Source organism: Esox lucius, chromosome 25, assembly GCF_011004845.1.
Source record: "Esox lucius isolate fEsoLuc1 chromosome 25, fEsoLuc1.pri, whole genome shotgun sequence".
NCBI classification, from domain to species: domain Eukaryota; kingdom Metazoa; phylum Chordata; class Actinopteri; order Esociformes; family Esocidae; genus Esox; species Esox lucius.
Window position 1 is genome coordinate 21,948,205 of NC_047593.1, and position 142,768 is coordinate 22,090,972.

Below are 142,768 nucleotides of genomic sequence, written 5' to 3' on the forward strand. Positions count from 1 at the left end.
AATAGTCAATTTAGCTCAGTCTGTTCTAGGGTACGGTTTAAAAAGCTTTGCCTAGGCTGGTCTAAGAGAAGGACACAGACAGAAATGGAAAGGGAGATAGAAGAAGAGAGAGAGAAAAAACTAGGAAGGCAAGAGAAAGTAGGGAGAGAAACAGAAAGAGAGATGGAGGGGGTAGAGAGACGAAAAGCAAGAGAGGCCTGTTTGCTTACTCTGTGAAACATCAGTACACTACTCAGAAAGCTGACAGGATGTCGATTTGGACAGGAAAGAAAATATGATCACACACAAACACCTTACTAGGTCAACTGCGTCCAGAAATCAGTGTGTTAATTATTCATAATGACATCGATGTTTCTGTCCTGGATTTACTAAGGTCTCATACCAGACTGAAGTGAAAAATAGATGTTTGTCCTTGTGGATAAACGTTTGTACCTTAAACCGAATACGTAACCTCAACACTTACCACATCCAGTCTGAAATAGAACAATAATTAATGAAATTAACCTCAACCCTTATCACATCCAGTCTGAAATAGAACAATAATTAATGAAATTAACCTCAACCCTTATCACATCCAGTCTGAAATAGAACAATAATTAATTCAATGAACCTCATCACTTATCGCATCCAGTTTGAAATAGAACAATAATTAATTCAATGAACTTCATCACAGTGGGACCTCATCACATCCAGTCTGAAATAGAATAATAAATAATAAAATAAACCTCAACACTTATCACAACCCATCCATAACCTGAATGAACATGTTTTTTTTTGTTGGGACCAGAAATATGATTCCCTATATTCCTCATCCCTGAACTAACCCCTGTCACTAACCCTTACCCAAAACAAGTCATAATCCTAACCTTTACCCCTCAACCTAACCCCTTACCATTAACCCTAAACCTAACCCCTAACCAGTAAACACTTAACGCCTAGGCCCAACACCTAAGACTGAACCCTAAACGTACCCCCTAAATCCATCCTATAAGCCAGAAAGAAAGAAATCCCAGAAATGTTTCTTGTGGGGACGGTCTCATGCATTTTCCTTGTGTGGACAGTCTCAAAAACGTTCCTTGTGGGGTTGTCTCGAACATTTTCCTTGTGGGGACGATCTCGTGCATTTTCCTTGTGTGGACAGTCTCAAACATTTTCCTTGTGGGGTTGTCTCGAACATTTTCCTTGTGGGGATGGTCTCAGGCATTTTCCTTGTGAGGATGGTCTCAGGCATTTTCCTTGTGGGAAGAGTCTCAAAATGTTTCTTGTGGGGACAGTCTCAAACATATTCCTTGTGGGGACAGTCTCAAACATTTTCCTTGGGGGGATTTATTGAAAATGTTCCTTCTGTGGACAGTCTCAAGCATTTTGTGGGGAACAAATGGTCAGGTTTTACTATGATCTTTGTTGAACACGTATAATAAAACCAGAATTAGAGACACAGAATAGTTTAATTATTAAATTACACACAGAGAGTATTCATTATTTAGATGTTGTGTGTCTGTGTGTGTTGAGATGTCTGTGCGTTGAGTTGTGTGTGTGTGTGTACTGAGAAATATGTCTGTTGAGATGTGTGCTTATTGAGATGTGTGTGTGTGTGTTGGGAGATGTCTGTGTGTGTGTGTGTGTGTGCCCGTTTAGATGTGTGTGTCAGTTTAGATGTTTTTAGTGTTTTGAGATGTGTATTTGTGTGTGTTGAGGTGTGCGTATTGAGAAATGCGTGTGTGTGTGTTAAAATGTGTTTGTACACATGTGACTACCAGTCATCTCAAGTCCAATATCAGTTATTCTAGAAGGTATCTAGTCTGTAGAGAGGATCAATCAATCAATCAAATGTATTTATAAAGCCCTTTTTACAACAGCAGTTTACAGAGACACCCGGCCTTAAACCAGCCTTGGGATCAATTACGTAATTCATGCTGATATGAAAATTGAACACAGAATTGAGTCTCCTCTCCTCCATTCTCCCATCGACCTCCTCTCCTCCATTCTCCCATCTACCTCCTCTCCTCCATTCTCCCATCTACCTCCTCTCCTCCATTCTCCCATCTACCTCCTCTCCTTCATTCTCCCATCTACCTCCTCTCCTCCATTCTCCCATCTACCTCCTCTCCTCCATTCTCCCATCTACCTCCTCTCCTCCATTCTCCCATCTACCTCCTCTCCTCCATTCTCCCATCTACCTCCTCTGTCTTCCATTTCCTCCTTTTCCTCACCCCTCCTCTCATCCCTTCTCCCATCTTCTCCTCCTCTCCTCCCTTTACGTCCCTTTGTACCAAGATGGCTACTTTGTGTGAGGCGGAGCCATGCTGACTCTCAGTTGCATCTCTGCAGTGTGCTATATGAATGATGACCAGAAGAACTGGCTCGCTCTCGGATCTAATCTAATGTGAGGCCACATAGCCATGCAGACAGATAGAGAGACAGTTTAACACCACAGTTGACAGGGGGTGTGTGTGTGTGTGTGTGTACACTGTGCACAGCTCACCTCGGGGGGAAGACATCCATCAACTCTTTGCCAACGAGGGACCAATGAGCTACAGTGGCAATGATGGAGAGCTCTTTTTGTGTGTGTTGTCTGTGTGTGTGTGTGTGTGTTGTCTGTGTGTGTCTATGTGTGTTGTCTGTGTGTGTGTGTTGTCTGTGTGTGTGTGTGTGTTGTCTGTGTGTGTCTGTGTCTGTGTGTGTTGTCTGAGTGTGTCTGTGTGTGTTGTCTGTGTGTGTGTGTTGTCTGTGTGTGTGTGTGTGTGTGTGTGTGTGTTGTCTGTGTGTGTGTTGTCTGTGTGTGTTGTCTGAGTGTGTCTGTGTGTGTTGTCTGTGTGTGTGTGTATGTGTGTGTTGTCTGTGTGTGTGTGTGTTGTCTGTGTGTGTCTGTGTGTGTTGTCTGTGTGTGTCTGTGTGTGTTGTCTGTGTGTGTCTGTGTGTTGTCTGTGCGTGTTTGTGAGTGTGCGCATCTGTGTCTGTGTGTGTTGTCTGTATGTGTCTGTGTGTGTGTGTGTGTGTGTGTGTGTGTGTGCATTTGTATGTCTGTCAGGGGACAGAAGCTGTTTCTGCCAAAAACTTGAGACAATCTAACTTAAATAACATTTACCCCCATTTCTCACAGTGGGACATATATCGCCCCCATTTCTCACAGTGGGACATATATCGCCCCCATTTCTCACAGTGGGACATATATCGCCCCCATTTCTCACATTGGGACATATATCGCCCCTGTTTCTCACAGTGGGACATATATCGCCCCCGTTTCTCACAGTGGGACATATATCGCCCCCATTTCTCACAGTGGGACATATATCGCCCCCATTTCTCACAGTGGGACATATATCGCCCCCATTTCTCACATTGGGACATATATCGCCCCTGTTTCTCACAGTGGGACATATATCGCCCCCATTTCTCACAGTGGGACATATATCGCCCCCGTTTCTCACAGTGGGACATATATCGCCCCCATTTCTCACAGTGGGACATATATCGCCCCCGTTTCTCACAGTGGGACATATATTGCCCCCGTTTCTCACAGTGGGACATATATCGCCCCCGTTTCTCACAGTGGGACATATATTGCCCCCTTTATCACAGTGGGACATATATCGCCCCCGTTTCTCACAGTGGGACATATATCGCCCTCTTTCTCACAGTGGATATATATCGCCCCCATTTCTCACAGTGGGACATTATCGCCCCCATTCCTCACAGTGGATATATATTGCCCCCATTTCTCACAGTGGGACATTATCGCCCCCATTTCTCACAGTGGATATATATCGCCCCCATTTCTCTAGCATGCAACACATTTATCCACAACAAAAAATTATGGCTTGCTTCTAAATATTAATAATATCTTCTCTACTCAAACATTAATTTGTGTATCATCCTGGCAATGATGGAGAGCTCTTTGTGTGTGTGTTGTCTGTGTGTGTGTGTGTGTTGTCTGTGTGTGTCTATGTGTGTTGTCTGTGTGTGTGTGTTGTCTGTGTGTGTGTGTGTGTTGTCTGTGTGTGTCTGTGTCTGTGTGTGTTGTCTGAGTGTGTCTGTGTGTGTTGTCTGTGTGTGTGTGTTGTCTGTGTGTGTGTGTGTGTGTGTTGTCTGTGTGTGTCTGTGTCTGTGTGTGTTGTCTGAGTGTGTCTGTGTGTGTTGTCTGTGTGTGTGTATGTGTGTGTTGTCTGTGTGTGTGTGTGTTGTCTGTGTGTGTCTGAGTGTGTTGTCTGTGTGTGTCTGTGTGTTGTCTGTGCGTGTTTGTGAGTGTGCGCATCTGTGTCTGTGTGTGTTGTCTGATTGAGTCTGTGTGTGTTGTCTGTATGTGTCTGTGTGTGTGTGTGTGTGTGTGTGTGTGTGTGTGCATTTGTATGTCTGTCAGGGGACAGAAGCTGTTTCTGCCAAAAACTTGAGACAATCTAACTTAAAACTAACATTTACCCCCATTTCTCACAGTGGGACATATATCGCCCCCATTTCTCACAGTGGGACATATATCGCCCCCATTTCTCACAGTGGGACATATATCGCCCCCGTTTCTCACAGTGGGACATATATCGCCCCCGTTTCTCACAGTGGGACATATATCGCCCCCGTTTCTCACAGTGGGACATATATTGCCCCCTTTATCACAGTGGGACATATATCGCCCCCGTTTCTCACAGTGGGACATATATCGCCCTCTTTCTCACAGTGGATATATATCGCCCCCATTTCTCACAGTGGGACATTATCGCCCCCATTTCTCACAGTGGATATATATTGCCCCCATTTCTCACAGTGGGACATTATCGCCCCCATTTCTCACAGTGGATATATATCGCCCCCATTTCTCTAGCATGCAACACATTTATCCACAACAAAAAATTATGGCTTGCTTCTAAATATTAATAATATCTTCTCTACTCAAACATTAATTTGTGTATCATCCTCTCTGCAAAGCTTGGGTTAGTCAGAGGACACTAATATGAAACTTATTTGCTAACTATTGACCAGTAAGTAACTGTTGACCAGTAACTAACTGTTGACCAGTAACTAACTGTTGACCAGTACTATCAATGAATCATTCAGAAATATGTTGTTGCTGATATGGCTGATTCTGTGAAGAAACTGAACAAACAAATGATGATACTTCTTAACTTAGAGAAATCTTGACAAATGTATCTAAAACTATTGTAAATAAAACTGTTGTCAATATAGTATCCACTGTTTCTGTCTCAAGAGGTTATTAATTGGCTAGCTAGCTTAGCCAGCAAAGTCATTACAGCAAGCTGAACTGTGCTTTTAACTCATGCATTTAAAAACAAACTCTACTGTGTCAAAAAAAACATTTTCCAAAACTTTCCATAGATGTTTGTTTACATCTGTGGTCACAGAACAACAGTAACTCCAGTAAAGACAGAAGGTTATATTATTATCAAGAAACATCCCATTTTATTAATCATGTGTCATTGTGTGTTTGAGTGTGTGTGTGAGTGTGTGTTAATGTGTGTGTGTGTGTGTCTGTGTGTTTATGTATGTGTGTGTGTGTGTGAGAGAGAGAGAGCAGTAAGGAAAAGCTGACAGAAAGTGTTGACATAGGTCACAACATTGATTTATTTTGTATTCTCACACACACACACACACACACATAAACAGAACTCAGCATGATTGATATGAAAGCTGCCATTTCCAATCGCTGCCTGGCCTCTGTTATCTCCATGGTGACAGGATTTTGACCCCCTAAGCCCCGCCAAGCCCCCCCCCCCCCACACACACACACTCACACACTCAACCTCTGATAAATATCTTCCTATTGCATGTCAATTTTTGTGTAAATATTTGCAGTACATACAATTTATTTGTGTGATATATTTATAAATTAATTATACTTTTATTGTTGTTTTTAGATTTATATTGCTGGTTTTAATATGTATTTTACTTAGTTAGATTTATCACCTCCCTTTGGCAACACTGAGCATTCAATCATACCATCAAAGCATATTGGGCCTCATTCATCAATAACTTCCTAGGCTTTTTCTTAAATGTGTTCTTGAGAAAGGTCCTGAGAAAGTCTATGTCAGATTCATAATGTGTTCTTAAACATTCACAATTATTCTTATGTTTTTACAAGGATGAATTACATTGTCATGGTAAATTGAAAGCGCGTGCCAGTTGTCATGGTAAATTGAAAGCGCGTGCCAGTTGTCATGGTAAATTGAAAGCGCGTGCCAGTTGTCATGGTAAATTGAAAGCGTGTGCCAGTTGTTCCTAATTGGCACAGGTTAATATCCCGCCAATCCCCACGAAAGGGCATGAGATGGCAGGGCTGTGTGCACATGATGCAATTACACACAGAAATATAAAAGAACAGTTGAGAGGTCAAGAATTCCCAAACCAAAATCTAAAGACGGTGGAGCACCGGCCTCCAAATATTAAAGTGACCAGCAAACGAGCTGTTATATTCATTAGCGTCAGTAGTTCTGAAGTGGAGGTACTGCTGCAGGAAGTGACCAGCAAACGAGCTGTTATATTCATTAGCGTCAGTAGTTCTGAAGTGGAGGTACTGCTGCAAGAAGTGACCAGCAAACGAGCTGTTATATTCATTTGCGTCAGTAGTTCTGAAGTGGAGGTACTGCTGCAGGAAGTGACCAGCAAACGAGCTGTTATATTCATTAGCGTCAGTAGTTCTGAAGTGGAGGTACTGCTGCAGGAAGTGACCAGCAAACGAGCTGTTATATTCATTAGCGTCAGTAGTTCTGAAGTGGAGGTACTGCTGCAGGAAGTGACCACCAAACGAGCTGTTATATTCATTAGCGTCAGTAGTTCTGAAGTGGAGGTACTGCTGCAAGAAGTGACCAGCAAACGAGCTGTTATATTCATTAGCGTCAGTAGTTCTGAAGTGGAGGTACTGCTGCAGGAAGTGACCAGCAAACGAGCTGTTATATTCATTAGCGTCAGTAGTTCTGAAGTGGAGGTACTGCTGCAGGAAGTGACCACCAAACGAGCTGTTATATTCATTAGCGTCAGTAGTTCTGAAGTGGAGGTACTGCTGCAAGAAGTGACCAGCAAACGAGCTGTTATATTCATTAGCGTCAGTAGTTCTGAAGTGGAGGTACTGCTGCAGGAAGTGACCAGCAAACGAGCTGTTATATTCATTAGCGTCAGTAGTTCTGAAGTGGAGGTACTGCTGCAGGAAGTGACCACCAAACGAGCTGTTATATTCATTAGCGTCAGTAGTTCTGAAGTGGAGGTACTGCTGCAAGAAGTGACCAGCAAACGAGCTGTTATATTCATTAGCGTCAGTAGTTCTGAAGTGGAGGTACTGCTGCAGGAAGTGACCAGCAAACGAGCTGTTATATTCATTAGCGTCAGTAGTTCTGAAGTGGAGGTACTGCTGCAGGAAGTGACCACCAAACGAGCTGTTATATTCATTAGCGTCAGTAGTTCTGAAGTGGAGGTACTGCTGCAGGAAGTGACCAGCAAACGAGCTGTTATATTCATTAGCGTCAGTAGTTCTGAAGTGGAGGTACTGCTGCAGGAAGTGACCAGCAAACGAGCTTCAGTAGTGGATAACAAAAAAGATGCATAGGAGCTCTTACTCATTCAGTGCACACTGTATCTGGAGGACACAGAACTGAGGAAGTAAAACATTTCGCTCTCAATTCAGAGGCCCAAAAAAATATCGCAAAACACAAAGAAATATTATGAATGGTGAAATATTATTGTAATTTCCATCCTATTTACTATAAAACTAGAACTGAAGATAAACGCAATAACTAATTATTTGCCATAAATAAATCAGAACAGAAATGTGCGTAAGTGTGCTCTTGAGTGTGTGTAGATTCTGTTCCTACCTAAGAATGTCACAATTTTCATGGAAACTGCATAAGTGGGTTTTAAGAAGGAATTTCTTCTTAAGAACAGTTGGTGAATGAGGCCCATTGATTTTGAAAGATACACACATAAAGAACTACAACACTGCCCTCTGATGGACAAACACAATGAATAAGTTGAGGTTAATTCATCCAAGAGTCTGATGTGCCATAGAGATATATAGAGGTCTCTCTTTCCATTGTGATATAGAACAGTCTTTTTATTGGGATAGATATACACTCACCTAAAGGATTATTAGGAACACCTGTTCAATTTCTCATTAAGGCAATTATCTAATCAACCAATCACATGGCAGTTGCTTCAATGCATTTAGGGGTGTGGTCCTGGTCAAGACAATCTCCTGAACTCCAAACTGAACGTCAGAATGGGAAAGAAAGGTGATGTAAGCAATTTTTAGCGTGGCATGGTTGTTGGTGCCAGACTGGCCGGTCTGAGTATTTCACAATCTGCTCAGTTACCTGGATTTTCACGCATTTCTAGGGTTTACAAAGAATGGTGTGAAAAGGGAAAAACATCCAGTATGCGGCAGTCCTGTGGGCGAAAATGCCTTGTTGATGCTAGAGCAGGTGATTGAACAGGTGATTTTAGTTAAATGCACAAATTCTTAGTTTTATGTGTATTATATCCAAGCAATTGAAAAAAGTGTTAGAGTTTTGAAAAATGCGGAGCTGTCCGTCACCGTCACCTCACCCTCACCTCACCGTCACCTCACCCTCACCTCACCCTCACCGTCACCTCACCCTCACCGTCAACTCACCCTCACCGTCACCTCACCCTCACCGTCACCTCACCCTCACCTCACCCTCACCTCACCGTCACCTCACCCTCACCGTCACCTCACCCTCACCTCACAGTCCCCTCACCCTCACCGTCACCTCACCCTCACCTCACAGTCACCTCACCCTCACCTCACCCTCACCTCACCGTCACCTCATCCTCACCTCACCCTCACCCTCACCGTCACCTCACCCTCACCTCACCCTCACCGTCACCTCACCCTCACCTCACCCTCACCTCACAGTCACCTCACCCTTACCTCACAGTCACCTCACCCTTACCTCACCGTCACCTCACCCTCACCGTCACCTCACCCTCACCGTCACCTCACCCTCACCTCACCTCACCCTCACCGTCAACTCACCCTCACCGTCACCTCACCCTCACCTCACCCTCACCGTCACCTCACCCTCACCTCACCGTCACCTCACCCTCACCGTCACCTCACCCTCACCTCACCCTCACCGTCACCTCACCCTCACCCTCACCCTCACCGTCACCTCACCCTCACCTCAACCTCAACCTCACCGTCACCTCACCCTCACCTCACCGTCACCTCACCGTCACCTCACCCTCACCTCACCGTCACCTCACCCTCACCCTCACCGTCACCTCACCCTCACCTCACCCTCACCGTCACCTCACCCTCACCTCACCCTCACCTCACCCTCACTGTCACCTCACCCTCACCTCACCCTCACCATCACCTCACCCTCACCTCACAGTCACCTCACCATCACCTCACCGTCACCTCACCCTCACCTCACCCTCACCGTCACCTCACCCTCACCTCACAGTCACCTCACCCTCACCTCACCCTCACCTCACCCTCACCTCACCCTCACCGTCACCGTCACCTCACCCTCACCTCACCCTCACCCTCAGCATTATCCTGCTGGAAGTAGCCATCAGAGGATGGATACATGGTGGCCATAAAGGGATGGACATGGTCAGAAACAATGCTCAGGTAGGCCGTGGCATTTAAACGATGCCCAATTGGAACTAAGGGGCCTAAAGTGTGCCAAGAAAACATCCCCCACACCATTACACCACCACCACCAGCCTGCACAGTGGTAACAAGGCATGATGGATCCATGTTCTCATTCTGTTTACGCCAAATTCTGACTCTACCATCTGAATGTCTCAACAGAAATCGAGACTCATCAGACCAGGCAACATTCTTCCAGTCTTCAACTGTCCAATTTTGTTGAGCTCGTGCAAATTGTAGCCTCTTTTTCCTATTTGTAGTGGAGATGAGTGGTACCCGGTGGGGTCTTCTGCTGTTGTAGCCCATCTGCCTCAAGGTTGTGCGTGTTGTGGCTTCACAAATACTTTGCTGCATACCTCGGTTGTAACGAGTGGTTATTTCAGTCATAGTTGAATCAGTCGGCCCATTCTCCTCTGACCTCTAGAATCAACAAGGCATTTTCGCCCACAGGACTGCTGCATACTGGATGTTTTTCCCCACACTTTAGGCCCCTTAGTGCCAATTGGGCATCGTTTAAATGCCACGGCCTACCTGAGCATTGTTTCTGACCGTGTCCATCCCATTATGACCACCATGTACCCATACTCTGATGGTTACTTCCAGCAGGATAATGCACCATGTCACAAAGCTCGAATCATTTCAAATTGGTTTATTGAACATGACAATGAGTTCACTGTACTGAAATGGCCCCCACAGTCACCAGATCTCAACCCAATAGAGCATCTTTGGGTTGTGGTGGAACGGGAGCTTGGTGCCCTGGATGTGCATCCCACAAATCTCCATCAACTGCAAGATGCTATCCTATCAATATGGGCCAACATTTCTAAAGAATGCTTTCAGCACCTTGTTGAATCAATGCCACGTAGAATTAAGGCAGTTCTGAAGGCGAAAGGGGGTCAAACACAGTATTAGTGTGGTGTTCCTAATAATCCTTTAGGTGAGTGTACACCGATCAGCCATAACATTACAGTTTTTAACAATCACTTCGGCACTAATTTCAAAACCTTGATGTCATTTTTCAAAACTCTAGACACAAAACTCACAACCAATTATCAAAATTGTGACGGTGACGGTAAGTTGTCGGTGACGTGAGGTGAGGGTGAGGTGACGGTGAGGTGAGGGTGAGGTGACGGTGAGGATGAGGTGAGGGTCAGGTGACGGTGAGGGTGAGGTGAGGGTGAGGGTGAGGTGAGGGTGAGGTGATGGTGAGGGTGAGGGTGAGGTGACTGTGAGGGTGAGGTGAGGGTGAGGTGAGGGTGAGGGTGAGGGTGAGGTGAGGTGAGGGTGAGGTGAGGGTGAGGTGACGGTGAGGGTGAGGGTGAGGTGATGGTGAGGGTGAGGGTGAGGTGACTGTGAGGTGAGGGAGGGTGACTGTGAGGTGAGGGGACGGTGAGGTGAGGGTGAGGTGATGGTGAGGGTGAGGGTGAGGTGACGGTGAGGTGACTGTGAGGTGAGGGTGAGGTGACGGTGACGGTGAGGTGAGGGTGAGGGTGAGGGTGAGGTGACGGTGAGGGTGAGGGTGAGGTGAGGTGAGGGTGAGGTGATGGTGAGGTGAGGGTGAGGGTGAGGTGAGGGTGAGGTGATGGTGAGGTGACGGTGAGGGTGACTGTGAGGTGACGATGAGGTGAGGGTGAGGTGAGGGTGAGGTGATGGTGAGGTGAGGGTGAGGGTGAGGGTGAGGTGATGGTGAGGTGAGGGTGAGGTGACGGTGAGGGTGACTGTGAGGTGACGATGAGGTGATGGTGAGGTGAGGGTGAGGTGACGGTGACGGACAGCTCCGCATTTTTCAAAACTCTAACACTTTTTTCAATTGCTTGGATATAATACACATAAAACTAAGAATTTGTGCATTTAACTAAAATCACCTGTTCAATATGACACAACTTAACATCAACAACTACTATTTCAAAAGGCAATTCACACATTACATTTCAGATGAGTGTCTATTCATTTCATTACAATCATCCAACTATCAATTGACACAACTGCTCAAAATGATAAGTAACTGTTGCATTACTCTTAATGCATAGTTGTATGGAAACATACAAACAATATTCCATGTTTAGATCATGAAAGTTTCAAGATAACGAGATTCATTGACACCAATTAGTGTGGAGCATGAACCAATTAGACTACATTATCTATGGATGTAATATTTCATCATCCTTCTTTATCAGACACTGTTTCTATGGTCCCATGTACCACCTTTTCAGACTGTTTACAGTATTGACAGTACTGCACTGTATGGATGCAGGCCCAGGTAATTGCTTGTCCAATCCTGCCAACTCGTTACTGATGACTGAGTTCACATTGTGGAATGAGTATATAAACAATTGATTGGGATCCACTTGCAACAACATAGTGATACGTAACATGGAGCCGGCAGGTGATCCAGGTCACAATAGAGGTCAAGCAGTGGTGGGAGGAAGACGAGGAAGACGTGTTGGTTAAAGGAACGACAGGGGACCAGCACCCCTTCTGAGAGGTGGTCGTGGGCCTTGTTTTAGAGGTGTGGGGGAACGTGGTAGAGGACAAGGCCACGGACCAAGACAGAGGCAGCAACAGCAAAGAGTGTCCAATGAAATCCGAGCAATAGTTGTAGACCATGTCATAAATCATGTCATGACAATGCCTGAGGCTTCTACAGTGGTACAACCAAACCTCAGAAGGTCAACCGTGGCCTCAATGATCAGAACTTTCTGCAATGACAACCGGTAAGTCCTCAGCATGCACTAAACATGTTACTCTCAATTGTCAAATGACTGCATACCAATGTGTATCAGAGTAGGTGATGTGACCAATTGTCTTCTTACTGTAACGTTCCCTGTAGAATTAAAACTAGGCCAAATAGGGGAGGCAGAGGCAAAATTCTGACTCACCAACAAGAACAGGCTGTGGTTGACTTTGTTCGGGCCAGGAATTATATCTTGGACAATGAAGACATGTTTTACTATGAGGAATCCATAAGTTTGCCAACTATTGCACGCATGCTGAAAAGGCACCAGGCGTCTTTTAAAACAAATATACTGTGTGTCTTTTGAAAGAAATGCAGACTGTGAAGCAAATGAGGACTGAGTATGTTCATGTAAGTTCAATTTCAAGATGGCTGTTGTAATAAAATTCCCAAAGAATTCTACATTGTACAGTAATCAGTAAATCTCTTTCCAAAATGTATTTTTAGAGGGTGATGGAACTGAATGCTGAAGACAACCATCACAAATTCATATATTTGGATGAGGCAGGCTTTAACACAAGGAGGAGAGGTCGGAAATTGAACGGCCAGCAGGCAACCATCCAAGTACCTGGACAACGTGAGGCCAACATTACCATGTGTGCGTTTATATCAGAAGATGGTGTGGTGGAACGCAGACCTCATATTGGATCATATAATGTAGCTGTCCTTGTAATCTTCCTTGATGAGCCCGATCAGGTCTGTAGAGCTGATGGTGTGACCTATGTCACTGTGTGGGATAATGTCAGGTTCCACCATGTAGAGCTGATGGTGTGACCTATGTCACTGTGTGGGATAATGTCAGGTTCCACCATGTAGAGCTGATGGCGTGACCTATGTCACTGTGTGGGATAATGTCAGGTTCCACCATGTAGAGCTGATGGTGTGACCTATGTCACTGTGTGGGATAATGTCAGGTTCCACCATGTAGAGCTGATGGTGTGACCTATGTCACTGTGTGGGATAATGTCAGGTTCCACCATGTAGAGCTGATGGTCTGACCTATGTCACTGTGTGGGATAATGTCAGGTTCCACCATGTAGAGCTGATGGTGTGACCTATGTCACTGTGTGGGATAATGTCAGGTTCCACCATGTAGAGCTGATGGTCTGACCTATGTCACTGTGTGGGATAATGTCAGGTTCCACCATGTAGAGCTGATGGTGTGACCTATGTCACTGTGTGGGATAATGTCAGGTTCCACCATGTAGAGCTGATGGTGTGACCTATGTCACTGTGTGGGATAATGTCAGGTTCCACCATGTAGAGCTGATGGTGTGACCTATGTCACTGTGTGGGATAATGTCAGGTTCCACCATGTAGAGCTGATGGTGTGACCTATGTCACTGTGTGGGATAATGTCAGGTTCCACCATGTAGAGCTGATGGCCTGACCTATGTCATTGTGTGGGATAATGTCAGGTTCCACCATGTAGAGCTGATGGTGTGACCTATGTCATTGTGTGGGATAATGTCAGGTTCCACCATGTAGAGCTGATGGTGTGACCTATGTCACTGTGTGGGATAATGTCAGGTTCCACCATGTAGAGCTGATGGTGTGACCTATGTCATTGTGTGGGATAATGTCAGGTTCCACCATGTAGAGCTGATGGTGTGACCTATGTCACTGTGTGGGATAATGTCAGGTTCCACCATGTAGAGCTGATGGTGTGACCTATGTCACTGTGTGGGATAATGTCAGGTTCCACCATGTAGAGCTGATGGTGTGACCTATGTCATTGTGTGGGATAATGTCAGGTTCCACCATGTAGAGCTGATGGCCTGACCTATGTCATTGTGTGGGATAATGTCAGGTTCCACCATGTAGAGCTGATGGTGTGACCTATGTCACTGTGTGGGATAATGTCAGGTTCCACCATGTAGAGCTGATGGCCTGACCTATGTCACTGTGTGGGATAATGTCAGGTTCCACCATGTAGAGCTGATGGTGTGACCTATGTCACTGTGTGGGATAATGTCAGGTTCCACCATGTAGAGCTGATGGCCTGACCTATGTCACTGTGTGGGATAATGTCAGGTTCCACCATGTAGAGCTGATGGCCTGACCTATGTCATTGTGTGGGATAATGTCAGGTTCCACCATGTAGAGCTGATGGCCTGACCTATGTCACTGTGTGGGATAATGTCAGGTTCCACCATGTAGAGCTGATGGTGTGACCTATGTCACTGTGTGGGATAATGTCAGGTTCCACCATGTAGAGCTGATGGCCTGACCTATGTCATCGTTCCAGCATGCTCATATGGTGCAAGCATGGTTTCAGGCCCATGCCCAATTTACCCCCCCTGTATTTACCCCCATACTCTCCTTTCCTTAACCCGAATTGAGGCATTTTTCTCCACAGGGAGATGGAAGGTTTATGATAGGCGCCCTCATGAACAAGTCACTCTTCTCCAGGCCATGGATGACGCATGCCATGACATCACGGCAGACCAGTATCAGTATCAAGTTTTTTTTTAATAATTCATTGTTATGTAAATGGGAACCTGTGGCCAAATACACAAGAGTTGAAGAAAATGTAGAAGTGCAGTAATCACTCCTATGTTTTTCTTTTTACAGTACAAGCAAGCAAGTTGAGGAACACTGCATTTGATGTTTTACAGTACTGTCTTTTCTTTTCTATTTCGTAGCTAAATATTTTGCTTTGATTCAAATAAACCCATGTTGTGATTGTACAGTATTGTTTTTCATCAATATACTTCAGATTTTGTTCAATGATTCAACTGTGTCTGTAGTATTCTCTCTACTACTGCAGTACTTTTACAGGGATGTATTTACATGTAGTACCATAATGAAACATGCATCACCTATTTTGTACTACAATATTTAATGATTGTACGAACAATGACAGTGAAACTATCGGTTGCTTGTGTGTGGGTGATCCAGATTAACGTTTCAATGGTATTTCACAACACATTTGTTTTTTTAACCAATGATTGTGCAAGTGCAAGATTTCTTTTAAAGATAAGAATGTTTTGAACATTGGACAGCCTGTGTTACAAGTTTGTGTCTAGAGTTTTGAAAAATTGTGTCAAGGTTAAAGGTGAAATTAGTGCCAAAGTGATTGTAAAAAAACTGTATAACCACCTGCCTAATATTGTGTAGTTACCCCTTTTACCACCAAAACAGCCCTGACCTGTCAAGGTGGGACCTCCATGGATCAGACTTGTTTGTCCAGCACATCCCACAGATGCTCGACTGGACTGAGATCTGGGGAATTAGGAGGCGAAGTCAACACCTTGAACTCATTGTTGTGTTCCTCAAACCATTCCTGAACCATTTTTGCTTTGTGGCAGGGCGCATTATTCTGCTGAAAGAGCCCAATGCAATCAGGGAATATCGGGTGCACATGGTCTGCAACAATGCTCAGGTAGGTGGTACGTGTCAAAGTAACATCCACATGAATGGCAGGACCCAAGGTTTCCCAGCAGAACGTTGCCCAAAGCATCACGCTGCCTCCACCGACTTGCCTCCCATCCATAGTGCATAAGCCACTGACTCCAGCCTCAGTCCATAGTGCATAAGCCACTGACTCCAGCCTCAGTCCATAGTGCATAAGCCACTGACTCCAGCCTCAGTCCATAGTTCATAAGCCACTGACTCCAGCCTCAGTCCATAGTGCATAAGCCACTGACTCCAGCCTCAGTCCATAGTGCATAAGGCACTGACTCCAGCCTCAGTCCATAGTGCATAAGCCACTGACTCCAGCCTCAGTCCATAGTGCATTGGGCACTGACTCCAGCCTCAGTCCATAGTGCATTGGGCACTGACTCCAGCCTCAGTCCATAGTGCATTGGGCACTGACTCCAGCCTCAGTCCATAGTGCATTGGGCACTGACTCCAGCCTCAGTCCATAGTGCATTGGGCACTGACTCCAGCCTCAGTCCATAGTGCATTGGGCACTGACTCCAGCCTCAGTCCATAGTGCATAAGCCACTGACTCCAGCCTCAGTCCACTCCTTATGAAGTCCCCCAAGTTCTAGAATTGGCTTTGCTTGACATTTCTGTAATACATTTTTTTAATTCTAATATTTTGAGATACTGGATTTTTGACTTCCATGAGCTATAACCGCAATCATCAAGATTGAGACAAAAAGGGCTTGAAATGTTTCACATCATGTGTAATGAATCTAAAATATATGAAAGTGTATTATTTTCCACAATATGCAAAATGTTTGAGATGCACCTGTAGATGACTGTCTTTCCATTGCTTTATATAGAGGATTGTCTTTCCATTGCTATATATAGAGGACTGTCTTTCCATTGCTTTTTATAGAGGACTGTCTTTCCATTGCTTCATGATCTGTTTTTGTTAAGTTATCCTTAAAGGAGCATTGTTATCTTCTATCCATGGTCTGTTTTTGTTAAGTTATCCTTAAAGGAGCCTTGTTATCTTCTATCCATGGTCTGTTTTTGTTAAGTTATCCTTAAAGGAGCCTTGTTATCTTCTATCCATGATCTGTTTTTGTTAAGTTATCCTTAAAGGAGTCTTGTTATCTTCTATCTATGATCTGTTTTTGTTAAGTTATCCTTAAAGGAGTCTTGTTATCTTCTATCCATGATCTGTTTTTGTTAAGTTATCCTTAAAGGAGTCTTGTTGTTAAATGACACAATGTTTGACTCATTTATTTCCACCCTGATTGAAAGTCAGTTGAAAGGCTGATTCAATACTGACCCTTTTACAATATTTTAATGTAAAGTAATAATATTTTAAATCTATGTTTTAACATAACTATAATAAATTGTTCTATACTCTGAGAACTGGCCAGGATGAGGATATCGTTTATCAGTTGGATGACTTTCCTGTGTCAATCCTGACTAAAGGTCAGAGGTCAAGGTCATTGAAGAGAGAATGGTTTGAGGTATATTGCAGGGTCAGAGGTCAAGGGCATTGAAGAAAATGGGTTGAGGTATGTACCTGGCAATCCCAAATTTGAAAGAACCGTCAGTCCTGCAGAATACAATCTCCTAGATGGCTTAGCCTGTATTTTCAAAGCGCTGGTAGTTAGCCATGAGAGAAAAGGTAATTACATTGCAAATATCAACACCAAGTTGAAATATCATAATGTAATGTTTATTTCTTACCACTAGATGGAGGCATAGTTCGAGCAAGCTGTGGCAGAAGGAATGATTACATCAGCAGGAGTGAGGATGCCTCTAGTGGCTAAATCTTTCATTCCACAGTGGAGTTGTAGAACAACACTGATATAATAGTGAGGCAGATAAAAGGAAAAGCACCAGTGTCAAACCGGTTCCACAGAGGGCAGACTGCAGGTTTCACCTCTCACCTTGTGCTTGACTGAATAAATAGGTCACTAGTTCGTTAAGATCTTTCTTCACTTGTATAGGGCATTATTGGGAACAAACTGAAAGGAAACAACAAAACCCAGCATACACTGGGCCCTTGGTGGAGTTGGTTTGAAACCTTTTGGTTGAAGCACTGGATTCAATCTCAGACCTAGCAAGGTCTAACATTTATCATTCGGACCCAAGTCATTAACACTAACTGCAAAATTACTCAAACGTGATCATATTCCTTGTTTTTTAACAGACAGAACTGATCGTGTAACTGATCCTTCTACTTGATGGCAGAGAAATACCCACTCAGATTCAATCAAATGTATTTATAAAGCCCTTTTTACAACAGAAGTTGTCACAAAGTGCTTTACAGAGACACCCGGCCTTAAACCCCAAGGAGCAAATAACAGTAGTGTTGAATTTCAGTGGCTAGGAAAAACACCCTAAGAAGGTCGAATTTTAGGAAGAAACCTAGAGAGGACCCAGGCTCAGAAGGGTGACCAGTCCTCTTCTGGCTGTGCCGGGTGAGATATTAAGAGTCCAATTGGAATAATTAATACATTTCTCTGGGCTAAATCCAGAGTCTATTTGATTTTAGACTAGGTCAAAAGTATGACCAGATGAACAAGGACAGGGACAGCAACGGGCCCCCCAAACCAGGTAATCTGCAGATGTGGACCAGGACCTCATCTCCTCCTAAAATTTTTGCATTCCACCTTAAAAAGTGCATTCCACCTTTAAAACACAGGAACTTTGTGATTAACTCAACAACATGTATCAGTCTGTATATTCGAGACTTGACTTATATATTGTATAAATTCGTACACACACAATATATCAACAGGAGAGGGGTTGAAAGCGGTTTACAGATATACAAACCAAACAGAAAACCCAAAAACCCACAATATGAAGAAACACTGTGAACAGTCATGACATTATAACACCTCCCAGTAAGACACTTTATATCACCTCCTAGTAAGACACTTTATAACACCTCCCAGTAAGACACTTTAAAACACCTCCCAGTAAGACACTTTATATCACCTCCCAGTAAGACACTTTATATCACCTCCCAGTAAGACACTTTATATCACCTCCCAGTAAGACACTTTATAACACCTCCCAGTAAGACACTTTATAACACCTCCCAGTAAGACACTTTATATCACCTTCCAGTAAGACACTTCATATCACCTCCCAGTAAGACACTTTATAACACCTCCCAGTAAGACACTTTATAACACCTCCCAGTAAGACACTTTATATCACCTCCCAGTAAGACACTTTATATCACCTCCCAGTAAGACACTTTATATCACCTCCCAGTAAGACACTTCATATCACCTCCCAGTAAGACATTTTATAACACCTCCCAGTAAGACACTTTATAACACCTCCCAGTAAGACACTTTATAACACCTCCCAGTAAGTCACTTTATATCACCTTCCAGTAAGACACTTCATATCACCTCCCAGTAAGACACTTTATAACACCTCCCAGTAAGACACTTTATAACACCTCCCAGTAAGACACTTTATATCACCTCCCAGTAAGACACTTCATATCACCTCCCAGTAAGACATTTTATAACACCTCCCAGTAAGACACTTTATAACACCTCCCAGTAAGACACTTTATAACACCTCCCAGTAAGACACTTTATATCACCTTCCAGTAAGACACTTTTTCCCAGTAAGACACTTTATATCACCTCCCAGTAAGACACTTTATATCACCTCCCAGTAAGACACTTTATATCACCTCCCAGTAAGACACTTCATATCACCTCCCAGTAAGACATTTTATAACACCTCCCAGTAAGACACTTTATAACACCTCCCAGTAAGACACTTTATAACACCTCCCAGTAAGACACTTTATATCACCTTCCAGTAAGACACTTCATATCACCTCCCAGTAAGACACTTTATAACACCTCCCAGTAAGACACTTTATATCACCTCCCAGTAAGACACTTTATATCACCTCCCAGTAAGACACTTCATATCACCTCCCAGTAAGACATTTTATAACACCTCCCAGTAAGACACTTTATAACACCTCCCAGTAAGACACTTTATAACACCTCCCAGTAAGACACTTTATATCACCTTCCAGTAAGACACTTCATATCACCTCCCAGTAAGACACTTTATAACACCTCCCAGTAAGACACTTTATAACACCTCCCAGTAAGACACTTTATATCACCTCCCAGTAAGACACTTCATATCACCTCCCAGTAAGACATTTTATAACACCTCCCAGTAAGACACTTTTACAGGTCTTTAGGCTTTCCTCTCTTCTCCTCCCTCCACCTCCCATCTTACCTCCGCCTCCTCTCTTCTCCTCTCTCCACCTCCCCTCTTACCTCCGCCTCCTCTCTTCTCCTCCCTCCACCTCCCCTCTTACCTCCGCCTCCTCTCTTCTACTCCCTCCACTTCCCCTCTTGTCCTCCTCTCCTTCCACCCCTCATGCATTCTCCTCTCTGTCAGTAGATTGGGTATCCAAAGTTGATGAACTATTGATACAGAGCTCAGGTGACAGAGAGGGGAGGAGATGGGGAGGGGAGGAGATGGGGAGGGGAGGAGATGGTGAGGGAAGGAGATGAGGAGGGAAGGAGATGGTGAGGGGAGGAGATGAGGAGGGAAGGAGATGGTGAGGGGAGGAGATGGTGAGGGGAGGAGATGGGGAGGGGAGGAGTCACAGAGCGGAAACAATGAGAGGGAGAGGGAGGTGCAGCTAGAAAGGTAGAGAAGGGGGGGAGGAAGATGGAGAGAAAAAGACAGAGAGCGAGAGTGAGAGATACAGAAGGACAGAGAGAGAAAGAAAGAGAAAGGGAGTGAGAGATACAGAAGGACAGAGAGAGAAAGAAAGAGAAAGGGAGGGAGAGAGAGATACAGAAGGACAGAGAGAGAAAGAAAGAGAAAGGGAGGGAGAGATACAGAAGGACAGAGAGAGAAAGAAAGAGAAAGGGAGGGTTTAGTGACCAGCAACAGTAGACATCCATTCATGCCAATAAATCATTTATTCAATTCAACTGAGAGACAGAAAGGGAACAACACACACACACACACTCTCACACACACACACACAAACTCTCACACACACACTCTCTCACACACACACACACACACACACTCTCACACACACACACACACACACACACACACTGACACACACACTCTCACACTCACACACACTCTCACACACACACACTCACACACCCACACACACACATTCATACACACACAGACACACACACACACACACACACACTTACACACATTCATACACACACAGACTCACGTAAACACACACACACACATAGGAACAAGACGGCAAATGATTGGTTAAGTGAGTGGCCAGCTGAGGCAAGTAGCCAATCAAAGATAAGTGTCAAGGGGGGATGGGTGAGCGGGAGAGAGAATGGGGGTGAAGGAGGGGGAGGGGGGGAGGGAGTGAGAGAATGAGAGGGAGGGACAAACGGACCTGTGTTGAAGAAAGAAATGTCCATTTGTATTAAAACACAGCCCTGCCCCCCCCCCTTTCAAAAACTATTTAGCAAATTGTGTGTGTGTGTATGTGTGTGCGTGTGTATGTGTGTCCGTGTGCGTGTGTGTGTGTATGTGTGTCTGTGCGTGTGTGTGTGTGTGTGTGCTGTCATCACGAGCAGGAATCTGCAGCTGTGAGTATCAGTCTGGAACAGCAGAACAGGAATTACTTGTCAATAAAAGACCAATGCCATCAACATGAATATTGATTATAGAGTTTGTAAATAATCAAACTCTGTGATGAGTGGGTCTGTGCGATCAGTGTGTGTGTGTGTGTGTGTGTGTGTGTGTGAGTTTAACTCAATTTTCACACAAGTCATGTGAGCCAAGGATAATTAAGGTAATCAGATTTAGGGATCTGATTTGGATTTTGAGATTTTAAGTTTAAGTGTTTTAAGATCAAGGTTTGGTTTACTGTGGGGGCTGAACGTGTGATTGTCTATCTGATGTTTCACAAAAGTTTGAACATTATTAGGATTAAAACAGAAACTGCCCTCCGTATTCTTTGCGTTGTGGGCAGTTATTGTGCTATTGGGGTAATATTGTAATAGCATGTTATAGTTCGATGTGACTGCGTGCTGACAGCGTTAGAAGCTGTTCAAATAAACGTTACATCTGGAGCGTCAACATCGCGAGCACAATGTCATCCTCCCGTATTTACCCTGTCAACAATGCACCTGTGAGGAAACAGCAAGGTACACCCTACTGTATATACCCGTCTCCCACAGCACTTCCACAGCCCCATCTCTCTCCTTCTCCTAGTTTTGCTCTCTCTCTCTCGGCCACTCCCATTCACCCCCCCCCCCCGCAGGAAAGAGTAGGGTTAGCCTGGAGGTGCTTGTCTTCGAACCCTTGTCACTAGACGCATCTTGAGCCACAAAACAATCCTCAATTCCTACCGAACTCAAGTTTTTTACGCGAACTTGGCTACCGGTCTTTGACACTCGGTACTTTTGAGGATTAATTATTTTTTCATCTACCTGTCATTCAGGTGGACTCTGGAGTAGCCACAATTTGTCGATGCTACCTGCTCTCACTCTTTCTACCGGCACAGTGCGAAGGAATTAAGGTATGCTGACACATTGATTGTGTGTATGTGTAGCCGGCGCGGTCTGCTCGTTGCCGACTACTGCGTTGTGTTCCGGTGCACTGAAGACATGCTGAACAATACAATATTTTGGTGAAATAAACTCACAAAATAAAATAAAAAATGAATGGTTGCAAAAATTTGTAATTCTTTGACCTGTTACATATGGTCTGGAATTATGCCTTTTAAACGGAGCATATGCCTATCCCGGTTTTTTCCACCGAATACTAAAGATGTAGTGTTTAATATAGAGGAAGCGTAAAAAGTGGAAGTTGAACAATGTTGGAGAGAGAGGGGGTGCCGGGACAGGCAGTGCAGAGAAGGAGAGAAGGCAGAGAGAGAAATAACACCTTGTAACAAAGGCAGGTATATGTCGATGTCGGTCACATTATGTATTTTTCCGTAGCCGACCTGTTGCGTGCGTAATAGTTGCAACACGCACGAACACATTATCCTGTCACCTGTCGTCTCCATAACGTTGAAACTGAAGATGTGCATAGCCATAGATTTCTGCCAAATAGCGCATTTCTGCGTGTGTGTGTGTGTATGTATGTGAGTGTCTGCTTGTGCGCGTCTCTCTCACAATCTCACAGTATTTCTCCAACTCCCTGACCCCATCGAGACAGCCATCCATCTCACTTCGACTGCCATATTCCAATCTTCCAATATTCTAAATATAATACACAATACTTTGCAGAAGTACATTTAAAGTCTTTATTTGAAAGAACGTTAAAGCGAACAAAAAATGTAAGTTACAAAATAAAACGCCTGGTATTTTTACAAAAGCACGCTTTGTTAGACTGTTACGTATTTCTTCCAATTTGTATTTTTCTATAATAATTTGTTTCTGGTTGTCTCTCCATAATACTTTCTGTCACTGGTTGTCTCTCCATAATTCTTTCTGTTACTGGTTGTCTCTCCATAATACTTTCTGCCACTGGTTGTCTCTCCATAATACTTTCTATCACTGGTTGTCTCTCCATAATACTTTCTCTCAATGGTTGTCTCTCCATAATACTTTCTGCCACTGGTTGTCTCTCCATAATACTTTCTCTCAATGGTTGTCTCTCCATAATACTTTCTGCCACTGGTTGTCTCTCCATAATACTTTCTGTCTCTGTTTGTCTCTCTATAATACTTTCTATCACTGGTTGTCAGGAATGAAGTTTGTCCTGGAAGTGTTTCATATCTCCAGAGACGAGTTATGGAGCTCTGTCAGAGTTGCCATCAGGTTTTTGATCACCTCCATGAACAAGACCCTTCTTAGCAAAGCTCAGTTTGGCCAGACGGCCAGCTCTAGGAAGATTTTTGATGGTTCCAAACTTCTACAATTTAAGAGAAGAAAGCCACTGTGTTTGTGGTGACATTCAATGTTGCAGAATTGTTTTGGCACCCCTCCCCAGATCTGTCTCTGAGCTCTACAGACTCCTTCAACCAGGCATTAGTTTGATCTGACATGCATTGTCAACTGTGGTACTTTAAATAGACAGATGAGTGCCTTTCCAAACCATGTCCAATCAATTGAATCTATCACAGGTGGACTCCAACAAAGTCACTAGTCTAAACCCCACTCTGATTAATACAACAGAGTCACTAGTCTAAACCCCACTCTGATAAATACAACAGAGTCACTAGTCTAAACCCCACTCTGATTAATACAACAGAGTCACTAGTCTAAACCCCACTCTGATTAATACAACAGAGTCACTAGTCTAAACCCCACTCTGATTAATACAACAGAGTCACTAGTCTAAACCCCACTCTGATTAATACAACAGAGTCACTAGTCTAAACCCCACTCTGATTAATACAACAAAGTCACTAGTCTAAACCCCACTCTGATTAATACAACAGAGTCACTAGTCTAAACCCCACTCTGATTAATACAACAGAGTCACTAGTCTATACCCCACTCTGATTAATGCAACAAAGTCACTAGTCTAAACCCCACTCTGATTAATACAACAGAAACACTCTGGCCTGGCACTCTATTGTTTCAACATTGAGTGTCTGTTTGTGTGTGAGTCTGTATGTGTGTATTTGTTTGCACAAGTGTGTATACAGGGCAGGAGCCTGTCAGACTAGTTCTATTAAAGAACAGGTGAGTGTGCAGCGGTCTGTTGTCACCCTGGACAGAGCAAGGGACCTCCTGTCAGGGATCCAATGGTCCCGCATCGACTTGGTCCTACTAGAATGTCAGTCCTAAATGGAGATTATGACATGGTCTGGTAGTAGATTAAGACATTATGACATGGTCTGGTAGTAGATTAAGACATTATGACACGGTCTGGTAGTAGATTAAGACATTATGACATGGTCTGGTAGTAGATTAAGACATTATGACATGGTCTGGTAGTAGATTAAGACATTATGACACTGTCTTTTAGTAGATTAAGACATTATGACACGGTCTTTTAGTAGATTAAGACATTATGACATGGTCTGGTAGTAGATTAAGACATTATGACATGGTCTGGTAGTAGATTAAGACATTATGACACAGTCTTTTAGTAGATTAAGACATTATGACACGGTCTGTTAGTAGATTAAGACATTATGACACGGTCTGTTAGTAGATTAAGACATTATGACATGGTCTGGTAGTAGATTAAGACATTATGACACGGTCTTTTAGTAGATTAAGACATTATGACATGGTCTGTTAGTAAATTAAGACATTATGACATGGTCTGTTAGTAGATTAAGACATTATGACATGGTCTGGTAGTAGATTAGGACATTATGACACGGTCTGTTAGTAGATTAAGACATTATGACATGGTCTGTTAGTAGATTAAGACATTATCACACAGTCTGGTAGTAGATTTAGACATTATCTCACGGTCTGGTAGTAGATTAAGACATTATTATTATACCTTTATGTCAACAAGGAAAACAGACTGAGACTAAATTGTCTTTTACAGCTGGGCCAGGCGTTTACGTGTTTATACATAGAGTTTAGATTAGATTCAACTTTGTCACTGAACAGTACAAGTACTGTAAAGCGAAATACAGTTAGTAGAAGGGCAAATAGAAGAGGGCATAAGATTTACAAGTCATAACTATATCTATAATTACAAGTGGAATGTATAGATGTGCAGTGAAGGCAAATGCAGTACAAATGGTAACACTAAATGTGCAATTAAGGCAAAAAGAGGAGGGGAGAAAATGTACAAGTATTAAGTATAATGTAATCTGAGTATTAAGTGTAATGTAATCTGAGTATTAAGTATAATGTAATCTGAGTATGAAGTATAATGTATGTTACAAGTGGTATAAATAGTTGTGCGGGTAGAAATTTCAATTTTAGATGTGCAATCGAGGCAAATTGATGGAGTAAGGTAGCATGTGCAACCCAAGATGCAGAGATACTGTAGGTCCCTGGTGGTCCCTGGTGGTCCCTGGTGGTCCCTGGTGAAGACATTTGCATGTAACAACTGTGATAATGCAGTACAGTGGCAACGCTAAATGTGCAAAGAGACTAATTGAATGTACAAAGGTGAATGTGCAACTGAAATGCAGGTAGAGCAGCAGTGAGGCACACATTTAGGTACAATGATTAAAAACAAACAGAAAAAAACACAGACAACAGACAAAACAAGTAGTCACAGATAGCAGATAACAAAGTCTAATGCTTTAAACACAGGTGTTATTCCCTTAAAGTCCTCAGGTGTTAGTGGATATTGGGCCTGGCGAGGACTGTGGGTCCCTTAGGTGTAACCCAGGGACGGGGTCTTTGCTAAAATCAATATTGATATTACAGCCAATAATAGGAACAGATTTTCTTAGCAAATGCAGCGCACTTGTCTTCACACAGTGTAAACGGTACATGGAGCATAAATATACAGAATCTCACAAAGTACACCCCTCACATTTTTGCAAATATTTGATTATATCTTTTCATGTGACAACACTGAAGATATGACTCTTTGCTACAATGTAAAGTATTGAGTATACAGCTTGTATAACAGTGTAAATTTGCTGTCCCCTCAAAATAACTCAACATACAGACATTAATGTCTAAACCGCTGGCAACAAAAGTGAGTACACCCCTAAGTGAAAATGTCCAGATTTGGCCCGAAGTGTCAATATTTTCTGTAGCCACCATTATTTCCAGGCACTGCCTTAACCCTCTTGGGCATGGAGTTCACCAGAGCTTCACAGGTTGCCACTGGAGTCCTCATCCACTCCACCATGACGACATCACAGAGCTGGTGGATGTTAGAGACCTTGCGCTCCTCCACCTTCTATTTGAGGATGCTCCACAGATACTCAATGGGGTTTAGGTCTGGAGACATGCTTGGCCATCACCTTTACCCTCAGCTTCTTCAGCAAGGCAGTGGTCATCTTGGAGGTGTGTTTGGGGTCGTTATCATGTTGGAACACTGCCCTGTGGCCCAGTCTCCGATGGGAGGGGATTATGCTCTGCTTCAATATGTCACAGTACATGTTGACATTCATGGTTCCCTCTATTAACTGTAGCTCCCCAGTGCCGGCAGCACTCATGCAGCCACAGACCATGACACTCCCACCACCATTCTTTCTTGTGCATCATCTTTAGAAGAGGCTTCCTTCTGGGACGACAGCCCTGCAGACCAATTTGCGGCATATGTTCTGAGCACTAACAGGCTGACCCACCACCCCTTCAACCTCTGCAGCAATGCTGGCAGCACTCATACATCTATTTCCCAAAGACAACCTCTGGATATGACGCTGAGCATGTGCACTCAACTTCTTTGGTCGACCATGGCGAGGCCTATTCTGAGTGGAACCTGTCCTGTTAAACCGCTCTATGGTCTTGGCCACCGTGCTGCAGCTCAGTTTCAGGGGCATGGTAATCTTCTTATAGCCTAGGCCACCTTTATGTAGAGCAACAATTCTTTTTTTCAGATCCTCAGAGAGTTCTTTGCCATGAGGTGCCATGTTGAATTTTCAGTGACCAGTATGAGGGAGTGTGAGAGCGTTAACACCAAATTGAACACACCTGCTCCCCATTCACACCTGAGACCTTGTAACACTAACGAGTCACATGACACCGTGGAGGGAAAATGGCTAATTGGGCCCAATTTGGACATTTTCACTTAGGGGTGTACTCACTTTTGATGCCAATGTTTTGGACATTGATGGCTGTGTGTTGAGTTATTTTGAGGGGACAGCAAATTTGCACTGTTATACAAGCTGTACACTCAGTACTTTACATTGTAGCAAATTGTCATTTCTTCAGTGTTGTCACATGAAAAGATATAATCAAATATTAGCAAAAATGTGAGGGGTGTACACACTTTTGTGAGATACTGTATATATCTCCCACAAATACAAGCAACACCTCTGAAAATACAAGTCATGCTATACTCTCAAGGCGTTGTTGGGAGTGCATACAGGCACATGGGGGCCATACCCACTGCTGAGTCACAGAGTTGCCGTGATGAAATTCGCACAAGTTCACAGCCTGTGAGTTCAATTGTTTACTTTGATTCTCGCTATGAGTTTGAATCCAGCCCTCAATCGGTTGGTGATTTTGGTTTCCACTGACCATTGTTACGTCATTTTGTTGACAACCGATGTGTGATTTCAGTGTTCCCCTCATTTTTTGGAACAATGCATTTGCACAGTTTCTCCCACATTTGTGTGCATGTTGCAATAAAATGTCCATTTGTTCAATGCTTGGCAGTTGCATGCATTAAGGGCTGTGTTTGAAGGATGCGGGGGGTCAATAAGGGTTGTCTGTGAAGGGCGGGGGGGTCAATAAGGGTTGTCTGTGAAGGGCGGGGGGGTCAATAAGGGTTGTCTGTGAAGGGCGGGGGGGGTCAATAAGGGTTGTCTTTGAAAGATGGGGGGGGGGGTCAATAAGCGTTGTCTGTGAAGGGCGGGGGGGGGGGGTCCAATAAGGGTTGTCTGTGAAGGGCGGGGGGGGGGTCCAATAAGGGTTGTCTGTGAAGGGCGGGGGGGGGGGTCCAATAAGGGTTGTCTGTGAAGGGCGGGGGGGTCAATAAGTGTTCTTAATCTAGTATCGCTCATTTAGTTTACCAAGGCAGCTTTTACTAACATGTTACTTGTTGTCAAAGTCATTTGATAAGTCGCTAATTGAATCGTGGTCATGGGGCTTGGAGGCCCTAGGCTAAGGAGCAGTGTGAACACCTTTTATGTACTGGTCCACTCTGGGAATCAAACCCACAAACCTGGTGTTGGATGTGTCTTTGTCCACCAACTGAGGTACCCAGGAGCCGATGCTGGCGTCACCCAACAGTCACTCTGCTGAGCTCCATTCTCTCTGATGTTTTTCTCAACCCCAACGTTTGAAATGATCCTTTGTATGTTGGAAGGAAGTAACTGCTAAATGCTAACTGGTATAAACTGGTAGCCAAACAGTGAACCATCAAACCAGTAATTGAAAGGTCACAAGATCGTGTTTTTGTATGCGTGTCTGCGTGGAGTGAGATAGGGGCCAAAATACATCCTGGATTGTTTTGACTCTCACCATGGGAAAGGGCGAACTTTGACCTCAGAATTCTTTAAGTTTAATAGTGAAGTCACCTTTATTTCCACAGTCCACTTGTACAGTTAAGTTTGTTAAAGGCTTAACAAGGCTAGACATAGATCATACACATACACAGAAGTAAGACACACACCAAAGTGCTCAACAGTGGCAAACTAAATAGTAATCTATTACACACACAGATACACCCTCAACATTCCTTCTAACCACTCAAACACATCAGTAACCTATTGTATACTTAGAGCGTTTAGTCACACACAGACGCACACACACACCTCTCTAAACCACAGTGTCACACACAGCTCCCTAAACATTTACCAAACTTTAAACCATTCATAAACTTGACCCTAAGCATAACCCTATTCAAAACGTGTAGCTAACATTAACCCTAATAATCAACATTAATTCTAACCCTTCACGTAACCATTCCAGATTAATATCAGGTGTTAAGCCTAACCTGAGTCCTTCACCTTAACATCACCTTAACCACAGCTGTCCTTCACCTTAACATCACCTTAACCACAGCTGTCCTTCACCTTAACATCACCTTAACCACAGCTGTCCTTCACCTTAACATCACCTTAACCACAGCTGTCCTTCACCTTAACATCACCTTAACCACAGCTGTCCTTCACCTTAACATCACCTTAACCACAGCTGTCCTTCACCTTAACATCATCTTAACCACAGCTGTCCTTCACCTTAACATCATCTTAACCACAGCTGTCCTTCACCTTAACATCATCTTAACCACAGCTGTCCTTCACCTTAACATCATCTTAACCACAGCTGTCCTTCACCTTAACATCATCTTAACCACAGCTGTCCTTCACCTTAACATCATCTTAACCACAGCTGTCCTTCACCTTAACATCATCTTAACCACAGCTGTCCCATCCTGGTAATCCTACCCATTTCATTTCTTCACTTAGTTCTAGATGTTCACCTTCACCTCCCCTGGAAGTTCTCCAGACGATGAACTGACATCAAATACAGACATAAGAGTCTGAAGATACATTCCAAACAGACACACACACACACACACACACACTTCTTAACCACCCATTAATCAGAGGCCCATTGTATTTGTAGGCAGTGTAGAATCTTTCACATGCAAGCCTCTGAAGTTGTTTCCACCATTCAGATTCAACAATACAGGAGAATAGGATATTAAGCCCCGAGTTCACATTCATAAGGACCCATTGTCAGTCTGTGTGTGTGCATTTGTTTGTGTGTGTGTTTGTGTGTGTGTGCGTTTGTTTGTGTGTGTGTTTGTATGTGCGTGTGGGTGTGCGTTTGTGTGTGTGTTTGTATGTGTGTGTGTGTATGTGCGTGCTCAGCAGAGGTTTGAATGACGCCGATTCAACCCACGTAGTTGTCATTGGTGATTGTATTGCAGAGAGAGATGGAGATGGAGGGATGGAGAGAGATGGATGGAGAGAGATGGATGGAGATGGAGAGGGAGAGAGATGGAGGGATGGAGATGGATGGAGAGGGATTGATGGAGATGGATGGAGAGGGAGAGAGATGGAGATGGAGGGATGGAGATGGATGGAGAGGGATGGATGGAGATGGATGGAGAGGGAGAGAGATGGAGATGGAGGGATGGAGATGGAGGGATGGAGAGGGAGACTAAGTGAGAAAGAAAAAGATAAATGGATAAATGATGAAAGTAAGGGAGAAAAAGAGCGATTAACCCAAGCTCTTTTTCTGAGATCTTTAATTTCAGCTTAAGAAAAGTTAAAGGAATACTTTATATGTAACATTGTTTTAAATGTACTGCACAGATTTACAGTAGATGTTTAAAACAGACATTTTCAAGGAACATATACAGCAGACATTTAGAAGGAACATATACAGCAGACATTTAGAAGGAACATATACAGCAGACATTTAGAAGGAACATATACAGCAGACATTTATCGGAGACATACAGGAAACATTTACAAGCTAAATTGCATCCAGGAACTGGCAAGGGTTAGTGTGTGTGTGTGTGTGGGGGGGGGGGGTTAGTGTGTGTGTGTGTGGGTTAGTGTGTGTGTGTGGGTTAGTGTGTGTGTGTGGGTTAGGGTGTGTGTGTGTGTTAGTGTGTGTGTGTGTGTGTGTGTGGGTGTGTCTCATGTCATTGTTACCACCCTCTCTCTCTCTCTCCTCTATCTCCCCCTCTGTCTCCCCCCTCTCCCAGCATGCACCCTCCTCCCTCTCTCCTCCCCTTCCTCCTCTTCCTTTCTCTGTACCCCAGTGCATGCTGGTCCGCCAAGATCATCGTAGTCCCGCCCATCATGTTCGAGTCACACCTGTACATCTTCAAGACGCTGGCCAGAGAGCTCCATGTCCAGGGGCATGACACCACCTTCCTGGTGTCACAGGGCCGGGAGGTCCCCTCGTCCTCCCACTACACCTTCCAGCGCTACCCCGGCATCTTCAACTCGTCCACGGCTGACAGCTTCCTCCAATCCAAGGTCAGCAACATCTTCTCGGGGCGTCTCACGGCGCTGGAGCTGTTCGACATTCTGGATCACTACGCGCAAAACTGCGACGCTGTCGTTGGGAACACAGAGGTCATGAACCAACTCAGGGACGCAAACTTTGACCTGTTACTGGTGGACCCTAACGAGATGTGTGGTTTTGTAATCGCCCACATCCTTGGGGTCCCCTACGCCGTGTTCAGTACCGGGCTGTGGTACCCCGCCGAAGTGGGGGCGCCCGCCCCTCTCTCCTACGTCCCAGAGTTCAACTCTCTCCTCACGGACCGGATGTCTCTGGTTCAGAGGATCACCAACACGGCCGTCTACCTGGTGTCCCGGTTTGGGGTCCAGTACCTGGTGCTCCCCAAGTACGACCGGATCATGAGGCGTCACGGTGTGACTCCGCCAGTGGCCATGCAGGACCTGGTTCAGGGCAGCCGGCTGTGGATGCTGTGTACCGATCTGGCGCTGGAGTTCCCCCGCCCCACCCTGCCCCACGTTGTCTACGTGGGAGGGATTCTGACCCAACCTGCCAAACCGCTGCCTCAGGTTAGCATGCACGCACACACACACACACACACACACACACACACACACACCTGCACCTGTCAGACTATCATCTCTGACACCTTCCGTGTCCCCCAGTCACCTGAGACCTACATAACGGCAGGACTTTTGAGCAGAGCCCTGCAGGACTAGAGAACTATAAAGTTAATAGGGTATTATTTCGGACGTAGCTATCAGGTGTCCAACTTGACACATGCTGTTGAATTATTCAGCCCAGGGTCTGAATGACTGCAGGGGGGCAAGGGCGTCGGTTTCACAGGCACAGATTAATTCCTGGAGTCCTGGAGTAACTCACTGGAGATTAGGCTTAATCTGTGTCTGCAGAACCAGACCAGAATGTTCTGTGGGTGTGTGATGTCATTTACGACAGTGTCGTTGGTGGAGCCCGGTTGTTTGTAATGCCAGCATTGTGGGTTTGATTCCCGCTTTGGCCACCCATATATCTGCTAGATTTACAAACATCTTTGTGTTTGTGGTGGATAAACACCAATCCCTAAGTCAAATAATCATTGTTCAGTTTAGAAAGCATTTAGTTTAAATCAGGTGTGTCAGCTACACACAGAAAGACAACACATCCATGTATATATGCCATGGAGATGAGTAGAGATCTCATCATCATCAGCCTGTATCCTCTTGGTGGTGAAATGTGACATCAGTCGGGCCCCTGAGGTCTGGAGTTGGCAACTGCTGCTATGGGCACCCAGCCTGACCGTCAGCATAGGTGTGTTGATCTACTGGGGTGGGAACAGGGGCGTGGCCACTGACCTTTCACAGCACTAATTGGGTAATTGGGTCACAAATGTACCTAAACAACTCACCGTAAAAGCCTATAAGCAAGCAAGTTTATTTATATAGCACAATTCATACATCGAAGCAATTCAATGTGCTTTACAAAGAAAAATATATGAAAGTACAATAACATAAAACATATACTCAAATGAAAACATCAAAACAAATGAAAACATCATAATAATAAATAATACAATAAGAAAACATACAAAGATTATAAATGGGATAAAAACTTACGAAGCTATAAGGCTAAACAGTGTGGTTAAATTTAAGTGCTCAGTCATAGGCACGTGAGAAGAGAAGTGTTTTTAACCTGGATTTAAAAATTGGGGCACATCTAAGATAATGGCAGTTTATTCGAGTTGTGCTAAACGCAGCTTCTCCATGTTTAGTTTGGACTCTGGGCTCTACTAGCTGACCTGTGTTCATGGATCTAAGAGCCCTGCTCGGTTTATATTCTGCAAACATATCAGAAATGTATTCGGGTCCTAAACCATTCAGAGATTTATAAACTAAAAGCACCACTTTGAAATCTATTCTGTAACTGACTGGAAGCCAGTGCAAAGATATAAGAAGGTTTTGAGGAAACTTGCTGTTCAGTAGAAATCGTTCTGCAATGTAGCAAACCAGATCAGCTTTGATGTGTTTCCAGTTGGTGTTTGACCAGTCGATGAGCTCAGAAAAACACACGGTAAAAATCAACCAAGGTGAGGATTTGGATGTAAATGTAGCTCTCCTCTCAACCTCCTACTGCCTCACCTTCCTCCATCTCCTCTCAACCTCCTACTGCCTCACCTTCCTCCATCTCCTCTCAACCTCCTACTGCCTCACCTTCCTCCATCTCCTCCTCTCAACCTCCTACTGCCTCACCTTCCTCCATCTCCTCCTCTCAACCTCCTACTGCCTCACCTTCCTCCATCTCCTCTCAACCTCCTACTGCCTCACCTTCCTCCATCTCCTCTCAACCTCCTACTGACTCACCTTCCTCCATCTCCTCCTCTCAACCTCCTACTGCCTCACCTTCCTCCATCTCCTCTCAACCTCCTACTGCCTCACCTTCCTCCACCTCCTCTCAACCTCCTACTGCCTCACCTTCCTCCATGTCCTCCTCTCAACCTCCTACTGCCTCACCTTCCTCCATCTCCTCTCAACCTCCTACTGCCTCACCTTCCTCCATCTCCTCTCAACCTCCTACTGCCTCACCTCTCCTCCATCTCCTCCTCTCAACCTCCTACTGCCTCACCTTCCTCCATCTCCTCCTCTCAACCTCCTACTGCCTCACCTTCCTCCATCTCCTCCTTTCAACCTCCTACTGCCTCACCTCTCCTCCATCTCCTCCTCTCAACCTCCTACTGCCTCACCTTCCTCCATCTCCTCTCAACCTCCTACTGCCTCACCTTCCTCCATCTCCTCCTCTCAACCTCCTACTGCCTCACCTTCCTCCATCTCCTCCTCTCAACCTCCTACTGCCTCACCTTTCTCCATCTCCTCCTCTTAACCTCCTACTGCCTCACCTTCCTCCATCTCCTCCTCTCAACCTCCTTCTGCCTCACCTTCCTCCATCTCCTCCTCTCAACCTCCTACTGCCTCACCTTCCTCCATCTCCTCCTCTCAACCTCCTACTGCCTCACCTTCCTCCATCTCCTCTCAACCTCCTACTGCCTCACCTTCCTCCATCTCCTCTCAACCTCCTACTGCCTCACCTTCCTCCATCTCCTCCTCTCAACCTCCTACTGCCTCACCTTCCTCCTTCTCCTCCTCTCAACCTCCTACTGCCTCACCTTCCTCCATCTCCTCCTCTCAACCTCCTACTGCCTCACCTTCCTCCATCTCCTCCTCTCAACCGCCTACTGCCTCACCTTCCTCCATCTCCTCTCAACCTCCTACTGCCTCACCTTCCTCCATCTCCTCTCAACCTCCTACTGACTCACCTTCCTCCATCTCCTCCTCTCAACCTCCTACTGCCTCACCTTCCTCCATCTCCTCTCAACCTCCTACTGCCTCACCTTCCTCCACCTCCTCTCAACCTCCTACTGCCTCACCTTCCTCCATCTCCTCCTCTCAACCTCCTACTGCCTCACCTTCCTCCATCTCCTCTCAACCTCCTACTGCCTCACCTTCCTCCATCTCCTCCTTTCAACCTCCTACTGCCTCACCTCTCCTCCATCTCCTCCTCTCAACCTCCTACTGCCTCACCTTCCTCCATCTCCTCCTCTCAACCTCCTACTGCCTCACCTTCCTCCATCTCCTCCTTTCAACCTCCTACTGCCTCACCTCTCCTCCATCTCCTCCTCTCAACCTCCTACTGCCTCACCTTCCTCCATCTCCTCCTCTCAACCTCCTACTGCCTCACCTTCCTCCATCTCCTCCTCTCAACCTCCTACTGCCTCACCTTCCTCCATCTCCTCCTCTCAACCTCCTACTGCCTCACCTTCCTCCATCTCCTCTCAACCTCCTACTGCCTCACCTTCCTCCATCTCCTCCTTTCAACCTCCTACTGCTTCACCTCTCCTCCATCTCCTCCTCTCAACCTCCTACTGCCTCACCTTCCTCCATCTCCTCCTCTCAACCTTCTACTGCCTCACCTTCCTCCATCTTCCACTCAACCACCCCTCACTCCCCTTTCTTCCGTTTGTCTTTTTCCCTCTCCTTTCTTCTCACTCCCTCTCCTTCCTCTCAACCTCCCTCTCCCACCCTCGTTTCCTCCTCTCTCCCTCTCCTCTTCCATCTCATCTTGTCTCCCCTGTTCCGTCTCTCCCTCCTCTTTCTTTCCATCTCTTCCCCATCTCTTTCTTTACCTCTCCTCCCTGCTCTTTCTCCCCTTTCCTTTCCGTACCTCCCTCTCTCGGTCTCTCTCCCTCCCTCCATCTCTCTCCCTCCCTCGGTCTTTCCTTGGGGCACTACAAAGCTCCTTTTTATCTATGGGGTGGGTCTTGGCCTTGCCACACAAGCCGGGTGGGGTAGCTGAGTGGTGACGAGGGGTTGGAGGGGGGGACAGACGGAGACGAGGGAGCGCGGGCCACCGGCATCCAGAGCAGAGGGTGGTGGAATGCTGCTGTAGCCAATAAGAAGGCATTGTGCTGGTGATGGGGTTCAAAGGTCACCATGGAGAAGAGGACCATTGTTAACTAACTCTCCCTCTCTGTGTCTCTCTTTCCCTCACTGAGCTGTAAAGACACACACACACACACACACAATTCTTGTGTTTTAGAGACAAGGGGTTCTACCAACAAAAACACTAGGATCAGTGTCCCAGGCTGATAATCTAGTGTCAGCCACCACACACACACACACAATAGCATATCCTCCTCTCCTCTCACCTCCATTTTCCCTTATTCTCCTCCTCTCCTCCATATCTCCCCTTTTCTCCTCTCCTCTCTGTCCTCCACCTCTCTCTTTTTCTCCTCCTCTGATCTGTCTCCTCCATCTCACCCTTTTTCTCCTCCTCTCCTCTATCCTCTCCCTCTTTTCTCCTAGTTAGACTCATATAAGGCCTTTTCAGAGAAGAGTGGTTTGTTCAGGGAGGAATTTTGTGCTGGAACAGTGAGCTTCAGTGTAACATACAGTGTTTTATAAACCCACACAGAACAGCGCAGAAACCAAGCTGCTGGCTAATTGGAGAAAACATGGTAAAAGCTAAAAAGCGTTCGTAACTGAGTATAAGGAAGCTTAGTTGGCCATCATGCCAACCAAGGTTTGCTTATTGGAAACGTAACAAACTAAGTTAGCCATCATGCAAACATAGTTGACCTACATATAGCTAACCTTGTTACCTCAGACGGTGCTACATGTAGCTAACCTCATTACGTCAGACGGTGCTACATGTAGCTAACCTCGTTACCTCAGACGGTGCTACATGTAGCTAAGCTCGTTACCTCAGACGGTGCTACATGTAGCTAACCTCGTTACCTCAGACGGTGCTACATGTAGCTAAGCTCGTACCTCAGAGGGTGCTACATGTAGCTAACCTCGTTACCTCAGACGGTGCTACATGTAGCTAAGCTCGTACTTCAGAGGGTGCTACATGTAGCTAACCTCGTTACCTCATACGGTGCTACATGTAGCTAAGCTCGTTACCTCAGACGGTGCTACATGTAGCTGACCTCGTTACCTCAGACGGTGCTACATGTAGCTAACCTCATTACGTACTTCTGTGGCTACAGAGAGAGTAGCAGTCATCTGAGCAGCCTGCTTTGCTGTCAGTCTGGTGCTCTATTGTCCCGTCCAGATTGGAGACGGTTTTCTGTTGGTCGTCCTGACAATACCTGTGTCTGCAGATGAGAACTGATCCCAAACTGCACTACTTCCTCCACCAGGCCCTACCTGATACAAAGGTCACACGCAAAGAAGCCCTTCATGGAATAACGTGCTTCTTGGCCACAAAGAGATTGAGAAAAATTGTTAGCAGAAGTACAGCATAACCTGTTTTTCAGAATAAAGGTCAGAAGAGGGGTTGTGATTCAGGTAACAGAAACCTGCGGGTGTAACAATACAATAGGAGTTTGCCTTTTCTCCTTTCCAGGAGATGAATAGGAATGAATGGTAACTCGTATTCTATTGTTAGGAGAGGCTGAGATATTGTACCTGGGGGAAGGATGACGAGAGGGAGGGAAAGACAGAGTGGAGAGAGAGACAGGTAAGGAGAGGGAGGGAAAGACAGAGTGGAGAAAGAGACAGGTAAGGAGAGGGAGGGAAAGACAGAGTGGAGAGAGAGACAGGTAAGGAGAGAGAGGGAAAGACAGAGTGGAGAGAGAGACAGGTAAGGAGAGGGAGGGAAAGACAGAGTGGAGAAAGAGACAGGTAAGGAGAGAGAGGGAAAGACAGAGTGGAGAGAGAGACAGGTAAGGAGAGGGCGGGAAAGACAGAGTGGAGAAAGAGACAGGTAAGGAGAGAGAGGGAAAGACAGAGTGGAGAGAGAGACAGGTAAGGAGAGGGCGGGCCTGCAGGGATGGATTCTAATATCCCATAATGAATTGCAACGTTATTCCACAGGAACCAGTTTCCGTGTCGTCTATTTGACTGGGAGTGAATGGTGGCAGCACGAAAAAATTCTACGAATTGTGAAACATAAATACCAAAATAATATCAACAATATTATTTTATAAATAATCTACAGACGATGACATTATTACTTACTGTCACTGGTCGAATGTTCAAAACTGTTGTAGTGTGCTGGTGCCTTTCAATCCCAGTGTTGTTCTATGATTTTAAATGCATTATTTTTGTAATGAGAACCATTATAGAAGTTGTGGAAGGATGTGTTTGTCATGCATACAGTATTCTTTGATGAAGTAGTCACTAGGTTCTACATCTTCCTGTTTTTGGTGTTGGTGTGTCTACAACAGATGAATAGCTTTTAAGTTTCTGTCTGCCTCTCTGTTTGTCTGCCTGCCTCTCTGTCTGTCTGTCTGCCTGCCTCTCTGTCTGCCTCTCTGTCTGTCTGTCTGCCTCTCTGTCTCTCTGCCTCTCTTTCTATGTCCGTCTGTCTGCCTCTCTGTCTGTCTGTCTGCCTCTCGGTCTGTCTCTCTGCCTGCCTCTCTGTCTCTCTGTCTGCCTCTCTGTCTCTCTGTCTGCCTCTCTGTCTCTCTGTCTGCCTCTCTGCCTGCCTCTCTGTCCGTCTGTCTGCCTCTCTGTCTGTCTTTCTGCCTCTCTGTCTCTCTGCCTGCTTCTCTGTCTCTCTGCCTGCCTCTCTGTCTGTCTGTCTCTCTGTCTGTCTGTTGGCCTCTCTATCTGCCTCTCTGCCTGCCTCTCTGTCTGTCTGCCTGCCTTTCTGTCTGTCTGCCTCTCTGTCTGTCTGTCTGCCTGCCTTACTGCTTGTCTGTCTGCAGGAGTTTGAGTCGTGGGTGAGTGACACGTCGGAGCATGGTTTCGTTGTGGTGTCGTTTGGCGCTGGGGTCAAATACCTATCAGATGACATCGCTCACAAGCTTGCCGGAGCCCTGGGCAGACTGCCCCAACGCGTGGTCTGGAGGTACTGTCCGTTTCGCTCATTCACTTTAACAGGCACAAAATGGCTGCTACTTTCACGCTCAATTGTTTTGCAACTGGGAGGGCTCGGACACAACATGGCTGCCATAGATGGGAGGGCTCGGACACAACATGGCTGCCATAGATGGGAGAGGTCAAATGACACTCCTCTGTGGGCTGCATTACATTGTCTGGGATCTTAGGAAACCAATGTCCTCCTACCTGACCTCCTGGCCGCCTTCTCCTGACCTCCTGCCTGCCTTTTCCTGACCTCCTACCCGCCTTCTCCTGACCTCCTGCCCGCCTTCTCCTGACCTCCTGCCCGCCTTCTCCTGACCTCATGCCTGCCTTTTCCTGACCTCCTGCCCGCCTTCTCCTGACCTCCTGCCCCCGCCTTCTCCTGACCTCCTGCCCGCCTTCTCCTGACCTCCTGCCTGCCTTTTCCTGACCTCCTACCCGCCTTCTCCTGACCTCCTGCCCGCCTTCTCCTGACCTCCTACCCCCCTTCTCCTGACCTCCTACCCGCCTTCTCCTAACCTTGTACCTGACTTCTCCTGACCTCCTGTCAGAGTGAGAGAATCTGATTAACACCCTGTTGATTTAGCCTACACACACACACACACATGCGTACACACAGACACAAACACACACACATGCGTACACACAGACACAAACACACAAATGTGCGTACACACAGACACAAACACACAGTCTAAAGTCCTCACTTTTAAAACTGTTATTAAAGCTCATAACAGGCGTCTGTGTTTTGACTTAACTATATGAACAGGGACAGAAATGTCCCCAAACCAGGGTTAAATCCCAAATAGGTCACTAATGAGGACATTTTTCCTTTCCCCATAAAAAATAAATAAATTGGGCTTGAGTGTTACAGGTTCAGGGACAAAATTACAGTTAGTGTGTGAGTGTGTGTGTGTGAGTATTTGTGCGTGTGTGTGTGTGTGTGTTTGTGCGTGTGTGTGTGTGTGTGAGTATTTGTGCGTGTGTGTGTGTGTGTGTGTGTGAGTATTTGTGTGTGTGTGTGAGTGTGTGTGTGTGTGTGTGTGTGAGTGTGTGTGCGTGTATGTGTGTGTGTGTGTGTGTGTGTGTGTGTGTATTTGTGCGTGTGTGTGAGTGTGTATGTGTGTGAGTATTTGTGCGTGTGTGTGTGAGTATTTGTGCGTGTGTGTGTGTGTGTGTGTGTGAGTATTTGTGCGTGTGTGTGTGTGTGTGTGAGTATTTGTGCGTGTGTGTGTGTGAGTGTGTGTGTGAGTGTGTGTGTGAGTGTGTGTGGGTGTGTGTGTGTGAGTATTTGTGCGTGTGTGTGAGTATTTGTGCGTGTGTGTGTGTGTGTGTATTTGTGCGTGTGTGTGAGTGTGTGTGTGTGTGAGTATTTGTGTGTGTGTGTGTGTGTGTATTTGTGCGGGTGTGTGTGTGTGTGTGTGTATTTGTGCGGGTGTGTGTGTGTGTGTGTGTGTGTGTGTGTATTTGTGCGTGTGTGTGCGTGAAAGAGAGAGGAGAAAGTCAGAGGGTCATTATGGTTCATTGTAACTAATTTAGTGAAATTATTTACCCAGAATGATGCTGGGGAGACCGACTCACTGACCCATAAACTAAAGACACTAAGCTTCACAGCTTTCAGAAAGAGAGGGAAGGAGAGACGGAATGAGGTGGAGGGAGGGAGAAGGAAGGAAGGAAAGAAGGAAGGACAGAAAGGGAGAGGGAAGGAGTATACCCCTTGATATTGATACTCATACTGAGATATGAGATATAGGCTGGGGTTAAATTGGGCCGGACACCTGGTCCAATGACAGTCAGCTGGGGCTGAGTCCTGACACCTGGTCCAAAGACAGTCAGCTGGGGCTGAGTCCTGACACCTGGTCCAAAGACAGTCAGCTGGGGCTGAGTCCCGACACCTGGTCCGAAGACTGTCAGCTGGGGCTGAGTCCTGACACCTGGTCCAAAGACAGTCAGGTGGGGCTGAGTCCCGACACCTGGTTCAAAGACTGTCAGCTGGGGCTGAGTCCTGACACCTGGTCCAAAGACTGTCAGCTGGGGCTGAGTCCTGACACCTGGTCCAAAGACAGTCAGGTGGGGCTGAGTCCCGACACCTGGTCCAAAGACTGTCAGCTGGGGCTGAGTCCTGACACCTGGTCCAAAGACTGTCAGCTGGGGCTGAGTCCTGACACCTGGTCCAAAGACAGTCAGGTGGGGCTGAGTCCTGACACCTGGTCCAAAGACAGTCAGCTGGGGCTGAGTCCCGACACCTGGTCCAAAGACTGTCAGCTGGGGCTGAGTCCCGACACCTGGTCCAAAGACAGTCAGCTGGGGCTGAGTCCCGACACCTGGTCCAAAGACAGTCAGATGGGGCTGAGTCCTGACACCTGGTCCAAAGACAGTCAGCTGGTGCTGAGTCCCGACACCTGGTCCAAAGACAATCAGCTTTGGCTGAGTCCTGACACCTGGTCCAAAGACAGTCAATGACTTTGGAAGTCCTGCCCAGTTTACTGCATTAAAATGACTGTCAACAATGTGCATGAACGGGTCGATAGAATCTCCTTCCTGCTCTTGACTATTGCCATCTTCCCATTGGTGTTTATACACATAACATGAGCATTAAATGAGGGAGGCTGTTGACAACTGCCATATTTCAATGGAGTGTGAGAATCTACGGTAGCCTTGTGAATTTACAAAGAATTACCACTGGGAAAATGATAGTGCCTTTCTTTATTATTCTTTATTTATTTTTATTCTTTCTATCATATTCAAAGTTATGTTGAACAAATTCAAAACAATTTCAATGAACATGGTACAAAGACCCAATACTAAATCAATCCCTAAGCCAAGCACCCTACACTCTAAACTCTACATCTTACACCCTACGGCCTACATCCTAGTAGCCACTTTTGGAGATGTGAGAGGATACGAATTGTGTCAATATTAAGGTGAATCATATTGGTTCAGAGGGCAAGGTGGAGGTATTCCCATATTAAACCTGCCAAACTCAATCAAGGTGGAGGTATTCCCATATTAAACCTGCCAAACTCAATCAAGGTGGAGGTATTCCCATATTAAACCTGCCAAACTCAATCAAGGTGGAGGTATTCCCATATTAAACCTGCCAAACTCAATCAAGGTGGAGGTATTCCAATATTAAACCTGCCGAACTCAATCAAGGTTGAGCAATTCCCACATGACTAAGAACTGACAAACCCTCTCAAAGTGGAGGTGTTTCCACATGAATTAGACCTGCCAAAGCCTCTTAATCTGGAGCTATTCCCACATGAATTAGACGTGCCAAGCCCTCTTAATCTGGAGCTATTCCCACATGAATTAGACCTGCCAAACCCTCTTAATCTGGAGCTATTCCCACATGAATTAGACCTGCCAAACCCTCTTAATCTGGAGCTATTCCCACATGAATTAGACCTGCCAAACCCCCTTAATCTGGAGCTATTCCCACATTAGTTAGACCTGCCAAACCCTCTCAAGGTGGAGCTATTCCCGTATTAGACCTGCCTCTCAGATCCAGTTACAAACACACCTCTATTATTGGGATTTCATCTGCAGAATGTAACAGAGGTAACCTCTAGTGGTTATAACACCTGCTGAGGAAGGAGTGTGTGTTTGTGTGTGTGTCATCATGGTGTTTTTAAAGAGGGAAGAGATAATTATGCAGCATGGGAGAAGGATGTGTAAGAGGGAGGGAGGGAGGGAGGGAGGGAGGACCCAGGACCCGGACTGACAGGCTGATGTAATAATGTATCCATAATGTTAGGAGGACCAGGACCCGGACTGACAGGCTGATGTAATAATGTATCCATAATGTTAGGAGGACCAGGACCCGGACTGACAGGCTGATGTAATAATGTATCCATAATGTTAGGAGGACCAGGACCCGGACTGACAGGCTGATGTAATAATGTATCCATAATGTTAGGAGGACCAGGACCCGGACTGACAGGCTGATGTAATAATGTATCCATAATGTTAGGAGGACCAGGACCCGGACTGACAGGCTGATGTAATAATGTATCCATAATGTTAGGAGGACCAGGGCCCGGACTGACAGGCTGATGTAATAATGTATCCATAATGTTAGGAGGACCAGGACCCGGACTGACAGGCTGATGTAATAATGTATCCTTAATGTTAGGAGGACCAGGACCCGGACTGACAGGCTGATGTAATAATGTATCCATAATGTTAGGAGGACCAGGACCCGGACTGACAGGCTGATGTAATAATGTATCCATAATGTTAGGAGGACCAGGACCCGGACTGACAGGCTGATGTAATAATGTATCCATAATGTTAGGAGGACCAGGACCAGGACCCGGACTGACAGGCTGATGTAATAATGTATCCTTAATGTTAGGAGGACCAGGACCCGGACTGACAGGCTGATGTAATAATGTATCCATAATGTTAGGAGGACCAGGACCCGGACTGACAGGCTGATGTAATAATGTATCCATAATGTTAGGAGGACCAGGACCCGGACTGACAGGCTGATGTAATAATGTATCCTTAATGTTAGGAGGACCAGGACCCGGACTGACAGGCTGATGTAATAATGTATCCATAATGTTAGGAGGACCAGGACCCGGACTGACAGGCTGATGTAATAATGTATCCATAATGTTAGGAGGACCAGGACCCGGACTGACAGGCTGATGTAATAATGTATCCTTAATGTTAGGAGGACCAGGACCCGGACTGACAGGCTGATGTAATAATGTATCCATAATGTTAGGAGGACCAGGACTCGGACTGACAGGTTGACTGCAGAGAATAGTCCCTGTTGACAATATTGACGGTTGATATAGATATCACCACTGCAACATGTCTCTTCCTCGTCTTCCTGAAGTCAACAACACATCTTTTGTTGTGCTGACGTTCAGGGAGAGGTGTTGCCTTGGCACCAAGATGCTAGTTTGCATACCTACTCCCTCTAGGCTGAGCTTCTAAATCTATCTGGGGTCAGTTTTCTATAGTTACAGATCTAAGATCAGGTTCCTCTAGGTACAGATCTAGGATCAGTTTCCTGTTGTTACAGATTTAGGATCAGCCTGTCCTGGGTACTAGATTCTAGGGGTTCTACAGTCTGTTCTGTGTTATACCGTCTATCCATCTGTCTGTCTTTAGGTTCTCAGGGGTTCCGCCCAGTAACCTTGGCAACAACACCAAGCTGGTAAATTGGATGCCCCAGAATGACCTCTTGGGTAAGAACCTACCCCCCTAAATATACCCCCACAGCAAAGTAATAACCCTCACATCAGCATAAGAAATGTACTTGTCTAGTAGCTTGTCATCTGTTTCATATGAGGGGAAGGGAAAAGAATGTGTTCTCTACTACTTACACAACTAGAAAAACCAGTCAGTCCTACTCTGCCTTGAGGCTGTGGAAGTAGAGACACCCTCACACACAAACACCCCGTCCCAAACTCCCTCCCTCTGAGGAGGATAGAAGAGAGGGAGAAAAGGACAGAAGAGGGATGGAGAGAGAGACTGTAAATAGAGGTGTTTTGGATGAGGAGGGAGACAGTTAAGGCTATGGGTCATAGTAGTGCACTAGTTTAAACAGGGAAACACTTAGGGCTAGGGGTTATAGTAGTGCACTAGTTTAAACAGGGAAACACTTAGGGCTAAGGGTTATAGTAGTGCACTAGTTTAAACAGGGAAACACTTAGGGCTAGGGGTTATAGTAGTGCACTAGTTTAAACAGGGAAGCAGTTAAGGCTATGGGTCATAGTAGTGCACTAGTTTAAACAGGGAAACACTTAGGGCTAGGGGTTATAGTAGTGCACTAGTTTAAACAGGGAAGCAGTTAAGGCTATGGGTCATAGTAGTGCACTAGTTTAAACAGGGAAACACTTAGGGCTAGGGGTCATAGTAGAGCACTAGTTTAAACAGGGAAGCAGTTAAGGCTATGGGTCATAGTAGTGCACTAGTTTAAACAGGGAAACACTTAGGGCTAGGGGTTATAGTAGTGCACTAGTTTAAACAGGGAAACACTTAGGGCTAGGGGTCATAGTAGAGCACTAGTTTAAACAGGGAAGCAGTTAAGGCTATGGGTCATAGTAGTGCACTAGTTTAAACAGGGAAGCAGTTAAGGCTATGGGTCATAGTAGTGCACTAGTTTAAACAGGGAAGCAGTTAAGGCTATGGGTCATAGTAGTGCACGCCCTAGCCCTAACTGGACACGCCCACTAAAGCACATCAGACTTGTTAGGAATGTCAACATTGCCTGCATCGCTTTCAACACAACACACCTACACACACACACACACACACACACACACACACACACACAGTCCAACACACCACCTTACACTGCCCTTCAAAACTAACCTTTCCTTCTTCCTCCTCCCTCTCCTCTCTCCCTCTCTCTTCTCCCTCTCCTCTCTCCCTCTCCCTCCTCCCTCTCCTCTCTCTCTCCTCTGTCCCTCCTCCTCCCCCTCCTCACCCCATCTCCTCTCTCCCTCCTTGTCCTCCCTCTCCTCTCTCCCTCATTGTCCTCCCTCTCCTCTCTCTCTCCTCTATCCTTCCTCCTCCCTCTCCTCTTTCCCTCCTCTCTCCCTCCTTGTCCTCCCTCTCCTCTCTCCCTCCTTGTCCTCTGTCTCCCCTCTCCCTCCTCCCTCTCTTCTCTCCCTCTCCTCTCTCTCTCCTCTATTCCTCTCCTTTCACCCTCTTCCTCCTCCCTCTCCTTTCACCCTCCTTGTCCTCCCTCTCCTCTCTCCCTCCTTGTCCTCCCTTTCTTCTCTCCCTCCTCCTGTTTCTCCTGTTGTTCAGGCCATGCCCACACGGTGGCCTTCCTGTCCCACGGAGGTCTGAACAGTATCTATGAAGCCATGTACCACGGGGTTCCAGTGGTGGGGATCCCTCTGTTTGGGGATCACTATGACACCATGACTCGGGTGGAGGCCAAGGGAATGGGTGTCCTGCTGCACTGGAAGAGCATGACAGAGGATTCACTGCACCAGGCACTGCACACAGTAATCAACCACAGCAGGTAGGCTGCACACACACACAACCAGGATGGAATTGGTTACATGCCAGTGGTTGCCAAACCTCTCCCAGATCTCTCATGGTTGCTAATGGGAAGCACAAACGAAAATGGAGCGCCAATGAAGAATGAGAAGATGATTGGGGTTAGAAGTAAGGTTAAAGGTCAGGCTCAACCGGATCTCCTGTTCAAGGCCTTGATGATAGTTTTTGCCGATTGTTTACATACTTGTTGCATAATTTGGTTTATTGGTTCACACAAGCCAAATAAGACAGAACACTTGGAGATAAACGTCTCACTTCTATGTCAAGATGAAACTTGATGTACTTTATACAAAACACTATTGTCTTTAATACTTTCTTTACATTTAAATTTTTTTCATACAGCCTTCTTTGAAAGATTGTTCCAGTACATCTACTCACATTTCAGTTAACAGCGTATAGAAAGACTTCAAAAAAATATATACAGCTTATTTGTTTGTCATTGCAGGTTTTTACAACAAAAAAACAGTAAAATTACAGTGCAATGGTAAACAAGAACTTGTATTGTAAAGGATTAGGTGGATGATTCATGGATCCTGTCTTCTGTTAGGGTCTGGCCGCCTCATCCACATCACAGGCAATGTCATCCCTGGCTAGACAACAGGGAAAATGTCATCCCTGGGGTTTATTTGTAGTGTTTAGGCTCAGACTAGTTGGTGTTCAATTACTGTATCTGTGTCTTCATGTCTGTAGGTTTTGCCAATTTCAGGGATGTTTTGCATTTTAAATAGAAGCGTCTTCCCAATGATTGCAAGAGATTCAATTCTTGAACGAAGTGTCTAATGTCAGAAACAGTGTGTAGTGTTTTGCAAAGTGTGTTGCAGAATTGCAAATAAAGTTTGTACATTTGGTGCCTTTGCTCAAGGCCTCGTTACAAATGTTAAGGTTTTGATGCTTTTGTCAAAGCATTCACTTTCACTGAGCAAGTAAAAAACTAACAGACTGGTTGATTACATGTTAGTGTTGTAGGTGACATGTCTGTTAGTGGTCATTAGTGCCATCTGGTGTCTCTGTGGGGAACTGCACCACTAGTCGATTACATGTTAATGAATGTAGCCCTGCTAGTAATTAATTTAACCCTCTCCTTCCCTAACTGTGTTGCAGGTATCGTCAACGTGCCCTGGTGCTTTCCTCTATTCATAAGGACCAACCAGGGCATCCGGTAACGAGAGCTGTCTATTGGATTAGTTACATCCTGCGTCACCATGGTGCCAGCCACTTACGATCCTCTGTCTACACTGTGCCCACCTACCAGTACTTCCTATTGGATGTGGTGCTGGTTGTGGGGGCGGGACTGGCCCTGATAGGCTACCTGTGCTACTGGATCACAGGGCTGCTGAGGTCAAGTATCGTGGGTCAGAGGCAGGAGGTTGATGAGAATACTGACGAAAAGGCCAACGGACATTGCCATAGCAACGGGGTGGTTGCTAATGGGAAGCACAAACGAAATGGAGCAGCCATGAAGAATGACAAGAAGTTGAAGTAGAGAGTCAGGATTTAGAGATTGGGGTTAGATGTCAGGGTTAGAGGTCAGGGTTAGAGGTCAGGCCTCTGATATACTTCAGAAAGAATGGGTTGAGATGTCTGTGCATTTGTGTGTGTATGGGTGTGTGTGTGTGTGTGTGTGTACAGGTTACAACTTAAAAACAACCACAACAGAGTTGAAAAGACAGAACAGAACTAAGAACAAACCCATGGGGACTTCTTAAGTCTGGCCTTTCTCTCTCTCTCTCTCCCTCGTCTCTCTCTCCCTCTCTCTCTCTCTCCCTCTCTCTCTCTCTCTCTCTCTCTCTCCTTCTCTCTCTCTCCCTCCTCTCTCTCTCCCTCTCTCTCTCCCTCCTCTCCTGTCTCTCCTCTCTCTCCCTCCTCTCTCTCTCCCTCCTCTCTCTCCCTCTCTCTCTCCCTCTCTCTCTCCCTCTCCCTCTCTCTCTCTCTGTCTCTCTCTCTCCTCTCTCTCTCCCTCCTCTCTCTCTCCCTCCTCTCTCTCTCTCCTCTCTCCCTCCTCTCTCTCTCTCTCCTCTCTCCCTCCTCTCCCCTCCCTCTCTCTCTCTCCCTCTCTCTCCCTCCTCTCTCTCTCTCTCCTCTCTCCCTCCTCTCCCCTCTCTCCCTCCTCTCTCTCTCCCTCCTCTCCCCTCCCTCTCTCTCTCTCCCTCCTCTCTCTCTCTCCCTCTCTCTCTCCCTCCTCTCTCTCTCTCTCCTCTCTCCCTCCTCTCCCCTCCCTCCTCTCTCTCTCTCCCTCTCTCTCTCCCTCCTCTCTCCCTCCTCTCTCTCTCTCTCCCTCCTCTCCCCTCCCTCCTCTCTCTCTCCCTCCTCTCTCCCACTTTCTCTCCTGTCCACGTTATTTTTCTGTAAAGGAGGGCTGAAGAAAAGAGGATCTGACTGAAAAAACCTTGACAACACCATCAACAGAAAAGGAATAATGACTTGGAGGAGAAAGCCTGGCGGCCCCTCCAGAACCTAGGGATAAAGCACATCCATGCTACACTATTCTAATGTTTTTATGATTATACATTTTTATTCATGTTTTATTTTATCTGTCTTACTCATCAGGGTTATCATGATACTGGAAAGCTTGAGTTAAGAGCACATCCTAACCCCTGCACAGGAGCTATGCAAAGATGTGTTTTGAATAACTAAAATGGTCGAAACATTGTCCAGCAGGGGGATGAATATCACATGACCACTGGTCTGAGCCCTGTGTGTGTGGGGGGGCAGTTGTAAGAGCAGGGGGGTGAATATCACATGACCACTGGTCTGAGCCCTGTGTGTGTGGGGGGGCAGTTGTAAGAGCAGGGGGGTGAATATCACATGACCACTGGTCTGAGCCCTGTGTGTGTGGGGGGGCAGTTGTAAGAGCAGGGGGGTGAATATCACATGACCACTGGTCTGAGCCCTGTGTGTGTGTGTGTGGGGGGGGGGGGGGGGGTCAGAAACCCCCCCAAAATAAGATGTGAAGGTCTTTGTTTCTCATTAGGTGGAGTGTTCGTTATGTTCTGGTCCGTTTTAACTCGTACGTTGGTCCTGGTATCGTGACCCTTCCTGATGTCAACAACCCCACGTTGCTACTGGTAACCATGATTCATTACTAGATTAAACGTTGTCCTCAATGACACACTATTGCCTACATAGTACACTACTTAAGATGAGAATCAATGGACCCTAGTACACTAGGTAGGGAATAGGGACGTCTGTAGCTGATAATTCTGTTGTTTTTCATATCAGGTCTGGATGTCTGGCTGTCTGGCTGTCTGGCTGTCTGGCTGTCTGGCTGTCTGGATGTCTGGCTGTCTGGCTGTCTGGCTGTCTGGCTGTCTGTGTTCATGAGTCCTATATTTTAATAACTTAAAATGAGAAAAAGTTAGCTGTTGCTTGAAGCATAGTTGTGTGTGTTAGTGTGTGTGTTAATGTGTGTGTTAGTGTGTCAGTGTGTATGTGTGTCAGTGTGTGTGCCTCCACAGCAACTTGTCCGTTTGTTGTCATAGTAACCAGCGTCAGCTTGACGATATGTTGGAGTCTGTTCACCAAGTCGCTGGATCCCACAGTGGATCACTCGATCCTTAGAACAGATCACGTGTTAGAATCCATATATCACCCCCAGGATCCTGACAAAACAGACCCCACTGGATAATACTGAGTCAGACTGAATCTCACCGGTTCTAAAGCAAACTGAATTAACAAACCAACTTGACTGATTGTTCTCTAACCAATCAGTGGGGAGGAGAAGGCAGGACAATAACAAACCCACCAACCAGCAGGACATTAAGATCATGACTAGTTTCATCAGAAGCTTTAGGTGATGAGTCCCAAACTGCCCCTATTCTCTGACTAGTGTACTAGCAGGCCTGACCCTTAGAAGTTCACTAGTTCAGACCAGGGAATGAGTCCCAAACTGCCCCTATTCTCTGACTAGTGTACTAGCAGACAAGGGACCACAGGAGGATTTACGGAGCATTCCGGGATGCACTCTGAAGCTCTTTAAGGCTCCGCCCTCCATGAGCGCTGTGTGTGTCAGCCTCCCCTCGGTCTGAAATCATCATCATCATCATCATCACACTGTCCGGGAGCTGGCAGGGCACAGGCTATGACTGGAGACCGGAGAGGAGGAAAACACCTTTCACTGTGGAGACATTTCTTTTATTTTTGTAATGATTTCAGTATTAAATAATGTAACCTCGGACAGCTCTCTCTCCATACCTCTTTCTGCTCATCTCTCAATTTCTTCCATCTATATCTTACTTTGTTATGATGTGTCTATATGCATATTCATATTTCATTTGATGCTGATTTTAAAACATTTCAAATTAAATGTGTCACTGTGTGGAATCTTGTTGTAAATAAAACATGTAAACGTCTACGAACAACATCAGTAACAAAATAATATATAGAATAATAATAATTAGCTAAATAAACATTTATTTGCAGAATCCCTTTAAATGTTTGTGTCTGTTGGTGTGTGTGATAGTTCTAGATGTGTGTGTGATAGTTCTAGATGTGTGTGTGTGATAGTTCTAGATGTGTGTGTGATAGTTCTAGATGTGTGTGTGTGATAGTTCTAGATGTGTGTGTGATAGTTCTAGATGTGTGTGTGATAGTTCTACATGTGTGTGATAGTTCTAGATGTGTGTGTGTGTGACAGTTTTAGATGTGTGTGTGTGTGTGTGTGATAGTTCTAGGTGTGTGTGTGTGTGTGACAGTTTTAGATGTGTGTGTGTGACAGTTTTAGATGTGATAGTTTTAGGTGTGATAGTTCTATGAGTGTGTGATAGTTCTACGTGTGTGTGTGTGATAGTTTTAGGTGTGTGTGTGTGTGTGAGATCTAAGTGTGTGTGTGATAGTTCTAGGTGTGTGTGTGTGATATTTCTAGGTGTGTGTGGGTGTGTGTGTGTGTGTGATAGAGTTCTAAACGTAACCTCAAACCGAGCCTCAGTAACCTAATATTTGTTCCAAAACTTAAACCAAAAACTCGCCCAACCTAAAAGTAACTACAGTTGTTAAACTGCGCAGTTGTAGGTTTGTCCCCAAACTCAACCCCAAGCCAGAAATTACATTTTCCCTGCCAGAAAAACATAGTAGGGACGGATGTCTTAGGTTTTACCGTCTTTGTGGGGGTTACCATAGGAACATGGACATGGAACACACACACACACAGGCTGGCTTAGACATGTAACACACACACACAGGCTGGCTTAGACATGTAACACACACACACAGGCTGGCTTAGACATGTAACACACACACACACAGGCTGGCTTAGACATGTAACACACACACACAGGCTGGCTTAGACATGTAACACACACACACACATGCTGGCTTAGACATGTAACACACAAACACAAACAGCTATTTTAGACACGCAGCACACACACACAGGCTGGCTTAGACATGTAACACACACACCTCTTCTAGACATGTAACACACACACACCTCTTCTAGACATGTAACACACACACAGGCTGGCTTAGACATGTAACACACAAACACACTCACACACCTCTTCTAGATATGTAACACACAAACACACACACACAGGCTGGCTTAGACATGTAACACACACACACACACACCTATTTTAGACATGTAACACACACACTCACATCTATTTTAGACATGTAACACACACCTAGGCTGGCTATCCTGTGGCCTTGGTTTAAAACTGCAATTATTTTATTAGTCACTAGAGGGGGGCATATTTTCCTGACTGACTGACTGACTGATTGACTGACTGACTGATTGACTGACTGACTGATTGACTGACTGACTGATTGACTGACTGACTGACTGATTGACTGACTGATTGACTGACTGACTGACATTAACTGATAGACAGACTGACTGACTGATTGACAAATTGACTGACTGATTGACTGACTGATTGACTGACTGACTGATTGACTGACTGACTGACTGACTGACTGATTGACTGACTGACTGATTGACTGACTTATTGACTGACTGACTGACATTAACTGATAGACAGACTGACTGACTGATTGACAAATTGACTGACAGTCTGATTGACTGATAGACTGCCTGACTAGACTGGTCTAGATGTGGTCTGACTGTATACAGTTATACTCATAAGTTGGCATACCTTGGCAGAAATTGTGACATTTTGGCATTGGTTTTGAAAATATAACTGATAAAAACAGTATTTTATTTAAGGTTATTGATCACATGAAGCCATTTATTATCATATAGTTGTTTGGCTCCTTTGTAAATAATAATAATAACAGAAATCATCCAGATGGTCCAGTTTAAAAGTTTACACACACTTGAATGTTTGGCTTTGCAATTAAAGGTGAATTTCACACCTGTGGCTTTTTAAATGGCAATTAGTGTCTGTGTATAATTAGTCATTGAGTTTGTTAGCTCTCAAGTGGATGCACTGAGCAGGCTAGATACTAAGCCATGGAGAGCAGAAAAGAGCTGTTAAAAAAACCTGTGTAACAAGGTAATGGAACTTAATAAAGATGGAAAAGGATATAAAAATATATCCAAAGCCTTACAATATGCCAGTCAGTACTGTTCAATCACTTATTAAGAAGTGGAAAATTCGGGGATCTTTTGATACCAAGCCACGGTCAGGTAGACCAAGAAAGATTTCAGACAAAACTGCCAGAAGAATTGTTCGGGATACAAAGCAAAACCCACAGGTTACCTCAGGAGAAATGCAGGCTGCTCTGGAAAAATACCTTGTGGTTATTTGACGATACTTGGAACAAATGAGCTGCAAAGTTGAGTTGCCAGAAAGAAGCCTTTACAGCGCCAATGCCACAAAAACGCCCTGTTACAATATACTTGACAACACCTTGACACACCTCACAGCTACTGGCACACTGTAATTTGGAGTGACGAGACTAAAATAGAACTTTATGGTCACAACCATAAGCGCTATGTTTGGAGAGGGGTCAACAAGGTCTATAGTGAACAGAATACCATAAGCATGGTGGTGGCGCACTGATGTTTTGGGGGTGTGTGAGCTCTAAAGGCACGGGGAATCTTTTGAAAATTGATGGCAAGATGAATGCAGCATGTTATCAGAAAATACTGGCAGACAATTTACATTCTTCTGCATGAAAGCTGAACATGGAGTGGCCATCACAGTCTCCTGACCTTAATATCATTGAGTCACTCTGGGGAGATCTCAAACGTGCAGTTCATGCAAGACGACCAAAGACTTTGCATGACCTGGATGCATTTTACCAAGATGAATGGGCAGCTATACCACCTGCAAGAATTTGGGGCCTCATAGACAACTATTACAAAAGACTTCATGCTGACATTGATGCTAAAGCCGGCAATACACAGTATTAAGAACTAAGGTGATGTAGATTTTTTTTATTTGTTGTCATGTTTTATTTTATGATTGTGCCATTCTGTTGTGACCTACAATTGAATGTGAACCCCATAAGAAATAATAGTGTTTTGCCTGCTCACTCATGTTTCTTTACAAATGGTACATACACTCACCTAAAGGATTATTAGGAACACCTGTTCAATTTCTCATTAATGCAATTATCTAATCAACCAATCACATGGCAGTTGCTTCAATGCATTTAGGGGTGTGGTCCTGGTCAAGACGATCTCCTGAACTCCAAACTGAATGTCAGAATGGGAAAGAAAGGTGATTTAAGCAATTTTGAGCGTGGCATGGTTGTTGGTGCCAGACGGGCCGGTCTGAGTATTTCACAATCTGCTCAGTTACTGGGATTTTCACGCACAACCATTTCTAGGGTTTACAAAGAATGGTGTGAAAAGGGAAAAATATCCAGTCTATCCAGTATATCCAGTATGCGGCAGTCCTGTGGGCGAAAATGCCTTGTTGATGCTAGAGGTCAGAGGAGAATGGGCCGACTGATTCAAGCTGATAGAAGAGCAACTTTGACTGAAATAACCACTCGTTACAACCGAGGTATGCAGCAAAGCATTTGTGAAGCCACAACACGCACAACCTTGAAGCGGATGGGCTACAACAGCAGAAGACCCCACCGGGTACCACTCATCTCCACTACAAATAGGAAAAAGAGGCTACAATTTGCACGAGCTCACCAAAATTGGACAGTTGAAGACTGGAAGAATGTTGCCTGGTCTGATGAGTCTCGATTTCTGTTGAGACATTCAGATGGTAGAGTCAGAATTTGGCGTAAACAGAATGAGTACATGGATCCATCATGCCTTGTTACCACTGTGCAGGCTGGTGGTGGTGGTGTAATGGTGTGGGGGGTGTTTTCTTGGCACACTTTAGGCCCCTTAGTGCCAATTGGGCATGGTTTAAATGCCACGGCCTACCTGAGCATTGTTTCTGACCATGTCCATCCCTTTATGACCACCATGTACCCATCCTCTGATGGCTACTTCCAGCAGGATAATGCACCATGTCACAAAGCTCTAATCATTTCAAATTGGTTTCTTGAACATGACAAAGAGTTCACTGTACTGAAATGGCCCCCACAGTCACCAGATCTCAACCCAATAGAGCATCTTTGGGATGTGGTGGAACGGGAGCTTTGTGCCCTGGATGTGTATCCCACAAATCTCCATCAACTGCAAGATGCTATCCTATCAATATGGGCCAACATTTCTAAAGAATGCTTTCAGCACCTTGTTGAATCAATGCCACGTAGAATTAAGGCAGTTCTGAAGGTGAAAGGGAATCAAACACAGTATTAGTATGGTATATTACCAATTCTCCAAGGGGATGCAAACTTTTGAGTACAACTTTAGTTTGGTAATGAGCTGTAATACCACTGATAACCTCCAGAGGGAGGCACAGTCAACCTGTCTAGACATGGCCAGGGCCTGTATTCAGAAAGAGCCTCTATTCAGAAAGGGCCTGTATTCAGAAAGAGCCTCTATTCAGAAAGAGCCTCTATTCAGAAAGGGCCTGTATTCAGAAAGAGCCTCTATTCAGAAAGAGCCTCTATTCAGAAAAGGCCTGTATTCAGAAAGAGCCTCTATTCAGAAAGAGCCTCTATTCAGAAAGGGCCTGTATTCAGAAAGAGCCTCTATTCAGAAAGAGCCTCTATTCAGAAAGGGCCTGTATTCAGAAAGGGCCTGTATTCAGAAAGAGCCTCTATACAGAAAAGGGAATACAGTCTCTGGCTTGGATGGTCAGGTCATTAACTGTTTATTAGAACAGAGAACAGTCTCTGGCTTGGATGGTGGGGGTCATTATCAGTCATCAGTAGTTAAGGATTAGGGTTGTAGGCCTGATTAAAACCAAACTTAATTCAGGATTACAGTAGAATTCCTGATTACAACCAAACTCAATTCAGGATTATAGAAGAATTCCTACTTCCAAGCCAAACTTGAACTACAGTTTCGTTATGGCAGCATGGTTTCCCTCATACTGTAATATTTATGTTACCAAGCTGAGCACAGTTTACAGTCACAACGGGCATCAGAGCAGAGCAACAACATCCTGCACCTGACATTCAGAGTATTAAAATAACGAGTGAGGTCAGAGAAAAGTAACTGGCTGTGTCTGTGCAAGTCAGTAAGTGCCTGACACACTGATATAAAACAGGCCAACCAAAGGTAAGAAGCTAGCTAGCAAACTGTCACAACTCGATAGCTATAATTGGCTAGCATAGATAAGTGTCATGCAGGCAACAACAGAGATTTGGCAGAAGCAATAAGATTTCCAATTTTCATATTTTGCCATCAAAATGCAAGAGGGAATTGAGTACATATATTATAAGTTGGAGTACAATGAGGTGGTTAGAGCTTAAGGAAGTTAATGTACAGAACATATCTAATATAATAACTCCTATGTTGATGTTATTATTGTAGTTAATTTCCTTGGAGAGGGATTGCGTTATAATTCCAACCAAACTATATTTTACAACCCCTACTATAATGTACAATGGATTCTTTTGTGGAAAAACAATTCAGGGCCACAGTGAATGTATTGCACAAAATACTCAAGAGTTTGTAAATGTACAAATATAATGTGTAATCATGGCTGTGTGCCCCTTTTATATCTATGAAGCTGGCTTTATTTAATATCAGATCTCCGCCAACAAATCATTATTTTGAATACCTCTGTTTTACATTGAAGGGTACCCCCAAAATGTTGTTTTTAACCATTTACAGACCAGCACGATATTCTGCAAATTGTATTGATGATTTTGCTGGACTACTCTGTTATATCAGTTGATTATAACTTGTTTATTATTACAGGGGATTTTAACATCCACATAGATAATAGTACAGAAAATAATGTCAAATAACTTTTTGCACTACTTCACACTTTTGATCTCACTCAACATGAAAGAGCGTACACACACTCGAGGCCACATACCTAGATCTCTAAAGGTCTTGATATTTCTTCTGTCCTGTTTAAAGACATGGCCCTGGCAGATCATTTCTGTCTTTTTTGAATCACTGATCACCCTGAATGTTCCAGGAAACTCTGTTTCTGATAAGAAAAGGTACATTAATGAGAGTACTACTGCTCAGTTCATGGAAGCCATAGCTATCTCTCCAACAATAAGTGCTGAGTCAGTTAATGTACTCCTGGATAATTTGAATGCCAAAATACTGAATGTCATGGATCTTGTTGCACTGGTAAAGGTAAAGAAAACTATGAGCAAACAGAAAACACCATGGAGAACCACCATGATGGTAAGAACCCTGAAAAGAGAATGTAGGAAAGCGGAACATAAGTGGAGGAAAACTAAACTTCAAATCCACTATGACATCTATAAACAAAGCCTTGGTAGCTTCAACAATGAGTTACACAGGGCCAGACAGCAACATTTATCAGGAATGATCAACAAGAATATCAACAATACCCGCACTATATTTGTCATGGTCGACAAGCTTACAAACCCAATAAAGCAGATAGCATCAGAACTCATGTCCACTGTGAAATGTAATGAATTTGCATGTTTCTTTAGTGAAAAAATTATAAGTATTAGATGGACCATCAGAACTACACAGTCTAACATGGACTCTGTACCGTCACCACGACCACCAAGACATAACTTGGTTATTATGTCACTATTTAATACAATTGATAAAAAATCACTAGAAGAAACAGCTTGACATCTTAAAACTTCCACTTGTTGTCTCGACACACTGCCATCAGTTTTTAATTTTTTTTTTAACTCTATAACAATGGACCAACAGCAAATAGTTAATAGCTCTCTGCATTCAGGCATTTTCCCAACATCTCTAAAAACAGCTGCCATTAAGCCCCTATTAAAAAAGAGAACACTGGATGCATCTATAATGGACATCTATAGACCTGTATCAAATCTCCCTTTCATAGCCAAGATCATTGAGAAGGTTGTCTTCAATCAACTGAGCAATTTTGTGACCTCAAGCGGTCTCTTAGACAAATTTCAGGATCAGGTCAGGTTACCGACCTCACCACAGTACTGAAATGGTCACTTTTTCCCACAATTGGGAAAAAGAAGGGGAAACACTGAGCAGCTCTTACCAACTGTGTGAACATAATGTGTAGATAGACAGCTTTTACAGAATGTGTCAACATAACATGTGTAGATAGACAGCTTTTACAGAATGTGTTAAAATAACCTTTGTGCAGAAAGTTTCCTGGCTCAGGTCTTGAGAGACACTAATGGAGACCTTTCCTTGACCCAGCCATTAAGAAGAAAACACTTCTATTTATCTCTCCATCTCTCTGTCCTCCCTCTCTTTTCCCAGCTCTGTAATCAGGCATCTGTGTTTTTGAATGTTTTGTGTCTGTTTGTCTAATCTTCTTGCTGCAGTTTCCTTCTCTGTCATTATCACTGCATTAATAGAACTATAGCTGTTGTTAACCCTCTATTAGTCCAACTGACTCTGACTTTACCCCATGTCCTCTGGTTTAAACACCTGGTGTCATTCTCTCTGTGCATCTCACAATGGGTAACTCACCTGATAAACACACACCACATACACAAAGGACACACACACCCACACACACACACACCGTCCATTTGAGAATGTATGTAGAACAGTAGCAAGCCCAAATGTTTAGTTACAGCCAAGAGTAGAATGAATCACATTAAAGATGTTTCCAACACCTGGTTGTCTCTACCCAGAACCCCCTCTCTATATCCTTGTTCTCTCTCTATCCCCCGTTCTCTCTGTATCTCCATTCTGTTCTTCGTCTCCATTTTCCTCTCCAGTACTTGGTCTCGGTGTGCGGGTACATTTTTGACATGGTCAGTGAGCTGTGAAATCTCAGCTCCTTTAGACATGTAGTGTGTTTCTGCTTGAATCCCTCCCTCGCCATCTCTCTCTCTCCTCTATCAAGCCTGAGGAACTTATATGAGGCGCAGGTGGAGGTGCTTAGGGAGACGAGGAAGAGGAGGAAGAGGAGAAGGTGTGTGATGTCCTCCTTCATGTCGGATGTCCATTTGACCTGATCTGACTAGATCATATTAGTCCTACACATTGATTATCACACCTCTTTTAATTCGACCAATGACTGTATTAACAGTCCACACACAGTGATGTGACTTTGGCGTGTGAGGAAACAGCAGCCTAAACTCAGCTCAACCCACAGTCCTCAACTGGAGACACAGAAACAACAAACAAAGAACAATCATTTTACTAAGCGACTAACACACAAATATCCAAAAGAAACCAAGGCAGCAACCACACCTCAGCTTAACAAACACATCCTGTCATTGTAGGAACTTGAGACCTATGCCAGATTCATAAATCCATGTTCCCGATTCTACATGCCTAAACCTAACCCTATCCCTAACCTTAACCAAACCATAACTTTTATGCCTAAACTTAACCTAGTCTTAATATATAATCCTAACCAGTACCTGAACCAAAGAGTAACCCATTTCCAATATTGCATGTTTTTCCATAAACATAACTCCAGTTGTATTTTGCTAGTAGGCACCGGGGTGAGGTGGATCATACAGACATGAGAGAGATTTGCAGATAAACAGAGTTGATTTCTTATCGTTAGTCAACATCCGCCGATTGCGCCCGTTCTTTCACCGTTTCGCCGTTTATTCGCACAGCGGGGGGAAAAGCGGAGGCGTGCGTGCACGTGATGCGCGCAACCGTACGGTGCTTAGCGCGGAGAGAGAGAGTCTGGGTGACAGTTGGAACTAACGGCAGCAGACAGACGAAGCGGGTAGCTAGTATGCGACATCAGCTACAGAATATTAACAAGGTAATGTCAGGTCACCGTCCGTTTGTTTTTAAATATTTAAACCGTAGCATCCATGCTGCACCTAGATGTCTTTATTAGGCTAATGTCACCATTATAACAGATTGTGTGTTTGTGTTCCGCAGATGTTGAGCGTGGCCGTGCTGTGTGTGTGTGCAATCGCCGGTGGAGTATCCGCGCGTTCTGACAGCGGTAATTTTCTCGATGACAAGTGGTTAACCGCACGGTGGGACAAATTCCGGGACGTAAGTCGTTTCCTTTATTCAATGTCTTTATACTAGGCTACGTTTACTATCAATTTCCCCCCTCGTCATTACGTTTTTCTCAGTTACTGTTGGGATCACTCGCCCCACGTTTCCTCTTCATGTCCCTGGCACGCGCACCTCGGGGCTGTGATAAACCCACCGCCGTTCCTGTGTCGCAAGCTATGTCTTCGGCCGTACGTTCGACGTTAAAAACGGGAGACTGCGAGGGCGTGATGTGACGTAGGAACCACAGTAGAGATTTCCGGTGTTTATTGTTATTACATTAACGTCTTTACGATTTGTTGTGCAGTCCAACAGGGGTTTTAATAAATAGTGAACCTGTGTGTCCGCTATGACTAATGGAGAGAGGGAGATGAGGCGGGGGTTGAGGGAAAGGGAGGGAGGCAGAAGAGCAGGTATGTAACTGCAGCCACTGTAGTGATTCCATATTGTCCAGCTCCAGGCTACTGCTGAATAATTCTGTTTTTACAGGTTCTGTCTCTCTCTCTCTCTCTTCAGTAAGGTGCTGTCGGCACCAATTTCAGTGACTTGTTTACAAAAAGCCTCTTGTGTGCAAGGGAGAGAATGTACACACACATACATAATGGAATAGATTAGAAATATCTGCATTGGACCCCATACAAACACACACATATACATACACCACTAAATATTACCAGCAAAAGCTGTTAAACTGCAGGGTCTGGTTTTTGCAGTTAAGGTGCCAGGCCTGCGATGAAATGTGATTGGAGATGTGACCTTCTTGTTAACCATGACATGTGTGCAGCTCATAGTGTGTGTGTGTGTGTGTGTGTTGTGTGTGTGGGAGTGTGTGAGTGTTACCAAGGTCTGTGTGTACACAACAAAGATAGTAAAACCTGAAAAATTGGTCCAGTCACGTCCGTACCCCAGTAGTCATGTCCTTACCCCAGTAGTCATGTCCGTACCCCAGTAGTCATGTCCTTACCCCAGTAGTCATGTCCGTACCCCAGTAGTCAGGTCCTTACCCCAGTAGTCATGTCCTTACCCCAGTAGTCATGTCCGTACCCCAGTAGTCATGTCCGTACCCCAGTAGTCATGTCCGTACCCCAGTAGTCATGTCCGTACCCCAGTAGTCATGTCCTTACCCCAGTAGTCAGGTCTGCACCCCAGTAGTCATGTCCGTACCCCAGTAGTCATGTCCGTACCCCAGTAGTCATGTCCTTACCCCAGTAGTCATGTCCGTACCCCAGTAGTCAGGTCTGCACCCCAGTAGTCATATCCGTACCCCCAGTAGTCAGGTCTCCACCCCAGTAGTCATGTCCGTACCCCCAGTAGTCAAATCCGTACCCCCAGTAGTCAGGTCTGCACCCCAGTAGTCATGTCCGTACCCCCAGTAGTCAAATCCGTACCCCCAGTAGTCAGGTCTGCACCCCAGTAGTCATGTCCGTACCCCCAGTAGTCAGGTCTGCACCCCAGTAGTCATGTCCGTACCCCCAGTAGTCAGGTCTCCACCCCAGTAGTCATGTCCGTACCCCCAGTAGTCAGGTCTCCACCCCAGTAGTCATGTCCGTACCCCCAGTAGTCAAATCCGTACCCCCAGTAGTCAGGTCTGCACCCCAGTAGTCAGGTCAGTAGGTGAAATGTTATCACTGGATTCTATAATGGGCATTGTGATAGACTTGGGGTAATTTTAGATTTGAGCAAGTTTAGGCAAGATTACTGGGTAGGGTTAGGCAATAGGGCTAGGTTACGTTTAGACATAAAGGTTTGGTTATTGAAATTAAGGTTAGGTTTAGGGGTAGGATATAGAAAACATGGATTTCTAGGTCAGGGTTAGGTGTAAGGGAGACAGACACAGATATAGAAACAGGGAGACAGAAACAGAGACAGAAACAGAGAGACAGACACAGAGAGACAGACACAGAGATAGAAACAGAGAGACAGACACAGAGATAGAAACAGGGAGACAGACACAGAGAGAGAGACAGGGAGACAGACACAGAGAGAGAGACAGGGAGACAGACACAGAGAGAGAAACAGGGAGACACAGAGAGAGAGACAGGGAGACACAGAGAGAGAGACTGGGAGACACAGAGAGAGAGACAGGGAGACACAGAGAGAGAAAGAGAGACATAGAACAAGACAGAGAGAAAGAGAGAGACAGACAAATAACGAGAGTGAGGTAGAAGGTTAATGTGCTGATTCATTCAACGTCAAAACCCGCAACATAGGAGCTATTGTCTTCAGATGCAGCACACACACACATACAGACATTCACACACGCACACACATACACACACACACACATTCACACACACATTCTTACAAACACAAAAACACTCTCTCACACACATCTGATTGTGAGAGGATTGTGCATATGTATGTATGTGTGTGTGTGTGTGTGTGTGTGCTCTCTTGTCTGTGCGTGCAGACGTGTGTTCCATTAAGTAGAGTCCTCAGGCACTGGCCTGGCAAGGGAAGGACCGAGATTCAGACCCCATAATGCACTGCTCTCATTATTCCCTCCTTCACCTGCTTCCACTGCTCCAAGGTGATTGGTCCAAAAATACTCCATAGCACATTGTCTCTGCAATACACACAAATATTTTGCAATACACAAAAATATTTATATGGCTGAACCCCAAAGCGAACACTTGATTACACTATATGTGCATTCATGAGCAATCTGAGTTGTTCAAACTCGAGTAGTAGAGTTACCAAGGCCTTCCCCTCTATCCAGTAGTAGAGTCATCAAGGCCTTCCCCTCTATCCAGTAGTAGAGTCATCAAGGCCTTCCCCTCTATCCAGTAGTAGAGTCATCAAGGCCTTCCCCTCTATCCAGTAGTAGAGTCATCAAGGCCTTCCCCTCTATCCAGTAGTAGAGTCATCAAGGCCTTCCCCTCTATCCAGTAGTAGAGTCATCAAGGCATTCCCCTCTATCCAGTAGTAGAGTCATCAAGGCTTTCCTCTCTGTCCAGTAGTAGAGTCATCAAGGCCTTATCATAATAGTGTTATCATAATTAACATAAAATAAAAATGTTAAATTCATTTAGTCAAGTTTTTGCACTGGACTTCTTAGTCACACATTTTTACCATCACGACATTTAGAGCTTGAAGGCACATTATTTCATTTTATGTTGGATAATGCACTGCCAATTCAATAATAATAAACAAACCTATCCACAGCTAGCTGAACTAACTGTTTGTTTTGATCTAGAGTGCTCAGCCAAAACACTGATCACTTCCAAACACATCAGCAAGTGGGCACTTGATTAAGGGCTTAGGGGGCAAGTGTTGTGTTTGACATTTTGGCGGATGGGGGATGTCATACTATAAATAGCTTAGACAACACAGGTTATTATAGAGCAATAAAAGGATTGTATGGCTTCAGTCAGTATGACTCCCCTATAGATTCTAATTTATTGAGAACCCATGTTCATCCTGTATGACTCCCCTATAGATTCTAATTTATTGAGAACCCATGTTCATCCTGTATGACTCCCCTATAGATTCTAATTTATTGAGAACCCATATTCATCCTGTATGACTCCCCTATAGATTCTAATTTATTGAGAACCCATGTTCATCCTGTATGACTCCCCTATAGATTCTAATTTATTGAGAACCCATGTTCATCCAGTATGACTCCCGTATAGGTTCTAATTTATTGAGAACCCATGTTCATCCTGTATGACTCCCCTAGAAACAACCTACAATGGTATAAAGAGATGGGAGGATATGAGGGACATAGCGATGGCAGGACGAGATCAACTATAGAGGACAAAAGCAACAGATTAGAAATTAGATCAGGGGAGAGAGAGGGAGGGAGGGAGTGAGGGAGGGAGTGAGGGAGGGAGTGAGGGAGGGAGTGAGGGAGAAGGTAAGCAGATTGCCAGGTGGTTTAAGTCCTGATTTAGCCTCTCAGCTGGTAAATCTCTGACCCTTACCATGGCCAGAATACTGACCCAACTGACCACACACACACACGCACACACACATACACACACGTACATGCACACACACACACACACACACACGTACACACACACACACACACACACGCACGTACATGCACACACACACACGTACACACACACACACACGCACACACACACACACACACACACACACACACACACACACACACGTACACACACACACACACACACACGTACATGCACACACACACACATATCTCCAGGCTTGTTCTGTGAGTCTGTTTTGTCAGTCAACAACAAAGACTTTGTGAAACTCTTACAGTAAGTGGTTAGTCCTCAGGGAGGGAGAGAGGAAAGACGAGAGAGGGAGGAAAGAGGAGGGAGAGAGGAATGGGCAGGGAGAAAGAAAGGGGGAGAGAGAGAGGAATGGGGGAGATGGAATGAGAGGAAGAGGAGGGTTGCAGAGACTAGGGAGAAGGAGAGAGAAGAAGGTGGGGTGGAGAGAGAGGGAGGGAGTCAGGGGAAAAGAAGGGAGAAGAAGAGGGAAAGAGAATAGAGAAACACAGACAGAAAGAGGGAGAAGGGGGAGAGAACAGGGGAGGATATTGTGAATTAGAGATGATTACATTTTTTTCTGTTCTGTTCGCTGACTAATTCCTATTAATCTTGTGATAAAACTGTACATGTCTCTTTTCATGTTCTCAATCTCTTTTATCGTGTAACAATCATATCTGTTTTATCACGTAACAATCATATCTGGTTGGAATTGCATCTATTTTATGCAACAATAATGCACTGATTTGACAGTTGATGCAGAGAGAGCAGCACATGGTCTAATATTAAAGTCCTAGCATTGCATGACTCGTCCTGAAGGGACATCTTTACTAACATAATGTCTTTAGAACTAAGTCATGTTATAACTGTGTATGTTGTCTTTATAACTAACTCATGTTATATCTGTGTATGTCATCTCTATAACTAACTTGTGTTACATCTTTATACAGTGGATATAAAAAGTCTACACACCCCTGTTAAAATGCCTGGTTCTTGTGATGTAAAAAAAATTAGACAAAGATAAATCATGTCAGAACCTTTATTGTGACCTATAACTTGAACAATTCAATTGAAAAAAAAATGAAATCTTTGAGGGAAAAAAAAAAACAACCCACAATAACCTGGTTGCATAAGTGTGCACACTTTGCACTAATACTTTGTTGAAACACCTTTTGATTTTATTACAGCACTCTTTTTGGGTAGGAGTCTATTAGCATGGCACATCTTTGACATGCTCCTGTGCTGTGCACAGCCTTCTTCAGATTACTCCACAGATGTTCAATTTGATTCAGGTCTGGGCTCTGGCTGGGCCATTACAAAACGTTAATCTTATTCTGGTGAAGCCATGCTTTTCTGGATTTGGATGTGTGCTTTGGGTTGTTGTCGTGCTGAAAGGTGAACTTCCTCTTCATCTTCAGCTTTCTAACGGCCTCCTGAAGGTTTTATGCCAAAATTGCCTGGTATTTGGAACTGTACATAATTCCCTCCACCCTGATTAAGGCCCCGGTTCCAGCTGAAGAAAAACAGCCCCAAAGCATGATGCTGCCACCACCATGCTTCACTGTGGGTATGGTGTTCTTTGGGTAATGTGCAGTGTTGTTTTTGCGCCAAACATACCTTTTGGAATTATGAAAAAACATACCTGTTTCATCAGACCATAACACATTTTCCGACGTGTTATTGGGGGACTTGATGTTTCAGCCAGGCTTGGATGTTTTTCTTTGTAAGAAAAGTCTTCTGTCTTGCCACCCTACCCCATAGTCCATTCATATGAAGAATACGGGAGATTGTTGTCACATGTTGAACACAACCAGTACTTGCCAGAAACTCCCTGACCAGTTTTCTTCTCATCTTTTCATCAATTTTGGAGGGATGTCCAGTTCTTAGTAATATCTCTTTTGTGCTATATTTTCTCCACTTGATGATGACTGTCTTCACTGTGTTCCATGGTATATCTAATGCTTTGGAAATTCTTTTGTACCCTTCTCCCAACTGATATCTTTCAACAATGAGATCCCTCTGATGCTTTGGAAGCTCTCTGCTTTTGCTCTGAGATGCAACTAAGAAAACAGCTGAACTTTATTTGTGTTTAATCAGAGTCACTTTAAATGATGGTAGGTGTGTAATGACTTCTATTTAACATGAGTTTGAATGTGATTGGTTAATTCTGAACACAGCCCCAGTTATAAGAGGGTGTGCACACTTATGCAACCAGGTTATTGTAAGGTTTTTATTTTTCATTTACCCCCCTTGAAGATTTCAGTTTGTTTTTCAATTGAATTGTTCACATTATAGGTCACATTAAAAGTGGAAAAAGTTCTGACATTTATCTTATCTCATTCTTTAACATCACAAAAACCTGGCATTTTAACAGGGGTGTGTAGACTTTTTATATCCATTATATGTCATCTTTATAACTAAAACATGTTATGTCTATGTGTGTCATCTTCATTACTAACTCATGATATATCTGTGTATGTCATCTTAATAACCAACTCATGATATATCTGTGTAAGATTTATTTCTATAACCATCTAATGTTAAATCTTTGTAAGATATATTTATAACTAATATTTGTGTTGGATGTCTTTAGAACTAATCTTATGTCTGTGTAACTGTTTTACTATTCTCTCTATTCTCCCTGAGCATTAGGAAGTGGAGGTAAAACTAACATACTGTCTGTCTGGGTGTGTGTGAGGGTGGGTCTGTCTGGGTGTGTGAGGGTGGGTCTGTCTGGGTGTGTGTGTGAGGGTGGGTCTGTCTGGGTGTGTGTGTGTTAGGGTGGGTCTGTCTGGGTGTGTGTGTGAGGGTGGGTCTGTCTGGGTGTGTGTGTGTTAGGGTGGGTCTGTCTGGGTGTGTGTGTGAGGGTGGGTCTGTCTGGGTGTGTGAGGGTGGGTCTGTCTGGGTGTGTGTGTGTTAGGGTGGGTCTGTCTGGGTGTGTGTGTGAGGGTGGGTCTGTCTGGGTGTGTGAGGGTGGGTCTGTCTGGGTGTGTGTGTGTTAGGGTGGGTCTGTCTGGGTGTGTGTGTGTGAGGGTGGGTCTGTCTGGGTGTGTGTGTGAGGGTGGGTCTGTCTGGGTGTGTGTGTGTGTGTGTGAGGGTGGGTCTGTCTGGGTGTGTGTGTGAGGGTGGGTCTGTCTGGGTGTGTGTGTGAGGGTGGGTCTGTCTGGGTGTGTGTGTGTGTGAGGGTGGGTCTGTCTGGGTGTGTGTGTGTGAGGGGTGGGTCTGTCTGGGTGTGTGCGTGAGGGTGTGTCTGTCTGGGTGTGTGTGTGTGAGGGGTGGGTCTGTCTGGGTGTGTGTGTGAGGGGTGGGTCTGTCTGGGTGAGGGTGTGTCTGTCTGGGTGTGTGTGTGAGGGTGGGTCTGTCTGGGTGTGTGTGTGTGTGAGGGTGGGTCTGTCTGGGTGTGTGTGTGTGTGAGGGGTGGGTCTGTCTGGGTGTGTGTGTGAGGGGTGGGTCTGTCTGGGTGTGTGTGTGTGAGGGGTGGGTCTGTCTGGGTGTGTGAGGGTGGGTCTGTCTGGGTGTGTGTGTGAGGGTGGGTCTGTCTGGGTGTGTGTGAGCGGTGTAGTGATGATGATGATGATGATGTTTGTAGGCATATTAGTTAATAATCCAGACGGTTCTGTGTTGCAGGAGCCTGGAACCTGGAATCCTGGGAAACCATTTGATAAAGGTGGGCATCGACTTCATCACTAGTAGATACCAACAGTCACACATTAGTTTTAAAGTACTACTGAGGACTGGGAGGAATATTTTGGGACCAAAATATTTTGTCATAAAAAATCCTATTTTCCCTAACCCCAAACCCCAAAATATCAAGTATTAATGTCAAATACTAATTGTAACCATAATTACTATTGCATAATTGATAATTTGGTGTGTCCAGTCAAAGAGCTTTATGGGTTATGGACTAGTCATTCTAAAGCTTAAAGGTTCACAGACCTGTCTTATGAGAGCAGCATGCAGTGCAGTAACAGATTTTACACTGCTGTAGGCCTAGGAACCAGGGATAATGCAGGTTTTAGACTACTGTAGGCCTAGGAACCAGGAATAATGCAGGTTTTAGACTACTGTAGGCCTAGGAACCAGGAATAATGCAGGTTTTAGACTACTGTAGGCCTAGGAACCAGGGATAATGCAGGTTTTAGACTACTGTAGGCCTAGGAACCAGGAATAATGCAGGTTTTAGAATACTGTAGGCCTAGGAACCAGGGATAATGCAAGTTTTAGACTACTGTAGGCCTAGGAACCAGGGATAATGCAGGTTTTAGACAACTGTAGGCCACGTCTTATACTTTAATTAAACAATTTAATAATAAAAAGACAACAGTATCCTCTCTGCACTGTCAGCAGTTGGGACCCATCTCTATTCTTCTCTGACACACCTGGGTTGTACATAAACAGGACTGTGAATTACTTCCAGATGGCCCAGTGGTCCTTTATAGGGCTACGATGACCTGGTGATGTCATCAGAATGGCCCAGGGGTCCTTTATAGGGCTGCGATGGCCTGGTGATATCATCAGAATGGCCCAGGGGTCCTTTATAGGGCTACGATGACCTGGTGATGTCATCAGAATGGCCCAGGGGTCCTTTATAGGGCTACGATGGCCTGGTGATATCATCAGAATGGTCCAGGGGTCCTTTATAGGGCTACGATGACCTGGTGATGTCATCAGAATGGCCCAGGGGTCCTTTATAGGGCTACGATGGCCTGGTGATATCATCAGAATGGCCCAGGGGTCCTTTATAGGGCTAAGATGGCCTGGTGATGTCATCAGAATGGTCCAGGGGTCCTTTATAGGGCTACGATGGCCTGGTGATGTCATCAGAATTAACAGATTTTTGATGATGCAAACATTATTTGAATTTTGAAAACTCATGTCCTAAGTGACATCATATTACTTACCATGGCAGTTTAACCCTCCATTTCAGACTCTCACATCTGTCACAACATTGAAAATATGCGAAAATACAAAACAGCAGATTATAATGTGGATTATATGACGCTGGAGAATTACACATATTTTGATCCCAGGATGAGATGATCCCGCAGATCAGAGCCTTTTGTGTAATATCATATACAGGAGGTTTGGGACAACAGACAGGGGTTAGAGTGTTGGTCCAGGAACCAAAGGTTAGCTGTTTCAAATCTCAGCAAAGTTAAAAATCAGTCAACTTAATTGTTCCTGTTAGTGGCTCTGGATAAGAAGTCACAGGACGGCACATACAGTATGTGAATATAACTCAGGATGGCACATACAGCTCCGGAAAAAATTAAGAGACCACTGCACCTTTTCTTTCCTTTCCAAAAAAGTTGAAAAGGAAAGTTTTTAGTGAGGAACCGAAGAAAAATTTGCAGTGGTCTCTTAATTTTAATCTTTCTGTTCCTCATTCAAAATCTTCCTTTTTGACTTTTTTGGAAAGGAAAGAAAAAGGTGCTGTGGTCTCTTAATTTTTTCTGGAGCTGTATGTAAATATAAGTCACAGGATGGCACATATGTAAATATAAGTCACAGGATGGCACATATGTAAATATAAGTCACAGGATGGCACATATGTAAATATAAGTCACAGGATGGCACATATGTAAATATAAGTCACAGGATGGCACATATGTAAATATAAGTCACAGGATGGTACATATGTAAATATAAGTCACAGGATGGCACATATGTAAATATAAGTCACAGGATGGCACATATGTAAATATAAGTCACAGGATGGCACATATGTAAATATAAGTCACAGGATGGCACATATGTAAATATAAGTCACAGGATGGCACATATGTAAATATAAGTCACAGGATGGCACATATGTAAAAATAAGTCACAGGATGGCACATATGTAAATATAAGTCACAGGATGGCACATATGTAAATATAAGTCACAGGATGGCACATATGTAAATATAAGTCACAGGATGGCACATATGTAAATATAAGTCACAGGATGGCACATATGTAAATATAAGTCACAGGATGGCACATATGTAAATTCAGAACGTTATGAACACTGTCTGAAAAAGACGGACTAAACAGTGACCAAAATACATATTCAAACTGAGAGTAAATTTCTTCTTTGTGTGTGTGTTTGTGTGTGTGTGTGTGTGTGTGTGTTTGTGTGTGTGGGTGTGCAGCACTAAACCCAGCTAAAGATCCATGTCTGAAAATCAAGTGTAGCCGTCACAAAGTGTGTGTTGCCGAGGACGACCAGACAGCTACATGTGTAAGCCAGAGGAGAGTCAGGTGGGCCCTACAAACACTTCCTCTGTTCCCTTCTCTCTCTACACACTGCTCAAAAACATTAAGGGAACACGTAATCATCACAGTATAACACCAAGTCAGTTCAACTTCAGGGATGTCAATCTGTCCAGTCAGGAAGCATAAGCGATGGTGAATCTATGTCACCTGTTTTGGTGCAAATGAAAGTGACAACAGGTGCACTGGAGAGACAACAGCAGGACAACCCCCAAAAAGGGAACGGTTTTGCAGGTGGTGGCCAGAGACAATTGCTCTCCTTATCCTTACTGATTGATTCTTCTCTAGTCTTGCGTTTTGCTAGTGTCCATGTCACTACTGGTAGCATGAGGCGGTACCTGCAGCCCATTCAGGTCGCACAGGTAGTCCTGCTCCTCCAGGATGGCACATCCATACGAGCCATCGCAAGAAGGTTTGCTGTGTCTCCCAGTACAGTCTCAAGAGCATGGAGGAGATACCAGGAGACGGGCCGTTACACGAGGAGAGATGGACAGGGCCGTAGAAGGGTAAAGGATGACCAGGAGGAGCGCAGCCAGAGCCCTACAAAATGACCTCCAGTGGGCTACTGGTGTGCATGTTTCTGACCAAACTGTCAGAAACAGACTTCATGAGGGTGGCATGAAGACCCAATGTCCTCTAGTGGGACCTGTGCTCAGAGCCCAACACTGTGCAGTTTGATTGGCATTCGCCAGAAATCACCAGAATTGGCAGGTCCGCCATTGGTGCCCTATTCTGTTCACAGTTGTGAGTAGGCTCACACTGAGCACACGTGACAGATGTGACCGAGTCTGGAGATGCCATGGTGAACGTTATGCTGCCTGCAACATCATCCAGCATGACCGGTTTGGCGGTGGGTCAGTGATGGTCTGGGGAGGCATATCCTTGGAGGATCTCCATGCACTAGCCAACAGTACCCTGACTGCTGTTAGGTACCAGGATGAAATCCTCAGACCCATCGTCAGACCTTACGCTGTGCAGTGGGCCCTGGGTTCCTCTGGTGCAGGACAAGGCCCGGCCAGAGTCTGTAGGCAGTTCCTGGATGATGAAGGTATTGATGCCATTGACTGGCCCTCACGTTCCCCAGACCTGAATCCCATTGAGATCCTCTGGGATATTATGTATTGGTGCATCTGACGCCACCAAGTAGCACCACAGACTGTCCAGGAGCTCACTGATGCCCTGATCCAGGTCAGGGAGGAGATCCCCCAGGACACCATCCCCCGTCTCATCAGGAACATGCCCAGACATTGTCAGGAGTGCATACAGGCACGTGGGGGCCACACACACACACACACACACACACACACACACTACTAAGTCACAATATGAGTTGCTGTAATAAAATTCACGCATGTTGGAACAGCCTGTGATTTCAATTGTTTACTTAGATTTTCGGTGTGAATTTGAATCCAGCCCTCAGTTGGTTGGTGATTTTGGTTTCCATTGACTGTTGTTACATCATTTTGTTCTCAATGAATTACACAATGTCCAGTAAAGATTTTAGTCTTTAGATTTTAATATATTTCCTTCATCGAGACCCGATGTGTGATTTAAATTATCCCTTAATTTCTTTGAGCGGTGAATATATATTCAAAGCAACTAGTTCATATATATATATATATATATATATATATATATATATATATATATATATATATATATATATATATATATGAACTGGATGCTTTGAATTCTGAAGACTGATAAATAATTAATGTGCATATATTTAATTAAGCTAGGCAGGAGGGGTGTGTTATTTGCCCAACATACCACAGCTAAGCACTTCCACACACTATGTCGGGCTTAGCCATATTATATTGGCCATATAACACACCCCCTCGTGTCTTGCTTAAATATAACACACACACACAGAACATACATACAGTAACACACACACACAGAACATACATACAGTAACACACACACACACAGAACATACATACAGTAACACACACACACAGAACATACATACAGTAATACACACACACAGAACATACATACACACATATGTTCTGTGTGTGTATACAGTATTATATTTAATATACCCAGACACAGAACATACATACATACAGTAAAACTCACACGCACACACACATACATTCATACAGTGAAACTCTCTCACACACACACACACACACACAACAAACATACATACATACATACACTGATACACATGTAAAATGCAAAAAGACAGTCCTGGTAAGGTGCAGTCTGGGAATTTTAAAAACATACATATAGTGAAACTAACACACCCACACAACCAACATACATGCATACAGTGATACACACATGTAAAATGCATAATGATAGTCCAGTTAAGGTGCAGTCTGGCTGTGTAATGTGTAATGGTTGTGTAATGTGTTGTTAATATGTGCTTCATCTATGAGTAGAATCACCATCATCCCTCAGTCAGACATGAAATTCCATGTTTGAACAGAAGAGTTTTTGGGGCAACTTCCAGGGACCCTTTGACACCAGGGACCAGAAGTGTTATTGTTGCAGGGTTCAACTAGCCTGAGTTTGTTTTCACCAAGCAGCTCAGGATCGCCAGTTTGCATCCTAGTTAATTGTTTTTCTAGTATTATGTTCTCCAATGAGGCTTAACTGAGAGAGACATTTGTGTATTTATTCAAGACAGTTGTGTATCTATTTAAGATATGTTGTGTATCTATTTAAGATAAGTTGTGTATTGTCAGTCTATTAATGTTGATGTTGTTTTTCTTGGTTTAGTTTTTTTTCCTCATCTACTGTGTTTTGAATGAGTGTACAATATCCATATAAACTGAGTAGTTTATATTCTACTTTGTGTGTGTATGTGTGTGTTCATGTGTGTGTGTGTGTGTGTGCGTGTTCGTCCATGTGTGTAGTATGAAGGAACCAAGTCTGTCTCTAAGTCCACAGTCTCACTGTGAACGCTGCCCAGTGGTCCATCCTTCACCCGTCTGTGGGACTGACCAACGCACCTACCCCACCAAGGTAACACAAAACGACAGACACAGATACCCCACCAAGGTAACACAAAACGACAGACACAGATACCCCACCAAGGTAACACAAAACGACAGACACAGATACCCCACCAAGGTAACACAAAACGACAGACACAGATACCCCACCAAGGTAACACAAAACGACAGACACAGATACCCCACCAAGGTAACACAAAACGACAGACACAGATACCCCACCAAGGTAACACAAAACGACAGACACAGATACTCCACCAAGGTAACACAAAACGACAGACACAGATACTCCACCAAGGTAACACAAAACAACAGACAAAGCTACCCCACCAAGGTAACACAAAACAACAGACACAGATACTCCACCAAGGTAACACAAAACGACAGACACAGATACTCCACCAAGGTAACACAAAACAACAGACACAGATACTCCACCAAGGTAACACAAAACAACAGACACAGCTACTCAAGGTCGACACACACTGACACCTTGCAAACCTATTATCATAATTTCTTTATCTTCAAGTTTGTAGATCAACTTTCTTTCCCCCAGTGTAAACTGGACTACCAGGCATGTGTCTCTGGGAAGCAGATATCAGTGAAGTGTTCTGGGCAGTGTCCCTGCCAATCTGTTCAGCCTGAATACAGCACCGCAGAGAAGACAGGTACACACACACACACACACACACACATTCACACGTACACACACACATGTGCATGTACACCCACACACACATGCTGATGTGCAATCTGACATGGAATCTTGCCATAAAACCTTTGTTTCTCTTTATTCCGTGCATATATCTGTGTGTGTTTGTGTGCATATTATTGTATGGATGAGTGTGTATGTTCCTGTGGGTGTGTGTGTGTGTGGATGTACCTGTGGATGTTTGTGTGTGTGTGGATGTGTGTTAATGTACCTGTGGATGTGTGTGTGTGTGTGTGTGTGTGTAGACTGCAGCGAGTCAGACCTGAAAGAAGTTGTGGGCCGGTTGAGAGACTGGTTCAGAGTTCTACATGAAAATGGAGACAACAAGAAGATAAAGATCCACAAACCTCTGAATAACAGTCAGTACCTCCTCATAACCTTTGAATAACAGTCAGTACCTCCTCCTAACCTCTGAATAACAGTCAGTACCTCCTCATAACCTTTGAATAACAGTAAGTACCTCCTCCTAACCTTTGAATAACAGTCAGTACCTCCTCCTAACCCCTGAATAACAGTCAGTACCTCCTTCTAACCTCTGAATAACAGTAAGTACCTCCTCCTAACCTCTGAATAACAGTCAGTACCTCCTCCTAACCTCTGAATAACAGTCAGTACCTCCTTCTAACCTCTGAATAACAGTCAGTACCTCCTCCTAACCTCTGAATAACAGTCAGTACCTCCTCCTAACCTCTGAATAACAGTCTGTACCTCCTACTAACTTCTGAATTACAGCCAGTACCTCCTCCTAACCTCTGATCCACAGTACCTCCTCCTCCTAACCTCTGAACAACAGTTCCTCCTCCTCCCAACCTCTGAACAACAGTCTGTTCCTTCTCCTTTGTTCTTTACTTCTTTTAATTCCAACACAGGCACTGTGCTGATTAGGCGATTACCTAAACCAAATCTAATTTAATGAGGAAAAGTATAAAAACCACTGCTGTGGTCATCACTATCCTCTTGCAATAGGACCAGATGGATGGCAAAAACAGTGCAAGTATTACCTCAAAGGTAATTTGAAAAAAATAATAAACATATTCGGTATGACAAAAGAGTTGAAAAGAAAAGCTTTAAGTGAGGAAAAGGGTTCAATTCTGGCTTTAATGGCAGAGGGATACAGTGAGCGTCAGGTTGCTTCCATCCTGAAAATGTCAAAGACTGGGGTTCATAAGAACACGGTCAAGTAACAGACATTGGGGACAAGAAAGCTACAGATTGGCAGAGGGCTGGGCTGATGTCTTGCAAATCTAGAAAAAGCCCTTCATCAATTAGAAGCAAGGAAGTGCCAGGCTGAATTTTGCAAAAGACCATAAGGATTGGACCGTAGAGGAATGGAGTGAGGTCATCTTCTCTGACAAGTCACAATTTCAGCTTTGCCCAGCAATGTGACAGACTGGTGGAGAGCATTCCAAGACGCATGAAAGCTGTGATTAGAAATCTGGATTATTCCACCAAATATTGATTTCTGAACTCTTCCTAAGTTAAATCATTAGTATTTTGTTGTTGAAAAATTCATATGAATTTGTTTTCTTTGCATTAATTGAGGTTTGAAAACAATACATATTTTCTTGGTTATTTTGACCAGTTGTTGTTTTCTACAAATAAATACTGTAAACAAAAATATTTTTATTTGGAATTTAGGGGTAATGTTGTCAGTAGTTTAAAGAATAAAACAAAAATGTTCATTTTACTCAAACACATACCTTTGAATAGATCATTTTGCAGTGGTCTCTTAATTTTTTCCAGAGCTGTATATAGCATAAGTACGGAAGCAAAATTCAATTACTGTAAGAAACTATAATGGCAGCTAGAGACCAGGACGACAAACTGCCAATTCCTCCCTTGTCCACTACAGCATACACTACGATAACTGCAAAGAATCAAAAGAAGTCTTAGACTAGCTCTCTATAGCTAGCAACCAGGAACCCTTAGCTAACGTTATCCAGGCTAACAATAACATTGAACTCTTGAGTTTGGAACAGGTCATTCTATTGTTCATATTAATGACAGAGAGCTTTATTCACTATCGGGCGTTGGTGCCAAACCGCTTTCTCACAGGTGAGTATTTGCAAAATGCTGTAATGCTTGTTTTTTTATGAAAAAATCCCACCTAGTGCAGCTTTATCTACAGTGGCAATGGGCAAAGTTTATAAATATCTTTATAATAAATTAAATGTTATGTTTGGCATGTCTTTTTCTTCTGTACTGAAATCGTACCGAACCTTCCCTTAAATCTTTCAGTATGTACCGAACCATGACTTTAGCGTACCGTTACACCCCTACTAGCTAGCAAGGTCTGTTTTGGCTGGATTCCATATTCTCTTGTCAGATTGGCTATTTTCAGATGAGAAGGGTCATAACTCCAGCAGGAAGCATTTGTTCAAAGATGACCAAGGATCTTTTTTTGATATGTGTCTGAATTGCACTCTTGTCCATTTAGTTATTTTCTATAATATTTCCTTGAACTAGTTATGTCATTCACCAATGTTTTGGGACATGCAGTGGGCTGCAATGGTCCTTTTCCATTTTCTCCAAAGAGAGAACCCCTTCATAAATGTCTGACTCTCTTTTGACCTCTGACCTTTTCCCTGTGCACTCTTGGCTGCAGAGTTTAGCCAGTGGGAGGGGCCAATCTGTAAGGACCCTATTGGTTGGATGTTCTCACGCCTCGACACAAACTCGGACCTCCTGCTGGACCAATCAGAGCTGAGCAGACTGGGACTAGACAGGAAGGAGGGCTGCTCCGACACCCTCTTCACTTCCTGTGACACACATTCTGGTACACACTCCAACACACTTCTCCTGTCCAGTGCAGAATGGTGTACTTGCTTCCAGAAGTACACAGGTGAGGAGGACTAAAACCTATCCCTGACCTTTAACCCTGACCTCTAACCATGTGGTCTTCTCTCAGACACCCCATGTTGGGCTGAAACTTAACCCTGAGCTTTAACCCCTGACCTCTAAACATGTTATATCTGCTCTCAGACACCCCTTGTCGGTCAGAACTCACCAGCATCAACAAGAAACAGGCTGGCAAGAAACTACTGGGTGAGTACACAGACACACACTGACATCCCACTCATTCAGTGACACATACACACTCACACACACTAACCTCTGACCCCTAGGCCAGTACCTGCCTGTGTGTGATGTTGAAGGTTATTACCAGTCACACCAGTGTCACAGCAGCAGTGGACAGTGTTGGTGTGTGGATCGCTACGGTAACGAGGTGGCAGGCTCACGGACCCATGGTGTAGCAGACTGTGGTAGGACCCTAGCTAACACCAACTAACTGATTGGTTTGAACTTTTCAGTTAGTTGATTAATTAATTGTAGGTATTATTTCAGTTGTTGCCCGGCTGCTTTATTGGATGGCTGGCTGACAAAATGATTGAATGAGTTTTTCCCTCATCCTTTGTTCTGCAGGCGTAGTGTTGGAATCATCTGGAGATCAGAGCAGCGGAGACTCTCATTTTTCTGACGACGATGATGAAGATTTTTCTTTTGTCCTAAATGATCAGCCCCAAGTAGACGATGAAGATGATGAAGATGACTATGAGGGAGAGGAGGGCTACCTGTCATAGCTGTCAGAAGGTGCTAGAAGACGGCCCTGACAGTTGCTTGGAGAAAAAAACATTGACTGAAGATATCTCAAATGGCATCCTATTTCCTATTTCATGGTTCCTATTGGCCTGTTTCCCATTTCCTGTTGCAACAAAGTTTGGCCAATAGGCTATCACCTGTGGATCTCTCAGTAAACCATCAATACCAGTGAAATTCAAATATGCAGCTGATCCCACCACAGGGACCAGTCCTTAACTGTTCCCTAAGGCACATGTTTTTTAGTAGTTGTTGCAACCAAACATTTTATAGATATTTACTCTGGTTGATGTTATCGCAGCAACTTAGACTTCAGTGGGTGGATTTATTAGTTTGACAGGCATTCCATTACAGAGGATTGGTATTTCCTCGATTGCAATTTACCTGAGGTGTTGTATTAGGAAAGTAATGTTGATGGTGTAGCAGCCTCCAGTGTTATTATTTATTTTGTTTCCAATTAATGTCGAATTTAATATATTTGACAAGAGTATCTATACTTGCTGTCTGAGACCATTACCACTTGACATGGTAATAAGGACATTTTAACTAATCTGTTGGGTTACTCATGAAATCAATCCTAGTTTATCCTACAGGTGTATGTATTCTCCAGTTAGAAATGTTGAAATAAAATCCACTCATAACTTGTAAGAACGTTCTAGTCTGAAGTAGTGTCCAACACTGGGAATAGGGCTCTGGTCTAAAAAAAACTTATAACTTATAAGGAATAAGGCTCTGGTTAAAGTAGTGTACTATATAGGGAATAGGGTGTCATCTCTCCATAGGACTCTGGTTAAAGTAGTGTACTATATAGGGAATAGGGTGTCATCTCTCCATAGGACTCTGGTTAAAGTAGTGTACTACATAGGGAATAGGGTGTCATCTCTCCATAGGGCTCTGGTTAAAGTAGTGTTTGTTCAGGAGTGCAGATCCCTCTGCATTAACAAACAGGTGACATGAGCATCCTTATTATCATCAATGTTCGACCTGAATAAAAGAGGCCCTAATATGCTCCCCTGTGGAACACCATGACAGATGGGTCAAACCATTAACCTGAATAAAAGAGGCCCTAATATGCTCCCCTGTGGAACACCATGACAGATGGGTCAAACCATTAACCTGAATAAAAGAGGCCCTAATATGCTCCCCTGTGGAACACCATGACAGATGGGTCAAACCATTAACCTGAATAAAAGAGGCCCTAATATGCTCCCCTGTGGAACACCATGACAGATGGGTCAAACCATTAACCTGAATAAAAGAGGCCCTAATATGCTCCCCTGTGGAACACCATGACAGATGGGTCAAACCATTAACCTGAATAAAAGAGGCCCTAATATGCTCCCCTGTGGAACACCATGACAGATGGGTCAAACCATTAACCTGAATAAAAGAGGCCCTAATATGCTCCCCTGTGGAACACCATGACAGATGGGTCAAACCATTAACCTGAATAAAAGAGGCCCTAATATGCTCCCCTGTGGAACACCATGACAGATGGGTCAAACCATTAACCTGAATAAAAGAGGCCCTAATATGCTCCCCTGTGGAACACCATGACAGATGGGTCAAACCATTAACCTGAATAAAAGAGGCCCTAATATGCTCCCCTGTGGAACACCATGACAGATGGGTCAAACCATTTTCCTCCACAGCAAGTAGGTTTTAACCCAGTCATGAGTGGTACTGCCCAACCTCATTAAATAACTTTTAAGTATAATCGTCTGATGTGGTCAATTGTTATCAACATTCATAGTGAAGTATCCCTAGAATATTCCTATTTAAAACATGAAATATATTGTGATTAAACATGAGTTATGTAGTAATAGTTAATCAATATTTGTTTTAATTAAAATGTAGCCTACACATTTTTTATTTGGAATGGCCTATATTAGCCTCTGTTATTTTTCAATTGAAGGGGAAATGTGTTAATGAACGGTAAGTTACCGTAATTTCATTTTTATACACCGTGGCTTTTGAAAACATTTTCAATTACAGCGGTTAATACATGGGTGTGATTAATACATGGGGGTAGTTAACAAATGCGTGCGGTTAATACACGCGTGTGGTTAATACACATGTTAACATTAAAGCCGTTTCCAACAGTGAACGTCCACAGATGATGTAGGAAATACCATACAATTGGTGTTACAAGGTTTTCAAAAACATCTTTCATTCTTCAACAAATAAATTTTGGTAGCGCCCTATGACAGATTTACAATGTATGTACGAGTCACAATTCTCTGGGCACATGCTGTTTATTTATGGGTGTGGTTGAAAGTCATACGTGTTGAAAGTCATACGTGTACACACAAAGCTATTAAATGAATGGTGTGGTGTGTACTTGGTGTGGGTCATAAACAGGGAATTACGCTACACCTATATTCATATTTTAATAAGCATTTTTGAATGCTTGTCTGTGGTTTCCAATGCTTCTGATAGGGCTGTATTTATTCCACTCATAACTTGTAAGAACGTTCTAGTCTGAAGTAGTGTCCAACACTAGGAATAGGGCTCTGGACTATTGAACTATATAAGGAATAAGGCTCTGGTTAAAGTAGTGTACTATATAGGGAATAGGGTGTCATCTCTCCATAGGACTCTGGTTAAAGTAGTGTACTATATAGGGAATAGGGTGTCATCTCTCCATAGGACTCTGGTTAAAGTAGTGTACTATATAGGGAATAGGGTGTCATCTCTCCATAGGGCTCTGGTTAAAGTAGTGTACTATATAGGGAATAGGGTGTCATCTCTCCATAGGACTCTGGTTAAAGTAGTGTACTATATAGGGAATAGGGTGTCATCTCTCCATAGGACTCTGGTTAAAGTAGTGTACTATATAGGGAATAGGGTGTCCTCTCTCCATAGGGTCTTGGTTAAAGTAGCTTACTACATGGGGAATAGAATGCCATTTAAGACTTATTTACTAGAATAACTTCAACAACATCACATAACACGAACAACATCACACACAACAACTAAACCAATAACATCAACAACATGTTGAATAAGATCAGTTTTATTGAATGATATTTTGTTGTTTGTGTGGTTGTTGTTTATAGAAAGTGATCCATTGTGTAGGATGATGTGATATTTCTGCACCTGTGTGTTATAATTTCACTTCCCATCCTAATATTGAATTGGCTTACATGGCTAATTAACAAGACCTTCAAAAGTGTAAACTAGTACAACCAGCCAGGTTAAATAAAAAACATCTTGTTTTTTTAAAAGTATTTTATTGTATTTGACTGATTTACTGTATAAATACCAGCAGTGACCAGAATGTAACCCTGTCTGATACAATACCAGCAGACCAGAACTTGATTAGATTGAACTTTGTCACTGAACCGTACAAGTACAGTAAATGAAATGCAGATTGCATCTAACCAGAAGTGCAAATAGAGGAGTGCAGAAAAAAGGCGTTGCCGCAACTTGTTGACTAGGGCTGAGGTGTTGAGGGAACAGGAGAGGTCCTCGGAGATGTGGACACCCATTTGAAGCTGGACACACTCCACCTCAGTGCCATTGATGGGAACTGGGGTGTGACTGCAGCCTTTAGACAATGAGCTCCTTGGTTTTCTTTGCGTTGAGGGCCAGGTTGTCAGCACACCATGCCGCCAGGCGCTTGACCTCCTCCCTGTAGGCTGACTCATCATTGTCACTGATCAGGCCTACTACCATGGTGTCATCTGTAAACTTGATGATGTTGGAGCTGTCTACAGGACCGCAGTCGTGGGTGAAGAGGGAGTAACCCTGTCTGATACTATACCAGCAGACCAGAATGTAACCCTGTCTGATACTATATACCAACAGACCAGAATATAACCCTGTCTGATACTATATACCAGCAGACCAGAATATAACCCTGTCTGATACTATATACACCAACAGACCAGAATATAACCCTGTCTGATAATATACCAGCAGACCAGAATATAACACTGTTTAATAATATACCAGCAGACCAGAATATAACCCTGTCTGATAATATACCAGCAGACCAGAATATAACCCTCTCTGATACTATATACCAACAGACCAGAATATAACCCTGTCTGATAATATACCAGCAGACCAGAATATAACACTGTTTAATAATATACCAGCAGACCAGAATATAACCCTGTCTGATACTATATACCAACAGACCAGAATATAACCCTGTCTGATAATATACCAGCAGACCAGAATATAACACTGTTTAATAATATACCAGCAGACCAGAATATAACCCTGTCTGATAATATACCAGCAGACCAGATTGTAACCTAGTCTGATAATATACCAGCAGACCAGATTGCAACCCTGTCTGATACAATACCAGCAGACCAGATTGTAACCCTGTCTGATAATATACCAGCAGACCAGAATATATCAGTGTAAACTGATATTAGACAGAGTCCTAATCACTTTTATATCAGGAAATTAAACATAATACTGTAGTCGAAGACGCCCTTCGAAGCTAAATGCAGACGTTTATGGCTGCAAGCCATTAAACAGACAGATTGAAATCATCCGGAATGCTCATTACATATCATGCAAGGTTTTGTCCCCTGTTTATCACACAGGCAAAATCAATGATGTAGTTCTAATAATAACGATACATGTGTAACAGTAGGACCCACAAAGCTGGCATTCTCAGTAGGCTGTTCCATAATGGTGAACTCCATTGACCAACGTTAGCAACATTCGCTAGCGTGTAAGCAGAATTAGCATGCAAACAAACCAAATTGCTCATACTTAGATAGTGTAGCTTACATCACTCAGTATGTAAGCATTTAAATGAACGGGATATACGGTAATATTACTATCTGTGATGACATTTACTTTACAAAATAATTGGAGAAGGCGTCCGCATTATCCAGATTCCTATGTTGTAAAGAGATCTGACAAAGTTAACCATAGATATAAAGCATATGGAACATATTTCTGACAACTCAATGGCTTCGTCATTTCACATGGAACCAGTTCGGGAAAAGTTAGGCCACTTAACACAAGTCATGGTGGTATTTTGTGCAGCAGTAATTTGGTCCAGAAAAGGATGAAAGACAAAGGAGGCGAACCATTAGTTCACGCATCAGTAATAGTGTAGAAATGTATGATAGCTACAGCATAGTATAAATTAATGTTGCACAGACCGTATGTGAAATAACGCGTTTTTTTTTTTTTTCTAAAAAAAATAATTACTGTATGTTGGGTAGCCTTTGTCCGCATACGATGGTCCGGAGCACTCGTTAATTAACGAGCGACGTTACGTGCCACTTAAGTAATCATGCTTCCGGGAAACGTACTAATAAAATAAGAGGCACTTACGTGTATCTTCCGATCATCCTGTGCTTTGGGAAACCGGGCCCTGATAAAAGAAAAACGTTCAAGAGACATTCAAGAGTGCAACTGTCAATCAAAATGAAAGCCACCCATTTCCTGAAGTAACATAACAACCTACTGAAATCCTGATTGTGCAGGATTTCTTTTTCCAAGGACAGAAGGTTGAAATTAAAAGGAATTGAAATGGTGATAAGATAAGAATGTTATTATATAATAATACCCCAGTAATGTTCTAAGGAAGTGGGTCTTAAACATGTTTGATCCATGCTGTAAATCAGAAGGGCTAATTGGCGCAGGCCACACTTTCTGGAACAGTACGTGCAAAAACATGTAAACATTTGTTTCCATATCTGACACATAAATTAATATAGATCTGTATATTCGTCTTGTAATAAAACATGGTAAACAACGTCAATACACTGTAAAGACACAACACATCCAAACACGTTCAAATCAGCTACACAGTGGAGTTATAATGGGCACATGTTTATACCTCTTCACCTGTTTGTTTCAGAGTAATGCAATTCACTCAGTAAATGAATTCCTTTAACCTCTATAGAACCTGTAATTGTTCAGTTTGGCCCAATGATGGCGCTGTTGGACAAGAAAAATACAATCATTCAAGCTCTTTGGTTCATAGACACTCTCATACTAACCTTAAATGCCTATCATGTTTGTGTGCAAGAAAATAGCTCATGCTTTATTAGAATACAGAGAAGAAAAGGTAATGGAACACAATATACAAGAAAAAATGCAATGAATAGACTTTTAATGCTACACAGCTTTATAAACCTAAACAGACAGAGAGCCTCTGCTCAACAAACACTAAACTTCAGAACGTAGTGTTTGTTGGGGCTGCTGCAGTTTTTTTCTTAGATATTCTGTGAGGTGCCTTCAGTTTACAAGGTCTATCAACGTCAGGAAAGTATGTTCATATATATTCACATATTAATATCATGATTGCAATGATGCATATCCCTTCAACAAACCCACCTGCGTCTTTTCTGACAGCAGAATCATCCAGTTAATCGCTTAGCATGCCACACCGTGTGAGTGACATGATAATGGCTGGTTTTCAGTAACTTTATCCGACCACGGATAATGACATTAAAATAATTGGATCACATCCGTATAGAGCAGATTGCTCATATCCGTAGTACTCGGCACCACAACCCCACCTTCCAGGGCTTACTGAATCCCACATGCTGATGTTGAGAAGTTCTTCAACACAGAGCAGGGTGACAAGAGTTAAAAGATCCAAATCCGGATGATTTTGTCTGACAATCGTTAAACCAGACCCAAGCACACACCAGACCCAGGAGAGCTAAAGGACTCCCTGATTAGAGGTGTGGAATGAAAAACTGAATCTCCCTGTAGGACCCTGTTCATATTCAGCAAAGAGAAATCATACAGAAGAAAGTAAAAATGAATCAAGATAATAAAAGTCAGAATGAAATGTGTGATTATCAAATCACCAAATCCCCTTTCTAATCTGTATTGTTTTCTATGACAAGCTTGACGCAATAACATCCACAGTTACAACCACCAGGTGACACTAAACAACAATGACATCCACAGTTACAACCACCAGCTGACACTAAACAACAATGACAGTTACAACCACCAGGTGACACTAAACAACAATAACATCCACAGTTACAACCACCAGGTGACACTAAACAACAATGACATCCACAGTTACAACCACCAGCTGACACTAAACAACAATAACATCCACAGTTACAACCACCAGGTGACACTAAACAACAATAACATCCACAGTTACAACCACCAGCTGACACTAAACAACAATGACATCCACAGTTACAACCACCAGGTGACACTAAACAACAATGACATCCACAGTTACAACCACCAGGTGACACTAAACAACAATGACATCCACAGTTACAACCACCAGGTGACACTAAACAACAATAACATCCACAGTTACAACCACCAGGTGACACTAAACAACCACGACATCCACAGTTACAACCACCAGGTGACATTAAACAACAACGACGTCCACAGTTACAACCACCAGGTGACATTAAACAACAATGACATCCACAGTTACAACCACCAGGTGATACTAAACAACAATGACATCCACAGTTACAACCACCAGGTGACACTAAACAACAACGACATCCACAGTTACAACCACCAGGTGACACTAAACAACAACGACATCCACAGTTACAACCACCAGGTGACACTAAACAACAATGACATCCACAGTTACAACCACCAGGTGACATTAAACAACAACGACGTCCACAGTTACAACCACCAGGTGATACTAAACAACAATGACATCCACAGTTACAACCACCAGGTGACACTAAACAACAACGACATCCACAGTTACAACCACCAGGTGACACTAAACAACAACGACATCCACAGTTACAACCACCAGGTGATACTAAACAACAATGACATCCACAGTTACAACCACCAGGTGACATTAAACAACAACGACGTCCACAGTTACAACCACCAGGTGACACTAAACAACAATGACATCCACAGTTACAACCACCAGGTGACACTAAACAACAATGACATCCACAGTTACAACCACCAGGTGACACTAAACAACAATGACATCCACAGTTACAACCACCAGGTGACACTAAACAACGACATCCACAGTTACAACCACCAGGTGACACTAAACAACGACATCCACAGTTACAACCACCAGGTGACACTAAACAACAATGACATCCACAGTTACAACCACCCGGTGACACTAAACAACAACTTAACAGGAAATATAAAATCAAACTGAAAACAAATGTAGTATCAGAAAGTAAATATGCATTTATATACTGCGTAACACTACAGATCCTGTGCTCTTCAGATCCCTCCAGTGGTCCTCTGTTCTGTCCTTTGGGTTCTCTGTTTGGTCCTTTAGGGTTTCTTTCTGTGCTGCTTCAGTTACTCTCTTGCTTTGGCCATATTGTGTTCTATTCTGTGGTTTCAAAATGGATTCTGAACAGAAACACATTCAGTTTCATTTTGAGTCATGCTTCAGTTAGCAGGAGCCAGGATTTCTCTGCACTGACACTGTTACAGAAACAGACTGAAACCAACCCTGCCCTAAACATTTACCTTAAACTCACTGAATCCTAAACTGGAACTCATAAACATAAACCCCCAAAAAATCTACCTCAGCCTCGCTTATAAACCCTAAAACAAAATCTACCTCAGCCTCTCTTACAAACCCTAAAACAAGATCTACCTCAGCCTCTCTTACAAACCCTAAAACAAGATCTACCTCAGCCTCTCTTACAAACCTTAAAACAGAACCTACCTCAGCCTCCATTACAAACCCTAAAACAAAATCTACCTCAGCCTCTCTTACAAACCCTAAAACAAGATCTACCTCAGCCTCTTTTATAAACATTAAAACAAAATTTACCTCAGCCTCTCTTATAAACAGTAAGATAAAAACACTTCAAGACATGTTAGCCTCCATGACATTAATACAATGGGCTTAGCTAAAATGGGCTTAGCTTTCTTGTGATAAAAATGTCTCTGAACTAGAGCATAATTTGCCTCATTCAGCATTACATCTCCATTACAGAAAGTATATATGGCAGTTGATGGTGGCCTGTGGAATAATGTTTAACTCCTCCTCAACAGCTGGGGGAACAGGAACCCACTGAAAGGCTCAATGGGAGACGTATGTCGGTTGACTAGGCCAGAGGTGTCAAACCGGCGAGAAGAAAACCTGCAGACACTCTGCCCTCCATGGAACTGGTTTGACACCTCTGGTCTAGGCCATGGAAGAACTTTTCAAAATGCAGGAATTGTGTTGAAACATGACAAGGATCCATTTCACTGGGTCTCTGTTTTGAGACAACTGTGGCGTGATGTGTGACAAAACTGTCATGGCCTTTTATTGTCCCCAGCACAAAGTGTATCTGAGTAATTATGCTTTTTAATCAACTGATTGACAAACCTGTCAGGTGGATGGATTATCTTGACAACAGACAAATGCTCACTCACAAGGATGTAACAAACGTGTGCACATTTTGAGAGAAATACACTTTGTGCGTATAGATAATGTTTAATATTTCGTTTAGATTCATTAAACATTGAACCAACACTTATGATCATGAATTTTTTGTACATGAATTACGTTGTGCTTCTTTAGAATCAGTGAGATGATTCAGCTCTCACTCAACAGCAGTTCAATTCTAATTTGATTACATATTAACTAGTCTGGTGATCTGCTTTCATATGTGAGTCAGATTGGTATGAAATAATACACCATCACGCTACAATCTAAAGGAACTTTGCACCTGAAAACTTTCCAATAATTTCCCAAGAACAACTGAGCTCAACAACGACGAACAAACACTGTACAGCCTTCTGGTAAGTGACTGCATTTATTTATGTTTGAAATGCCTGTGTGTAATTTCTGAAACTTCTCTGTGTAGGATTTTTATGTTGTACATTTGTGTGTGTATGTTGTGTGTGCTGTATGTGTTTGGTGTGTGGGTGAGGGGGTACATTTATTTTATTTACTAATTAAAGTTAGAGAAATAATTATGGGTAAGGTTAGGTTAAAGTTAACAGGTAGGGGTTTCTTTTTTTTATGGTAATCAATTGCTGGTCAAATATAGTGACATATAGTGACTACTAAGCTGTTTGACATTAATATATAACCAGCCAGATTAAATCAGGATTTATTAATAATGATTGTTAATAATTATATACAGGGGTTAAATTGGTATTTGGGAAGTGGGGGAGCCCTACTTCATACTTTCCAGTTGTATCTAAAACGTTAAACTGCTGGCCAGTGGAAGTATGGGAGATCCTGCTCGATTCAGCCAAATGTAACCTTACTCTATCAGCCTGTATTTATGGTTATTCATTAACTAGTTTTCTCTCTCATTCTTTCTCTCACTCTATCTCTTGCTCTCTGGCAATCTCTCTATATATTTTTTATCTTAATCTATTGTAGTCGAGAACTATAAAGAAAGTCTACTTAAACGGTTAACCACTGAGTGCCCGTAGTTTGCTACTGGCTGATGTTGACAGATGAAGATGGTTGACAGATGAAGATGGTTGACAGATGAAGAGGGAGGGCAGATGAAGATGGTTGACAGATGAAGAGGGAGGGCAGATGAAGATGGTTGACAGATGAAGATGGTTGACAGATGAAGAGGGAGGGTTGATGAAGAGGGAGGGTTGATGAAGATGGTTGACAGATGAAGATGGTTGACAGATGAAGATGGTTGACAGATGAAGATGGTTGACAGATGAAGAGGGAGGGTTGATGAAGAGGGAGGGTTGATGAAGATGGTTGACAGATGAAGATGGTTGACAGATGAAGATGGTTGACAGATGAAGATGGTTGACAGATGTTAAATGTTTTAATATCATTGCCCTCAGTTGGAAAATTGTTCAGGTTCACTTCTTTTACCAATCTCTTTTCATGTTGTCTTTTAAAAATATAGAAAGAACAGATCATTTCCCCCAAAATGAGTCACTCTGGGGAGAGAAAGGGGACCAGTGCCTCTACGATCAATATCTCTGGAGAGAACAACCCACACTTTGAAGCTGTGGGGTGAGATACATTATTCATAATGGTCCTTTTGTGTTGTATTATATTCTAGAGTTGGAAATATTTACATGTTGAAATCCACAACTCACAGGCATAACTGTGAACAAAATATTTGTGTCTTATTTCATGTATTTAATGAAAGTCATGTACAATATAGTTCCTAACTCTACAACTTGGAGCTAACAGTTGCATCATGACTGTGACTCCCCAATACCCAGCAGTCATCAGGAGAGACCAGACTCCCCTTTACCTAGCTGTCACCAGGAGAGACCAGACTCCCCTGTACCCAGCTGTCATCAGGACAGATCAGACTCCCCTGTACCCAGCAGTCATCAGGAGAGACCAGACTCCCCTGTACCCAGCAGTCATCAGGAGAGACCAGACTCCCCTGTACCCAGCTGTCTGTCTATGAAGAGTGATTGGTCTATGAACCCCCCCATAGAATTCAGAGATGAAGAACTCTGTAATAAACCAAGGTAAGAACTGAAGGATCAGTGTCTCCTGTTGGTATTGAACTGAAGGATCAGTGTCTCCTGTTGGTATTGAACTGAAGGATCAGTGTCCCCTGTTGGTATTGAACTGAAGGATCAGTGTCCCCTGTTGGTATTGAACTGAAGGATCAGTGTCCCCTGTTGATATTGAACTGAAGGATCAGTGTCCCCTGTTGGTATTGAACTGAAGGATCAGTGTCTCCTGTTGGTATTGAACTGAAGGATCAGTGTCTCCTGTTGGTATTGAACTGAAGGATCAGTGTCTCCTGTTGGTATTGAACTGAAGGATCAGTGTCTCCTGTTGGTATTGAACTGAAGGATCAGTGTCCCCTGTTGGTATTGAACTGAAGGATCAGTGTCCCCTGTTGGTATTGAACTGAAGGATCAGTGTCTCCTGTTGGTATTGAACTGAAGGATCAGTGTCCCCTGTTGGTATTGAACGGAAGGATCAGTGTCCCCAGTTGGTATTGAACGGAAGGATCAGTGTCTCCTGTTGGTATTGAACTGAAGGATCAGTGTCTCCTGTTGGTATAGACGTGTTTTCAAACTATAAAAATGAAGTCCCCAGATATAACTTCATATAACTTCTTGTTACATGACTATGGTTTGGTCAGAGTTCATCAGGAGAGACCAGACACCCCTGTACCCAGCAGTCATCAGGAGAGACCAGACTCCCCTGTACCCAGCTGTCAGTCTATGAAGAGTGATTGCTCTATGAACCCCCCTATAGAACTCAGAGATGAAGAACTCTGTAATAAACCAAGGTAAGAACTGAAGGATCAGTGTCTCCTGTTGGTATTGAACTGAAGGATCAGTGTCTCCTGTTGGTATTGAACTAAAGGATCAGTGTCCCCTGTTGGTATTGAACTGAAGGATCAGTGTCTCCTGTTGGTATTGAACTAAAGGATCAGTGTCTCCTGTTGGTATTGAACTGAAGGATCAGTGTCTCCTGTTGGTATTGAACTGAAGGATCAGTGTCTCCTGTTGGTATTGAACTGAAGGATCAGTGTCCCCTGTTGGTATTGAACTAAAGGATCAGTGTCCCCTGTTGGTATTGAACTGAAGGATCAGTGTCTCCTGTTGGTATTGAACTAAAGGATCAGTGTCTCCTGTTGGTATTGAACTGAAGGATCAGTGTCTCCTGTTGGTATTGAACTGAAGGATCAGTGTCTCCTGTTGGTATTGATGGCCGTACACAAACTGAAGTGGAACAGGCAGACATTTCAATAGCAGACAATAGTAATCCAGTTAGATGGTCTTTCTTTATATCAGTTTTCTTTTTTTTCAATCAACTCAATTCCAAACTCTTCTTGTGTGGCATAGTGAACAGGTCTTTATAAAAAATGCGTGGAGGTACAGGGAGGTACATGGAGGTACATGGAGGTACAGGGAGGTACGTGGAGGTACAGGGAGGTACATGGAGGTACAGGGAGGTACAGGGAGGTATGTGGAGGTACAGGGAGGTACATGGAGGTACAGGGAGGTACAGGGAGGTACAGGGAGGTACGTGGAGGTACAGGGAGGTACGTGGAGGTACAGGGAGGAACATGGAGGTACATGGAGGTACAGGGAGGTACGTGGAGGTACAGGGAGGTACATGGAGGTACAGGGAGGTATGTGGAGGTACAGGGAGGTACAGGGAGGTACAGGGAGGTACATGGAGGTACAGGGAGGTACAGGGAGGTACGTGGAGGTACAGGGAGGTACATGGAGGTACAGGGAGGTACAGGGAGGTACGTGGAGGTACGTGGAGGTACAGGGAGGTACATGGAGGTACAGGGAGGTACATGGAGGAGCTTGGTTGTCACAAATAGTATATTTAAGCTTTGTGTGTGTGTGTGTGAGTGTGTGTGAGTGTGTGTGTGGGTGTGTGAGTGTGTGGGTGTGTGAGTGTGTGGGTGTGTGAGTGTGTGTGTGTGTGTGTGTGTGTGTGTGTGAGTGTGTGGATGTGTGAGTGTGTGGGTGTGTGAGTGTGTGTGTGTGTGAGAGAGGGAGAAATAGAGAGAGAGTTGTATAGAGAAAGATATGTCTTAGAAGAAATTTACTAATGTGGTAACCTGAATATCTGCTCCTCTGTTTTTCCTAAAGTATGGACCAAGTAGGAAAGTGCAAAATGGACTCAGGACAGCAAAGATGTGAGTTTACATATTTTTACTCAAGCACATATATGTTATTAATATGTTGTTACTAGAGTGAACATGTGTGTAGATAAGTGTGTGTAAGCTTATAGACAGTTTGAGTGTGTTTACACAACCATTTAAAAAACAGTCACAGTAAAATAAGGGCAGTTCCTGATCCACCCAGTCAAAACCTTTATCTCCAGGCACCTCAATGGTGGAACCAGCTTGGAGGCCAGAACAGCCAAGTCACAATCAATCTTCAAAAAAAAATACTTAATATTCTTTCTGTTGTCTTTTAAAACATTGTTTTATTTGTATGGTCTTCTTTCCAGCACTGACATTAGGCTACAACTAATTCATTGATAAGAATCCATTCACTACTGAACTGTGTGGTTGTTTCCCAGAGCTTCTTAAAAAGATTCTCTTTACTGTAAGTCACTCTGAAAAAGAGCATCTGCTAAATGACTACAATGTAAATGTAATCCAATACAAAACTTACAAAGCTCAGATGAAGGAGTTAAAATAGACAAATAAACATTATTCATTGTTAAATAGTTTTGAATACAAGTGAATGAGTAAGTGTGTCCAACCCTTTCACTGGTTCTGTCAGGACTCCAGCTGTGTTGTGTTCCTATTCTTCTTCCTCTCCATCCAAACTCTCTCCATTTATTTAATTTAGAGGCAGTGGTCTACCTCAGAGAGACTCACTCATAGAGATAGAATATTGGCATTTTGTGCAGTTAAATTCAAAATCATTATGTTCCTACAGATCAAAACCTTCTAAGAGTCCAACAAGAAATGAAGACTAAATTAAAAAAGAAGTGTCAACCAATATGTGAGGGAATTGGACATCACGGAAAGCAATCTCTCTTAGAGGACATTTACACAGACCTCTACATCACAGAAGGTGGAAGTGGAGGAGTCAATAAAGAACATGAGGTGAGACAGATTGAAATGGCATCCAAGAGACAAACCACACAAATGACACCAATCACATGCAACGACATCTTCAAGCCAAAAGAACAACATCATGAATGGGATTTGAACTGTGGTCTCCCGCTCAGGAAACCAGCATCTAGGTCATTGTGCCATGACAACATAATCTCTATGGTCCATGATCAAAGGGAATCTATAGAAGGCAAGGATGCCTCAATACAGGAGTTTTCCCCTCTGGTACATTTGCCAGACAAAAATAACAAAACCAAAGGTTTAAGAAACCTGACAAAAGGAATCGCTGGAATTGGAAAAACAGTCTTTGTGCAGAAGGTCATCCTTGACTGGGCAGGGGGAAAAGCAAATCAGGATATTTGTTTCATGTTTTCTCTTCCTTTCCGTGATCTGAACTTGAAAAAGGAACAATATAGTCTGATGACACTTCTTTACCACTACTTCCCAGAGATTAAAGAGATTGACAGCATTGAAGATGGTGAAACCAAAACTCTTTTCATTTTTGATGGTCTGGATGAGTGTCGACTTCCTCTAGACTTCAAAAACAATAAGAAGTGTTACGATGTCACAGAATCAACCTCAGTAGATGTGTTGCTGACAAACCTCATTGAGGGGAATCTGCTTCCCTCTGCTCACATCTGGATAACCACACGACCTGCAGCAGCCAATCAGATTCCTTCTGAGTGTGTTGACCGGGTGACAGAGATTCAAGGGTTCAATGACCCACAGAAGGAGGAGTTCTTCAGGAAGAAAATCACAGACCAGAATCTGGCCACAGAAATCATCAAACACATAAAAGCATCCAGAAGCCTCCACATCATGTGTCACATACCAGTCTTCTGTTGGATATCAGCCTCTGTCTTTGAGACGATGCTGAAAGAAACAGAGAAAAATGAAAACCCTAAAACTCTAACCCAGATGTATTCACACTTCTTGCTCATCCAAACTAGTGTGAAAAACAAGAAGTACAACAAAGACACAAAGACAAACACAAAGGAACTGACTCAGTCAGACAAAGAGATGATCCAGAAACTGGCAAAGCTGGCTTTCCAACAGCTGCAGAAGGGCAACCTGATCTTCTATGAGGAGGATCTGAGAGAGTGTTGCATTGATGTGACAGAGGCATCAGAGTACTCATCACTGTGTACAGAGATCTTCAAAGATGAATCTGGGCTGAACCAAGAGAAGGTCTTCAGCTTTGTTCATCTGAGCATTCAGGAGTTTCTAGCTGCAGTACATGCTCTGGAATCATGTCTGGGCAGGGAAGAAAATGTTTTCCCACCCACTAGTGATGATGATGATGAATTGTCCCTATTCCAATACTTCAGGAATTCAGACAAATTATTTAATTTAAACAGAAGTGCAGTGAATCAGGCACTGAAGTGTCAAAATGGACAACTGGACCTGTTCCTCCGCTTCCTTATGGGTCTGTCTCTGGAGTCCAATCAGAAACTGTTAAACGGACTACTGACACAGAAAGGAAGTTCAACACTGAGCAATGAGGAAACAGTTAAAAGAACAGTTGAGTACATTTCAGACAAGATCAAAAAGGAATCCTCTCCAGAAAGGATCATCAACTTGTTCTACTGTCTGAATGAACTTGGTGCCAACTCTCTGGTTGAAGACATGAAGACATCCCTGCAATCAGGAACTCATTCAGAAACAAACCTAGAACCTCACCAATGTTCAGCACTGGCCTATCTGTTCCTGATGTCAGAGGAGGTCCTGGAGGAGTTTGACATGAAGACATACAGGACATCAGAGAAAGGTTATCAGAGGTTGCTGCCAATAGTGAATACCTGCAAGAGAGCAGTGTAAGTTAATGATGTACAATAGAGTTCAAAAGTTTGGGGTCACATAGAAATGGCCTTGTTTTCTATGTAAACATACAGGAAATGCATTTGAATTGGAAATTTTGCAAAATTAATAGGAATACACTCACCTAAAGGATTATTAGGAACACCTGTTCAATTTCTCATTAATGCAATTATCTAATCAACCAATCACATGGCAGTTGCTTCAATGCATTTAGGGGTGTGGTCCTGGTCAAGACAATCTCCTGAACTCCAAACTGAATGTCAGAATGGGAAAGTTTTTTCGAACGTGGCATGGTTGTTGGTGCCAGACGGGCCGGTCTGAGTATTTCACAATCTGCTCAGTTACTGGGATTTTCACGCACAACCATTTCTAAGGTTTACAAAGAATGGTGTGAAAAGGGAAAAACATCTAGTATGCGGCAGTCCTGTGGGCGAAAATGCCTTGTTGATGCTAGAGGTCAGAGGAGAATGGGCCCACTGATTCAAGTTGATAGAAGAGCAACTTTGACTGAAATAAACACTCGTTACAACCGAGGTATGCAGCAAAGCATTTGTGAAGCCACAACACATACAACCTTGAGGCGGATGGGCTACAACAGCAGAAGACCCCACCGGGTACCACTCATCTCCACTACAAATAGGAAAAAGAGGCTACAATTTGCACGAGCTCACCAAAATTGGACAGTTGAAGACTGGAAGAATGTTGCCTGGTCTGATGAGTAGATATTCCATTAAAAAGCAGCCGTTTCCAGCTACAAAAGTCATTTAAAACATTAACAATGTCTAAACTGTATTTCTGATAAATTTTCAGTTTGATGGCCTTTTTTTGTTGCTTTTCTTTAAAAAAAAAAAGGACATTTCTAAGTGACCCCAAACTTTTGAACAGTAGTGTGTATATAATATATACAGTATAATTATTCTGAAGGCGTTTTTTATATAACAGATTATCTCCTCTCTCCAGACTGGGTGGCTGTAAACTCACATACGATTCCTATAAGATCCTGGCCTCAGCCCTGCTGACACCAAACTGCCACCTGAGAGAGTTGGATCTCAGCTATAGTCATCTGGACGAAGGAGCAGTTAAGCTGCTCTGTGATGATCAAACCAGTCCACTTTGCAACATACAGACACTTGTGTGAGTCAACTACCTGGAGTATGAATTGTGTGTGTGTTTTGAGCATTTGTTTAACATGTTCTCTTCTTCTGCTCAGTCTTGGTCATTTTGGTCTGACATAGGGTTGCTCTTCAGCTTGACATGTACAGTATTTATCTTCTTTCTATAGGTGCTTTATATGTAACAGATTATCTCCTCTCTCCAGACTGCCTGGCTGTAACCTTACATATAAATCCTGTGAGATGTTGGCCTCAGCTCTGCAGACACCAAAAAGCCACTTAAGAGAACTGGACCTCAGCTACAATCACCTGGGAGACAGAGGGGTGAAGCTGCTCTGTGCAGGACCAGCTAGTCCACTCTGCAACACACAGACACTTGAGTGAGTCAACTATATGGAATATGAATTATGTCTGTGTTTTGATCATTTCGTTACCATTTGCCCTTCTGTCCTCTAGTCTTGGTCATTGCGGTCTGACAGAGGGTTGTTGTTCAGATCTGGCCACAGTCTTGCATTCTCCCAACTCCCAACTGAAACAACTGGAGCTGAGAGACAATGATTTAAAGGACTCAGGCGTTAGGCTGCTCTCTGCTGGACTGGAGGATCCTAACTGCAAACTGCACACACTCGGGTAAGTTGTGTGTATGTTTTATGTGCTTTTTATGATCTAATCTAATCCTCTCCTCCTCACAGTCTAGGTCATTGTGGTCTGACAGAAGGTTGCTGTTCAGATCTGGTCTCTGTCCTGCGTTCACCCGACTCAAAACTGAAAAAACTGGAGCTGAGAGACAATGACTTAAAGGACTCAGGCGTTAGACTGCTCTCTGCTGGACTGGAGGATCCTAACTGCAAACTACAGACACTGGGGTAAGGACAGCTGTTTCAGTCAGGTAATAGTTTAAAGGTATGGTTAACCTGATTTGAATTATAAACCACTTTTCTAACTCCGATTACATTTCAGCCAATGGCGTGCACTTGATCCTTTGAAGTCACACTAAAACAATCACACATGACAACCGTCAAAAACGCAACAGCAGTGAATCCTGTTGCAGTGCAAAACGTTACGTAGCATTTACTCCAGATCAGGACAGTACTACTGAACACTGTATGTCAGTAGTTGATCAGATTTGGAAAAAAGTATTAATATACTGAACAATTAATTGTCATCACAAACTACTTACAAACAGGCTCTGCTGATCAACAGAAATGGAAATTTGCAAAACTGTGAGGAAAGGACTGTAACATCTTCGCTGTAACATCTTGTGCATGCTTGTCATGGCTCTCTACTAATGTAATCCATTTCTGTTTGAGTCCTTTTTTTGGGGGGGAAACAGAATAAAGATACATTGCCATATGATCTATGCCAGATGTGATAATGCATGTTGGCGCAAACATTTATGTCAATTTCATTTGCAGCAAAAATCTAAAATAAGGCTTCCGATAGCCAGCTTTTGAACTTACTCTATTTACTTTAATTTGATATTGCTTTTTTCATTGTTTTTATATATATACATATATATATATATATACATATATATATGTATATATGTTAGTATATGATCAATCTACAAACCCGATTCCCAAAAAGTTGGGACACTGTACAAATTGTGAATAAAAAATGTATGGAATAATTTACAAATCTCATAAACTTATATTTAATTCACAATAGAATATAGATAGCATATCGAATGTTGAAAGTGAGACATTTTGTAATGTCATGCCAAATATTGGCTCATTTTGGATTTCATGAGAGCTACACATTCCAAAAAAGTTGGGACAGGTAGCAATAAGAGGCCAGAAAAGTTAAATGTACAGATAAGGAACAGCTCGAGGACCAATCTGCAACTTATTATGTCAATTGGCAACATGATTGGGTATAAAAAGAGTCTCTCAGAGTGGCAGTGTCTCTCAGAAGTCAAGATGGGCAGAGGATCACCAATTCCCCCAATGCTGTGGCGAAAAATAGTGGAGCAATATCAGAAAGGAGTTTCTCAGAGAAAATTCCAAAGATTTTGAAGTTATCATCATCTACAGTGCATAATATCATCCAAAGATTCAGAGAATCTGGAACAATCTCTGTGAGTAAGGGTCAAGGCCGGAAAACCATACTGGATGCCCATGATCTTCGGGCCCTCAGACACCACTGCATCACATACAGGAATGATACTGTAATGGAAATCACAACATGGGCTCAGGAATACTTCCAGAAAACATTGTCGGTGAAGACAATCCACCGTGCCATTCGCCAGCTAAAACTCTATAGGTCATAAAAGAAGCCATATCTAAGCAGGATCCAGAAGCGGAGGCGTTTTCTCTGGGCCAAGGATAATTTAAAATGGACTGTGGCAAAGTGGAAAAGTGTTGTGTGGTCAGACGAATAAAAATTTGAAGTTCATTTTGGAAATCTGGGACGCCATGTCATCCGGACTAAAGAGGACAAGGACAACCCAAGTTGTTATCAGCGCTCAGTTGAGAAGCCTGCATCTCTGATGGTATGGGGTTGCATCTGTGCTTGTGGCATGGGCAGCCTACACATATGGAAAGGCACCATCAATGCTTATCAAAACAGTTATATCCAAGTTCTAGAACAAGATATGCTCCCATCCAGACGTCGTCTCTTTCAGGGAAGACCTTGCATTTTCCAACATGACAATGCCAGACCACATACTGCATCAATTACAATGTCATGGCTGCATAGAAGAAGGATCCGGGTACTGAAATGGCCAGCCTGCAGTCCAGATCTTTCACCCATAGAAAACATTTGGCACATCATAAAGAGGAAGGTGCGACAAAGAAGACCTAAGACAGTTGAGCAACTAGGAGACAAGAATGGGACAACATTCCTTTTCATAACCTTGAGCAACTTGTCTCCTCAGTCCCCAGACGTTTTCAGTCTGTTATAAAAAGAAGAAGGGATGCCACACAGTGGTAAACATGGACTTGTCCCAACTTTTTTGAGATGTGTTGATGCCATGAAGTTTTAAATCAACTTATATTTCCCTTACAGTGATACATTATTTCAGTTTAAACATTTGATATGTCATCTATGTTGTATTCTGAAAAAAATATTGAAATTTGAAACTTCCACATCATTGCATTCTTTTTTTATTCACAATTGTACAGTGTCCCAACTTTTTAGAATCGGGTTTGTAAATAAAACAAATTGTACATATAATTTTAACTACTGTCAATTGTGTCTGTATGGTCACTGACTCCAGTGCACCCATCTAGACAGCTGTTGTGTCTGTATGGACACTGACTCCAGTGCACCCATCTAGACAGCTGTTGTGTCTGTATGGTCACTGACTCCAGTGCACCCATCTAGACAGCTGTTGTGTCTGTATGGTCACTGACTCCAGTGCACCAACCTAGGCAGCTGTTGTGTCTGTATGGTCACTGACTCCAGTGCTCCAACCTATACAGCTGTTGTGTCTGTATGGTCACTGACTCCAGTGCTCCAACCTATACAGCTGTTGTGTCTGTATGGTCACTGACTCCAGTGCTCCAACCTATACAGCTGTTGTGTCTGTATGGTCACTGACTCCAGTGCTCCAACCTATACAGCTGTTGTGTGTGTCTGTGTAGGCTGTCTGGCTGTCTAGTGAAGTTGGAAGGCTGTGCTGTTCTGGCTTTAGCTCTGAGGTCAAACCCCTCCCATCTGAAAGAACTGGACCTGAGTTACAATCATCCAGGAGACATAGGAGTAAAGCTGCTCTCTGCTGGACTGGAGAATCCAGACTGGAAACTGGAGAACCTCAAGTATGTAGAGGATTTGGATCAGTCAGTATTCAGTGTCTGAAGTTAATAGAGCTGTTAAGGCTGCTGCCACTGTACATGTGCAGTCCCCATTCCTGATGGGGTTGAATCCCAGTCCCACTTCTGCACACTGTCCTATCTATCTCTACATATAATGTCCTCTATCTATCTCTACATACCATGTCCTCTATCTATCTCTACACATTATATCCTCTATCTTTCTCTTCCATACAGTCCACAGAACATATTATCTATCCATCTACACATTTTACCGGGGGTTTCTCCTGGAGTTCTCTGTTTGAAACAGTGGCTGACTGAGCTGTGAGGAGTAACGATCATTTTCATGTAGGATTTTAACAGAGGTGGCAGTCTTTCTGTGGAACCAATCAAGTGAGGCTCAGTAACCTAATGACTATCTGCTCTCTTTCAGTGGGGACCTTGGTGGAGAGTTCAGGTTGAAATCAGGGCTGAGAAAATGTGAGTTTTTTTTAATGTACGCCCATATTAGTGTTTATGTGTTCATACATACAAATAAACCCCATTTGTGTTGAGGTTCTACTGACTAATAGAATATTTCACAGTACGTAAATATATTTTAGAATCCACTTGAAAACTCTACAGGTGATTTGCTTTAAATATCAGGCCTGTAGGTGGTTGTGGGGGAGGTGATGGAAGAACAAAACAAGAGTGGAAGAGGAACAGAGTGAGATAAGATATGATGGCGGTGAAGAAATAATTAACGGTTCTAATGACGATTAATAAAACTGTATCCTGGTCTCCATATTATGAAGGAATAAATAACGGTTCTAATGACGATTAATAAAACTGTATCCTGGTCTCCATATTATGAAGGAATAAATAACGGTTCTAATGATGATTAATAAAACTGTATCCTGGTTTCCCCCTTTAGATGCCTGTGATCTCACACTGGACCCAAACACAACACACAGAACCCTCTCTCTGTCTGAGAGAAACAGGAAAGTGACAGAGGGGAAAGAGAAGCAGTATCCTGATCACCCAGAGAGATTTGACACCAGGCCCCAGGTTCTGTGTAGAGAGGGTCTGTCTGGACGCTGTTACTGGGAGGTGGAGTGGACTGGGAGAGGTGCTGATATAGCAGTGACATATAAAGGAATCAACAGGAAACATGCGAGCAGTGACAGTCACCTTGGATACAACAACATGTCCTGGAGCCTGGAGTGTGATGCCAACAGTTACACTGCCAGACACGATAACGAGACCACTGCCATACCGGACCCCTCCTCCTCCCGATTCTCCTACTTGTACCCCTACATGTTAATGTTTTTGTTTTTCTTCTTCACTTCCTCATTTGTCATCATTTTGTTCTCCATGCCCATATGGATCTCCTTCTGGTTCTCCTCTTCCCGCTCCAAGAGGGTAGGAGTGTATCTGGACTGGCCGGCCGGCACTCTGTCCTTCTACAGTGTCTCCTCTGACAAACTGACCCACTTACACACATTCCACTCTACATTCACTGAGCCCCTTTACCCAGGGTTTATGGTCAATGGCTCAGTATCACTGTGTGAGGTAGAATAGAAAGTTGAAAAGAACCTATACATGCTTTTTACTGCTGTAAACATTTTCATGTTGTAGTTGTTTTCCTTACTGTTTGTATAGATGTCTGTATAATGATGTCCCTGATTTGAATAAATATATAAAAAAAGGTTTTTAAATGCTGATATTTTGTGTGTGTTTATCAGTTTACTCACCCGCATTACAGGTATTTAGTACAGGACCCAGGTTTCCATGCTCCAGTGAGGGAGATGGGGTTAGAGGATGTGGCATGCCTGCCTTGTTAAGCATATATTCAGAGAATTTCTGAATCAGCACAATTTTGTAACAATATTGGCTCCCCAGTGCCACTATAATCCCTAGTGGCAAGAAATCATGGAATGTGTCTTTAAGGGATAGAATAACACACTATTTCACAAAATTCATCTACTCAGCACACTTCACTTTAAAAGTGAAGTGTGCTGAGTAGATGAATTTATAACTACCAGCCAGGGTCTTCAGTACTCCAGATGCAGGAAGATTCCTGCTGGCAGATCGCCTTAGAAAGCTCCACTCAGAGGGATTCTTACCAAACCATTCTGACTTAGTCCAGCATGAACAAGGTACACCAGGCCCAGCTCAGAGACCTTCTGACCAGCTCAGAGACCTTCTGCCAATCAGCCCCCCTGCTACACCTCCCACCAATCACCTCTGAGACATCAGCTGGTCACAGCTCCTTCACTGAGGCTTATGGACTAAAACTGGGAGGGCTTTGGTGTGTAAATGTTGGGTTCAGTAATGTGGGGTTTTAGTCAGGTTACTTGAAGAATGGTCAGGCATGGTGAGCGTTCGAGGCTGTGGAACTGTTAGAGAAGTTGCTAAATGTTGATCTTTGGTACAGCTGAACTGTTTGGTACAACAACATACAACTTGTGTTTATGACAGCGCTAATAGCACATTGTGTCAACATGGATTGAACTTGGGATGTCAACAATGTAGGAAAAGCAGAGGAGCAGACAGATTGTTCTCCTAGAATCTCACTCTCACAAACCCCCCCTCAGGATGTATGAATGGAATTACCTACTGACCAAAAAATTAGATGGAAACCAAGCAGACTCTCCATAACCGTGTCAGATGTACCAGCATATCAGAGATGAATACCATACAAACCCCCCATTACTAAATATAGAGGTGCTGGTCATGAAATTTGAATATCATCAAAATGTTGATTTATTTCAGTAATTCCATTCAAAAAGTGAAACATGTATATTATTGTAATGAACACCAGGACCAGAGTTGTGTGGGTCCAATTTCAGGAGTGCAATGGTAGATTTATTTTTCGTCGCACAAGGGAGTAGGCTAGCACACAAACGATAAAGCCAGGCAGAGAGTCGGAAACCAGAAGATCAGTCCTAGAGGGCGAAGGCACAGGCAGGGATGAGCAGAGACGTGAAACCGAGAGGCAGGCCAGCAGGTCAGGAAGCCGGGTGATCATTCAGCGGAGGCTACAGTACAGGCTGGGAGAGACGGTAAGGATATCCAGGGGCAGGCCGGGAGGTCGGTGTTCCGGGAAGGCAGTCCGTACAGGTAACTACACAGGTAGGGTAGGCAGGGAGAGACACGACGGGGCAGACGAACAGGTCAGGACGCAGGATACTGTAAACGAGGAGAGAGGACGGGACAAGAGGGTAGAGAACACAACAGGCTGGGAATCAACAACGTAATGAGAGCGCGCGATCGATTGCTTGGCAGGTCCACTGGGAACAATACCTCACACTGGAGGGGAGGTAGAGCACAGGCTAAATAGAGGGGTTAACAGGGCACAGGTGTTCAATATTCAGGTGATTGGGATCTGGAGTGTTGGGTGTGTTCATGCGTGCTGGGAAGTGAACCGGTGGCAGGTGCGGAGCGTGGCGGGGAGGAGTCGGACCGGGAGTGACGGGAAGACCTCACAATTATATTCATTCATTACACACAGACTGATATATTTGAAATGTATATTTCTTTTAATTGTGATGATTATAACTGACAACTTGACAATCCCAAATTCAGTATCTCCAAAAATTTTAATATTACTTAAGACCAATACAAAAAATATATTTTTAGAAATGTTGGCCAACTGAAAATATGAACATGAAAAGTATGAGCATGTACAGCACTCAATACTTAGTTGGGGCTCCTTTTGCCTGAATTACTGCAGCAATGCGGCGTGGCATGAAGTCGATCAGTCTGTGGCACTGCTCAGGTGTTCTGAGAGCCCAGGTTGACCTTCAGCTCTTCAGCATTGTTGGGTCTGGTGTATCGCATCTTCCTCTTCACAATACCCTATAGATTTTCTATTGGGTTAAGGTCAATTAAGAACAGGGATATCATGGTCCTTAAACCAGGTACTGGTAGTTTTGGCACTATGTGCAGGGGCCAAGTCCTGTTGGAAAATGAAATCTGCATCTCCATAAAGTTGGTCAGCAGCAGGAAGCATGAAGTGCTCTAAAACTTCCTGGTAGACGGCTGCGTTGACCTTGGACCTCAGAAAACACAGTGGACCAACACCAGCAGATGACATGGCACCCCAAACCATCACTGACTGTGGAAACTTTACACTGGACTTCAAGCAACGTGGATTCTGTGCTTCTCCTCTCTTCCTCCAGACTCAGGAACATTGATTTCCAAAGGAAATGCTAAATTTTCTTGCATCAGAGAACATAACTTTGGACCACTCAGCAGCAGTCCAGTCCTTTTTGTCTTTAGCCCAGGCGAGACGCTTCTGACGCTGTGTCTTGTTCAAGAGAGGCTTGACACAAGGAATGCGACAGCACGTCTGTGCGTGGTGGTTCTTGAAGCACTGACTCCAGCTGCAGTCCACTCTTTGTGAATCTCCCCCACATTTTTGAATGGGTTTTGTTTCACAATCCTCTCCAGGGTGCGGTTATCCCTATTGCTTGTACACTTTTTTCTACCACATCTTTTCCTTTCCTTCGCCTCTCTATTAATGTGCTTGGACACAGAGCTCTGTGAACAGCCAGCCTCTTTAGCTATGACCTTTTGTGTCTTGCCCTCCTTGTGCAAGGTGTCAATGGTCGTCTTTTGGACAGCTGTCAAGTCAGCAGTCTTCCCTATGATTGTGTAGCCTACAGAACTAAACTGAGAGACCATTTAAAGGCCTTTGCAGGTGTTTTGGGTTAATTAGCTGATTAGAATGTGGCACCAGGTGTCTTCAATATTGAACCTTTTCACAATATTCAACTTTTCAGAGAAACTGAATTTGGGGATTTCATTAGTTGTCAGTTATAATCATCAAACTTAAAAGAAAAAAACACTTGAAATATATCAGTCTGTGTGGAATGAATGTATACATTATACAAGTTTCACTTGTTGAATGAAATACCTGAAATAAATCAACTTTTTGATGATATTCTAATTTTATGACCACCCAACTGAATCCACCCATCACCTCCAGCCCCAACACAGCTGAGGACTATAACATTTCCACCATATCATCAACATTACATTTTTTGTGAGCTCAAATCAGTGAGCTCAAATCTGTGGAATGAAAGGCCCATACAGTTATTCTTATTTACTTTATTTGACCAAAACATTATAGACATTCTGTTTATGTAAAATAATGGAAATACATGTTTGCAGCAGTGTGGTGATTTTAGTTTACAAGGTCAATGTCATTATGGGTTTTTACATATTCATGTTATGATGAGGTAAATGTTATCCCATAAAGTCATCCAGGTGTGTTTAAACAGGATGGTCACTTGGATAAATACTCAGGTGTTCCTCCAGGACACAGGAGACTATTCTACCTGACACAGATAAACTGAGGAGTCAGGCCAAACCCTAAACCCTGGGTAAAGGGGCTCAGTGAATGTAGAGTGGAATGTGTGTAAGTGGGTCAGTTTGTCAGAGGAGACACTGTAGAAGGACAGAGTGCCGGCGGGCCAGTCCAGATATACTCCTACCCTATTGGACCAGGAGGAGGGGGAGGGGTCAGCTATGATAGTGTTGATATTATTGTGCCAGGCATAGTATCTCTTTTCAGAGTACCACAGACTCCATGATATGTTGTTGTAACCAAGGTAACAGTAATCACTTTGTCCTCTCCTCTTGATTCCTTTATATGTGATTGCTATACCAGCACCTCTCCCAGTCCTCTCCACCTCCCAGTAACAGCGTCCAATCAGACCCTCGCTACAAAGCACCTGGGGACAGTCTTGAAATCTGTCTGGGTGATTAGGGTACATCTGCTCCTCTCCCCATGTCACCTTCCTGTTCCCCTCAGACAGAGAGAGGAATCTGAAGGTTGTGTTTGGGTCCAGTGTGAGATCACATGCATCTAATGGGAGAGACCAGAACACAGTACCACACATTATCATCTAATGGGAGAGACCAGGACACAGTACCAGACATTATCATCTAATGAGGGAGACCAGGACACAGTACCAGACATTATCATCTAATAGGGGAGACCAGGACACATTACCAGACATTATCATCTAATGAGGAAGACCAGGACACATTACCAGACATTATCATCTAATGAGGGAGACCAGGACACAGCGTTTCAAATCATTGAAATTAACATCAGAATGTTACACATGTTCACAATTGTTTAAAAATACAGATATACGAGCACACACACGCACACAGACACACACACACAGACACACACACAGACACACGCACACAGCATAAATAAAAATAAAACAAACATTTTCTTGGTGCGGATTTCACCCTTAACTCTCCACCATGGTCCAGACTGTGAGAAAAAACAAAACAAGAATTAGACATCAGATTTCATAAATTGCTCTCTTTAAAAAATGAAATCCTTCTTATTTTTCTCCTTGTCCCTGGTGTCCCACGGTAGTGGGATGCCTTCAACAGGCCAGTTACCAGACTTGATGCGATGCTTGCCTTCAGTAGTTCACTCAAACCCCTTTTACCTCACAGTGAGGACCCTCCTAAACACGGAACCTCCACTAAGCTTTATCTCATTCAGCCAGTACGTTGCCACTCTCGATACAACGTTGCCACTCTCGATACAACGTTGCCACTCTCGATACAACGTCGCCACTCTCGATACAACGTCGCCACTCTTGATACAACGTTGCCACTCTCGATACAACGTTGCCACTCTCGATACAACGTCGCCACTCTCGATACAACGTCGCCACTCTCGATACAACGTTGCCACTCTCGATACAACGTTGCCACTCTCGATACAACGTTGCCACTCTCGATACAACGTCGCCACTCTCGATACAACGTCGCCACTCTTGATACAACGTTGCCACTCTCGATACAACGTTGCCACTGTCGATACAACGTCGCCACTCTCGATACAACGTCGCCACTCTCGATACAACGTCGCCACTCTCGATACAACGTCGCCACTCTCGATACAACGTTGACACTCTCGATACAACGTTGCCACTCCCGATACAACGTTGACACTCTCGATACAACGTCGCCACTCTCGATACAACGTCGCCACTCTCGATACAACGTCGCCACTGTCGATACAACGTCGCCACTGTCGATACAACGTCGCCACTCTCGATACAACGTCGCCACTCTCGATACAACGTCGCCACTCTCGATACAACGTCGCCACTCTCGATACAACGTCGCCACTGTCGATACAACGTTGCCACTGTCGATACAACGTTGCCACTCTTGATACAACGTTGACACTCTTGATACAACGTTGCCACTCCCGATACAACGTTGCCACTCTCGATACAACATTGCCACTGCTACTGGTGACGGATTTCATGACCGCTTGGTTCCATTGATTGACAGGAGTAAGGATCAGATGTGGTCACTAGCTTTTAGCCCCACCACCTCAAGACCAACTTTGAAAAGTCAAAACTGCACTTCCGGGGGACGGCCTGTCTGCTATAAGATCTTCCACCTCCAGAACAACCGGTCCTGCGTTCACCTCCCGTAACAGTCAAAACACATTATGCCTGAGGTTCAGGACAGACAAAAGCTTCGCCAGCTACAACCTTCAGTAGCTACGTAATAGGAAGCCTAAAATAAAACAGTTCTGGTGGATGTTAGGATTTGTTCAGGATAGACAAACACTTCGCTGGCTACACGATTCTCTTGTCCTTTCACTGGACAGAAAAGTCAGTTATCATCACCTATATTGATAGATACTGTATCAATGTCATTCACGAATGCTTATTAGTTGTTAAAACGACCAGTGGCAAAAGCTAACAGTTCATTGATACTATTTGTGGTGGAGGTAAACTTAAGAAACGTTATTCAGTTTAACATGATGGTTAATGGTGTCTAACGAAATGTTCAAACTCGGCGTGATGTCAATGCCTGACACAATTATATAATGTGAAGAGGCAATACTGACACCTGGTAAATGTACAGCTCTGTGGCGTAGTGGTTAATGACACAGCCTTTCTCGTGGACGACCTGGGTTCGGTTCTCCAGAGGGCAGCCACAATGTTTTAACGCATTTTATTGCGGGCTCGCTGAACTAGGCTTACCTGGTTTTTTGTTTCCGAAGCTGTATGTAGGGTTAAAACTGAACCTGAAAGTAACCCCAATTCTAACATTAAACCTAACTCCTGCTCTGCCCAGAGAGAGAGACACACACACTCTGGATTGATGATTGCAAACCCTCTACATACCTGACATGCTTCAGTTTCCAGTCTGGATTCTCCAGTCCAGCAGAGAGCAGCTTTACTCCTATGTCTCCTGGGTGATTGTAACTCAGGTCCAGTTCTTTCAGATGGGAGGGGTTTGACCTCAGAGCTGAACTTAGAGCAGCACAGCCTTCCTCTGTGACCAGACAGCCAGACAGCCTACAGGGAGAGAATCATGGTCTCACAAACCCAATGCTACTTTGTGGTGGTGGTTTAGAAGAAATTTCTCTGACAAATGCTATGGATTATTCTGGACAATAGAATATCATTAAGTCAGGGGTAGTAAGTTACTGGTAGATCAGACAATCAACCCAACACGGACAGTGTCATGATTGGAACCCTGACTGCTACAATAATGATGCAAAATGCTACTTTAGTATCAGTATTGTTCATATTTAAATGTTTTTTTAAATGCTACTTTAGTATCAGTATTGTTCATATTTGTTAAATGTTCATATTATTTTTATTTTTTTAAATGTTACTTTTGTATCAGTATTGTTCACAGTGTTTTACAGTAAAAATAGTTGTAAAATAATATGCAGAGATTGATGATTACTCTCTTCTGAACTTGACTTTAAGCACTGGCATCAGGGATCATATATCTGAACTTGACTTTAAGCACTGGCATCTGGGATCATATAATTGAACTTGACTTTAAGCACTGGCATCTGGGATCATATAATTGAACTTGACTTTAAGCACTGGCATCTGGGATCATATAATTGAACTTGACTTTAAGCACTGGCATCTGGGATCATATATTTGAACTTGACTTTAAGCACTGGCATCTGGGATCATATATTTGAACTTGACTTTAAGCACTGGCACCTGGGATCATATATTTGAATGTGTAATGTCCAGTACCCCAGATCAAAGATGCTGCTATTCTCCAAAATATTTATTTTTTTGCCATTCAGGCATTTTTTACAGTATTAAAGTGCTAGTGTCAGATTAGAAGACTAGCTTAATTTCATCCCTATTGCTAATTAGTAAACTTGTGTTACTTGGATTAAAAATCAGGACATCTTATAAACTATTTCAAATATTCACACATTAGCCTCCTAACACATGCAGTGCTAATGAACCAGGTATACTTGATGAAAAAAAATACTCACTTCAGGGTCTCCAGTTTACATTGTGAAGTCTCCAGTCCAGCAGAGAGCAGCTTAACGCCTGAATCCTGCAAATCGTTTTCATTCAAGTCCAGCTCTTTCAAATGGGACGTGTTTGAGCTGAGAGCTGAGGCCAAATCTTCACAGGACGCCTCTGTGAGATTACATCCACTCAGTCTGAATATGAAACGAGAAATAAACCAAAACAGTTACTGAATAATCTTAAATGTTTAGTTAGGAGGGGTTTGAGATCATATCAGAGCTGCACAGCTTACCTCTGCATCTATAAAATGACTGTGGAAATAGATCCGCTTAATCTAAGGACTCATAACAGCTGTTGAAGAACGTAGGTTTTCAGTGAATTCTATTGAAAGATGGTTGGTGTTCCATATTTCTAAAATGTAGTTTTTGGGGGGGTGGGTTGTATTTCAGCAGTTGAATATTTAACATTTTGTTTCGCCTAAAATGTTCCTGCAACTATCACATAGACATGTCATCAATAACTGCTAATCTATCATTGTGGCTACAGGACCAAGATTACTCTTAAATGAATCTGGGGGAAAAGTACTGTCTGGGCACAGCCTCTGCAACCTATGAGAGTAAAATCCATTAAATGATTTTATTATATCATGTATGTGCAGATATACACCCCATGTCACCAAAACAACTCTCTTACAAACTTGTAATGTCAATATCTGAGGTATTCATCTTATAGATGATTGATATCAACCAAAATTTTACCTCCAGACCATAATGGAAGGTTTCCAGAAGTCCCAGATTGCTTTGAGTTATAATGTTTGTCTTGTACTCTGTTAGCATAATCAGGTAAAACTAATGGGATGAAGGAGCAATTAGAACTCAACCAATTATGAAGAATACAGGAACACTCACTTTAGCGTCTCCAGTTTACATTGTGGATTCTTTAGTCCAGCAGAGAGCAGCTTCACTCCTGAATCCTGCAGGTTGTTGTCACTCAGGTCCAGCTCTCTCAGGTTGTGGGATTTGAGGGCTGTGGCCAGTACATCGCAGCATTGTGGTGAAAGATTACATTGATTCAGCCTAAATTAGAAGGCAATTCAAGGATTCAATACACAACATGTTTTAAGTAGTTAAAGGCAGTGTTTTACATTCATAGAAATAATTATATAAAGATGATTGGTATTTAAATGTCCTAAAACTGACAACTTTCTTCAAAGTACTCACAGAGCTGTCTTGGAGGCTTTGACCAGTGGCAGCAACCTCAGAAGACCCTCTTCTGATCTTGAGTATTTTTTCATGTCAAACTCATCCAGCTCTTCTTCTGATGTCAACAACACAAACACCAGAGCTGAACACTGGGCAGGTGATAGTTTGGTTTCTGAGAGATGTCCTGATCTGAGGTAGCTTTGGATTTCCTCCATTAGAGAATGGTCATTTAGTTCATTCAGACAGTGGAACAGATTGATGCATCTCTCTGGAGAGGGATTCTCTCTGATCTTCTCCTTGATGTACTCAACTGTTTTCTCATTATTGATTGAGCTGCTTCCTGTCTGTCCGAGCAGAAACTGTAAGACAGTCTGATTGGACTCCAGTGAAAAACTCAGAAGGAAGCGGAGGAACAGGTCCAGGTGTCCATTCTCACTCTGCAGGGCCTGATCTACTGCAATCTTGTGTAAGTTGATCATTGATTTAGGGTTTTTTAATGAGGATGTGAGTATCCTGGGAAAGGATTTCTGTTTGACTAGTAGGTGGTTCTCATTGGTTTTAATGAATGTCACATGCACATACACAGCAGCCAGAAACTCCTGGATGCTGAGATGCACAAAGCAGTACACCTTCCCCTGGTTCAGCCCATTCTCCTCTCTGAAGATCTGTGTGCACATTCCTGAGTACACTGCCACATCTCTGACATCAATGCCACTCTCTGTCAGGTCTTCCTCGTAGAAGATCAGGTTGCCTTTACACAGCTGTTGGTAGGCCAGTTTTCCCAGGGCCATGATGATCTTACCCCAGCGTGGATCTTTGCCATGTTCTCCTGGATACTTGTGACTCCATATTTTCAACTGAAATACCAGAAAGTGGTTGTACATTTGAGTCAGAGTTTTGGGCATATGCACACTATTTGCTTCAACCAACAGTTTTTCGAGAACAATGGCTGAAATCCAACAGAAAACTGGTATGTGACACATTATGTGAAGGCTTCTTGATTTCTTTATATGGGAGATCATTCTGCTGGCCAGGTTCTCTTCACAGATTCTCTTCCTGAAGTACTCTTCCTTCTGTGGGTCATTGAATCCTCGTACCTCTGTCACCTGGTCAATATACTCAGCAGGTATCTGATGGGCTGCGGCAGGTCGAGATGTTATCCAGAGGAGAGCAGAAGGAAGCAGATTCCCCTTGATGAGGTTTGTCAGCAGCACATCCATTGTGGTTGGTTCTGTGACATCAAACAAACTTGTTGTGTTGTTGTTGAAGTCTAGGGGAGGTCGGCATTCATCCAGGCCATCGAAAACAAAAAGAATGTTGAATTCATCAAAGTTGGAGATTCTCAGTTCCTTCATGTCCTCAAAATATTTTTCAACAACTTGAATCAAGGTAAGTTTTTCTTCTTTCATCAAGTTCAACTCCCGAAAGGGAAGGGGAAATATGAATTGAAGATCCTGATTTGCTTTTCCTTCAGCCCAGTCCAGAATGAACTTCTGTGCAGAGACAGTTTTTCCAATACCGGCAATTCCCTTGGTCAGTACAGTTCTGATGGGTTTATTCTGATCCGGTAATGGCTTAAAGATGTCATTGCATTTGATTGATGTTTCACATAAAGTTTTTCTCTTTGATGCCATCTCAACCTGTCTCACCTCATGTTCATTATTGACTCCTCCACTTCCACCCTCTGTGATGTAGAGCTCTGTGAAAATTTCATTAAGGAGTGTTGGTTTTTCTTGCCCAGCTACTCCCTCAAACACACACTGGAACTTGTTCTTCAGGTTGGATTTGAGTTTGTGTTGACACGTTATAGCAAGCTCATCTATAAATCATCAATAAACACACAAATTAAATGATTGTTACACTTTTGTTACACCTCGTAAATATAGCAATCTTTTTTGATTTCATACGTTTCTGCAGGGTGTCAGCGAGCTCCTTCTGGTTCATGTTCCTCAGGGCATATAGTGTAATCTTTAGGACTCCCTCTCTGGAATCGCTTTCCTCATTCTGATTCTCAGAACTTTCTGGGAGTTTAGGATTCAAAATCTTCTTGAACCTTTTCAGCTCTTTCTTTACAAAGGTGATCACAGTCTCTTCAAGGTACTGAGAAGACGTAAAGACAAGTATTTGTTTTAAAGAAGTCTATGGTCTTCTTTTCTCTTTACTTTAAATTTCTACTAACAGGTGGGTTTGTTTTAAGATGTATGTACAATAACAAATACTTCATCAATTTGGTGTGGAGTTTTAGGAACTATGTAAAAATCCTGCAGATATAGATACATTGACAGATAGACTAGTGCGCAGCAAATACAAAACCATGTTGGGACAAAACAAAGCAAGACAAGGCACTCTTGCAGTGCAATACTGCAATGCTGTGCAGGCAAAAAGAGTCTGAAGGACACAATGAAAATACATGTTGCAAAAATTCAACATAATTATAGTAGTAGTAATAGTACATAATTATTCATGCCATCTCACCCCCAAGATAGCCAATGTCTACTTGAAGTTTGTAACTATAGCATCTTAAAAGAAGAGTTTGGGTTTGAGCCAGGCTAACGTGTGTCTCTCTGTACTGACTGACTTCCTGGTTTGAAATGTCTACAAGGAACAATTCTGTTGTTGCATTAATGAGGCAGGATTATAGATAGACTTGTACTTAATATGATGGTTGGGATTACTAATCAAAATCAAGAATTAGCTTATTAATCAATCTCTGCTTCTTTTCAGCTTTTCTGCATTTATGGAGACACATTGGGAAGTTAAATTAAAGATTTCTGAAATATTTTCCATTCTAGATATTAACATTTAAAAACAAAACATCTCACCGTGAAAATGGAGTCCAAGTCTTGAAGACTTGCAGGAGACTCTGTCTCTGGTCTGTCCTCTCTGAGTCTTTTAAGACTGAAAAATTAAATGAGAACCAAGAGACGTGCCATATTTAACATTATTGTTTACATAATGTTTCAATTAATAACATTGACTTAAAAGTCTTGGGATCAAATATTTTCTAGGGAGAGTTAAATTAACTTTGCAGTTACTGTGTTTCCTTTGTGATTCATACCTTTGTTTAGGGAATAGGTCTTCCTCTCTGACCTGTAGCACTGACTGACCTCTCTTCTCGGGCAGACAGCTAGGTGGAAGTGAATGCGTTCTGTACCTTGGCAAAGTGCTTTTTAAAGGAAACACATCAAATCGTTAGTGGATGACAGGGTATAGATTTGGTCTAGTTCGTCTCTGTAAAACCAAGATGTTTACCTACAATCCTGTGTGGATACATTGAGTGTATAAGCTGTCAAACTGTTGTGAGCATTGAAGCAAAATGTTGAATGTCTGTAGCATAAGCTGAGACTGAAAGTTGCAAGTAGAAAACAGGAAATCTTATTTAGGCATTTGCTGGGGAACAAGAGCAGACTGATCTTGTGTGTTAGATTACAGGAAACAGAGGGGGGCAGATTAATAACGCACACACATATTCTGGGCAGGGCTGAATTAAGAATAGATAAGACAGAAACCACAAAGTGCAAAGATGACGCTTGTACTGCATTTACACATATAAGGTATAGAACATAAACTGGACCAATGGCACACACGCTTGGCATATTCAACCCCCCCACTTTTAGGCATGTTTGAAGTATAAATAATGCTGATGTGACTGTTCATCTTCAGACATTGTGGGGCGACACTCTGTCTCCAAAAGCTTTTGTAATAAACAGAATATTCGGTACGGTAATTGACCTGACTCCTGGTGTGTTATTCTCCTTTCCCACAAACCAACTCGAGGAAGTGTTGGACTTCAAAACCTGTTTCCAAAAAAGTTGGGAAGCTGTGTAAAATGTAAATAAAGCAGAATGCAAGGATGTGCAAATAATTTAAACCCTATATTTAATAGAAAATAATACAAAGACAACATAATAAATGTTGAAACTGAGAAATGATATTGTTTGAAATGATAATGTGATCCCAGCAATGTGTCAAAGTTGGGACAGAAGCAACAAAAGACTGGAATATTTGTGATGCTAAAAAACTAAACCTGGTGGAACATCTCACAACTAATGAGGTCAAGTGGCAACAGGTCAGTAACATGATTGGGTATAAAAAGATCCTTCCAGAGAGAATGTGTCAAAAGTAAAGAAGTGGAGGGGTTCACCAATCTGTGAAATATTGTGCGGGCAAATAGTGCAACAAATTAGGAATAATGTTTCTCAGCATAAAACTGCAAAGAGTTCAGGGATCTCATCATTTACAGTACATAATATCATTAAAAGATTCAGAGAATCCAGAGAAATCTCTGTACATAAGGGACAAGGCTGAAAACCAATATTGGATGGCCGTGATCTTCGGAAATCACTGCATTGAAAACAGACACGATTCTGTAGTGGGAATCACTGCATTAAAAACAGACACGATTCTGTAGTGGGAATCACTGCATTAAAAACAGACACGATTCTGTAGAGGGAATCACTGCATTAAAAACAGACACGATTCTGTAGTGTAAATCACTGCATTAAAAACAGACACGATTCTGTAGTGGGAATCACTGCATTAAAAACAGACACGATTCTGTAGTGGGAATCACTGCATTAAAAACAGACACGATTCTGTAGTGGGAATCACTGCATTAAAAACAGACACGATTCTGTAGTGGGAATCACTGCATTAAAAACAGACATGATTCTGAAGTGGGAATCACTGCATTAAAAACAGACACGATTCTGTAGTGGGAATCACTGCATTAAAAACAGACATGATTCTGAAGTGGGAATCACTGCATTAAAAACAGACACGATTCTGCAGTGCCAATCACTGCATGGGCTCAGGAAAACTTCTGAAAACCACTGTCTGGTAGTACGTCACTGCATCCACAAAACTCTACCATGCAAAGAAAATACTATGTATAAAGAAGATCCAGAACCTTCTTCTGGCCCGAGCTGATTTAAGATGAAGTGGAAAACTGTCCTGTGGTCTGACAAATCAAAATTATAATTTTGTCTTTTCAGAATCTATGATGCCGCATCCTCCAGCCTTAAGAAGAGAGTGACTAAGGCTTTGCTTATTTCAGCTAGACAATGCCAAACTACATTCTGTACATATTGCAACAGCATCCATAGTATGAGAGTCTGGTGCCAAACTACCTTGCCTGCAGTCCAGACCTGTCACTCATTCAAAACATTTGGCACATTATGAAACGAAGAATACAACAAGGGAGGCCCAAACTGTTTTGAACAGCTGAAATTCTTTATCAAGCAAGAATGGAAATACATTTTACATTCAAATCTACAGCAACTGGTCTCTTCAATTCCCCAACACTAACAGAGTATTGATGAAAGAGGTTATCCAACACAGTGGAAAACATGCCAGTCCCAACTTTTTTGAAACGTGTTACTGGCATCAAATTTAAAATGTATTTTTCCAAAAACAATTACAATTCTCAGTCTCAACATTTGTTATGTTTTCTTTGTACTATTTTCAATTAAATATAGGAATAAATGATTTGCACATCATTGCATTCTGTTTTAATTTGCATTTTACGCAGTGTCACAACCTTTTGGGAAAGGGGTTGTAGATTATACTTACCATTGTTTATTAGAGAAGGATATTGGCTCTAACATTGACCAATCACTCTTCATGGACAGACAGCTGGGTACAGGGGAGTCTGGTCTCTCCTGATGACTGCTGGGTATAGGGGAGTCTGGTCTCTCCTGATGAACCCTGACCAAATCATAGTCATTTAACAACAGTTATGTAGTGTATATTTTGTTACATCAATACCATTTAACAAGAAAAGGAACCAGGCAAGCCTAGTTCTGCCGGCATGCGATTAGAAGGGATGAATGTTGTTGCCCTTAGCTGGATTAGTTCTACGGTTTGCCATGTGGCTGACATTATCCTGCCTACCGAAATTACCCCCCCACCAAGCAAGTCGCAGCAATGAGAATTGAGCGAGTGCACGTTCACGCGAAGGGGCAGGGGACTTTTCGGCAGGGAAGATGTTTTCAACACAACACCGAATCCGCTTATGTGTTCCGCAGTAACAGTTCTTACCCTTGTTTATTAGAGAAGGATATTGGCTCTAAGATTGACCAATCACTCTTCATGGACAGACAGCTGGGTGCAGGGGAGTCTGGTCTCTCCTGATGACTGCTGGGTGCAGGGGAGTCTGGTCTCTCCTGATGACTGCTGGGTACAGGGGAGTCTGGTCTCTTCTGATGTATTTCCCTATTATGTAACATTTATTAATTGATAATATTTTTTGCAATATTATGGTGATCCACTTGAACAAAGATTTTTTTTAAAAATGATAATCTCTCACCCCACTGCATCAACGAGTGGGTCATTCTCCCCAGAGTGACTCATTTTAGAGTCAGTGGTCTTTTTGTCACTTGCCCCAGAGAGACTCATTATAGAGTCAATTGTCCTTTTCCCTCACTCCAGGGAGAAACATTTTAGAGTCAGGGGTCCTTTTCTCTCGCAGTCCTGTACAAAGAATAGACATTTTAATACACCTGTCTAGTTACATTAGTGAGAATAAAAATACATTTACAGTACAACTATAGCCAGCAAACCTTGTAGGACCAAGGCGACACTAAAACACAATAAAGTGATCAGAGAAATGCTTGAACAGAAACCAAAGTCCAGACAAAACTTTTCTTTGTGGGAAATAAATCTCAGTCAGCTAATAATTAAAGAGATAATACAGAGTTTTACTGATTCAGTCGGCTAATAATTAAAGAGATACAGAGTTTTACTGATTCAGTCGTCTAATAATGAAAGAGATAATTGAGTTGTACTTAATCAGTCGGCTAATAATTAGAGAGATAATAAAGTTGTACTTAGTCAGTCGGCTAATAATTAAAGAGATAATAAAGTTGTACTTAGTCAGTCGGCTAATAATTAAAGAGATAATAGAGTTGTACTTAATCAGTCGGCTAATAATTAAAGAGATAATAGAGTTGTACTTAGTCAGTCGACTAATAATTAAAGAGATAATAGAGTTGTACTTAGTCAGTCGGCTAATAATTAAAGAGATAATAAAGTTGTACTTAGTCAGTCGGCTAATAATTAAAGAGATAATAGAGTTGTACTTAATCAGTCGGCTAATAATTAAAGAGATAATAGAGTTGTACTCAGTCAGTCGGCTAATAATTAAAGAGATAATAGAGTTGTACTTAATCAGTCGGCTAATAATTAAAGAGATAATAGAGTTGTGCTTAGTCAGTCGGCTAATAATTAAAGAGATAGTGTTTTACTGACTCATGCATTGTCATGTGAATAACATTACATTTAGAATCCATCACCACCATTTTAAAGATACAAAAACAACAATTCAACTTACTCTGGTGATCTCTACTAAGTGTTCAGTTTTGCTTCCTGCCGTCTGGTCAACTAAAGGAGTCCAGGAAGTAAGTGTTTCTTTAATACACTTCCCTGTAGGAACCAGTTAGGCCAGATTCTATTACCTTAATTGCTATGACTCCTCCCAGTAGAAACATTGGTCCAGATGAAATAGTATCAGTATATTTTTGATAATGTAATGACAAAGCCTGGCACAATGTGACCAATGAGTCTGAAGATTAATTAAATAAATTCTTAGTACTCAGAATATTACAATGAAAACCATATGACAATAATAATGATAATGTATTGTGCGTGTTGTCATTAATATTGCATAATATTATTTTGATACCAGGTGTGGTCTAAACGGATTGTACTTTGGGCAACAAAAAAAAAAGTGTTTGATGAAGTGTTTGATTGTTGCTTACAGTCATTAGAATGCATTTGTAATGCTTGCTGGATGGAGAGGCAGGACACAAGCCCAAGGAGAACAGAGGACATTTAATAAATGAAACAAAACACTGTCGGAAAACTGAACTAGGACAAGAACTAAAAACACAAAACAAGGAATGGAGCAACATTACATAGAAACCAAAACAAAGACCTATAGGACACAATGGGGAAGCAGAAACTTCAGCCTGTGATGAGGGAATAGGTGTGGGCAATAATCAAAATAAACAAAAACAGGTGTCCAAGATGAAGATAAAGTGTTTGATTCACTGGCACGGCTGTGATGAGGGCGGGAGGGTGTTTGATTCACTGGCACGGCTGTGATGAGGGCGGGAGGGTGTTTGATTCACAGGCACGGCTGTGATGAGGGCGGGAGGGTGTTTGATTCACAGGCACGGCTGTGATGAGGGCGGGAGGGTGTTTGATTCACTGGCACGGCTGTGATGGAGGGAGGGAGGGTGTTTGATTCACTGGCACGGCTGTGATGGAGGGAGGGAGGGAGGGTGTTTCATTCACTGGCACGGCTGGGATGGAGGGAGTTTGATTGACTGGCACGGCTGTGATTAAGGGAGGGTGTTGGATTCACTGGCATGGCTGTGATGGAGGGAGGGAGGGTGTTTGATTCACTGGCACGGCTGTGATGGAGGGAGGGAGGGTGTTTGATTCACTGGCACGGCTGTGATGGAGGGAGGGAGGGTGTTTCATTCACTGGCACGGCTGGGATGGAGGGAGTTTGATTGACTGGCACGGCTGTGATTAAGGGAGGGTGTTGGATTCACTGGCACGGCTGTGATTAAGGGAGGGTGTTGGATTCACTGGCACGGCTGTGATTAAGGGAGGGTGTTTGATTCACTGGCACGGCTGTGATTAAGGGAGGGTGTTGGATTCACTGGCACGGCTGTGATTAAGGGAGGGTGTTGGATTCACTGGCACGGCTGTGATTAAGGGAGGGTGTTGGATTCACTGGCACGGCTGGCTGCCAGAACATGAAAGTATTCACTTGAAGGGGTCAGTATTTTTACTTTCCTACTGGCATATATTTGAGCCTAAATGACCAGAAGACATATGCAGTTAATGTTTTAAATTAATTTGAAAAATATTTATCCCTACCAAAATCCTCATTAAAACGTTCTTGCCGGTCTGTCTATCAGTTTGCACTGACGTGTGGTCTCCTCATACTCAGTCTGGAAACTCAGTACTACCCCACCTCCCTCAGTACTACCCCACCTCCCTCAGTACTACCCCACCTCCCTCAGTACTACCCCACCTCCCTCAGTACTACCCCACCTCCCTCAGTACTAACCCCACCTCCCTGAGACCAGTCATAAGAATTAGTTTAAGTGATTTACCTTAAATAAAGGATAAATAATTAAGTAAGTGTACATAAGCTCTCCAACAAGCAATGAAAGAACATTACATTTTATGCTTTGAGGCAACAGGTGTGAGATGACATGATTAGATAGTAATTCAACACAATGTAACAAAAGTCAATTGCTAAACTTCAGTAGTATGAAACAAATGTTTATTTTACAAAACAAAGGCTTCAGGTTAACAATAAATGATTGGTTTACTAAGCTGAAGTACATTCATAATTGAAGCAAAATTCAAAAAAAAAAGTATTTGTTGCTTTCTGTAATAGCCCATCGTGGGCTAAAACTGTTACACTATTCTACAGAGACACTGTACTCAGGTGCTCCTCCAGGAATCAGGACATTATTCTACTTGACAGAGAGACACTGAGCCATTACGCCAAAGCCCAAACCCTGGGTAAAGGGGCTCAGTGAATGTAGAGTGGAATGTGTGTAAGTGGGTCAGTTTGTCAGAGGAGACACTGTAGAAGGACAGAGTGGCGGCCGGCCAGTCCAGATACACTCCTACTCTGTTGGAGGATGGGGTGTCACGTATAACAATTTCTGCCCAATTGTGACAGGCAGTATAACATGTACTTTGGCAGGTTAGTCTCCAGGACTTGTCATTGTTTCCAAACTGACTGTCCACACCTTTTCCTTCCCTACTGATTCCTTTATATGTCACTGCTATAACAGCCCAAATACTCCACTCCACCTCCCAGTAAGACCGTCCAGTGAGACCTTCTTGACACAGAACCTGTCCCCACCAGTCAAATCTTTCTGGGTTATCTGGATACAACTGATGAAAGCCCCCTTGGGTCGCCTTCCTGTTCCCCTCAAATAAGTAGAGGTTTCTGGCTGCTGTGTTTGGGTCCAGTGTGAGATCACAGGCATCTAAACCAGGAAACAGCTGCTTAGTAACCCAGAATGTTTGGAGTTTAATCATCATTATCGTAATAATGTCCATTTCAATTATATAAAATAAATAGTCTGTGAACCCTTTTGAATGACCTACATACTGGCATAAATGGCTCCTAAAAAAAAAGTTTTATTCATAACAATGGATAAACACTGATTTAACAAAGAACGCAAAGAAATGTGTCCTTTTACATGTTTTCAATTAACACAAGTGATCTTGACATCAAAAATAGCTTCAAGGTATCTTTATAAATACCCTGAATTACTGTCCCCAGACATTCCCACTACTTACCTTGTTTTGCCCCACCCATTACTTACCTTGTTTTGCAGTGTCTCTATCATCTCTCTCTGTTGACAAAACTACAGGGAGATTAACAGTTTAGTTGCTGAGCATCATTTGAACACTTAAACTCTGAGATTAATCACATCTGCTGGTTATTCATTATTAATACCTATTTTGTACTTTGCCGTTAACTGCTCCTTTAGATCATTCCGGTTCATTTTCCTCAGGATTTCCAGTGTGATCTTCACAGCATCAACTTCTCTGTAGGCTGCTATCATCATATCAACTGTTTTCTCTCTCTCCACCTCCTTCACCAGTCTTACAGAGATCTGTTGAGTGAAACCTTTCACCCCAGTATACAGGAACCATTGGAATCTCTCCAGCTCTTTTTGTTCCAGATTATCCAGAATATCCAAAAGCTGCTCAGGAACTGAATCCATTGTGGATGACTCTGGGCTAAGAGCAGAGTGAATTCAGCCGTGTGGATGACCCTGGTCTAGGAGCGGAGTGAATTTAGCCTTGTGGATGACTCTGGGCTAAGAGCAGAGTGAATCAGAGCAGTGTGAGAATAAGGCATTAAGAATGATGGTTGTAATAACCTGCAGGTCAAATGTATCTAAGAACACAAGAATTCAGCCCAAAAAATCCCCTGGTGGGGAATTCCTTACAGTCTCATTGGACTAACTGAAGCCTGGACACCATGTAGTTAGTCAGATGTATTAGTACAGGACTAATTGAGGCCTGGACTCCATGTAGTTAGTTAGATGTATTAGTACAGGACTAACTGAAGCCTGGACTCCATGTAGTTAGTCAGATGTATTAGTACTGGACTAACTGAAGCCTGGACTCCACGTAGTTAGTCCAGTACTAATACATCTGACTAACTGAAGCCTGGACACTTATTTGGAACAGAGAGAGTGAAAGAACGGCAGACAAATCGTTGTTAGAGAAAGCCATACCAAAGAACAATTCAGGTGATAAGTGTTTCGGAAATGCCATATCTTCTAAAAAAACATTAATAATGTTCTAAGAGCAACATGAGATTGACCAGAGAAGCTCAAGAAACAAGCTCAAGAGACCCCCGAAAGACACAAGAAGAGTCATCTTTGAGTTTTACTTCAGATCAAGAAAGAGGTTTATGGCCAAACAACTGTAAGCCATCAGCAAATCATTGGGCGGCCTGGACATGAACTCAAACAGTCTTCAAGTTACCACACAATCACATTCCAGCTTAACTGATGAGAAATTCTCTTGTAATTGTGTCTGGAAAGATTAAGAGAAATGCTTTCACACAGCTACAGTAAGCCTTCACTACCTACCAGACGAAAATACTTTAGCCTAATAGAAACAAGGGGTTCATAACCCAGCATAAAGCAGTCCTGTTTAGTGGACAATTTAATCTTCCTAATATAACATGGAACAACCAGGTAAGACAAGTTAACACAAGACAGACAGTCCAATCAGAGTCAAGTCTGAGACACTGGCAGTACCTGATTTCTTCAAGTGTTTTCCAACAGTCCAAGAGAATCTTGTCACCTCAATCGAAGCACAGGGATACTAATTTATACAGAGTGCAGATTTTTCCCCTCGCTCACTATTCTTCATACTTTCTCATCCATTCAAGCATCTGTCATCTATGAGTTACACTCAGAGACTTCCTCGATGAGCACATTTCCTGACAATGGTTCAACACTCAACTGGGTGATGACATGATGTGATGACATCCTAGGCCTAAGCCAGTGTAGAAGTGCAATGAAGCAGGAGCAGCAATATCAGTCACCTTAAAACATTCAAACAAGGACACCGCAAGCTATTTGACCCTACAAACTTGATTAGTTGATTCTACTGTCATTCGAAAATTCTGCTGTAATACAGTTGAATTGCAGATGCCTTCTGTGGATCCTGGTGGCCTGACCCAGGCTGAACCCAGGCTGAACCCAGGCTGAACCCAGGCTGAACCCAGGCTGAACCCAGGCTGAACCCAGGCTGAACCCAGGCTGAACCCAGGCTGAGCTGCAGAAAGCATCTATCAGTCTTGGGTATGTAAGGAAAGTTCTGGTTTCAGACAGCCCAAACTTTATACATGGCTATAGCTAGTAAATAAAAGGTGTACAACTGCTGTGGTAAAAAGGGCTTTATAAATACATTTTATTGATTGTACACTTGGTATATATGCCGTTCACAGAGGAGGTGTATTATTTCTGTTGCAAAACAGCAACTCCCTCAGCTCATCTTCCTCTAATTTCGTGGGCCTCCGATTTGCTTCCGTAATAAAACGTCCTGTCACATATTCTAGCTAAGCAGACCATTTCGGTCCTCTAAAACACACTTTAGATAATATGGGACAACAGCAAAATACAAAGATCACATTTACAGAGAATATGCATTTTCTGAACACCACCAAAGAAAGATTCTTGTTACATATTCATGTCAATCGTCAGTCCTCCCCTTGTCAATCGTCAGTCCTCCCCTTGTCAATCGTCAGCCCTCCCCTTGTCAATCGTCAGTCCTCCCCTTGTCAATCGTCAGCCCTCCCCTTGTCAATCCTCAGTCCTCCCCTTGTCAATCGTCAGTCCTCCCCAGAAGAGGTGCTAGCTGGTCTAATTGATCTTACCTTACACCAGCTAGCACCTCTTCTGTATTGAGTCCATTTGATAATAGTTCAGAGTTTGTGCTCGTTTTATTGGCTGGGAAAAATCGTACACTTTTGACTGATACTTTACTAAGGGGATCGCTGATGTTTGACTGGAGGAGGGCTGACGATTGACAAGGGGAGGACTGACGATTGACAAGGGGAGGACTGACGATTGACAAGGGGAGGACTGACGATTGACGAGGGGAGGACTGACGATTGACGAGGGGAGGACTGACGATTGACGAGGGGAGGACTGACGATTGACAAGGGGAGGACTGACGATTGACAAGAGGAGGACTGAGGATTGACAAGGGGAGGACTGACGATTGACGAGGGGAGGACTGACGATTGACAAGGGGAGGACTGACGAATGACAAGGGGAGGACTGACGATTGACGAGGGGAGGACTGACGATTGACAAGGGGAGGACTGAGGATTGACAAGGGGAGGACTGACGATTGACGAGGGGAGGACTGACGATTGACAAGGGGAGGACTGACGAATGACAAGGGGAGGACTGACGATTGACGAGGGGAGGACTGACGATTGACGAGGGGAGGACTGACGATTGACAAGGGGAGGACTGACGATTGACGAGGGGAGGACTGACGATTGACAAGGGGAGGACTGACGATTGACGAGGGGAGGACTGACGATTGACAAGGGGAGAATTAAAGCTTAATCGGGGTGATGTTTGATAAGGCGAGAGCGGATACTTGACCAAGGGAGGGGTGACGTTTGACCGGGGGAGGGGTGATGACTGAGTAGGCGGAAGAACGGAGTTTCTGGGGACGAATGATAACATTCCTAATATGGATGCTGTAGCATCATACACCATAACATGATCCTGAAGCCACAGACTCTGGCCAGACTCGTGTTTCTAAAAGGGAATTCCAAGTTACTATAGACCGACATTTAGCATAATTTAATTTCAAGTATATTTTATATTTTCGTTTTTACTGCCAACATACGTAAAGCATACGCTAGTTAAATGCTGAGCACTTACAGTTTAAAAGCAGTTTAAAAGCAAGAATCAGAAAGGGTTTTATTGCCAAGTTTTTCAACGAAGGACTTTGTTCTGGCCGTTGGTGCAACAATTAGTACAAAAAGGAAAAAGGGAAGTAAAAACAAATAACAGTGGACTGAACACACAGTGTGCATTAATAAATTACAAAAAAAGTATATATATGGTGCAAGATTTTGTCCAGTTGAGGGGGGGCGGGGGGGGGGCTGGACTCTATGATGGCAGCGTACCAGACGGTGAAGGAGGAGGTCAGGATGGACCCCTGATCAAGAATATGTAATTTTTTATAATCATGGCATATCTACTGTTGGAGCCATCAAATTTTGAAACTTCAGATTTTGGAAAAGTAAAGGGTGTGCATTGTTGCTCACCCTCCCTTGATCAAGAATATACAATTTGTACAGTCATGGCATGACTATTGTAGAGGAGCTATTGAAATGAAGAAGTTCCATCACATTTTGAAACTAAAGGGTGTGCATTGTTGCTCCCCCTCCCCAGATCAAGTGGATATGCCATGATTAGAAAAACGCATTTAGCTAAAATAAGTGCAGGAACTGACAAATCACACATTAGATTATGTTCATGAAATTGTATGTGTTAATAAGGCTTGCATAAAAAAGGAACCATAAAGGTGTTTGCCTAAAATTAGAAGTCAAGCACTGTCTACAGCTGATATGTAACTGTAGTTACACAATCTGTCCAGTAGAGAGTGTGGTTTACCTTTTTGTTTTATTGGGCTCTTTTTACACCTGGGATTTGTTGGGGATTAGGCCTCTACTAATCACTCCTATTAGACCTCTAATACAGAACCTGACAGCAAGGAGAGTTTCAGAAGTATAAGATTTGCAGATGAGAGTCTGAGAGTAAAGAGAGACAGAGAAATGGCGTGGGATAGGAAGACAGTTACCAAGTGGCTGGTAGCTCGAGCATGTGGGGGTAGAGTTTCTTTGTGTCGGTAACAGATCCCTCTGGTCTGTTCCAGATCGGGTTTCAGGTTTTAACACAGAACAATACTCTAGACTCTGCTTTGTTTCAGAAAGAGCTGCTTTGAGTTGATTTGACACTTTACATTTAAAAATGTTTTGTTGAAAGACCCTGAACATTTGAAATAACTCCGGACACAGCAGAACCAACAGACAAACGGACAGAGTGTGAGGTGTTCAGACAGCAGAACAAACAGACATACGGACCGAGCGTGAGGTGTTCAGACACAGCGGAACCAACAGACACACAGACAGAGCGTGAGGTGTTTGGACACAGAGAGGAACCAACAGACACACGGACAGAGCATGAGGTGTTTATACAGCAGAACCGACAGACAAACGGACAGAGCGTGAGGTGTTTGGACAGCAGAACCGACAGACAAACGGACAGAGTGTGAGGTGTTTGGACAGCAGAACCAACAGACAAACGGACAGAGCGTGAGGTGTTTGGACACAGAGAGGAACCAACAGACACGGACAGAGCATGAGGTGTTTGGACAGCAGAACCGACAGACACACGGACAGAGCGTGAGGTGTTTGGACAGCAGAACCGACAGACACACGGACAGAGCGTGAGGTATTTGGAAAGCAGAACCGACAGACACACGGACAGAGCTTGAGGTGTTTATACAGCAGAACCGACAGACACGGGCATAGCGTGAGGTGTTTGGACAGCAGAACCGACAGACACACGGGCAGAGCGTGAGGTGTTTGGACAGCAGAACTGACAGACACACGGACAGAGCGTGAGGTGTTTGGACAGCAGAACCGACAGACACACGGACAGAGCGTGAGGTGTTTGGACAGCAGAACCGACAGACACACGGGCAGAGCGTGAGGTGTTTGGACAGCAGAACTGACAGACACACGGACAGAGCGTGAGGTGTTTGGACAGCAGAACCGACAGACACACGGACAGAGCGTGAGGTGTTTGGACAGCAGAACCGACAGACACACGGACAGAGCGTGAGGTGTTCTGGCAAATGCTCCCTTCCTGATGACGTGGTGAACTCCATGTCATGCCGTCGCTATGGAAACGTTTCAGCTTTTCCTTTGGCGCTCTGCTCTGCGTGCTCTCCGCTACGCTGTTGGTTGTTGCCCTGGCGACGGAGCGCTGGGTCACTGGGGGCATCTTGTGTGGCACCGGGGCAGAGCTGGTCAATGCCAACTGCTCTGAGATGGACCAGTTCACTGGAGACATTTCCTACGGGCTGTTCCAGGGACAGAAAACCCATCGCTGTGGTCTGGGGATGCGTCGCTCCAAAATACACTGTAAGGACAAGGTGTGTGTGTGTTTGAGTCCAGATGACCTGGCTGGTATTAGTACGGTGGTTCTGAAACCGGTCCCGGAGACTCCGGCTGTATCATAACTGTGTGTGTGTCCAGTCTTCCCCGACCTGGTTCTGAGCCTCAATACGGGTCTCCATGTCCTGGTCATCGTGTTTCTGCTGGTGGCGCTGGGCTTCAGTCTCCTCAGCTTCTCCTTCTGCATCTACAACGCACGCAAGGTAGAACCCGGGCAGGATGTGAGTGTGTCAGGGCTGGTTTTAGATGTGTATCAGGGGTCAGGATTAGGGATTGGCATCAGAGGTAGGTTAGATTTAAATATAACATGTGAGAGTGATTGTATGTGTGTGTGTGTGGGGGGGGGATTTATATGTATGTGTTTTTGTTTCATTGTGTCATCCTGCGTTTTAGGTTCCCTACCAGAGTATCAAAGGCCCTGCTGGACTCTACATGTGGAACGTCATAGCAGGTAAACATGTGGACTCTACATGTGGAACGTCATAGCAGGTAAACATGTGGACTCTACATGTGGAACGTCATAGCAGGTAAACATGTGGACTCTACATGTGGAACGTCATAGCAGGTAAACATGTGGACTCTACATGTGGAACGTCATAGCAGGTAAACATGTGGACTCTACATGTGGAACGTCATAGCAGGTAAACATGTGGACTCTACATGTGGAACGTCATAGCAGGTAAACATGTGGACTCTACATGTGGAACGTCATAGCAGGTAAACATGTGGACTCTACATGTGGAACGTCATAGCAGGTAAACATGTGGACTCTACATGTACCACATCATAGCAGATACACTGAAACGCACATCAGTAGGTCACCTTGGGATTAGAGCTTAGGACCAGTAAGCAAATGGTTGCTTCCAAACCAACAATGTGGTTTGTGATTAGAGCTTCCAAACCAACAATGTGAACAATGTATTGATGTGCCCTTGAGCAAAGCACTTAACTATAAATCCTCCTGTAAAATGCTCTAGATACGTGTCTGCTAAATAACAAAAATACTGCATTTAACCAACACACACCCCTTTTGAATTCCCTTCTATTTTTGTATGTATAAACAACTAATGTTTCAAAAGTAATATGCACGTTCGAATTTGTGAGCAGAAAGCACTTGTTTAATTGTCCACTCTTTGACCGACCGGACCCTTCCCAGAACATTAATAGGCTGTACCATTTTAGTGGATCTTTCTCATACCCGCTATGTCAGTGGACAGTCACAGTTCCATTAATATAAAAGGATGAGTAATATGTTACATATTGGAAATGTCTTGAGTTAGCTAAGCCATTTATAGCATTCAAATCAAATAGTCATTATATAATTAATATGGCTCCTAATATAGTAATAATAGAAGAACAATGTAGTAGTCATAATATAATGTCTCATAATATAGTAATAATATAATAAGAACAATATAGTAATAACATGGCTCCTTTTTGTGTGATAGCTGATATTTTTCATAATTCAGAGCAATTTTAAGCAGGCAAGCTCCTGCTTAAAAATATAGACTTTATGAAAACAGTGTGTGTCAACTAAAATGTTAAAATCTGGACCAAACGATTAGCTAAAGAAATGGTCGACTATCAGGTCCAAAATTTTTAGTCATGGCAGCCTCTCCCTAAATGTTGTCTTGAGGGTTCACTGCTCTATTGTCTCAAACCTCTAGATCAAGACAAGCATAATAATGACCCTCTCCTCTCCCTCTCTGTCTCTCCTCTGTCTGTCTCTCCTGTCTCTCCTCCTCTCTCCTGTCTCTCCTCCTCTCTCCTGTCTCTCCTCCTAACAGCGGTGTTTGGCTCATTAGCGGTCCTGTGTTTCCTGGCAGCAGTCAGACAGCATCGTTTAACGGAACGTGTCTCCAACTTTAGGGAAACTCTCTTCCGGTTCTCCGTTCTGGACGAGGAACTGGATTGGTCCTTCTGGCTGGGCGTGGCCAGCGTTGCTACGCACGGCGTGGTGTGTGTAGTCGTGGCAATGAGCCGAATTAAACTGCCCAAACCACAGAGAAAGAAGCCACCTGAGCAGCCGACCGTCACTGCTGATGTTCTGATGTACTGACACACACACTGTCCCAGGACACTGTCCCAGGGAGTTGATCCACACTGTCCCAGGGAGTTGATCCACACTGTCCCAGGGAGTTGATCCACACTGTCCCAGGGAGTTGATCCACACTGTCCCAGGACACTGTCCCAGGGAGTTGATCCACACTGTCCCAGGGAGTTGATCCACCGTGTCCCAGGGAGTTGATCCACCGTGTCCCAGGGAGTTGATCCACCGTGTCCCAGAGAGTTGATCCACACAGTCCCAGGACACTGTCCCAGGGAGTTGATCCACCGTGTCTCAGGGAGTTGATCCACACTGTCCCAGGGAGTTGATCCACACTGTCCCAGGGAGTTGATCCACCGTGTCCCAGGGAGTTGATCCACACTGTCCCAGGGAGTTGATCCACCGTGTCCCAGGGAGTTGATCCACACTGTCCCAGGGAGTTGATCCACCGTGTCCCAGGGAGTTGATCCACACTGTCCCAGGGAGTTGATCCACACTGTCCCAGGGAGTTGATCCACCGTGTCCCAGGGAGTTGATCCACACTGTCCCAGGGAGTTGATCCACACTGTCCCAGGGAGTTGATCCACACTGTCCCAGGGAGTTGATCCACACTGTCCCAGGGAGTTGATCCACCGTGTCCCAGGGAGTTGATCCACTGTGTAACAGGACTGGCTGGGAGAACTTTTTTTTTTTTTTAGGCCAAAGCCAAAAAGATTAATCTTATCACATGACCACAGTTTTTGGTTGTGGAACATGAGTTCATTGGAGACAGACTGCTGAATAAAATTGTCTGCGAACTGTCTTGTAATGGCTTGTATTCTTTGTAACAGCTTGTATTCTTTGTAACGGCTTGTATTCTTTGTAGCGGCTTTCTCCGCAGGGTGGCCGGGCGATCCCTTAGAGATAGGGTGAGAAGCTCGGTCACCCGGGAGGAGCTCAGAGTAGAGCCGCTGCTCCTCCACATCGAGAGGGGTCAGCTGAGGTGGCTTGGGCATCTTTTTCGGATGCCTCCGGAACACCTTCCTGGGAAGGTGTTCCGGTCCCGTCCCACCGGGAGGAGACCCCGGGGAAGACCTAGGACACGCTGGAGGGACTATGTCTCCCGGCTGGCCTGGGAACGCCTCGGTGTCCCCCCGGAAGAGCTGGAGGAAGTGTCTGGGGAGAGGGAAGTCTGGGCATCCCTGCTTAGACTGCTGCCCCCGCGACCCGGCCCCGGATAAGCGGAAGAAGATGGTATGGTATGGTATGGTATTTGTTCAGTTGTTTAATGTTAGTAATTTGTTCTAATAATTGTAGTTGTACAATATTTGTATATACAGTTATGAATTAAAAATTTTTTAAATCGTCTAGTGTCGCTTACTACTGACGTAATTTTCTTTCGGGAAGGTCGCAAGGCAAGGCTAACTACACATGTAACCTAGATTTGCAAAGCCAGCAACAATAACGCCCTTTCAACAATCATCAGAGTTCCGGGAATTGAATTTCGCCTTTAAAATAAAGGTCTGTAGTATGAAATCCAGTCCATATCCGGAGAGAGACAAAACAAATATGGTGCTTTAGAATAATAACGTTTCATTTCGTTTAATTCATATTTCAATATTGGATTATTTTCTGTATCTGAAGATGGGTAACACATTTCTAAATATCACTCAGTACTGGGTGCTGATTCACATGGTTGTCCAAAATCGAACGTACAGAGTACTGCATTGATTGGAGGCGATGATGGTGCATTCATTACAAACATGGTTTAAAACCTAAATATAATACTTTTAACATATTAACAAATATGTGCCATTGTTTATTATTAGACATCATGTTTAATGCCACTATTACTGAAGCACTTTTTTTCTGACATTCCGAAACCCGGATGTATGCTTTTAGTGTTGCTGACAAGTCGCCGGTGGTGTAATTTACTGTTTTGTTGAATCTCTCTTTTGGCGGAATACATAATAAACAGATACGATGCTACCTTTAAAACGAGTGGTGCTGTTGGCTGCGAGGAGACATCAGTCTCGCTTCTTCTCAGCGTCACAAAACAACAGGAACTCTAGAAAAGTACGTTTAATTGAAGATGGCTAGCTAGCACTGAGCTAGTCTAGTCTGAAGTCTGGATGACCAGCAACCGAGCTAGTTACTAGGAGCCACTAGTTTTGTGAAGAATGTGAGTCAAGAGCACAGGCTGGATATATAGATGGATGGATGGATGAGCGATTGGTTGATAGTGCTATACAGTAGTGGTTAGCTAGCATGTGTTTGTCTCCAGGGTCTTGTGTTAGGTGTATATGAGAGAGGGGTAGGATTAGCATGTTAACTGTGTCTCTAGGGTCTTATGTTAGGTATCTATGAGAGAGGGGTAGGATTAGCATGTTAACTGTGTCTTCAGGGTCTTATGTTAGGTATCTATGAGAGAGGGGTAGGATTAGCATGTTAACTGTTTGTGCGTCTCCAGGGTCTTGTGTTAGGTGTCTATGAGAGAGAGAAGGAGCAGGACAGCCTCAATCTGACTGAAGCAGCAGCCGGGCTTGACAGCGTTCTGTCGGGGAAACTCACTGAACTGCTCAACATGTGAGTGAGTGTGTGTGTGTGTGCGCGTGCGCGTGCGTGCCTCTGCGTGTGTTTGTATGATGACCATGTCCTTGGTATTCTCAGATCAGGACCTGCTCTGAAAAAAGGCAAGAACAGAATATTCTACGGCCTTCATGAGGTAACACATTTTTTAACAAATCATACAATTATTAAATATATTTAAAATCATAAAACAAATGATGCAATTATGAACTGTATTTACCATTATAAAGTGATATAAATTACCTGAACTCAACCCCTGACATGCCTTATTGCAATCATAAACTGGTGACCAGCATGGTTACAGCAGTAAGAAGGGATGTGATGTCATACCTGTGGTATATGGCCTCATATGCTAACGCTGGAGCAAGATTCAAATCATCCAGTTTATAAAAACTATTGTGAAATAATATAAATGTTTTTAAACAAATCAAAGGTGGACACCGCTAAATAAAGTATAATAAATAAATTTCACATTATTATAAACCAGGTGTGTTAGATAAGCTCAGCACGTGTGGGGGTGTGTGTGTGTGTGTGTGTGTGTGTGTGTGTTTGTGTGCAGGACTTCCCGTGTATAGCAGTAGTTGGTCTGGGGAAGAGCTCTCTCGGGGTTTGTGGATCTGAATCCTGGGACACCTGCAAGGAGAACATCAGAGCTGCTGTCGCCGGTCTGTGGAGAGGAATGACCCTCCCTCTCTGTTTCCTTGTCCTCTCTCTCTCTCTCTCTCTCTCTCTCTCTCTCTCTCTCTTTCTCTTTCTGTCTGTCTTTTGACTTCTATCACTGTCCCTCCCTGTTTCTCTCCAATGTCTCACCTGTATTTGATGATTAAATGGACCCAGGTTGTTCTCTGTTGTGGCTGTGTAGGGGGCTGCCGGGTACTCCAGGACCACTCCCTGGCCCATATAGAGGTGGATGGGTGTGGTGACAGCCAGGCGGCAGCAGAGGGCGCTGTTCTGGGACTGTTCACATACGATGACCTCAAGACAAAGAAGAAGACCAAAGTCACTACACAGCTTCATGGCAGGTACACACGTGCACGCGCACACACACACACACACACACACTGACAAACACACTCACACACATAAAGAGCCATTATTCTCTCAAACACTGTGTTTGTAGTGGGTGTGTGTCAGGCTGGCAAAAAGGTGTGTTATATGGAGAGGGTCAGAACCTGGCCCGTTATCTGATGGAAGCTCCAGCCAATCACATCACTCCGTCTGTCTTCGCTGACATCATCACTCAAAGGCTGACTCCCTATGCTGAGCAGGTCACTGTTCATAAGAGGTGTGTCTTTCAGTGTGTGTTAAACAGGAGGGAGTGGATTTGTGATATAATGGATTTACAATAAAGTGAATAAATTAAATAAGTCATTCATAAAACATGTTATTTTCTTGCATTTTAATAAGATGTTGTGTCATTGTTCATAATGTGTCTAAGGTCTAAGGAGTGGATTGAGGAGCAGAAGATGGGAGCATTTCTCAGTGTTTCTAAAGGTGAATAATTTTATATTTATGTACAAATCCGTTTCCAAATAGTTGAGACACTGACTGAAATGCCAATAAAACAGAATGGGATGATATACAAATCATTTATCCCTATATTAAATTGAAAATAGTACAAAGACAACATATCAAATGTTGGAACTGAGAAATGTTGTTGTTTTTGGAAAAATACGTGCCCATTTTGAATTTGATGCCAGCAACACGTGTCAAATAAAATGGGACAGGCGCATGTGTTGTATCACCTCTTCTATTAACAAACACTCTGTAAGCATTTGGGAACTCAGGAGACCAATTGGTGTAGTTTTGAATGTGAAATGTTTTCCCATTCTTGCTTGATATTGTATTTCGTATTTTTCATTTCATAATGCGCTAAATGTTTTGAATGGGGGACAGGTCTGGACTGCAGTTTAGCAACCAGACTCTTTTACTACAGAGCCATGCTGTTGTGATATAAGGGGCGTGTGTTTTCAATAAACAATAAAATGTCTCAGTTAAAACATTTGAAATGTTGTCTTTACCATTTTCTATTGAATATAGGATTTCAATAATTTGCACATCATTGCATTCTGTTTTACTTTACATTTTACACAGCGTCCCAACCTTTTGGGAAATGGGTTATACATATGCAATGGTGATATTGAAACATCTTATATTTATCTTTTCCTTTAAAGGTGATATTGAAATATTTATCTGTTGATTTAAATGGATATTACAACATCTTGTATTTATATGTTCAGTTAAAGATGGTATTTAAACATCTTATTTTCATCTATTAAATGTAAGGGTGACAAATGATTCATTTTTTAAAAACTAATATTACATTCATGGGCAAATCATTGAGTGTTTTGATGCGTAGGCTTTTTTGATTGAGTTGCCCATCTAATAATAACATGTTATAATTACACTTGTGATCTTGGTATGTTCCTCTGGTCTCAGGGGAATAACATGTTGTTCTTATCTGCCAGGCTCAGAGGAGCCCCCTGTCTTCCTGGAGCTGCATTACAATGGCTGTCCTGACAACTCCCAGTCTCCTCTGCTGCTGGTGGGCAAGGGTATCACCTTTGACAGGTACACAGACAGACTGGTACACTGACAGACTGGTACACAGACATACAGACAGACAGACATACAGACTGGTACACTGACTGACAGACAGAGTCACCTGTACACTGACTGACTGACAGACAGAGACACCTGTACACTGACTGAGAGACAGACAGAGAAACATGCAGACCGACACATGCAAATGCTATGTATTTATTGAAAAATAAATGATCTGTAAGAAATCTCTTCTCAACAGTTTGAAGTCTCTGTCTCTCTCCAGTGGTGGTATCAGTTTGGTGTCTCTCTCTCTCTCCAGTAGTGGTATCAGTTTGACGTCTCTATTTCTCTAGTAGTGGTATCAGCTTGATGTCTCTCTCTCTCTCTCCAGTGGTGGTATCAGCTTGATGTCTCTCTCTCTCTCCAGTGGTGGTATCAGTTTGGTCTCTCTCTCTCTCCAGTGGTGGTATCAGCTTGATGTCTCTCTCTCTCTCCAGTGGTGGTATCAGTTTGGTCTCTCTCTCTCTCCAGTGGTGGTATCAGTTTGGTCTCTCTCTCTCTCCAGTGGTGGTATCAGCTTGATGTCTCTCTCTCTCTCCAGTGGTGGTATCAGTTTGGTCTCTCTCTCTCTCCAGTGGTGGTATCAGCTTGATGTCTCTCTCTCTCTCCAGTGGTGGTATCAGTTTGGTCTCTCTCTCTCTCCAGTGGTGGTATCAGTTTGGTCTCTCTCTCTCTCCAGTGGTGGTATCAGCTTGATGTCTCTCTCTCTCTCCAGTGGTGGTATCAGTTTGGTCTCTCTCTCTCTCCAGTGGTGGTATCAGTTTGGTCTCTCTCTCTCTCCAGTGGTGGTATTAGTTTGGTCTCTCTCTCTCTCCAGTGGTGGTATCAGCTTGATGTCTCTCTCTCTCCCCAGTGGTGGTATCAGCTTGATGTCTCTCTCTCTCTCCAGTGGTGGTATCAGTTTGGTCTCTCTCTCTCTCCAGTGGTGGTATCAGCTTGAGGTCTCTCTTTCTCTCCAGTGGTGGTATCAGCTTGATGTCTCTCTCTCTCTCCAGTGGTGGTATCAGTTTGGTCTCTCTCTCTCTCCAGTGGTGGTATCAGTTTGGTCTCTCTCTCTCTCCAGTGGTGGTATCAGCTTGATGTCTCTCTCTCTCTCCAGTGGTGGTATCAGTTTGGTCTCTCTCTCTCTCCAGTGGTGGTATCAGTTTGAAGCCTTCCTCAGGTATGGACGCTATGAGGGCTGATATGGGTGGAGCTGCCACTGTGTGTTCTGCCATCGTCACGGCAGCAGCCCTCAAACTGCCAATCAACATAATTGGTGAGCGCCCAGCCGTTTGTAGTCCAACTGTATGACGTAAGATGACTGCTCATTAATGCAAAATGCTGAACAAAGATCTGATTCCATGACACAAGGTTATGGTTGAGTGGTATTGTCATTCCATCCAGCTTGCATCCCGAAATATTATATACACTGTCGTACACAACAAAAACAATAAATTGTCTGTTAGAGAATGCTAACAAAATTAACATACAGGCCATCAGTTTTCCATAGACCGTTTGAGCTGATAGTGGTTACAAATGCAACAAAGAATATGTATGTGAAGCACACATGTGGACAGGCAGAGGTGGTGTGTGTTAATATGGTGTTAACTCCTCCCAGGTTTGGCACCCCTCTGTGAGAACATGCCCAGTGGGAAGGCCAACAAACCTGGAGACGTAGTCACAGCCAAGAACGGCAAAACCATACAGGTGTGTTATCTTTGATACAGAACTGTATGTGATGTGTGTTTCTGTGAGTGTGTGTGTGTATGTGGGTTAATGTGTGTGGTGTGCTAATGTGTTTCTGTCTGTGTGTGTGTGTGTGTAGGTGGATAATACAGATGCAGAGGGCAGGTTGATCCTAGCTGATGCTCTCTGTTATGCCCACAGCTTCAACCCCAGAGCCATAGTTAACACCGCTACACTGACGGGTTAGTACCGGTTAACACTGCTACACTCACGGGTTAATGCCGGTTAACACCGCTACACTGACGGGTTAGTACCGGTTAACACCGCTACACTGACGGGTTAATGTCGGTTAACACCGCTACACTGACGGGTTACTGTCGGTTAACACCGCTACACTGAAGGGTTAATGCCGGTTAACACCGCTACACTGACGGGTTAGTACCGGTTAACACCACTACACTGACGGGTTACTGTCGGTTAACACCGCTACGCTGACGGGTTAATGCTGGTTAACACCGCTACACTGACGGGTTAATGCCGGTTAACACCGCTACACTGACGGGTTACTGTCGGTTAACACCGCTACACTGACGGGTTAGTACCGGTTAACACTGCTACACTGACGGGTTAATGCCGGTTAACACCGCTACACTGACGGGTTAGTACCGGTTAACACCGCTACACTGACGGGTTAGTACCGGTTAACACTGCTACACTCACGGGTTAATGCCGGTTAACACCGCTACACTGACGGGTTAGTACCGGTTAACACTGCAACACTCACGGGTTAATGCCGGTTAACACCGCTACACTGACGGGTTAGTACCGGTTAACACTGCTACACTGACGGGTTTATGCCGGTTAACACCGCTACACTGACGGGTTACGAACCGTTAACACCACTACACTGACGGGTTAACACCGCTAGACTGACAGGTTACTACTGGATGATGCTGGATGTTGTTCTCTCTGTCGTTCTGTCAGGGGCAATGGATGTAGCCCTTGGATCTGCAGCAGCAGGAGTCTTCACCAACTCTGACTGGCTCTGGGAACAGATACACAAGGTTACACACACTAACACACACACTGTCAGTGTGGGCAGTATTCTAAGTGGTGGAGGATGTTGATTGGTTAAAGTGTGTGTGTGTGTGTTAGGCCAGTGTGGTGACCGGAGACAGGGTGTGGAGGATGCCGTTGTTTGACCATTACACCAGACAGGTCACTGACTGCCACCTGGCCGACCTCAACAACGTTGGCAAGTACAGCCGGTAAGAACACACCCTAAAACCACAAGTACAGCCGGTAAGAACACACACTAAAACCACAAGTACAGCCGGTAAGAACACACACTAAAACCACAAGTACAGCCGGTAAGAACACACACTAAAACCACAAGTACAGCCGGTAAGAACACACACTAAAACCACAAGTACAGCCGGTAAGAACACACACTAAAACCACAAGTACAGCCGGTAAGAACACACACTAAAACCACAAGTACAGCCGGTAAGAACACACACTAAAACCACAAGTACAGCCGGTAAGAACACACACTAAAACCACAAGTACAGCCGGTAAGAACACACACTAAAACCACAAGTACAGCCGGTAAGAACACACCCTAAAACCACAAGTACAGCCGGTAAGAACACACCCTAAAACCACAAGTACAGCCGGTAAGAACACACCCTAAAACCACAAGTACAGCCGGTAAGAACACACCCTAAAACCACAAGTACAGCCGGTAAGAACACACCCTAAAACCACAAGTACAGCCGGTAAGAACACACCCTAAAACCACAAGTACAGCCGGTAAGAACACACCCTAAAACCATGAGTAGTCGGTAAGAACACACCCTAAAACCACAAGACCAGTCAGTAAGAACGCATACTAAAACCACAAGACCAGTCAGTAAGAACGCATACTAAAACCACAAATCCAGCTGGTAAAAGGTTCTGTGGGAGATTAGAAAAGTTAAATTGTTTATTATTACGTTTTATTTAATTTGATTGAAGTAATTATGTTTCTGAATAGATATGTTGTTATATGTTCAAAGACACTTTTACATGTTCAGCTGACGTTGGAAAACTAAATGTGTCTGTCTGTCTGTCTGTGTGTGTGTGTGTGTGTCTGTGTGTGTGTGTGTGTGTGTGTGTGTGTCTGTCTGTCTGTGTGTGTCTGTCTGTGTGTGTGTGTGTGTGTGTGTGTCTGTCTGTCTGTGTCTGTCTGTCTGTCTGTGTGTGTGTGTGTGTCTGTCTGTGTCTGTCTGTCTGTGTGTGTGTGTGTCTGTCTGTGTGTGTGTGTCTGTCTGTGTGTGTGTGTCTGTCTGTCTGTCTGTGTGTGTGTCTGTCTGTCTGTGTGTGTGTGTCTGTCTGTCTGTCTGTGTAGTTCTGGCGGAGCCTGCACCGCCGCAGCCTTCCTGAGGGAGTTTGTGACTGCCCCTCATTGGGCACACCTGGACATTGCCGGGGTGATGACCAATAAGGATGAGGTATGCTAGTCTTCTAGAATGTTGTTCTTAGAACTGCTTCTGTTCTAGAACCAGGGCCTGCCCTAGGCATAAGCAACATAAGCACCCGCTTAGGGACTGCTAGTGACCCCCGGACCACTAGGGGATGGGGGTCCACAAATGTAATTTAGCTTAGGCCCCCCAAAAGGCTAGGACCGACACTGTCTAGAACAGACAGAAGGTTCTTCCAGGGTGGAATGGGATGGAATGATTGTTGTTAACAGTACGCTCCTTTCTCTCTCGTTCTCCAAGGTTCCCTATCTGAAGAAAGGAATGTCTGGGCGACCAACCCGTACGTTAATAGAATTTGCTGGGAGATTGGCTACCCATATCTGACCATACACACGTAGACTAGGGCTCTGCTGTCCCCCATATGACTGGTCTAAAGTAGTACACTACATAGGCAATAGGATGCCATCTGGGATTCACGCTGAGCCTTGTGTATTAGATCTGCTCCCCAGCTTTGTTCAGAACCCAGTATCCAAGCTTTTCTACTGGGATACAGCCACTGTTATCTTTTTAATATTAGAATTGCCCAAATTATCATGTCATTTAAACAAACATGAATAAAAAATATTTTGAACTAATATCTGATTCCGGGTTGTTTCTCCATGTCACATTGTCTAACCATGTGACTACGTGACTGGACAGCTTCCTGCCGGGGGAGAATCTGCAATCATCCTCGCTTCCTCGCCTCAAAACTGATTGGATGATTAGGTCAAAGGGGCTGGACCTCTGGCTTTCTCATCAAATGAATTTTGCAAAGCAGACGAAGAGGATACCACGGTGCAGGTGTCAGAATTCAAGTACCTTGGGATGTGGTTTGATGAGAAGTTGACTTGGAGGACCCACGTGCAGTTTATTGCTGTGAGATGTTGAAGGGCTATGAACCTTATGCGGGCAGTGGTAGGGTCTGATGGGAAGTGGATAGACGTACTCTGGTGTGTATGTATCAGACGCTGATTAGGTCAGTTTTACACTATGGGTGTTTGTTTATGGATATGCAGCTAAATCTGTATTGAAATGTCTAGATGTGGTCCAGATGACAGCGTTATGGCTGTGTGTTGAAATGTTTAAGGATGTAGATAATTGCTGGGAACGGGAAGTGGGCAAGATAAAGGTGTTTGGGTGGGTGATTGGGAAGTTGGTGGAGGAGTATGGATTAAGTGAGAGGGAAGTGGGGCCTACAGTCGCACTGGGTTCCACATTGGTTGTTTCTCAGCGGCTGTGTTAGGCAGCTTACAGACTGGAAGGTCAGACAGAGGTGACTTGTTGGTGGAGATGATGGTGTTGTTGGGATTGGAGAGGATGGGTGTGGTGGTTCGGTTCTGCTGGGTTCCGGCTCATGTTGGTGTGGGTGGAGGAAGGAGAGAGTGGGTGTACAGGTACCGTTAGGACGGGGGGAAATTAAAACGTTGATAAAGGGGGTAGGTGTTGACTGTTGGCAGAGGAAGTGGGATAGTAGCAGGAAGGGGAGAGGGTATTATGGGGTGCAGTGGACAGTGAGGTTCGAGGTGAGTAATATGGGGTGTAGGAGAGAAGAGGTGATGTGGTGTCGACTATGATTAGGGCATACAGGACTGAACATCTCATTGAAGGTGATAGGTAAGCATGAAACAGGGCTGTGTGATGGGTGTTGAGTGGAGGAAACAGTTGAACATGTGTTGATGTATTGTGAACAGTATGATGTTTAGAGGGAAAGGTTGTATGAGAAGGTTATAGAGGGGAGGGGAGGAAGTGGGATGTAGAGGGGTTGCTGGGGGGGCGGGAAGGGGAGTGGGATGGTGGCTAAGGCTGTATGTCCATTTCTCACGGCTTCAGGTCTGAGCCGGAGGATATAGGAAAGGCAGGCCGTGAGGGGCCTCACACTCCGGTAAGGTAGGTGGCGGTATATGCACGTTCAATGGATGCGAGCAGCCATTAATTTGAGAGAAGATACCAGAAGTAGAATTGAGATCTTCCCATTTACGCCGTAGCTACTTTTCCACAAAAATGTCTTCCTCCATGGGCAGCGGGATGTTTCCCGGCCAGCAGCCGCCTGGTTCTCACCCTGTCGGTGGACCTGGAGGACCGGGTCAGTCGGGACTACTTTCCGGAGCTCCGGGAAACCGAAGCCAGGGCGCCAATACTTTGGTGGACGACCTGGAGGCTTCTTTCGAGGTACGAGAGCGACTCTGTCGCTGATGTTTTGCAACATGTTAGCTAGCTTGGTAGCTGGGTAATGTCAGCCCGCTAAATCGCAGTAAACACTACTAGTTGTGATTCAGTTCGGTATCCAGTCTAGGTCGTATATCTGTTGCTATCCATGATGTTACCTACACACTACGTTGGCCAGCTACCTTCTGTTCTTGTAAATGACTAACCAGTGGATCGGTGGTTTCACTGAAGTCAGCCAACTGTAAAGAGTTAGCGGCTAACTAGCTAAAGGTTCATTGTTGATGGTATCTGCAGGCTTGCTTTGCGTCACTTGTGAGTCAAGACTACGTGAACGGAACTGATCAAGAGGAGATCCGAACCGGTGAGACCATACAAGCGTTGCTTTCCAAGTGCCATTCTGTTTCTCTTATAGTCCAGTACTTTCTAAACTGGCTGTCATACCTCTCTGTCTGACCTCAGGTGTGGACCAGTGTATTCAGAAATTTCTGGACGTTGCCAGACAGACGGAGTGTTTCTTTCTGCAGAAGCGTCTTCAGTTATCAGTCCAGAAACCAGAACAGGTGATCAAAGAGGTGGGTACTCCATTAAACAAAACCTTTTGGTTTCTGTTGGTTTACATTCATCTAGGTATGTCACCATTTTGTTCTATTTGCTTCCATTTAATGAAACGTCCCTGCACTAAAACATATTTGGCAGGATGATTACACGTTACTGTTGCCAAATGTTTTGAAAGAGAAACTCAAGAAATAAATTGCATGCAAACAGGGCAACCGAAATAGGGAAGAACCTGCCTAAATGTGTCATCTCTCCATCATCTTCTCCCCCTATTCTCATCCTCTCCCCCCATTCTCCTGTCTTTCTAGGATGTATCTGAGCTTCGTAATGAGCTCCAGAGGAAAGAGTTGCTGGTTCAGAAACACCTTTCTAAGCTGCACCATTGGCAACAGGTATGTCTGATTACTGACCCGCTTTATTATAATTAATGGCAAAATTTAGAACAGTTTTCACTTTCCTGGCCTCTTTCTAGTCCTGTTACGTTGGAGCTACACTACAGACATTGAGCATTCGACATCGCCATCAGCCGCCAACTGTTAAGAAACGCCCCCTTTGAAATAAATGACGGCGGCTACGCTACGCGCATTGTGTCACGTCCAGTGACAGCGCCCAACCTTCACAAAACGCTGAGGTTCAATTCTTGATGGCTGACGCGCACATTCATTTTGTCATGTGAATTGAAATAATAAGACATTGGTTTTGGTGGGGCAGATTTGGTGTATTGGCTCATTACAAATGATGGTAACTCACATTGGCCTGTTATGTAGGGACAAAAATATGGATTTGCGGTAAGCACAAGAAATATAGGTTTTGTATGAACAAATGTACCCATTGTATAAAGAAATCATTGTCAAAGAACGAGCATGGGACGAGATTGGCTCAATCACTGAGCTGCCAGGTAAACTGAATAAAGTCAGGACTACTAACCCTAACCCAGGACTACTAACCCTAACCCAGGACTACTAACCCTAACCCAGGACTACTAACCCTAACCCAGGACTACTAACCCTAACCCAGGACTACTAACCCTAACCCAGCTCTACTAACCCTAACCCAGGACTACTTTAATGTAGCTAGTAGTAGGTTTGCTGCTAGCTAACAGTGTTCGCAATGTAAACAATAGCAACTTATGTATTAGAGCAGTGGTTCCCAACCTTTTTCAGTTACTGTACCACTGACGGAGGTTTGCACTGCTTGGAGTACCCCTGAAGTACCCCCTCATGTTCATTTCACTAGTAAGTCTATGGTGTCATGAGGTTTTTCAAGTGCCCCCTGTGGAGAGGCCAAGTACCCCCAGGGGTCCTAGCCCCCCGGGTTGGGAACCACCCTATTAGAGGACGGTTTTATAATCCACGATCAGCAATGTCATTATTGTGAAAAACTTTATTTTACTTACCCTTTATTAAAAAATAACCTTCTCCCCTTTACGAAAAAACATGTTCTGTGTAGCAGGTAAAATGTCAGATGGACACGATGCTGATGGCAGTGCAACACAATGCGTGTAAATTATGTTGTTCTGGTCTCAAGGCATCATTAAATAGTTCTATTAGAATTTTCCAGGATTAAATGTTTTGCACATTTGTAACCAAGTACTTGTTTCTGATTCTCTCAGGCAATATTGAAAATGCTATATTTTAACAATCTGCCCAAAGACGACCGTAAAACAATGACAGTCATGCAAAGTGAAGTCAGATGGCCCGTGCTCGGTTTGCAATAACTTTTGTCTTGGGGTTAAGTTTAGGGTTAGGATTAGGATCGGGTTATGGTTGTTTTGTGATAATGTTTAGGGTTAAGTTTAGGGTTAGGATTAGGATCGGGTTATGGTTGTTTTGTGATAATGTTTAGGGTTAAGGTTATGGTTAGGAAAATGTTTTTAATGGTAGTAAATCCTCATGAAAACCCAACGTGTGTTTTTGTAGGTCCTGGAGGATGTTAGCATCCAGCATCGTAAACCTTCAGATCTCCCTCCACCTGGACCCCTTGCCTTCCTGGAGCAGGCCTCCGCCAGCCTCCCCCCTGCCCCACTCAAACAGACTTAACACACACCTCCTCCAGCCTCCCCCCTGCCCCACTCAAACAGACTTAACACACACCTCCTCCAGCCTCCCCCTGCCCCACTCAAACAGACTTAACACACACCACCTCCAGCCTCCTCCCTGCCCCACTCAAACAGACTTAACACACACCTCCTCCAGCCTCCTCCCTGCCCCACTCAAACAGACTTAACACACACCACCTCCAGCCTCCTCCCTGCCCCACTCAAACAGACTTAACACACACCACCTCCAGCCTCCTCCCTGCCCCACTCAAACAGACTTAACACACATCACCTCCAGCCTCCTCCTTGCCCCACTCAAACAGACTTAACACACACCTCCTCCAGCCTCCCCCTGCCCCACTCAAACAGACTTAACACACACCTCCTCCAGCCTCCTCCCTGCCCCACTCAAACAGACTTAACACACACCACCTCCAGCCTCCTCCCTGCCCCACTCAAACAGACTTAACACACACCACCTCCAGCCTCCTCCCTGCCCCACTCAAACAGACTTAACACACACCTCCTCCAGCCTCCCCCTGCCCCACTCAAACAGACTTAACACACACCACCTCCAGCCTCCTCCCTGCCCCACTCAAACAGACTTAACACACACCACCTCCAGCCTCCTCCCTGCCCCACTCAAACAGACTTAACACACACCTCCTCCAGCCTCCCCCTGCCCCAGCGAAAGTTGTCTTACTTTATATTTCTGTAAATATTTCTTCTGTTTTGTACCAAGAATAAATGTTTTGATCAGAACCTACATTGTCAGTAATTTGGGTTTTCAAATGGATTTAGATCAGAACAGTATTTAATGGTGGTGTCATGGATATGGATCAGAACAGTATTTAATGGTGGTGTCATATGGATTTGGATCAGAACAGTATTTAATGGTGGTGTCATATGGATTTGGAACAGAACAGTATTTAATGGTGGTGTCATATGGATTTGGAACAGAACAGTATTTAATGGTGGTGTCATATGGATTTGGATCAGAACAGTATTTAATGGTGGTGTCATATGGATTTGGATCAGAACAGTATTTAATGGTGGTGTCATATGGATTTGGATCAGAGCTCTGTTTTAATATGGTGACATAATACAATGCACATTGTCCTGAATACAAAGGGTAGTGCACTAGATAGGCACCCTACTTACTATAGACCCCGGTTGAATTAGGGCACTAGATAGGCACCCTACTTCTTATAGACCCCGGTTGAATTAGGGCACTAGATAGGCAACCTACTTCCTGTAGACCCAGGTGGAAGTAGTGCACTAGATAGGCACCCTACTTCCTATAGACCCAGGTTGAAGTAGTGCACTAGATAGGCACCCTACTTCCTATAGACCCAGGTTGAAGTAGTGCACTCCATAGCCAAGCACCATGGACTTGTAGTGGATGTACAGGTCAAGTGGACTGAGAGGAAGAGCAGGTAATGTGGGAGAACTTGGGAAGGTTGAAGACCAGGTGGCTGCAGCATTGTGGATACATTGCAGGTGTTTGATGGCAGAAGCAGGAAGTCCAACCAGCAGGTAATTACAGTGACCCAGAGTGAGATGACAAGTCCCTGGATTAGTATCTGCACCACTCCCTGGGTGAGGTCGTTGTTTAGGAATGGTATAGAGCATGGGTGTCCAAAAAGTTTCATGGAGGGACGTGTTTCTGCAGGTTTTGCTCTCTCCTTGTACTTGATTGACTAATTATGTTAATAATTGGTTAGTTTCTACCCTCACCTGGTTGTGTAGGTGAGAATTTTGAATCAATTTATAGGAGAAACCAAAAACCTGCAGACACTCGTCCTTCCGCGGAACTGTTAAAACAGCCCTAATCTAGAGCATGAGCTGCTGAAGGAAGTCAGCTTTTCAGAAAACACAGAAGAACAATCTTCCTCTATGATCATTTGAGTCTGAGATTAAAAAAGCTGTGCCCATAATAATGAAAATGTTACTATTTGTCTGTCTTAGTAATTATCTGTGTGCGAATGAGATAAATGTTTGATGTAAATTGAAACGTTCTCTGTCCTGAATATAACAGGCGCAGGCGTAACCGTCCATGGCCACGAGATTATTGCCAGCCGATATCATTAAACCGTAAATTGTGTTGACGGTCTCTGTGTCTAACAGATTGATGAATACTTAGTTCATGTGTAATGCCCGGCCTGGAAAA

The 142,768-nt window shown here is 43.7% G+C and overlaps 9 protein-coding genes across 18 annotated transcripts in view; 7 read left to right on the top strand and 2 right to left on the bottom strand.

Moving 5' to 3' along the window:
- The first annotated feature begins 22,056 nt into the window (after positions 1-22,056).
- Positions 22,057-47,427, top strand: ugt8 (UDP glycosyltransferase 8). Its single transcript, XM_013133280.4, has 6 exons — positions 22,057-22,290; positions 30,990-31,821; positions 38,457-38,599; positions 43,741-43,817; positions 45,388-45,607; positions 46,747-47,427. The coding sequence occupies exons 2-6, from the start codon at positions 30,991-30,993 to the stop codon at positions 47,126-47,128; spliced, it is 1,653 nt and encodes a 550-aa protein (XP_012988734.1). The 5' UTR covers positions 22,057-22,290; position 30,990; the 3' UTR covers positions 47,129-47,427.
- Positions 47,428-58,672: 11,245 nt separating this feature from the next.
- Positions 58,673-77,190, top strand: spock3 (SPARC (osteonectin), cwcv and kazal like domains proteoglycan 3). 4 transcript variants are annotated; one of them, XM_034291019.1, is made up of 13 exons: positions 58,673-58,796; positions 58,919-59,038; positions 65,665-65,673; positions 66,640-66,679; positions 69,147-69,255; positions 72,135-72,243; positions 72,280-72,567; positions 72,790-72,901; positions 73,191-73,304; positions 75,551-75,787; positions 75,928-75,990; positions 76,071-76,208; positions 76,369-77,190. In XM_034291019.1, exons 1-13 carry the CDS (start codon positions 58,674-58,676, stop codon positions 76,524-76,526), a joined length of 1,620 nt encoding a protein of 539 aa, XP_034146910.1. In that variant the 5' UTR covers position 58,673; the 3' UTR covers positions 76,527-77,190. The 4 variants fall into 4 exon arrangements, with proteins under 4 accessions (XP_034146910.1, XP_034146911.1, XP_028974067.2 ...); XM_034291020.1 differs by lacking the exon at positions 65,665-65,673; XM_029118234.2 differs by lacking the exon at positions 72,280-72,567 and having other exon boundaries at positions 58,674-58,796.
- An 8,984-nt stretch (positions 77,191-86,174) lies between these two features.
- Positions 86,175-99,383, top strand: LOC105008539 (NACHT, LRR and PYD domains-containing protein 12-like). 3 transcript variants are annotated; one of them, XM_029118197.2, is made up of 13 exons: positions 86,175-86,259; positions 87,348-87,457; positions 87,673-87,930; positions 88,560-88,709; positions 90,034-90,080; positions 90,835-92,827; positions 93,792-93,965; positions 94,150-94,323; positions 94,400-94,573; positions 94,636-94,809; positions 97,528-97,701; positions 98,129-98,175; positions 98,609-99,383. In XM_029118197.2, exons 2-13 carry the CDS (start codon positions 87,372-87,374, stop codon positions 99,253-99,255), a joined length of 4,098 nt encoding a protein of 1,365 aa, XP_028974030.2. In that variant the 5' UTR covers positions 86,175-86,259; positions 87,348-87,371; the 3' UTR covers positions 99,256-99,383. The 3 variants fall into 3 exon arrangements, with proteins under 3 accessions (XP_028974030.2, XP_028974031.2, XP_012987563.3); XM_029118198.2 differs by having other exon boundaries at positions 87,676-87,930; XM_013132109.4 differs by lacking the exon at positions 88,560-88,709.
- Positions 99,384-102,850: 3,467 nt separating this feature from the next.
- Positions 102,851-114,613, bottom strand: LOC105008538 (protein NLRC3-like). Its single transcript, XM_010867861.4, has 12 exons — positions 114,483-114,613; positions 114,215-114,388; positions 113,747-113,881; positions 111,234-111,341; positions 110,998-111,073; positions 110,083-110,275; positions 108,194-109,994; positions 107,882-108,049; positions 106,994-107,167; positions 105,864-106,037; positions 103,926-103,972; positions 102,851-103,549 (listed from the first exon to the last, which is right to left on the bottom strand). The coding sequence occupies exons 1-12, from the start codon at positions 114,569-114,571 to the stop codon at positions 103,011-103,013; spliced, it is 3,678 nt and encodes a 1,225-aa protein (XP_010866163.3). The 5' UTR covers positions 114,572-114,613; the 3' UTR covers positions 102,851-103,010.
- A 2,894-nt stretch (positions 114,614-117,507) lies between these two features.
- On the bottom strand, positions 117,508-120,308 carry LOC105008537 (stonustoxin subunit beta-like). 3 transcript variants are annotated; one of them, XM_010867860.2, is made up of 4 exons: positions 119,995-120,308; positions 118,674-118,960; positions 118,540-118,581; positions 117,508-118,197 (listed from the first exon to the last, which is right to left on the bottom strand). In XM_010867860.2, exons 2-4 carry the CDS (start codon positions 118,942-118,944, stop codon positions 117,668-117,670), a joined length of 843 nt encoding a protein of 280 aa, XP_010866162.2. In that variant the 5' UTR covers positions 118,945-118,960; positions 119,995-120,308; the 3' UTR covers positions 117,508-117,667. The 3 variants fall into 3 exon arrangements, with proteins under 3 accessions (XP_010866162.2, XP_019899281.1, XP_019899280.1); XM_020043722.1 differs by having other exon boundaries at positions 118,674-119,000; XM_020043721.1 differs by having other exon boundaries at positions 118,674-119,040.
- A 2,698-nt stretch (positions 120,309-123,006) lies between these two features.
- clrn2 (clarin 2) lies at positions 123,007-127,260 on the top strand. 2 transcript variants are annotated; one of them, XM_034291039.1, is made up of 5 exons: positions 123,007-123,635; positions 123,898-124,418; positions 124,533-124,654; positions 124,845-124,902; positions 126,239-127,260. In XM_034291039.1, exons 2-5 carry the CDS (start codon positions 124,166-124,168, stop codon positions 126,508-126,510), a joined length of 705 nt encoding a protein of 234 aa, XP_034146930.1. In that variant the 5' UTR covers positions 123,007-123,635; positions 123,898-124,165; the 3' UTR covers positions 126,511-127,260. The 2 variants fall into 2 exon arrangements, with proteins under 2 accessions (XP_034146930.1, XP_034146929.1); XM_034291038.1 differs by lacking the exon at positions 123,007-123,635 and having other exon boundaries at positions 123,741-124,418.
- A 1,099-nt stretch (positions 127,261-128,359) lies between these two features.
- lap3 (leucine aminopeptidase 3) lies at positions 128,360-136,435 on the top strand. Of its 2 annotated transcripts, XM_013132112.4 has the most exons (15): positions 128,360-128,553; positions 128,948-129,063; positions 129,148-129,202; positions 129,626-129,731; positions 129,929-130,088; positions 130,187-130,351; positions 130,505-130,560; positions 131,535-131,637; positions 132,804-132,928; positions 133,271-133,359; positions 133,478-133,580; positions 134,323-134,402; positions 134,494-134,606; positions 135,728-135,830; positions 136,101-136,435. In XM_013132112.4, exons 1-15 carry the CDS (start codon positions 128,461-128,463, stop codon positions 136,182-136,184), a joined length of 1,551 nt encoding a protein of 516 aa, XP_012987566.2. In that variant the 5' UTR covers positions 128,360-128,460; the 3' UTR covers positions 136,185-136,435. The 2 variants fall into 2 exon arrangements, with proteins under 2 accessions (XP_012987566.2, XP_034146913.1); XM_034291022.1 differs by lacking the exons at positions 135,728-135,830; positions 136,101-136,435 and adding an exon at positions 134,666-135,474 and having other exon boundaries at positions 134,494-134,631.
- Positions 136,436-137,794: 1,359 nt separating this feature from the next.
- On the top strand, positions 137,795-141,360 carry med28 (mediator complex subunit 28). The gene is made up of 5 exons (XM_010867856.5): positions 137,795-138,008; positions 138,300-138,366; positions 138,465-138,577; positions 138,869-138,952; positions 140,480-141,360. The coding sequence occupies exons 1-5, from the start codon at positions 137,841-137,843 to the stop codon at positions 140,597-140,599; spliced, it is 552 nt and encodes a 183-aa protein (XP_010866158.1). The 5' UTR covers positions 137,795-137,840; the 3' UTR covers positions 140,600-141,360.
- Positions 141,361-142,611: 1,251 nt separating this feature from the next.
- msmo1 (methylsterol monooxygenase 1) overlaps positions 142,612-142,768 on the top strand; it is an 8,241-nt gene continuing 8,084 nt past the window's right edge. Inside the window, exon 1 of the mRNA XM_013132108.4 lies at positions 142,612-142,768. This exon is cut by the window's right edge and continues 311 nt beyond it. The gene's annotated coding sequence lies outside the window, so the exon portion shown is untranslated.

What these genes read in the sequence shown, in the direction of transcription:
- clrn2 (XM_034291039.1), top strand. Translation starts at nt 124,166, where the DNA reads ATGCCGTCGCTATGGAAACGTTTCAGCTTTTCCTTTGGCGCTCTGCTC. An exon ending in GCGTCGCTCCAAAATACACT is followed by an intron (nt 124,419 to 124,532) that starts GTAAGGACAAGG and finishes GTGTGTGTCCAG; the next exon opens with TCTTCCCCGACCTGGTTCTG. An exon ending in CATGTGGAACGTCATAGCAG is followed by an intron (nt 124,903 to 126,238) that starts GTAAACATGTGG and finishes TCCTCCTAACAG; the next exon opens with CGGTGTTTGGCTCATTAGCG.
- LOC105008539 (XM_029118197.2), top strand. Translation starts at nt 87,372, where the DNA reads ATGAGTCACTCTGGGGAGAGAAAGGGGACCAGTGCCTCTACGATCAAT. An exon ending in CCACACTTTGAAGCTGTGGG is followed by an intron (nt 87,458 to 87,672) that starts GTGAGATACATT and finishes CCCAATACCCAG; the next exon opens with CAGTCATCAGGAGAGACCAG. An exon ending in TGCAACACACAGACACTTGA is followed by an intron (nt 94,324 to 94,399) that starts GTGAGTCAACTA and finishes TCTGTCCTCTAG; the next exon opens with TCTTGGTCATTGCGGTCTGA.
- lap3 (XM_013132112.4), top strand. Translation starts at nt 128,461, where the DNA reads ATGCTACCTTTAAAACGAGTGGTGCTGTTGGCTGCGAGGAGACATCAG. An exon ending in ATTTCTCAGTGTTTCTAAAG is followed by an intron (nt 130,561 to 131,534) that starts GTGAATAATTTT and finishes CTTATCTGCCAG; the next exon opens with GCTCAGAGGAGCCCCCTGTC. An exon ending in AAGGGTATCACCTTTGACAG is followed by an intron (nt 131,638 to 132,803) that starts GTACACAGACAG and finishes CTCTCTCTCCAG; the next exon opens with TGGTGGTATCAGTTTGAAGC.
- med28 (XM_010867856.5), top strand. Translation starts at nt 137,841, where the DNA reads ATGTCTTCCTCCATGGGCAGCGGGATGTTTCCCGGCCAGCAGCCGCCT. An exon ending in ACCTGGAGGCTTCTTTCGAG is followed by an intron (nt 138,009 to 138,299) that starts GTACGAGAGCGA and finishes TGGTATCTGCAG; the next exon opens with GCTTGCTTTGCGTCACTTGT. An exon ending in AGCTGCACCATTGGCAACAG is followed by an intron (nt 138,953 to 140,479) that starts GTATGTCTGATT and finishes GTGTTTTTGTAG; the next exon opens with GTCCTGGAGGATGTTAGCAT.
- ugt8 (XM_013133280.4), top strand. Translation starts at nt 30,991, where the DNA reads ATGCACCCTCCTCCCTCTCTCCTCCCCTTCCTCCTCTTCCTTTCTCTG. An exon ending in CTGCCAAACCGCTGCCTCAG is followed by an intron (nt 31,822 to 38,456) that starts GTTAGCATGCAC and finishes GTCTGTCTGCAG; the next exon opens with GAGTTTGAGTCGTGGGTGAG. An exon ending in ACAGTAATCAACCACAGCAG is followed by an intron (nt 45,608 to 46,746) that starts GTAGGCTGCACA and finishes ACTGTGTTGCAG; the next exon opens with GTATCGTCAACGTGCCCTGG.
- LOC105008538 (XM_010867861.4), bottom strand. Translation starts at nt 114,571, where the DNA reads ATGAGTCTCTCTGGGGCAAGTGACAAAAAGACCACTGACTCTAAAATG. An exon ending in TGTAAACTGGAGACCCTGAA is followed by an intron (nt 106,038 to 106,993) that starts GTGAGTATTTTT and finishes CTCTCCCTGTAG; the next exon opens with GCTGTCTGGCTGTCTGGTCA. An exon ending in GAAATCCGCACCAAGAAAAT is followed by an intron (nt 103,550 to 103,925) that starts GTTTGTTTTATT and finishes CTCTCCCATTAG; the next exon opens with ATGCATGTGATCTCACACTG.
- LOC105008537 (XM_010867860.2), bottom strand. Translation starts at nt 118,944, where the DNA reads ATGGATTCAGTTCCTGAGCAGCTTTTGGATATTCTGGATAATCTGGAA. An exon ending in AACGGCAAAGTACAAAATAG is followed by an intron (nt 118,582 to 118,673) that starts GTATTAATAATG and finishes ATCTCCCTGTAG; the next exon opens with TTTTGTCAACAGAGAGAGAT. An exon ending in TAGAGACACTGCAAAACAAG is followed by an intron (nt 118,198 to 118,539) that starts GTAAGTAATGGG and finishes TTCCTGGTTTAG; the next exon opens with ATGCCTGTGATCTCACACTG.
- spock3 (XM_034291019.1), top strand. Translation starts at nt 58,674, where the DNA reads ATGCGCGCAACCGTACGGTGCTTAGCGCGGAGAGAGAGAGTCTGGGTG. An exon ending in GACAAAGCTACCCCACCAAG is followed by an intron (nt 72,568 to 72,789) that starts GTAACACAAAAC and finishes TCTTTCCCCCAG; the next exon opens with TGTAAACTGGACTACCAGGC. An exon ending in GGCTGGCAAGAAACTACTGG is followed by an intron (nt 75,991 to 76,070) that starts GTGAGTACACAG and finishes TCTGACCCCTAG; the next exon opens with GCCAGTACCTGCCTGTGTGT.